This window comes from Desmodus rotundus, chromosome 3, assembly GCF_022682495.2.
Source record: "Desmodus rotundus isolate HL8 chromosome 3, HLdesRot8A.1, whole genome shotgun sequence".
Taxonomy (NCBI): domain Eukaryota; kingdom Metazoa; phylum Chordata; class Mammalia; order Chiroptera; family Phyllostomidae; genus Desmodus; species Desmodus rotundus.
This window is the reverse complement of record NC_071389.1, coordinates 167,643,673-167,787,851: the sequence shown is the minus strand read 5'-3', so window position 1 is coordinate 167,787,851 and position 144,179 is coordinate 167,643,673. Positions and strand designations below refer to the sequence as shown.

At 40.4% G+C, this 144,179-nt stretch overlaps 1 protein-coding gene across 3 annotated transcripts; it reads left to right on the top strand.

The window, feature by feature from the left end:
* Nucleotides 1-32,516: 32,516 nt before the first annotated feature.
* RASSF8 (Ras association domain family member 8) lies at nt 32,517-129,713 on the top strand. 3 transcript variants are annotated; one of them, XM_053921710.2, is made up of 7 exons: nt 32,517-32,632; nt 59,649-59,729; nt 73,523-73,756; nt 112,372-112,580; nt 121,975-122,864; nt 124,932-125,076; nt 125,691-129,713. In XM_053921710.2, exons 4-7 carry the CDS (start codon nt 112,478-112,480, stop codon nt 125,810-125,812), a joined length of 1,260 nt encoding a protein of 419 aa, XP_053777685.1. In that variant the 5' UTR covers nt 32,517-32,632; nt 59,649-59,729; nt 73,523-73,756; nt 112,372-112,477; the 3' UTR covers nt 125,813-129,713. The 3 variants fall into 3 exon arrangements, with proteins under 3 accessions (XP_053777685.1, XP_024431383.2, XP_053777686.1); XM_024575615.4 differs by lacking the exon at nt 73,523-73,756; XM_053921711.2 differs by lacking the exons at nt 59,649-59,729; nt 73,523-73,756.
* The last annotated feature ends 14,466 nt before the right edge of the window (nt 129,714-144,179 follow it).

Sequence of the window (144,179 nt, the reverse complement as noted above, 5' to 3'; positions counted from 1 at the left end):
TTACATACATCGTGAAATGATTACCATAATAGGTTTAGTTAACATCTATCATCTCATATAGAAACAACAAAAAGAAAAATAATTTTTGCCTTGTGATGAAAACTGTTAAGGTCTACTCTCTTAACAACTTTCCTATATATCATAGAGCAGTGTTAACTATAGTCATCATATGTACAATTACTAATACTTATTTATGTTATAACTGAAAATGTACTCCTTTTGACCACCTTCCTCCAATTCCTCCTCCTATAACCTGACCTCTGGTAATACACCTCTGATCTCTCATGCACTGTTGGTGGAAATACAGTTTGGTGCAGCCACTGTGGAAAGCACTATGCAGTTGCCTCAAAAAAATTAAAAATTTTACTGCCTTATGACTCAGTGATTCCACTTCTGGGATTATATCCGAAGAAACCAAAACATTAATTTGAAAGAATATATGCACCCCTATGTTCATTGCAGTGTTATTTACAATAGCCAAGGTTTGAAAGCAACCCAAGTGTCCATCAGTAGATGGTGTACAAAAAACCTGAGGTATATTTACACAATGGAATACTACATGGCCATAAAAAAGAAGGAAATCTTACCCTTTGCCAAAGCATGGATGGACCTGGAGAAGACTATGCTAAGTGAAGTAAGCTAGTCAGAGGAAGGTAAGTACCATATGATTTCATTCCTATGAGAAATCTAATGACCAAACAAACAAACAAAATAGAAACAGACTCATAGAGACAGAGAACAGACTGACAGCTGTCAAAGAGGAGGGTGGTTGGGGTGGGTGCAAAAGGTGAAAGAATCAAGAAAAAAAAAAACATCTCATAGACACAGACAACAGAATGATGATTATCAGAGGGAAAGCGGGGTAGGGGAGGTAAAAGAGGGTACAGAGGGAATAAATGGTAGTAAAAGTAGACTTGATTTGGAGGTGGTGTACACACTATACAATATACAGATGATGTACTGTAGAAATGTATACCTGAAAACTGTATAATTTTATTAGCCAATGTCACCCTACTACATTCAATAAAAAATAAAATAAAATCAGCAAACTTGTAACATTGCTGATATTGACCAATCAATTTTGTTGTAGTTCAAAGTTATTTATCATTTTGGGAAACAAAAAATAATTTTCGTGTTATTAAGGCACATAATTTGCTTTTATGGATTAATGCTGTGACCCTTTCTAGCATCACTAATTGATAGAGGGTTGATTGCATTATGTTAAAAGTCTTTGGATATTGGATTTTAAAATGTTTTATTTTCACAAAATGTATTCTAGAGATAAAGACCAGATTTGATTTTATAATCAAAATGACTTAGGAAACTTGGGTGAACCAGAAAAAAAGGAAAAAGCAAAACAGAAAGGGGAAACAGATAGGAGGCTAGAGGCTGAGGTTTTAACTCTTAGGAAGGATAAAAACCAACCTTATAATCAGAACTTGTAATTATTTATTATCATGGTAGAGAGATGGAAGTTGTTAAATCGCGCTTTCCCGACCATCTGCCCACATTGTGTGTGCTGCCTCTGCGGCTGGTGCTGCTCTGCGGAGAACGAAGACATCCTGGGCTCACACTGGGTTTCCTACCAGCAATGTTCTCACTGCCGAGCCTCAGTCAACCCTACGAAGTCTAGAAGAGTGTGATCAATAAAAGTCAGATGACGGCATGTGCGTTGATGAGGAACTTCGATGTCATGTTTAGCATTTGGGGGGTTGGGTTTGGTTTGGTTTGGTTTTGGTCCCATTCTACAACTCCGAACAGCTAACATTCCATTTCAATCTCAACAGGAACTAAAGAATACTGAACACTATACTGTCTCAGCTTTGGAAAGCCTGAAATATCACAACGAACAATGGCTATGGAAGAAAAACAACAATAAAGTTTGTTTTGTTTGACAGCAACTGACAATGATGTTATTGTCCACACATGTCTGTGTATAAATACTGTTATACATCTTGCAGCTCTTTCCCCCCCAGTGTAATCCAGGCATGGAAGTAGTTGATCAACCCATCACCATGGATTCTGAAAAGTCTGCCCAAGGGACCTCAGATATAGATCAGGGGTAAAACTGTATTGTATCTGTTACTGTGACTGATACCAGTTCTCTGTCCTACTCATTAGGAAGAACAGCCCCAGGGAACAGGCCACTGTTCTCAGAGACCCCCATCCCCATGGGTCCCGCTCTCACCCTTTACCTGCTGTAGCTCCCCAGTCTCTCCTGGTCCTGGCCCCATAGGTTCCACTGTGTGTATGCACACAGGAATCCAATGATACCACCTCTGGCCCCACTAATTTCCTCTGGGATACCCACAACTAACCTTTAGGGATTTATCAGTTTCTCTATCTAAACCAAGTATGAAAAATCTGTTACTTTTGTTTTAGTTTAAATAGAATGCTTAACCCAGAAAACTAAGAGGAAAGCAATGAATTTCAAAACAAAACAATTCAAATTCTTTTTCTTCAACTCACTATAGACCTTGAGTAAATTACCTCACTTTTATTATTCATTCAACCAAGATTTCCTGAGGGACTACTATGCCAAGCATGCTTAGGTAATAGGTATGCGAAGAGAACTGAGAAACAGTTCTTGTTCTCAAGGAGCTTACGAGGGAAAACAGAAGGTGGACAGGCACAGTGATGTTTATGTGCTGGGTGGCACAGATCACGAGAGGAGGAAATGAGGGAGCTCTTACAGAATCACCTCACCCAGACTGGGAAGGTCAGGGTGGGCTTCTAGGAGGCAGAGAGTCTGAGGCGAGGCCTGAAGGATAAGTAAGGAGACAGTCAGTGCAAGTGAGGAGGTGGGCATAGGAGGGGGTGCAAAAGGACAAAAGAGTAAATGATAAAAGACTTCAAAAGTAGAAAATGTTATCCTGGCATGCTACCTGACCTAGCATAAAAAATTGCCATAAATATATAAATACCACTAATTTGTTTTTTATTTTTATTTTTAATTATACTTTATTGATTATGCTATTACAGTTGTCCCAAATTTTTCCTCTTCCCCCCCCTCTATCCAGCACCTCCTACTCCCTCAGGCAATCCCCACACCATTATTCATGTCCATGGGTCATGCATATAGGTTCTTTGGCTACTCCATTTCCTATACTGTGCTTTATCTCCCCATGGCTTGAATGCCTTTAATTAGTTTTTAAAGCTGAACTATAGACAAAAATATCGTCAATGGTTTCAGCATATAACATTAAATATTAACATTAATTAACCATACAAAAGAAAATTATTACATCTACCCTCTGATGTAGTAATTCCACTCCTAGGTATTTCACCAAGACAAATGAAAACATGTCCACACAGAAACTAGAATAAAGATATTCTTAGCAGCTTTATATATATTAATCCAAACTGGAAACAACTCAAATGTCTTTTAACAGTGAAATGGATAGACAAATTGTATTTACACAATGCAATACTCTGCAGGGGTAGGAAGGAATAAACTATTGATACATGCAACAACACGGATGAATCTCCCAGATATTATACTGAGAGAAAGAAGCCAGACACACACAAAACAGAAAATACTACGCTCCCATTGATGCAAAGGTCTAGAAGAGGAAAGTCTACTCCACAACGGGAAAAGTCAGATGAGTGTTTTCCTCTGGAAGGTGCAGGGGACTGACTCTGAAGAAGCACAAAGGGAAATTTCTGGGGTGATACAAATGAGAGAGATGTGGGTTGCACAGGTATATGCACTGATTAAAACTCATTAGATTTCTCCTAATGTTTGTGGCTTTCACTCTGTATTCTTGATCTAAACAAAAACAGTCATTACACTTTCATGAGTAGGTTTGCTTTTTCCCAATGTTATTAGGCATTCTGAGGCTACCTCCTGTGTATTCTAGGCTTGAGCAAAATTCTAGGCTTTTGAAAATAATGGGATCCAGGTTTCTCACTGTTGAGGAATGGGGTAACAAATACAGAAAAGAAGACAAAAACTGCTGTCCAATATGGTAACTATTAGCCACATGTGGCTTTTGAACCCTTGAAATGAGGCTAGCCCAAAATGAGGATATGATGTAAGCATCAAATACGCACTACTTTAGAAAAATTTGGTACAAAATTTTTTTTTTAAATCTTAATATTTTTTATATATATTGATTATAGTTTGAAAAGATTTTTGATCTATTAGGTTAACTATTAAAATCAATTTCCTTTCTATTTTTTAAAACATTGCAACTAGAAAGTTAATAGTTACATATGTGGCTCATATATGGACACTGCTGGACTATAATGTAGTTTGTGGTGTTGGACTGGAATCAGAGCTATCATATTCCAGTCTGTCTGTCTCTGTAATCTATCTATCTATCTATCTATCTATCTATCTATCTATCTATCTATCTATCTATCATCATCTATCTACTTATCCATCTATTTCTTTTCCTCTCCAAAAGGGTCTGGAAACAATGACATGCAAGTGACAATGAGTACACTTAGCACCAGAATCTTGGTACCATTCTCTATTAAAAGTTAATATAGCTGCTTGGAGAAATGCCTGGTTTCAGAGCTGGAGCAGAGAAAAGGACAAAATGAGCCTGGAACATCCTACTTCACAAACAAAATAAAGGACTGCTAAAAAAAATGATAGGGTATATCAAAAATACATAAAAGAACCACTGGGATTCCTACTCACTAACTCTAGGATAATATCAGCATAAAATAAATGGCGATAGTAATGGATTATTGAATAATATAAGATTCCATGAATCTATAGGAAGGAAGGAAGGAAGGAAGGAAGGAAGGTTGGTCTTCTTTATAGCAGAAAACCAACTAATAAATATGGAAAAGTGATAGAGGTAGAAAATTATCAATGAATACTAAAACCAGTAGGTAAAAGTTTGGTGAAAACTCGGCAGCATTATTTACTTAAAGTATCTCCCAATATATTAACTACAAAGAGAATTTTTTTTTTAGTTTAGAAGAGTGAGTTATAGATATTATGACAGAAAAAAATCATCAAAATAAATCCAAGATCAATTATGCAGTCTTGTTGCCTTTGTGTTTTTAAATATCACTGAGAGAAATCAAATTCTTTCTCCCAAATTTGATGAAGGGAAATTAACTTCATCTAATTCTGGTGTATGAATCATCATTAGAATTATCTGAATTCCTTTTAAGAAATTTGTATAAGACATAATAGGTCGTCTGGCTTTTGTGGCTCAGTGGATGAGTGCCAGCCTGTAAACCAAAGGGTCACTGGTTCAATTCCCAGTCAGGGCACATGCTTGGGTTAAGGGCCTGGTCTCTGTTTGGAGGCTTGTGAGAGGCAACCATATATTGATGTTTCTCTCCCTCTCTTTCTCCCTTTCTTCCCCTTTCTCTATAAATACATACATACATACATAAATACAAAGAGGCAGAAAGCCTACATATCTCAAGGAACATGACAGTAGTAGGTGCAATTACAAATATTATTTACAAAGCTAAATAACAAATGTGATCACAAAGCAAAGAAGAAAAAAGAATATAGGAAGCTACTTACACTGTCATTTTTATTTATTTTTATTTTTTTTCTGACTCTCTTTGTCTTTATTTCTTTTTTTCCTCCCTACACTGTCATTTAATTGTTACACTTGTTTTTGTACATTAAAATGATACAATTTTAAGTAGTGTCAAAAATCACCGTAAACCTTGCACTGACATTTCTTAAAATACTTCATGTAAACTTTAAAACCATAATATATCATAAAGGTAAAAAAATTTATGGGGATAGGACAAAAATAAAAAATCACCTATAAAATTAGACATTCTATTTTTAAATACACTTAACAGAAAAATCGAGTTTATTGACCAGCTAAATAACATCCATATTTTTTAAAAAATAGTAACACCATTGCTTGCACACACATCAAAGTCAAAACAATTTAAATCAAATAACAAGCAGTCAGTAAATGCATATCTATCCCCCAAATTTAAAATTTAGTCATATGCCAAAAACTGCACAATTGAACACGGAGGATTGGGTGGATTTATTTATTAACTTGTCTGTTGGTGTTAAGATAACCTCTTTTCAAAAGATTTGAGTTTCTTACCACAGAGGGCATACAGAGTATGTTATTCAAAAGCACAAAAGTGTTCCCTGTTAGATCTGTGGCAGGTTTGCCTGCTTTCCAGAGTTTTCTGAAAAAGCATGCGAATGTTCATGGAATCAAAAGCCAAACACCTAGCAGCTGACTCCAAGGGAGCTTAAAAAGACAAAAGAAAGCTTTTTTCATGAACGGGTTAAGTGCTATCATGAGGAATGCAGGTAAGAATGCAGGGAGAAAATTTGAATAAATAAAATGGCAAGAAAAACTGGCAGAGACTATGAATCTTTGACCTTCAAATTAACAATTGTCACCCGCATCAAGAACATATCCAAATCCTTCACTGTCCAAAACCTCCTGGCCTTCACTGAAACACTTGGGGATGACTGCAAAGTAATACATTTCACTTTAGCAGTAAATAACCCTTAGAAAACCAAGAAACAAGAGATCATCCTGATTTTTTGGTAAACATGACACCATCTACAACAAGAACATAATCATAGGTTTATCTGATTATCAAAACCTTCCAAGCTGTCAATAATTTACTGCGTTCTTTAAATTTTATTTTCTGCATATATTGAAAAGAAGAAAACACTATACTTTGTGAGTGTGTATGTGTAAAGTAGCAAGGTTGGCTAAAGAAAGAACAGCATGAAAGTCTTTTTAGGAAAATCAACCAAGGGTATCTACAGTGACCATTTTTTAAATATGATTTTTAAAAATCTCAACAGTTTAAGACATTATAAAAGAAAAAGAAAATTCAGAACAAAGGAAAAGAAAATAATGTAAACATGGCAACCCTGAGACCATCAGAGTTGCCATGAGTTTTTCAATTCTGTGTGGAGCTTCCTGGCAACCAAAACAATGGGCACACAAAATTCTAATGCTTTGCTGTTGGAATAAGGAAATATGCTAGTTCTTCGAAAAGGAAAAGCTTTCCTTGACTTTAAATCCGAAAAATGTTCTCATGTGGAGAAAGGAAGAACATATGATGTATGTAGTACAGACTATCTTTGGTTGGATTTTCATTGCCAATATCATATGACTGTCTATGACCAAGAACAGGACACTAGTGAACTATTCAGTGAAGGCAGTCCCAGGAGGGTTAAGGAATGCCTGCTAAGCATGCAGCCCTCCCGTGCTCTAGAAATACCACTGTTCTCCGGAGAACACATTGTGCTGTTCAAGGTAGATTGAAATGAAGGTATTTTTCCACTCGATTATATCATGTCATATAAACATAGTCCATGAAATCAGTTGCCATAAAATTCACTGATTGGTTTGTCAGATGAACATAGAAACAAAGGCTCTGATGTTGGAAAGGATTTTAGAGTGCTTCTGGTCCAATAATAAATTAGAACAGCTAATGTCATAAAAGGCACCTCTACTAATCAGTATCAGAACTGATACTTGCACACCGTGACGGATGAGTGGATCACTCTCTAACAAGGGTACCTGCTCTACTGTGTGAGATGCCTCTTTTTCACGGTTGGAGATAGTTCTGGACTATAGTTTCCACCAGCTTTCAAAGTCTGTCTTCCAGATCAACTGAGCGCCTCTTTAAATATCAGAAGACACTTGTGATTTACCATTTCTGCCCTCCCTTCCCTAAGCCAAACATCTTCAGCTTATACTATTCATCCATGTAAAATGATAATATTACTTCAAGTTCATGTAACACTTTAATCTTTGTTTTCAGTGCTTTGTATATATGATCTCATTTTACCTTTATATCTCTGAACGCTATACAATAGGTATTTTACACACGAGTAAACTAGCTTGCCTAAGATCATACCACTGGTTATTAGCAGAATGTAGACTAGAAGCTTGATCTCTTCTTTTTCTTCCTATCTCCGTGTTTACATGAGCATTTGTAAACTGGACTGAACACTCGCTAACCTTAATGAATATTTAGGAGAAGAAAATTTCGAAGGCATTTTACTAATATTAAGAAATAATCAAGAAGACACATCTATGGTAATGAATACTCAAATTTACACATTTTTCAAAGTGCTAAGAAATTTGTATAGGCATTTGAAACTTCTACAAAGTATATTAAAAGACTTTCTCTTCTGTTTTCATCTAAAAGTTTGGACCAATTGTAGGTTTCAGTCCAGGTGTAAGCTTTCTGACCACCCCAGCTGTAAGATAATGTACTAATATAAGCACTCTGGTCTGCCAAATAAATCTAGAATTCCTAGAGTAATTTTTAAAATGTGTGAGGATTGTAGGGCTTTTGTACTTCCGGCAGTTCAGACAGTTTTCTTGCTATTTTTCCTATATTCATCTTCACCCACTCATATTTATTGAATTCCTGGGCATTTTCTGGTTCTTCTGTGTTCTCAGCAAAGAGTCTCAGAATTCAAACATTTTTTCTTTAAACAGCAACAACAAAAATTCACTGCATACATAAAACTTCACCTGTTGTGATAAAATCATTAAGACCTTAGGACAAAATATAAGGCACTCAATTTAAATTCATAGAAGCAGTAGTAGTTAATGGTATGTAATCAAAATATCAGCTTCCAAATGCGCCTCCAAGGCATTTCAACAGAGTCCAATTTAAAGAACTTTCACTGTGCCAAGGAGGTGTTCTCCTGAGCCTATGTCCACTGAGAAATCAAGCAGCGAGAGACCTCCATGAGACACTCTGCCCTTCATCTTTTGCACGCAGCAGTGTGAACCACCAATGACACTCTCATTGGAGGGCAATGTGACACTGTTGTGACAGGGCAGAGGGAGAAATGAAGAGCCTTTTGACCTGTGTGGGAAATGGAAGGAACACCTTTGATGATGGGACGGATGAGTTGGGACTCACTCGTAGCAGGTTGGACTACTGGAAGTATTAGCCTGACCACGCATTCTGTTTGAGTAGAATATTCTTTCTCTTTAGTTTCTCTTTTCCTTTCTGAATGTATCCAAATGCCAATTTGAGTCATCTTCCTAAAGAACCTACTAATGGACATTGGTATATAGAAAATGAAAACTAGCCATTATGCCCTCTGGCTACAAAATGGCCACAATCAGAGAGGAGCAGACGGGGAAGCCATGTGTGATATTTAGATCAACCAACCTCTTTTTGGGATGCTGACACAACCATCAGCCAGGCCCCATTCCCACAGTGAATCACCGAGTCTTGCAGGCAATGAACAGTTGCTGAGCACCAGTCACTCAAGTTACTGTGCTACCAAAATACGGTACGAAGTTCCTTCATCTTTCATCTCCCTAGGATTCTCTAGTAAGAACCCTACCTTTAAAAAATAATTTAAAAAACTTTCTCAATTACAGTTTACATTCAATATTTATATATATATATATTTTTAATTGATTATGCTATTACAGTTGTCCCATTTCCTCCCCTTCACTCCACTCCATCCTGCCCAACCCCTCCCTCCCACATTCCCCCCCCCTATAGTTCATGTCCATGGGTCATACCTATAAGTTCTTTGGCTTCTACATTTCCTATACTATTCTTACCCTCCCCCTGTCTATTTTCCATCTACCACTTATGCTACTTATTCTCTGTACTTTTCCCCCCTCTCTCCCCCTCCCACCCCCCTGTTAATAACCCTCCATGTGATCTCCATTTCTGTGATTCTGTTCCTGTTCTAGTTGTTTGCTTAGTTTGCTTTTGTTTTTGTTTTAGGTGTGGTTATTAATAACTGTGAGTTTGCTGTCATTTTTACTGTTCATATTCTTTATCTTCTTTTTCTTAGATAAATCCCTTTAACATTTCATATAATAAGGGCTTGGTGATGATGAACTCCTTTAACTTGACCTTATCTGAGAAGCACTTCATCTGCCCTTCCATTCTAAATGATAGCTTTGCTGGATTGAGTAATCTTGGATGTAGGTCCTTGCCTTTAATGACTTGGAATACTTCTTTCCAGCTCCTTCTTGCCTGTAAGGCCTCTTTTGAGAAATCAGCTGACAGTCTTATGGAAACTCCTTTGTAGGTAACTGTGTGCTTTTCTCTTGCTGCTTCTAAGACTCTCTCCTTCTGTTTAATCTTAGGTAATGTAATTATGATGTGCCTTGGTTTGTTCCTCCTTGGGTCCAGCTTCTTTGGGACTCTCTGAGCTTCCTGGACTTCCTGGAAGTCTATTTCCTTTGCCAGATTAGGGAAGTTCTCCTTCATTATTTGTTCAAATAAGTTTTCAATTTGTTGCTCTTCCTCTTCTCCTTCTGGTACCCCTATGATTAGGATGTTGGAACGTTTCAAGATGTCCTGGAGGTTCCTAAGCCTCTCCTCATTTTTTTGAATTCTTGTTTCTTCATTCTTTTCTGGTTGGATGTTTCTTTCTTCCTTCTGGTCCACAGCATTGATCTGAGTTCTGGTTTCCTTCCCATCACTGTTGGTTCCCTGTACATTTCCTTTTGTTTCTCTTAGCATAGCCTTCATTTTTTCATCTAATTTGCGACCAAATTCAACCAGTTCTGTGAGCATCCTGATTACCAGTGTTTTGAACTGTGAATCTGATAGGTTCGCTATCTCTTCATTGCTAAGTTGTATTTTTTCTGGAGCTTTGATCTGTTCTTTCATTTGGGACATTTTTTTTTTTTTTGCCTCGGCGTGCCTGTTACATAAAGGGGTGGAGCCTTAGGTGTTCCCGGTGCGGAGTAAAGCTGGTTGCTGCACTGGGACGCTGTATGTGGGGGAGGGGCCAAGAGGGAGCAATGGCACTTGCTGCACTCTCTGCTGGATTTCAGTCACTCCCTCCGCCACCCACAATCAAATTGGGCCTCTCTGGTGCTGATTCCCGCCTGGGTGGATTTGTGTATGTTCTAGGCCCCTGTGGGTCTCTCCAGCAAACTCTCCTGTGAGGCTGGGAGTGTCTCCTGCTGCCACCTCAACCCCCACAGGTGTTTTCAATCAGAGGTTTCAGGCTTTATTTCCCCATGCTGGAGCCCTGGGGTTGTGCCAGCTGCAGCCTTGCCCACCCCACTCCACAATCTGCCACCTCGCTGGGTCCTCCAGCCGTTGCCTTGCTGCGAGTCCTCTCTGCCTGGCTGCCTGTCTCTGCCCCTCCTAGTGGTCTGGATGAATGTTTCTCCTTTATCTCCTTGGTTGTCGGACTTCCATATAGTTCGATTTTCTGTCATTTCTGGTTGTTTTTTGTTTTTAAATTGTTGTTGTCCTTCTTTTGGTTGTGCAAGGAGGCACAGTATGTCTACCTACGCCTCCATCTTGGCCGGAAGTCCTTACATTCAATATTATGTTGTATTAGGTTCAGATGTAGAACATAGTGATTACACGATCCTATACTTTGCAAAGCGGTCCTCTCCTCGATATTTCAAGTACCCACCCGGTACCATACATAGTCATTACAATCATATTGATTATATTTTCTATGCTGTACTCTACAGCATAGTAGATGTACTCTACATCCCTGTGACTACTTTGTAACTACTAATCTGTACTTCTTAATCCCTTCACCTTTTTTGCCCAACCCCCCAACCCTTCTCCCCTTGGGCAACCATCAGTCCGTTCTCTGTATCTGAGTCTGTTTGTTTGTTTATGTTGCTTTTTAGATTCCACATATAAGTCAAGTCATATGGTATTTGTCTTTCTCTGACTTATTTCGCTTAGCAAAATGGTGAAATTTCAAAGATTCCTAGCTTTTAAATTACCATTCCCTTTTCCCCAATCTTTGGTGTGTTTTCTTTCAAGCAGCAACAGAATCACGTCAGGCTTTACAGTGAAATAGTTTGCTTCTAATCTAGGTCCTAGGTGAAGAGGGGTTATTTATTCTTGGCTCCTGGTGTTTTCTTGAATCTGGAGAGACCTCAGCCAGTGTATTCCTTGCTTCTTCACTCTTTTATCACTCTGCCTCAGGGAATGAGGAACAACTTATTTGACTGGTAAATTTAAAAGAGTCAGCAGGGCTTCCAGACCTGACCTTTGTGATGCTTTCCTTCCTTGAGGATGGCTGTAGTAATGCAAACACTTGTGCCTTCTCTTCCACGCGTTTCATAAGGGGGAGCCCCACAGGAGGACCTGTGTCCATCTGGCCTACTTCTGAGCTGCAGTGTTAGGAAACCCACAGTTGCTGCACTTCTAAGCCACATTATCCCTCCCAGCCTTAATCAGTAGGAAGTATGGTATTCTGATCTCCATCTGTCCTATTCCTTGTTTATCTCTTAATGGCTTAGAACTCAGGCCCACCTTTTAACTGCCTTGTCCTTGGAAAGTTATTTTAGTATAGTCATCATTATCCATTGTCAAGTTTTTGAACAACTGGCTCTCTCCTGGCTTCTCTTCTGGCTCCTCTTCTGGATGTTACCACTTTATCAACCTGGCAGGACTGTGAATGCAAGGTGCCTAGTTCAGGCAGGGCTTTGCTTTCAATTAAAGCTTAACTTCCCTTGCTATTATTTTGATTTTAATTTAATCCGCACCTGACTGCTTTAATTCCTTCTTCCATTTAACTTCCTCTAATAAATTATCTTCTATCTCTCCTGTCTTCAACAGTTTCTTTTAAAAATTTATTTATTTATTCATTTATTTTCAGAGAGAGAGGAAGGGAAGGAGAAAAAGAGGGAGAGAAACATCAATATGTGAGAGAAATATTAATTGGTTGCCTCTCGCTCACCCCCTACTGGAGACCTGGCCCACAACCCAGGCATGTGCCCCAACCTGGAATCGAACCCACAATCTTTTGCTTTGCGGGATGATGTGCAATCCACTCATGCTGGTCAGAGAAACACTTTCTTATTAAGACACCTGTCTGTCTCTATAGACACTGCCCTAAATTAACCTAAATTTGGTTCTTCATGTGTGGTGCAGGGACCAGCAGCATCAGCATCTTCTGGGAATTTGTTGGAAATGGAAACTCTCAGCACCCCCTCCACCTCCTAGATATACAGCATCAGAAACTCTGGGGTGGAGTCCAGCAATTTGTGTTTTAACAAGTCATCCAGGTGATTCTGGGGGCACTGTCAAGTTCAAGAACCAGAAGCCTAAACCATTGTGTTTCTGTTCAGTTCCATGGCTTGTCTGTGCCCAAATACTTCTCTTTTTGTGCTTTAGTCTCTTTTATGTTACCATTTTTTTAGTATCATTATCAGCTGTTTCATATATGAAAGCCCCCATCTCCATCCAAAAAGGGAAACAAGGGTAACTATATTACCCTTAAGTAATTTAACATTAGATTCTACAAGTCTTTCCCATACAGATTTTTTGTCCACTTCTAATTATTATATCTGATTCATTGAAAATCCAGGCAACTTAGTTTGTTTTAATGTAGTTTACCAGGTGGTTCATTTTCACAGTCATTGTATAACAAACCCACTCACAAACCTGCGTCTTGGCTCTGTGTTTTGTTTTTAATGGGTAAACAGAAGATCTCCTATCACAGGAAACAATAGGTAGCACTGAAAAAAAATTGGTTTTCACAGCTCTGGTTTCCCAACAACTTGAAAAGCATCGAGCAATTCAATTACCCTAAAACTGTCATCCAATTTGTTTCTCTGTGGGAGAGCTAGTATTCTTATGTCATGAAGACCAGGAAATTACCTGCTTTCTGAAATATGTGGATCTCTTCCTTCCTATTTTTGCTGAGTCTCTGAAGGAATATTTAGGGGCAGGAGGAATGGGGGTAGGGGTGGGGCTGGGGGCAAGGGGAGAAGAGGTAAAATGGGAGCTGAAAAAAGATGTTTTTCATCTCAAATGACCCCAAAATATCACTATTTAATTTGTTAAGCATACTTTGAAATTATCCTTTAGTAAATTTCATCTCAGGCCTAGGTACTTCAAATAATTGAATGGTTTAGGTATTTACTAATTTCCATCCCACCATTCCTCAAATGTGTATGCAAATTAATTTTCAATAAAAAAAACTGGTAGACATTCATGATTTTACAACAAACTACTATTACTGTGTAACATTTTGGAAAAATGTCAGTTTTATGCCATTCATTATGAGGCATTTGGGTGGGGTGGGAAGCAAGTCATTCACTTAAATTGTAATGAAAGCATTTTGTATTTATTAGTGTATAGGAGTCTTGTTCTCAAGGGAGTATTTCACAGCTATTATGCATTCAATCTTTTCCCCTGGAAGGGAAAAAAGGGGAGCCCAGTGAGTGAAAGTCAATGAGTTGAGTCATTGTTCAGCTCCATTCCAAAGGACTACTCAGTCTCAACCTTAGGTTGAAGATTCTTTGTGATCTAGTCCCATTAGCAAGAGCTCAGACATCACTTGTCTGGTCTCTGATCACCTTCCACTTACAGGACCCTGGGAGGCATCCATGGAACAAAAACCCTCCCTGAGGAAAGAGGGCCTTCCAGGGTAAAGCATATATTCCTGGAGTTTCATTTTCAGATCTCTTCTGAGGCCCCCACAGTATTTGCAATGACCAGGCATTGTACCTGATTTTCAGTGCTCCGAGATCTTACATTTGGTGGTGGTGATGATAAGGGTCCTTTTAAATTTTATCTTCATTGATTTCTCTCTTTTGTCCTCCCTTCATCGGAGAGGAACAACATTTTGGTCTCATTTGTCTCAGTCTTTTCTTCTATTCCTAGCTGATCAAGTTTCTTCTGGTGTCTCTTGGTCTACCAACCAGTTTTGACTGCAGGAGAAGTTATTTAAACAGTCTTTCTGAACACTCATTCCACCCCTTAACTTTTCTTGAGTATTCCACAGAAACCTCAGTCCCTGATCATCTCAACTTTTTCCATCTCCACATCTAAGCTACCAAAACTTTTGGGAAAGATAGTAAAACCATATAAAATACTTTTTTCCAACATTTCTTTCAGGCCCATCTGCAGAATGCACAGCTTCATGCAGGACAGTTTTTTGCTTAGCTTCCTGGAATGCCCCATCACAACCCCAGCTCCCTTATTCCCTTCTGGCCTTTTCCCTTGCTGTCAATACACCCTTTTCTGCCTCCCCCTTCAAACTTCCTCTATGCTTCCACTTTTTCCTTTCTCCCTTATTCCTTCAAAGGGAGCTTTGCCCGTTCCATATTCAACATAGTCATTCTTTCAACCTCCTCTATTCCTTTTCCTGGCGTTTGCTCAATTTTATCTCTGTCTCCTCTTCTCATCTCTTATTCTTTTGTTAGGCCTACAAACACTCTCAGTATTTGCTTAAAAAAAAAGCAAAACAAACAAACAAAAAAACAATTGAGCAAACAAAAGTCAACTTCCCTTGATTTTGTAACCTCTTCAGCTTATTACCTTGGTACAGATTACTTCCTTCCAGTGTATGTCTGTTTGCTACTGGACCTCTTGAAAACTGGCTAATGCCACATTGCCTCATAGAAATGGTTTCCTCAGAGGCCATCAATAACCTCTAATCACCAAATCCAGTGAACTGTTTTATTACTCAACCTACCTGACCTCTCCAACATGTCTGCTCTTACCAGCTCATCTTGAACTCACTCCTTGCTTGGCTTTGGGGAAACACACCACATCCTAACTGTGCCTTCTCTGCTTCCTTCAGGAATTCCTTCCTCTCCCAAGTGACCTTCCACTAGGTGCTTTCTCCTACCCCTTTACTCTAGTCATGTTTCCTGACTTTGTCAACTCACGCCTTATAAAACTGTTGCTTCTTGTGGATCATTCCACAATCTAACTGCCCACTGCCATGGGACATTTCTACCCTGGGTATTCTAGAGAAACGGCTGTAAACCTATTTCTGTAAAGGACAGGCTAAGTATTTTGGGCCTTGCAGACCACATGGTCTCTGTTATGACTCCTGAACTCTGCTGTTGTAGTGTGAAAGCAGCTACAACGCGTAAGTGAATGAGCATGGCTATATTTCAATAAAATTGTATTTATGGGCATTGGTATTTGAAGTTCAAAAACTACAAAATATTAATTACAAAGCATTATTCTTCTCTGGACTGAAAAAACATAAAAATTATAAAGTCATTCTTAGCTCCTAAAAACACAAACTGGCAGAAGGCTGGATTTGGCCGTCTGAGCACAGTCTGCTGACCGCTGTTCCCAGGTCCTCAGCCACTTACTCCTCCTTCCCCTCTTTAAGACTGTCTTTATTCTTATTTTAAAATAAGGAGTTGTGTGCTGTGTCATTTCCTGAAGGTACAGACTTCCTCTAGAGCAGGCTTGGGGAAAATGTATCGATACTGTATTCCCATTTTCAGAGAGGGAAGTTGAGGCCCCGCTTGGATTTGTCAGTTAACTAGTGCTAAAGCAGCATTGGAACTCGGTTTTCTGGATTGTTTGGACCCAGACTGTCGATGAATTCTCACATAGCAGTTAACTGCCAATACATGTGGTTTATATCTTTCAACACAGAAAAGCTATATTGTTTCTCGGCCTTTTGGCTAAGATCACATGCAGAAAACTTACCAAGCTTTTTTTCAGATCTACAATCCATGTTACATTGCAGCCCCTCCCCCTGCCCTCCCCCTGTTATAATGCTTCTGCTTGGCTTTATAACCGGGGGAGCTGGAAACTGGTGAAAAAGGGGAAACAACGTTACTAAGGTAAAGTTTTACATATGTCATTTTAAGGTTGAAGTAGAAGTCTCCATATGCATAATGAAGATCTAGATAACAGCATCATAATTTTGGTACTGGCAGAGTTAATGCCCCATACTACATTAAAAAAGAAAAGTGAGCTACATTTGCTATTAGTTCAAATATGTCAAGAGAGAATAGATTATTTTCCTGTAGCTCATGCCTATTTTATCCTCTTAAATTGTATTTTCTCAGAACTCACACAGAGTTCTAAGAAAACTGTAGTATTCACTTAGCTTTTATGAGGCTATGCAGGTCATAGATTCTTTTTTTTTATTGCATTTTTTCCATTACCATTGGTCAGAGATTCTTTTATAACTTCTTTTCCTACCTCTTCAATTTTAGAATTGTGAGAAATGAATTCATCCTTATAGGTTGTGAGCCTTTATGTTTGATTCTTTGCTATAAGCCAATTTGGCACTATTTACTTTAACTTTCATATTTTAATATCTATTCTGATGAAAAACTTTACAAAAAAACCTAAATTGTAAGTGTTATTTTGCTTTGTGAGGAAAACAAAGCAAACCCACAAACACAAAACCATACAGCAAAGAAGTACCATTAGGTATGAACCCAGCTGTGGGTATAAAAACAAGCCATGACCAGGTGTGTGTGTGACTCTACCCTCAATTCAATTCATACTAATTTTTTTGAAATTCAATGATGTTAACTTTGCTTAAGCTTATATTTCTTTATCGTATTATAAAAAGAGTGACCCTTGAAGAAGTTTGTTTCTTGAGAGTGCATTTGATCATCAGCAGAATTTGTCCTTAATTAAGATGGGATTATCACAGGATACTATATCAAAAAAAAATGTGCTTCTGAGGTGGGTATTCTTTTACTTACTTTCCTTTAATATATGTAATGAAGGCAAAAACATACTACTCTTTTCAAATAATAACTCTTTGGTAAACAGATTTTCATGTTTGAATGGAAGATTAAATTAGCCTTATCAATTTCTTAATATACAGAGAAAATCACTATCAGAATCAAAGGAAAACAGTTTGAAGAGTCTGGAGTTTTGTTTTCTGGAGAAAAACTACTTTTTGCTTATATAGTTTCATTATTCAGTATATTGAGGAAAAACACTTCACAATAGAAAACCTCATAAAATAATTTTTGTAGGAGTGTTATTGTATAGGCTAAGCTGCGGCAAGAAAGAAAGACTCAAAATCCAGTGGCGTGAAGAACAAAGAGTTTGTCTCCCAGGTAACAGTCCGAGATAAGCTTTTCAGCTCGGTGGGCAGCTCTGCCCCAGCCAGTCATCAGAAACCCAGGCTGGGAGCCCTCTGCACCAACAGCTGGCTGGCAGGACTGGTCTGGGCGTCGGCACCCCAGCTGGCTAAGTGGGGGAAAGACAGAGAGTCTAGGACTAGAGATAAGCAGACAAGGCACAGGTTCCTCAAATCACTTGGACTCATATTCCACTGGCAAGTATGCGGTCACACAGCCACACCTAAGCTACGGGGAGGGGCGGGGTGCTGGAAAATGGTCTCTGCCTGTGCCAGGGAGAGAGGGAAAGCAGCAACTGTAGTCTCCTTATACTGATTGTGGGAAATCATACATGAGCAACAATATGCATTGCAAGGTCTCGAGAATGTCATACAAACACAATAAAATATAAGAAATAAACAGGTTAATTTTTTTCTATTATGAAAATATTCAACGAGGTAAAAACTGAGGAAGGTTTCTGATTTTAGGTCACCACGTCCAAAAGATTTTTGTTACCAAACACACAGGGGAAATATCTAACTTAAAATAAATCATGTTCTAAAAGCTGGGAATTCATTTTATCATAGAAACAACGTTCTAAAAATGGCCAGGTTCCAAAATTATTTCAAAAGGGCTCATTTACCTCCTGTGGTACATCTGCAATGAAAAATAGTGGAAGACAATACTGTACTGTAGCATTCAAAATGGAACCATTGGGTAGAAATAATTTTTTAAAATATTTTTAATAAGGAAATTAAGTTTAATTACAGAAGGATATGGTGGGGAGTAGGAAATGAATACTTCAATGTAAAGTCACAGTGAACTTCCCCAAGTATTCCGGCAGCAGTTCGTTACCTTGAATACACACCAAAATGTGCGCACTTCGCTTTTCCCTCCGTCGAGGTTGATCACAAGCAAAATGAAAATGCTTATCAGCCATGCATTACCTGCAGATTTGGGGGAACAAAACAGGAGGGAGAACATAATGAACAGAGGTGTAGGAGCAGAGGAGTCTACATATTAATCGAGGTAAGAGTTGGGAGTGTCAATGTAAGAATGTCCAAACCTGTAGAGAATTTTTATAAAAATTTATTGGAGCCAAACAGAGGATATACCTGGAAGTAGGATCTCAACAGCCTGAGATAAATGCTTTTGCGAATAAGTTTGCAGTTTCTTTTGTGTATTTGAGATGTAGGAGGGAATGTGGAAAAGGTTACGCAAAGGTAGGAGAAAGCAAGATACAATCGGATTGCGGGGTAGTTAAGATTATGTGCGCTCTTGCTACTTTAGAAGGAGGGGTCTAACGGGTGGTCTGGTATTACAAAGAGGGGTATGAAAGGGGGCAATTCAAAGGTGTGTTTACCTAGATGCACAGAAGCAATGAAGAGCACTTGCTTAAAGCAAAGATAATCCTTTTAGTAAAGAAGTTATATGCCTGGGGTGTTACTACCCACCAAGATCTGCCCAGTTTGGAATTTATGATTGGATTACTCTGTGGCCTTACTTTCCATAGAACCCGCCACTCCCCACTTTTTTCTTTTTTTAATCCACAGGAGACAGAAGGGGAGGGAGTAGAAGTCCCTTGCCTACAAGTCTGTATAAAGAGATAAGCAGAGGGGAAGAAAGCAAGACTGACATATGCATGATCTCTTCTGGGAAAGGATGGGAACAGTTTGGGCTGAGTTTTCCCTGGTCCCACTTCCAGGAATTTGGTTACTGCCTGCAATGAGGGTCTCAGATTAATAGAGGCAGCGAGTGACCATGTGGAGAGAAAGAATGCTCATGAGCTGAGAGGAATTTCGGGAGTGACTCACTTCTATTTTTTTTTAATTGGCACAAGGAAAAGTTCAAGGGTTAAAATTAAGAAAAGGTGCCCCGGCTGGGTTGCTCCGTTGGTTAGAGGGTTTTCCCGACACGTCAAGGTTGTGGGTTCCATCCCCAGTCAGGGCACAAACAAGAATCAACCAATGAATATATAAATAAGTACAAAAACAAATCGATGTTTCTCTCTCTCTCTCTCTCTAAAAACCAATTAAAAATAAAATAAAAACTAAAATTAAGAAAAATAAACCAAAACAGAAATTAGAAGAATCTTCATGCCAGAAAAGACACATCTGAACAGGGGCCCTATGAATATACTCAGTACAAGCCTCCTTGTATCTTTTAAGTACACGTTTGTCTTCTTCTTTCTAGCTGTTCTATTTCAGTAACTTAATAGTCCCCCTACTGCTTACAGCATGACTTCCGAAGGTGCTTGATCTTGAGTAAAAAGGCAATTCTGAGCAGCTTGATCTGGGGGGTGAGTCCTGTGTCTTGAATGCAGGGGAGGGCTGTTCTCTGTGAGCCTGACTGACTGCTCGCAGCTCACTGACTGTGGAAGGCACCAAGGAGTGCTGGTCTTTCTCACTTGACAACTGCACGTACTATAATCACGGAGACATGATACTGAGCTCCTCTAAATCGCCTTGAATGGCTTTCGAAGTAGTACTTGGTCTAACGGTGACACTGGCAACAATAGACCATCACCATGGGTTTCGACAGCCCAGCCTTTAAAGCCCGAACCCAGAACAAAGACTGCTTTAACTTCTGAAAATGAAAGTATCCTTTAAATTCTCAAATTGGCTGCAAGCTATTCAATAAATGCCTTTTGTAGTGTCAGAGAATATTAATACAATCACCAATATGCCAGCACAATTTCGCTCATGAATTTCCTTATTCCATCTAATTGCTGTGTTAACTATTTTGCAGGGATCAAAGTTGATGAGACAAGGGATAGAAATGATATAAAGTTTATTTTTTTATTTTATTTTTTTTTTTGCTATTCTGTCTTGAATCTTAAGTCTGAGTCTAATTAGTTGCGTTCTCTTGAGCAGGTCCCTAGATTCTCTGGATTTGATTCCTCAATAGGAAATTGAAGGGATTGGATAAGATAAGCCCCACCAGTTCGGGAGGCTGTAATTCAGATTTTTTTCAGCTTCACTTGTACTGTGACAGGAAACTTTATTGGAAGCCTTGGATTTGCAATACTGCCCCTGCCAGCTGTCTGGTTCCTTTTACTAGAGGCCACTTGGATGGGGTTGAGGCCAGTGAAATTCTCCGTGCAGATCCAAGCTGCCAAGTGACTGTTAAAAAGGTTTTCCTATGCAACCTGACTATGCTAAGTCGATTTTACAAAGTGACAAACAGGCATTCAAAGTCAACACCAAGAAGCCCTTCAATACTATTCCCTTGCTCAGCCTCTGCCCTGCCACACAGAATTCTAATTCAGAAAAATAATGCCAAGCCTGGGGTCATATTTTAAATAAAACACTGATTTTTTTTTAACTTGCTGATATTTCAGAGGCCTGGTTTACCAGTACTTCCTTTTGCAGTAATAAACTCTGAATGAGGTTATTTATCAGCAGAATGGACCAAAAACAAAAACAACTTGCACATGGAGAAACTTGTCTAATATTCACCCACCTGGGAGCTAAGATCAGCAGCTGATACTGGTACTGGTACTGATACTGATACCTGAATCATCACCACAGCATCCCTTCCCTCTTTTCCTGCTACTAACTGACAGGCAGGGATTTCTGGTCTCACTCCTTACTCCTTTTTTTAGGATTTTATTTATTTATTTTTAGAGAGAGGGGAGGGGAGGGAGAAAGAGAGGGAAAGAAACATCAATGTGTGTTGCATCTCACACACCCCCAATGGGGGACCTTGCCTGCAACCCAGGCATGCGCCCTGATTGGGAACCGAACTGGCGACCCTTTGGTTTGCAGGCCGACACTCAATCCACTGAGCCATATCCTTGTTTCCAGTGCTTGAAGCCTTTCAAACCTCTTTCACATCCACGTTACCTCCCAGTGCACCTTCTCTTCTGCCTATATTACTGTCTGCCTACATTAAGAGTTTAGGAAATCATCTGTAGCCTATTTTCTCCCTATTTTAGAAATTTGAATAGTTCATGTGAATTCTGCACTCCCCATTCCTTATCCCACCATATGACACAATATAACGGAAAGCATCTCACTAAAAGGTCAGGCCTCCATCCTGAATTTATAATTTCAGTAGAAAGATCAAGGGTAATAGCTAATTTGAATTGAGACCTACTCTAGGTCAGACACAGTTAATCTCTCAACCACTGTGTTTGGTAAATAAGTACTCACTGAAATCATCCCTTTTTACACATGCAGAAGTTGAGTCCCAAACAGACTAAATAAATTGCCTGGAAACCTGCACCACCATCCCTCTTCTAGACGCTAATCCACACACTTCACAGTTTGCCTGGAGCCATTTACAGTGCTCTGTTCTCTTGCCATCAAGGGTGGGGGTAGAGCAGCCAGGAGAAGGAAGGGTTAAAAACTGACAGAGCATTAAAAGGCTTCAATATGTTTCATTTGCAAATATTCTATCATTTTTATAATTGTCTTTACTCAGGCTCAGGTCTCTGAAGAGAGCTCTGGAAAGTGTATTAATATGCTTTTCATTTATGTAACAAAAAGACTCACTCAAGCACCTCTTACATGCATTGTAACTACTGAACTGGCTACTGAAGAGTCTGTCCGCAAAAACAGAAAGGAACTCCAAGATCCTGTCCTTGTCCTACGAAGATTAAAATCCAGTGCTTGAAGCCTTTCAGACCTCTTGCACATCCATGCTACCTCCCAGTGCACCTTCTCTTCTGCCTGTAGTACTGTCTGCCTACATTAAGAGTTTAGGAAATCACCTATTTTCTCTCTATTTCAGAAATTTTAATCATTCATGTGAATTCTGCACTCTCTCGAAAATATGTCCTAAGGATGTCCTTGAGTTCTCACAGTAAAATATTTATGTACAAAGTACTTGCTCATCCAAATCACTACTCCTTCCCTTTTCCATCTCCAGCCTACTGGAAAGACAGTAATTAAAGTCACCTGCCTTGGCTGGCACTACCCGGGGATCACCATTGGCTTCCTTTGTCTGCACAGCACCGAGGCTGGGGTGTGGATTGCCAAGGTCTAGAATTTTAGGCTCCCATACTTCATTTTGTCTCACTGGTTTAGCTTTTATTTAACTTAAATTTTTTCCTTATAGCCCCCTTCTGCCCCTTTATTTGCCCCTGCATAAAATGGTCAGACAGAACTGGAGTCCTTACCTGCAAGGACCCCCACGGCACAGTCGTGATTACTTATTTATTACAAGAGAAGGGAGTCTGACTTGATACTGCATCTTTGATTACTTTCTAACACTAATAAAGTGTTTTTGTTTTAACCAACACTTCCCTAGGGAACATCGGGTGCTAAAATTAAAACACAAAAACAAAAACGTCAGTGCCCTGAGGAGAAGAAAAAGATGTCCTTTTCTTGGCTTACCCTCTGAAACGATCCAGGGCTGAATTGATTATCTACTTCCGTCTGGAATCACTGCAGTGTTGTGCAGTTTTTCTGCAGTTTGACATGCTGTCACGACCCCTGTTAGTACATGGACTTCCAGGGTTTGAGGGCAACCAGGAACATGAGGCTGTTTCTTCTTAGGGTAGCCACTCTGTGTTCATGTATTTGCTTTAAAGCTCCAGTGGCTCATCGAGCTCACAGGATAATGATTTTTTTGGAAACCAATGCTCAGAAATTGATACATAAAATGAACACTAGGAGTGAAGTCACAATATACAGTAAAAAAAAACCATAATAGAATTATATTCTCTGATTATTATGCTCCTAGTGCAAAACTATCTTGAAGCCTCACCCACATTTTCTTTTTCTGGAATTCTTAGTTGGTTTCTGAATTGCGTTTGGTCATTATTAGAAGCTGGAGCAAGCCTATTCTGCCATGTCTCTTCTCTTGCTACGGCACCAATTATTTAAACTTACGATTCATATGTTCAGAATGTGAGAGCTACATGTGACATTTGAGGTGATTTTATAAGCCTTTGCCACAAGAGCAATGCAGTCCCTCCTGGAAATGTGGCCCTCTTGAAAGAAGCACACTGGGGGGTACACAGGCAACAGTAGAAGGAGAAGGGGGACTCCCATTATTAGACAGCCAGACTCGCCAGTCAATGCCGGGGTTCAAAGGACCACTGTCAGATCATGCTTCCTTCTTAGAGAGGTCAAGGAGGGCAAAGGGACTTGCCCAGGGCCACAAAGTTCATTTAAGCAGGAGAACTGGCACTCCCTGGCTCACTTCTTAGGATGGTCCCTTACCTGGTAAAAGACAGAAGAGCAGGAGTTCCTTAAAATGCACACAGATAGTTATCTTAGTCAGGGGCATCTGTGGGTCATGGACAACAGTGTGGTGATTGTAGGGGGAGGGGGTGCAAGGGGACTAAATGGTAATGGAAAAAATACAATAAAAAATTTAAAATAAGTAAAATACACATAGTTATCTTAGTCACAGGCAGTTGTGGGATTCTTTCCCAAGTTGATTATAAATTAACTTGGAAACCTGTCGATTGTCCTGAAATAGGAGGCTAACTTATCTTGCTAGGTGTGCAGCCCATAATGAGGGGCACTGATGCTGCTGGGCCTGCCCCATCCTCACTCCCCGCCCCATACCCTCCGCACTCTCTGGGCGCCAGGTGCAAGGAACCTGTCGAACCCAGGTCACTACTTTTGACTTTATTCTAATCTTTTCACCTTGAACCTGTGCCAATTCTATGCTTCATTCTCTCAGCTAGTCTTGATTTTTGACTTTCTTTTTAAGTACACATTGCAGTGGTAAAGAATGCAGACTTTAAAGTTAGACTTCCTGGGTTTGAATCTCTACTCTACTACTATCTAATGATGGAATCTTGAATAAATTACTTAATATCTCTGTGCTGTGGCTCCCTGATCTATAAAATGTGTAAATAATAGTATCTACCTGACACTATATTTAAAAGCTAATATATAAGAAGCATTTAGAACAGTGCCTGCCATAGAGAATAGTAAAACAGAAAATTATAATTATTGGCTTTGCAAAAGTATCTTCTTACATAACAGCCTGAAGATAATGACAACAACACGTATGTCTCAGGCACTGTACTGAATGCTTCATACCCATTATGCCAGGTAATCACGATAATTCTTTATGTGCTAATAGTATCCTCTCTTCTCCTGCCCTTATTTTAAAAGCACAGATACCCTAGAAAGTCTCTATAAAAGCCACATCTTAAAAAAGAAGAAACAAAATTAAAGTCAGAGAACTTGAACAACAGGCCATGGTCTTTCAGGTAATAAGAAGCAGGGTCAGGACTTGAACCAAGATCGGCTTTGGTGTCTTTTCAATCTCTCTGAGAAAAGAACCTTAGGGTTCTTTTAAAGTTCTTTTATTTAAATGAGTTGCCTTTACCTCTCATACAGGTTGGGGAAACTGGGATCTCCACAGAGGCTGAAGGGCAGTGGCAGGAAGGGAATGGTCTCTCCTGGAAGGGGTCAGGCAGGGGATGACAACTCTATCGATGTCTCAGCCCATCCACCCCTGCCTTCCACTGTGCCACATTGTGAGGTACTGAGGGAGGCCACCCCCAACCCCTTGCTTGTTTTATTAAAGTATCAGGAAACATTGTTCTGATTCTGGCCAAAGTGGTAGTATAATTTCAATACCAATAGTTCCTGCAATTATTTATTTCTACCCCAGCCTTACAGTAAAGGGATTACTGTTTCCCAGATTGGAAAACAAAGTACCATTTTTCTCCCTCCCTTCAAAGCCTGTAGTAGCCAGGACCTTGTCACTCTTGCCCCACATGTGTTCCCAGTTGTCAACTTTTCTTCCATTTGTCTAAAATGATGTCTTCAGTGGAAGGTCGGGATGAAGGGCCGGGGAGGAAGAGAAGCAGAGTCACCCATTTTGCTGGAGGAACAGCATGCACCACCTTGTCCCTGCTCCTGTACCTCTTTCCCGTTCCTGTGTCTCTTCTGGAGCTCCCTCTCTGCCCCCTTCACTCCCACCTTGCACCCAAGAACCTTCACCCCAAAACTTCCAGGACAGCCTTATGGTGCTCCCCTGAAATTCATGTAAATCAATTATATAGCCTCTGTTTTTCCCAAACACCCACCAGTAGCACCCATGCTGGGCTTGGCTCATTGGGCTAAATTGGGGAAGGAGAATAGCATGGACGGGTTTTTCCTTTATTCTCTCTCCACACACTTGCCATCATATTTAGCTGTTGAACTACTAGAACATGTTGGAGAAGCTGAAGATGAATGTTTGTCATATGAAGAATAGTAGAAAAGCTGTTTGGAGACAGACTCTGAGTACATCTCCAGAGGCGGCCAGGGAAGAGAGAAGTCCTGGTGGGCAACAAAGAGACCAGCAGAGTAAAGATAAGTAGGTAAATACATTTTTACGATCAGTGGAAGAATAAAAAATGGGAGACTGGCAAGTGGGCCTCAGACATAAGCCTTACCCAAGGGTCCCTTGTTCCATCCCAGCCTCTCTGAATCTATCCTAAACTTTCCTAACATTCTTAGTTCATCTCCTGCTGGGCACTGTGCTTCAGTCCCCGAAACCACCACCAACTGCCACTCCTTGGCACAAAGGGTGGGTGAGAGAAGAGGGAGCTCCCAAGCTTATGCTAGGAGAGGTGATGTCTTCCTTGCATCTTGTACTCTGAAAATATTTTCCTTTCTAAACAAGGTCATATGTATTGTTTGGCCTCTACAGTACTTTTAGTAGCATGTTTCAGTTGTTACAGGATCATCAAAGGTTGGTCTGCAGTTCTAACCCACATATGATGTGTAGTGGATACTGGAGCCCAGCCCAGATCCCCCTCAAGGGCTGGTACATGCGTCCCTAGCTGCTGTGAGTATTCGTTGCCAACCTTAGAAGCTGCCTCACTCTCAGAGAATTACCTTTGCCTTTGGGGGAACAGAGGTACGTTGGCATAGGGGGTTACTACCAACCCAAAGAAGTGAGTGACTGACAATGGAGGTGCAGAAGGCCAGGCTCCTTGCCCCAGGGGACCAACTCCGTGGTGATTCCTGCTCTTGACTTAGCAGAGGATCAGTCTGAAGCTGGTCTCCAGCGGAGACCACATCCTTACCTAGCTTTATCCATCCTGCTCTATGCAGCCTCTCACACTCCCCTTCACCTGAAGCACGCCCTCAGTAAGTCACTTGCACAAGAATCCCTGTCTCAGGTTCCACTTCCAGGTAACCCAACCGAAGACTCATGCTTATGCCATTAGAGGGCTTTTACTGTCACCAGAGCAAATATGTCTCTAGGGAAACCAAAGGTGAGGTAAAGAGCAGCTTAACAGGATCCCAAACCAAATTTGAACATATAACCCAAGTCAGTTTATAATATTCCTGAGCCTCAGCCTAATATTTGCTCTCCTGATGAAACTACTAGACCTTTTCTATCAAATCCAAAATGAAGACTTATTTATTCATACTCTGAGGTAGTTCTCCTCTTAACTACGAATATGAATTATTATACTTACTGAATTAGATACATAACATTTGTTATTAATCAATACATTTGCTATAATTCCTAAAAACGTGGCTGAGTGATTCTAAATTATTTTGTGATAATTATTCTTATTATGATCATATAAATCTCACACTTTTAATCAGTTGCATTTTTACCCCGTGAACTGTAAAATCTGCTATTGTGATTGGCTGGGTCCCTGTTAAGGAGGTTCTGGTTAGTCTAGCAGCGTTATTATTAAACAGACCTGATTTCCAGTTTGCAATTAATAAAAATGTAATTAAATACATGAAGGCAAAGCAGAAGATAATTTAATCTTTCTGCTGTGACTCAGAGGTCATACCAGGGCCATCGTTATAAGCCTCAGTTACAGTATTGCAGAAGTGTAGGGACACTGGTGAGTGGTATTCAGGCTGAAAGAATGCCAGGTAGACCAGATTTTGACTCCATGTACTTACAACATCAGCTACCACATTCACTGATTTCCCCAACACACTGATCTTGGAGAGTAAGCTCGTGTAGAATCCCCTACAGTTAATTCCAGCTGACTAAATCCATTCTTCTAAGCCTACAATTAAAAAACCAAGACTGTTTCATTTTCATTGGGTTATCCTCTCAAAAAACATCTACCTAAATAAAGACAAAATCACTTTTTAAATTCTATTTCTGAATACATTTGGTTGTATCCCTTCTGGCAGAATGTGTTGTGGTTTCCATTTATTTTCTTTCCATATTATACTTCATTGTTTAGCAAATATACTGATCATCCCCCTCCTGCCCAATCGGATTATTAGAGGGTCTCTTGATGATTTGGTAACTAAATATTTTTTTAAGAAGAAACTATCATTAAATTTAAAATTTCTACATATCTGAGTACTGTTGGTTGTTTCGAGAAAGCCCATTTATGTTGGTCAAATAAATCACAATATCTACAGATCTTTGCAGTGTTTCAGTATGTATATAAGATTTTCCTTAGGAACGGGAAAGAATACCATATTTTCTTGCTTTTTACACACACATATACCAAAGGGGAGAGATAACCTTTTTCTTTTCCTTCCAAACGTATCACTAATAGTGACTAAATAAAGGCTTGAAAGATAGGCTGAATAACTCTAAACGACCCCATTGGTACACATTCTAGCATATGACTAGGCTTCAATATAGTCTTGATGTCAAGACTATACCAGTACCCCACCATCAGACACACAAATAAGGAGTTTTCCTGGAAGCCCTACACAACACCCTCCATACACATACCATTGGCCTATACTTAGTAACGCTTATCTGAGAGGAAGGTTGTGAAACAAAATTTTTCACTGGGCACAAAGTCAGGGTTTTGTTACTAAGAAAGAAGGGAGAAAGGCAGCTAGCATTATCTGTCTCATTTTCTTTTGTAGGGTATGTTTCCTAAAATGAACTGTGAGCTCATAGAAGGCTGAAATTATATCAAATTGATTTTTGTAATCCTGGACCTAGCACAATACCATAGCTTATTATGTTTCCTTTTATGTTTATTAATTAAAGAAAAAAAGGAATCTTAGCTAGTTATAGTTTAGAATGAAGAAGATCAAAGAAAATTACAACACATGAGCAGGTGGCGGTAATTTATTCCATTTATATTGTCATTCATTTGTTTAATTGTTATTTCATTTAATAACTGAGTTCCCAGTCTGAGCCAGGCCCTCTGGCAGGCTTGGGGATTACGGTGATAAGAACAACAGTCCCTGGTTTCAAGAAGTGGGTAGGGGTGAGCTTGGAGAGGAGAGTGACGGCTCCACAAGCCAAGGAGCAAGTTCAGGGTAATGTCAGAGGAGGGTTGAGAAGCCGTCCTGAACCACTGTTTGAGAGGTCACAGAGCTCCAAGTAGTCTGGGTGAAACAGAGAGTGGAGAAAGAAGTAGGGAAAAAGAAAGAGGGGTGGGGCTACATAAAAAAGAAACTGATATTATATGCACAAATCCCTAATTTATTCCTCCCAGCACACACACCTATTTGCTGTGACAAAAATGTTTGTCTCTCCCTTGGACATCCTCATGAAAGGATTTCCCGACACTTTGCCCCATGTGGATCTGACCCACTGACGAGCTTCTAGGCTGGCCTAAACTGCAGTCGCAACTTTGTTCCATGGACCGTGTGTAAGCATGGAGCACCTGTCTTCTCAGCAAGCCATCTGACAGGGTGATGTCCGTGGTGGACCAGTTTGGGAAATGCTGGGCCAGACATGTATTTCTCAAACTTGGCAATATGACTTGCCAGGGAGGGATTCCCAGAGAAAGGGATTTATACCCAGGAACTGCAGATGTGAACCTGGTTTTCTTAGTGTTAATACCCTGGATTTCAGTTTCATAAGTAACCAGATGGACCCATGATTTGGTTGAACTAAGGGATGACCATTTCGGCAAATCCCTTTGATGATTTGACTAGTAATAGGGACACTGCCATCTCTTCCTGCAAATAATTCAATTCAGTTCATAGCATATAGGACTAGAAACATATCTATACCAATTCCTATTATCTTCGTCTACCTAGATTAAGACATGGTCCCTTAACCATGAAGCAGAAGTCATAAAGAGAGAGAGAGATCTGAAGATGCTATTCCATTGGCCTTGAAGATAGGGGAAGAAGCCACAAGCCAAGAAGTGCAGATGGCAGCTAGATGCTGGGAAAGGCAAGGAAATGGATTTTCCCTTAGACCCTCCAGGTAGAACATAGCCCACACCTTGATTTTAGGATTTCTGACCTCCAGAACTGTAAGATAACACATTCTTGTTGTTTTTAGCCACTAATTAATAGTAACTTGTTTATAGTTAGCAACAGAAAATTAATTATACATAATTATATATCTCTAGGTGCTACCCCTCCAGCCCCCCACCCCCACCCCATTCATTCCCACTGCTTTCCACATAAGTCTCTCTCCCTTGGTATTCTCCTCTTTTCTGTATCTATCCTTTCAGATTCTTTTCTTGGAATTCAAATCTGATTATGTTGAAGGGCTTGAAGTGCATGAACACTCACTGATTTCTAGTTAGGTTACTTTTGGGGAATATAATTAGAAACCAGAAATAGTTGTTTACAGCTCCTGTCAAGGACACTTGGTGTGATCTGAGGGAGGCTTAATAGGGATGTGATTACAGCTAAGAAAGCTTAAAACAAATTGCACTACACACTGAAGAAAGAATGCGTCAACCACATGGGACTGAGGTAGGGAACAGATTTATCTGGATTTATCCAGGATTGGACAGGGGCAAATTGACTGACTTCAACAGCCATCAGTAAGGCACATTCCAGTTTATAGGTGGGGCTACGTCAACACTAGTGAGTGCTTCTTCAGTGACCATGGTTATCCAATCGTAGTACATTGCATCCTGACTTACATGCTAGTCTCATGAACGCTGGATGTCATGAGTCAGGCAACTTGTTCATCCCTGGTTGCACGATAAAGTCGATGTCAGGTCCCTACTGGTGACCAACAGAAATTGTACTAAGGCTCTTCTACTTGGTATGATCCAGAATCCTGGTTTAACAATAGCCATACTCCTGCCCACTATCACAGACCACCACAAAAGAGGGATGACTATAACAACAACAAAAACGGAGGAAAGTTGGACGAAGGAAGGAGAGGTCAACATTTGCAAATGACACGAAGATGGAGATTAAAATTTTCCATGAGACTTGGCAATTTAGGTGGTGACTGAATGTTCATTCGAGTGAAAGGTTGACGAGGGAATGAGAGCTTAGGAAATTGTTGCGTTAAGGTTGGAAAACTCTGAGAAAAGGATCCTTGCCCTACAGAATCATCTTTAAACGATTAAGTTCCCTTGGTTTTCACATTGGAATCAAAGAGAACTCGTCTTCTCCCCCAATCCTCCAAATGTTGCTTGGCCAAATCTGAGTCTTACCATTACCATTTCTCTCTCCTCAGTTAACCTCTGAGATAGACGAACTAAAGAGCTGTTCAGTAACTAAAGGTCGAAAAACAAAACCAAAGGCCTACAAACCCAAACTCAAGACAAACAAAATACATCAGGCCCTGGGTAAGATGAGCTGTAACAAGTTGTGCTTCAAATTTAATATCCTTGTTTTGATGATTAAAAAAAAAGTATCTGGAGAATTAAAAGGGGCATTTTTATCATTGGAATGCTTTCTTGCATCTCATGCATTATTTTCACCCCCCACTTCCGTGCAAATTAATAGCTGTTGCAGTTACGGGCATGTGTGAGCACAAGCTGGACCAAAGTCTGAATTTAGTCCAGTGGCTGGAGTAATTGCATACCAAAAAAAAAAAAAAAAAAAAAAAAAAAAAAAAAAAGTAGAATAGTGGAAACAATACACATATCTGCATTTCTAGACGAAAGCACTGTTTCTTTCCTTCCTTAACTATCTGATACATTTAAAGGGAGGTAAGAGGAGGGAGGGTCCAGCATCTGAGCCCAGATCTTTCTAAACTTGGTTACTCATGTCTGATTCATTCCCTGTTTTTTGTGATTTCTGTCTCTGTCATTGCCTGCTGCTGAGGAGGGGGTTCGCTGAATCACTGCCACTCCAGACCAAAGCAATTCAAACCGGGTCCTGGAGGTTGGCAGGGCTTTTTTTTGCCTTGTTTTGTCTGCGGGGAAAGCCGCCTACTTTCCGGGGTGACCGTAGAGGGCAGTTTTACGAGAGTCACCCCGGGCTATGGAAGATTTTGCTCTCGTGAGAGTCCGGGAGGCACTGGTCATTCTCACCATTTTGGCTCTCCGGCCCACAGGCCCCCGTGGCCTGGGAGTGGGTTCCGGGCGGAGAGGCAGCGGGGGCCGGAGCGAGCGCGGCCCCGTGGGCCCGAGCGGCCCTACCGTGCTCCCCGCCGTTTTAAAAGCTCCCACAATGCAGCGCTGGCGTCCCAGTTCCGTTACAAGGTCTCAGCCCGCGCCGGCGAACCGGCGAGGCGCGGGTGGGGGGGACGGGGAGCCGCGGCTGTAACCCGAGCGCCCGGCCGAGGGGGGCGCCCCGCACCGCTCCTCGCGCGCGCTCAGACCGCGGCACGGCGAGGGGCGGAGCCGCCGGCCGCCCGGCCCGGCCCCCGGCCCGGCCCCCAGCCCAGAGACGCCGGCCGCCGGAGCGAGCCGGCCGCCAACTCCGCTGCCCGCGCTCGCTGGGGCCCCGCACCGCGCCCGCCGCCCGGCTCTCTGCCCTACCACGCCCGCCCTCCCGCAGAAGCGGCGGCGGGGCCGGGGGCGGCTCCCGCCCGCTGCGGCGCCGCCGCTGCCCGCGCCCGCACACTCCGGCAGCCCCGCCGGGGCGTCCCCACTCACCTAGCGCCGGCCGGGGAGGTGCGCGGAGGGACGCGCCCGGGCCTCCCTCCCGTGCGGAGCGCGGTCCGCGGGGCGCCGCAGGCGGAGGCGCGCGGAGCTGCGTGGCCGGGGACGCGTGGCCGGGGACGGCGCTGGGCGGCTGCGGGGCTGCGGGCGCCGCCGCGTCCCCAGCGCCCGGGCCAGTGCTGCCTGGCGGCCTGCGGGGGCGGCGCAGTTGCGAAACTGAGTGAGTATTAACTTTACTCTGCGGCCGCGATTTCTGGCCAGCGTCTGGGATCCTTCATTCCTCCTCCCTATACCCGCGAGTCCCTGATCCCCTCTCTGCACCTGGGGCTTCTTCGCCCGTTCTGCCCCCAGCTCACTTCCTCCCGTTCACCTTTCCCCTGCTGCATTCTCTTTTGCGTGTTCTCCCCGCCGCACACGCGCGCCTGCCTGAAAAGTACGAGCTCGTTCCTCGCTTCTCCGTTTCCTCCCAGTGTCCTTGGCAAGGGAGTTTAGAGGCCACTTTTGTTGGGAAGGGAAATGTATGTCTGGTTTCTCTAATGTTTTTTCCTCCAAATGGAAATCGGATGTTCGCTTGCTGGGTGGCGGGTTAGTGAAACGCTTATTTTCTCCTCTGAAACGGTGATTGGTTTATAGGTTTTTAAATTTTGTCTTCACGATGAAGCCTCCACCGTCCCTATTCCCCTTGGCTGCCAACCCGTATAGGGAGGGGAGTCCAGAAGAGGGGACTTTCGAAGTAATTCCTTTTTTTGCACGCTAGAAACTTTGAGAGGGTAAATCGTAGGAAACTTAAGATTTCGCTTGAAAGGGCGTGAACTTTGAATGTGGATCCTTGTGCGGCACTGAGTCTTACGAGCCGAGTACCTGGTTTATCATCGAGCGTTGCGTTGTTATTTTAGCATCATAGAGCCGCCTGGTGTTGCTAAATCACTACTTTCTCAGCATCAAATGGCATCTTGAGCAGTGCAGGCATGGGATATAATTGCGGGTCAGTATTGACCCTGATGTTTTAGGGATTTAGAAGGGAAAAGATATGCAGGGCACGATTCATAGCTGATTGAAACCCGTCAGGTTAGCCTTGTCAATACAACAAAGCATTGCATTTTTAAAAATTACTCCAGCCTGGTGATGGCGAGGACCAACATTTATGGATTTTCCAGTATAACGTGGCTCAGCAGTTCTTCGTTAGATCTGTTGTGTCCCCAGGAAGCGCCTTTTAATATGTATAGAGCTCTGCTTTTCTGTCAGTTGGATTAAGTACTCATTTTGGTAGGAGACCTCAGATAGGTTTTTTTTTTCTCTTTTTCTTTTGTAAAGTCTTTCATCTTTCGGTTGCCAGGAGTTAGCAATCATGTTATAAAGGAACAGAACATGGGAAGCTTTCTTAATGGATTTTCAGCCTCCTGTCCTTTGCGTGGTTGAGGCAGTAGTGAATGCCAGCTAGCCCCCTGCAGGAAGAGGTGGACACAAAAATCAGGACACAGGACACAGCGTTATCATTTTGGAGGGTGGTTTGTGAGTATTTACCTTTTAGCAGGCACATTAATGGCACTTTTAATTTTATTTATCTCTGTGGAGAACTCTCTGCAAGCCATAAAAATTACATGTGACCATACCCTCCATTAAGAAGACTCAACATAATTTGATGATTATTCTATTGAAGTATCAGACCCAACAAAATGTAATTTGTAATGTAGATGACAAAACCTTTCAAAATCCCCCCCTTCCTCATTTTCTCTTTTTTGTAAGAGTCTCAAGCTGGTACTTTCAGTAATAGACACAATTGGCAGTAATGCATTTAGTTCTTTCCTTCCAGGCTCATTAATCAAGCCCAATTTCTGGGTTTCAATAACTGAGGCGGACATCGGAGAGCTGAGAGAGAGGAAAAGGGAGGGGCAGATGGAGAGCAAACCATGGGACTGTGCAGATAGAAAAGGTATTTCAGTTTGCCCAAGTGTCAGCATGCTTCAGGGAAAAGCAATTGAAAAGGAGAGAATGTTTAAGTGTTTTTAGGGTGCATGTTTACTGAATTTGACATTTGGTTGAGGTATCTGGGAATTGCAGATTTTAAATTCTTTGTGGTTGTGGTGTCATTTCTGTTGCTTAATATTTTTTTAAGTTTTTGCTTTTTTTATATAAATCACAGTCCTTGGCTTTTTTAGCCTTCTGCCCTGGGTGGCTTGCATTTTTGATGTGAATGCCTTGTTCATTTTGAGAAATGATTCGTTTTTCAGAATTCTTGCTCATTAATTGATCTACCTTATGTTGATGTATGTAATGACTCAACAGTAAAAATATTGTTTGCTGCTGGTTATTGTTGCTCTTTTCATTATGGTTGATTCCTGGCACAATGGCTTTGATATTTATGGTAAAACATTAAGGTTCTAGATATCTTGCTATATTCAAAAGATTGCAGAGTTCTTTGCAGGTATAGATGGGAGTGGGAAAGGAAAACATTATGCATTAAATCTGAGGACTTGGATTTAAGAAATAACGTATCACCTGGTTTACTCTCCTTGGGTGCTAGCTTGCTCCAACCATCAACAGTCTTCAAAATTCAGAGTGTAGAGATAGTTTCCAAGAACTTTGTATAGTGGAAAGAATGCTTACCCCACAGCCAGCCAGCCAGCCAGACTTGAGTGGCAGGTGTGATTTTGTTACTCCAAGCTGAATGAGTATGGCCATGCTACGTTAGCCTCTGTGATCTACAGATTGCTTTCTGTGAAATGGGGATACTCAGAGGGGAGCTGGGATAAGTAGGAGACCTAATGTAGTTCCTGGCACATCTTAGCCAGTGAATGGCAGCATCTCAGACTTCTCCAGAACTGAGCTCTTGATTATGGAGCCTTTCAAATTGTTTCTGCTGGTTTTTTTTTTTTTTATCTCATCCATCCAGAGTGGCTCAAGCCAGAAGGCTCCAGTCAGTTATCCTTTACTCTCTTTTTTGTTCTGTCACCCCCTACCCAACCAGTTTGTCACAAATTCCTACCCACTTTTCTGGCGAAATCTCTCTTGAACCTGTCTGATTTTTCCGTCTCCATCATGCTACCATTCTAGGTCAAGCCACCATCATCTTTCCCAACTGCACACACTCTGCATCCATTCTGATCTCTTTTCCCATGCATCCTGAAAAAGAAAGAGACGTCACTTAGCTGTTTAAAGCTCTTAGGAAACACATTTATACTTGAGATAAATACAGAATCTTCCGCAGGCCCACAAGGTCCCGTGCGGTTTGGCCCATGCATGCCATCTTCATCTCTTGTCAGCACTTTGCAGTTGCCCAGCGGACCCCCGAGGGCTGGTGCTCAGGCTGCTGGTCTCTCTTATTTTATGACCATCTCCTTGAGTAAGTTCCTGGCCTGGATGCTGGTTCAAATATCCCTTTATAAAGTCTTCTCTGAGAAGGCCATCCTTAGCATCATGTAATTAGAACCTCTTTGTTTTCTCCCTAACGGCACGATCATCTTTTCCCTTAGTATTTTTCACAATTTATAATTATATTATTTAATTGTTTAATGTTTCTCTCTTGCCTTGAGAGCAGGAAAAATGCCTGGTTTACTCGCCAGTCTATACCCACAGCCTGGGGAGGGGGCGTGTTGCATGTGTATGTAGTGGGTGCTCAATAGTTACTGTTATAATGAATAAGATAGTACTACCAGTTTATATTTTGTTTTGATTGCCTTCTTATCACTGTTAAATCTGCTTTTCATAACAGAAAAGCCAGACCAGTAGTCTCCTGTGTTCCTTTTTTGCTGATTTCATGTATAACATGAAACAACCTTTGCAGATGTAAGGTGAAATTAATGCATTTGGGCTCTGTGGAAAAATTTGTAGTCATAAATTGAGACACCTTTTAATTAGCGTTACCCTTGTGATTTTTCTGTTGTAGATAATCCTTTTTTCTAGGTACATCATTAAAATAATTATGCTTTTTTCATCAGCACAGGATTGCTGAAAGAAAAAAAAAATCTTACCCTATCACTGTTTTACACACGTCATGTGATAACACGTTAGTCAGCAGCTATGGATTGCTCAGTGCTCGATTTGAAAAGAAGGCAGGGAAAACTGTGGTAGAAAAATGAGTTACAGCCCTGAGGGTTTTAGCACTGTCCCGCTGTTGGTTTGACTGGTATAAGTAGCTAGATTTCATGCAACCATTTGTTAAGGTAGAAGAGACCTGTAGTTGGTTAAAAATGGGAGCCACCTAGACGTCTGGAAGTTTTTTCCCCTGTCTCACTAAAGCATTTCTTGTCTTAGCCAAAAAAAGTCTCATGACTTTTGAAGGCCAAGGAAGGTTTAAAGCTTTGAGTATTTTTTGTCATGTGGTTGCTCTTTACACAATGTTAGTTTGATGAACTTACAACTCTGAAATACTTAAGTCTTCATTATGAGTGTTTCTAGTCTCTGTTTCTTACATAATCACTAACACTTTCTTTTTGACTTGTCTTTAGGACTGTAGTTTCCTTTTAGAATTTTTCCTTACACCCTTAGAGCATAATTCCAATTCTTTTCTAGTTTTGTATCTTGTAGGCCACTAAGTATACAGGGAACTTGGCAGCTGATTCTAGCTCTTTCAGGATTTATTTCTTCATACTCAACCCCTGGATTTCCCCCAAAATTTATACCTCTGAGTGGTCTGGACCCTAAGTCTTTGCTGCCAGAAGCTGGGTGCCCTTGGGTTGGGAGAATAGGGAGAATTAAAGTAGCATTTTTAAACTCTATTCTTTGCCCCGTGTTCTCACAAAAGAGGAGTGAATAATTTACCTGCTCAAAATCATAAGAAGGAACCTGAAGATTTTCATAAATTCACTTCACTCAAGGAAATGGTTCCTGTTACACCCTCGTTTTCCCAGCCTTTATTTTCTAGACAGGAAGGCATGACAAGATTGAGATCTCCTCCCCAGCCGGACCCTTTACCATGCCTTGCTGCTTATCTAGATCTGATTTCACTTGTATAAAAACATTGGGGGTGGGGCTGGAGAGGGGCACACCATCTGATCTGTCCCTGTGGTCGGCCTCTGTGCCCCCAGGACATTTGCATCGTGAGTAGCCACCACTGTGGAGGAGGAGAAAGTTATGGTTGGAGCCCTTGTTATTTTTTCCTTCATGTATATATGCTTAGTGGTTACTTTACGTGACCTTGAGCAAGTTTCCTGGAGCTTTTTAGTACCAATAATATTTATTACCTATTTATTTCACAGCCTTGCTTTAGGATTTAGAAAACTTATTTTGGGCTTTCTTTTCTTTTTTTGGTCATATTCAGGTATTTCAGAAAGCTTATTACAATGAACTCTAGTGCTGTCCAAGTATTTCGCATTTAGAAAAATGTTTTGTGAGAGAAAGTTGACCTTCAGCTGCACCCAAAATCAACGTCTTGCCCCCCAACCCCAACACACAGAACCAAAGGACCAGGCCAAGACCAGAACTTGAACATCGGAACCCTTTGAGAAGCCAGGAGTCCGTTGTCTGGGAAGATCTGAGGCTGCCGACACCCTTTATCATAAGTGCCAAGTTCCAAGGTCCTCCAGTTAAAACGTGCCCCACCAGCACTCCCGCATCCCTGTTCCCCGTCCCCTAAAGACCATTAGCCTGGTCCAGCAAGATGGATTTGAGGCACCATTAGGTCTTCCATCCTCGTGGTTGGCTCCTTCTCAATTAATAAGCCTTTTCTCACTCCAAGGAAGGAAAGAAGGATTTTGTTATTCAGTGGCATATGTTTTACTCTTTGTTTTCATAAGAAGTCAGATATATAGACTAGAACAAGAGAAGAGCTATGATAGTTTCCACCACGTTTAATTCATGGGAGTGATGTACCTTGTCACTCTTATTAACTCTCATTGGCTTCTGAGAGCTAAGTCATGTTCTTTTTTCATTCTAGAAATGTATTGGGAAATCACTTAAAATTAAACTATTCTTCCAGATATAAGTATATACATTGAAAAAAAATTGTGTTCCCTTAATGGGTAGATATTGGACAGAAAAGTAAGATCTTACTCTTATTTTTGCTTAAAATTTTTGAATACATTTATAATTTGTAAAACCCCACTCTAGAAATACTATTTCAAGATAGGTTGAGAATGTTTTGCAATGTTTAAGGTAAAACTTGGCCATTTCTAAAGCAAGTTCAATACCCCATGCCACTAGATGTCAGGAAATCGAACCTGCAACCCTTCCGGTCTACGGACAATGCTCCAGCCAAGTAGGTACACTGGCCAGGGTGCTCAAGTCTCCCTTGGTATTGCTGCTCCTTCTAGCTGTCTCCTTTATCAGCCATCTCCTTACTAGAGTTATCTGTGTGTAATGCGTCTACTACTTTACCTGCCAGCTCACTCCCCAGCCAGGTACCATTTCTTAGACACGTTTCTTGCCACAGATGCCAATATCTTAATTGCCAAAATCAATGGAAACTTTTTACCCCTAATATAACCAAAGCCTTTTGTAGCATTTTACACTGTTGGGCTAGTTCCCTCTGTCTTGAAACTTCTTCTTGACTTCCTGCCACCATTCTTTTCTTGTTCTTTCATTCATTCAAAAATGAACTACATGCCTTTCCATTTATGGGGCTATAGCAGAGAACAAAACACACAGAATTCCTGCTCTCATGGAAAGTGTCCTCTCCTCAGGGGAGTTAGATCACAAATGAATGAGTGATTTTATATTTTTTTAATACGATAAATGCTTTGGAGAAAAAAAAATGAAGCATGGTGAAAGAATCGAAAATGCTGGCAGTGGGAGTGCAGGTGTTACTTGGTATTGGATGAGCAGGAAGACCTCCCTCATGAGAGCACATTTGGGTAGAAACCGTAAGGAAGCAAAGGAGCTACCTCTGTAACTGGAGGAAGTGCGCTCCACATGGAGGTAGAGGGGCTGGGAGTGCAGAGGCCTTGGAGCGGGTGCACACCGGTGTGCCCACATCACAGCAGTCAGGGCGGTGAGGTTGGGGTTGAGGAGGGGCAGTAGCAGGAGATGAGGCAGAAGAGATAGCGGCGGCCCCTGTTCTAGGGCCTAGCTGTGACAAGGATCTTGATTTTTACTCTTGAGTGAGAAGACAGTTGTGGGTCTTAAAGGAATGGATGGATTGGCGGGTAGCATGGAGTATTAGGGAAGAATGTGAACTCTGGAGCTGGCTGCCTGGGTTAAAATCCCAGCCCTGAACTCACCGGCTCTCTGACCATAGAGTAGTAGTGTAACTGCCCTCTGTCTGCCCCATCGGTAACATGGGGATAGAAGTGATACCTATCTCATAGTGTTGTGAGGATCACATGAGTTAATTTTTGTAAAGAATGGCAGGTAGAAAGTGTTAAAAAAGTATAGTGCTTGTTAAATAAAATTAGTAAGATTGAAAAGCCTCACTTTGCTGCCCTGTGGAAAGGGCTTGTCCAGGGGAATTAAGAATAGAATTAGGAAGCCAAGACATGGAAACAACCTAAGAATCCATCAGTGGATGAGTGGATAAAGAAAATGTGGTTTACATACACAACTGCATACTCAGCCAGAAAAAAAGAAGGAAATCCTGCCATTTGCAACAACACGGATGGACCTCGAGGGCATTATACTACGTGCAATAAGTCAGAGAAAGACGAATACCGCGTAATCTCACTTACATGTGCAACAGTGAAAAAACAAACAAAAACCACTGAGCTCGCAGACACAGAGCACAAACTGGTGGTTGCGAGAGGCCAGGGGGTGGGGAGGGAAGGGTATGGGCAAAAAGATACAGACTTCCAGTTTTAAGATAAGTAAGTCCTGGGATACAATGTACACCATGGTGACTTAAAAAAGATGATAACTAGAAGCAGGAAGACCAGTTAGGTGATTGCAGCGATTCACACAGGGGAGGGCTGAGATGCCCTGTTAGTGGTGGAGGTGGGGATGACCTGTCGACTAAAGGATTAGATCTGCTTCGCCTCCCATCTCTGACCTTCCTAAGACTTCTTTGATGGCTCCTTCTCTGCTGTTTGACCAGGGGTTCTCAAACACAGTGCTACTATTTGGAACTATGCGGGGGTATTTTTTGGTTGGCGCAGAGACTAGGTTGTGGATATTTCCTGTGTTTAGTGGGCAGGGGCTGGGCCAAGGTCCTGTGTGGTGAAGACTTGCCCCTTGCAATTCGCTAATAGCATTCCGGTTGAGAAATGTTTCTTTAGACCTTCTCACCATGTCTCCTCACCACTCGCAAGCCCAGGATTTCCTAACCCCCAGTCCTGTGTGGGCAGCAGGTATCCTGTAAGCTGCCTGTTATTTTCCCCCAACATGTTCTTTGTTAATGTGCATTCTAGGCTGGGGGGTGAGCATTTTCATCAAGTTCCTAGAAGTGTCCATAACCTGAGAATGTACAAATTCCTGTTATGAGTGGTCTCACCCACTTTCGTGGTTTTTGCTCCAGCCTGTGTGGTGGCGGACTTCCATATTTGTCCCGGCAGAGCTCTGTCCTCTGACTGCTGGACCCCTCTCTGCTCAACCATGCAGTGGTTCCTCTTCACGTCTCCTAACGTCTTCCTTTATTTCCTGCCTGGGTTTGTAGCCCCATCATCCACCTTACTCCTGATCTTGCCCTTCTCGTGCCACCTCACCTTGATTAATTCATCTGTCCCTACTGATTTCACCTCCTGGACAGCTGAGGAACTCTTTCCTGTCTCCCCAAAGTTTGCTACTCTAATTTAGCACCTCATTTAGATTGTTGCCACTTCACTGGCCTCCCCACCAGAGAGCCATCTTCCACATGTAGCCAGATGAGCTCTTGGATACACAAATCTCACTGTGTCACTGACTTGCTAAAAGTGCAATGCTGACACAGAAACCTCTGAAAACTGGCACCGGTCCCTGCGCTGGGCTGGCTAGGTGGCCGTCCCGCCTCCCTGCTTGGTTGCCCTCCAGCTCTCTTCCCTTACTCATCCTCCTGTGCCAGGCTCTAGCAAGACTAAATAAGCTATTTCATGGGTCGATGCTGAAACATCTAAACATGCTGTTGGTCACACGAAAAAGATGTTTTAGCCTCTCCCTTACCTACCGAAATACTTTATATTCTAAAACCCAGCCTGGCTCTCCCCTCTTCCTGCAGGAGGAGCACACTCCCTTAGGCGTCCATTTGCCTTCTTCTATACCATGTACAGGCGTTTTTCCCTTCTCCCTCTGCATTTTAATTTCCAAAGCTCTCTGCTCCATACAGTGAGCTTCTGAGAGGCTCTTCTTAACCTCATATGTGCACAAGATCAAAGTGACTAAGAGGACTTTAAGCTTGTAGTCCCCCAATGCAGTTCAAGGAGTGGGAGTTGGTTCTTTGAAGCTTTATGACTAGTTATGCCCTTGCTGCTGGATGTTCTGTAGGGCATCTTTTTTCTGAAGTGGAGCAGCTCTGTCTACGTTAAAAATCTCTTGAGGCAGGTGGCTTCTCCATGGTCTCTTTGGAGCCCTGGGGAGCCCCTTAGTATCCCTGGGTGTCCAAGTTCACTCCTCACCACTTGAATTGCAAGAGTGGGCTCAGCCCTGGCTCTGCGCAGCCTATCTGTTCTAGAACAATTTCCTGGCCTTCTTAACTAACACCAGGCCAAGTTTCCACCTTTGGCCCTGATCATCCTGTTGTATATTCAAAGTGGAAAAACTTAGGAAGATCTCTCTTCTCTGTTCTGGCTGATTATTACTCCTAGGTTATGATCAGTTTAGTTAAGTCTTTTTCACCCTCAGCCTCATTCGTCTTTTGCCCTTCAAGGTTCTTCCCAATCTTCATATTCAAAAGGAAAAAAGAGAAAAAAATATTTGTCACCACTCTCAACTATTTGCATAAGCTCTCCTTTTGTTTCTGTCATAATTGTGTGTCTCTTTTTTATTAGCACTTTAAACATGTACCATACTTTTGCATTAGCAGATGCGGTGTGGTTAATAAATGTTTGTAAAAATATTTTAAAACATTTTGAATACAGCAAGCACATTCAGCCACAGACTAAGGAACATGACGGCACCCACCAGGCCGAGTTTTCGGAGTTTGGCTCTTGGACAGGTATTTGTTCCCTGTCTGTACACTTGTGATTTGGAAGCTCGGGAGTGGGGGAGTCAGGGTTTGTTACATAGCGCCTTTCCTGCTAGACTGGAAAGTACGGCTCGTATTTCATTGTCCAGCAGCTTTTAGCTCTTTGATGGCAGGGATTTATCTGATTTTCACTGGATCCTTGGGGTGTGGCACTGTTAGTTAGTTGTAGTATAAATTCACTGTGCTGGCTAGTATTTATATCCTCAAGGGGAACCATGCTAACCCACTCCAAACATTTAGCTGTGCAGACTAAACAAAGAGATTGGAATATAGCTGACTGAAACATGTTGTGTGGACGACGGAGGTGATACTGAAATCTAGACTGTTAGGAACAGAGGTTTTACTTGGCTTCTGAAAACACTTCAGCAAACAGTAAGTGCCTACCGTGTTCAGGAGTAGGTTCTGTGGGGGATACCAGGAGGGGTGATGTGGTCTGTGGTTTTGGAAGGCTTATAATTGAGCAATGAGGATGCAGTAAATATATAAATAATTACATATAGAAGAATATGCTGTAGTATGTAATTATATTATAAATATATAAAACAGTTTGAAGAGAGAGTGGCTAAGTGACTTAAAGGGTAAAAGTATTTACTACAGCAGTACTTATAATAAACATTGGAGGCATCGAAACGGTTGATAGTGGTTAAGTAAATTATGGTATAGGCACCAGATGGACTGTTATACAGCCATTAAAAATATTCATGAAGAATTTACAGGAATTGGGGTAAATGCATATGTTTTTATGTTAGGTGAAGTATCAGAATATAAACTTAAATATACAGCATGATCACAATTTTTTTTAAAAAAACGAGCATAGCAAGAGGGAAAAAAAAGCACCAGGAAGAAAACACACCAAAATATAAACACTGCATCCGACTTCAAGTATATAATATTACATATGTTTGTGTCTAATGTATATCTATGTGTATATGCACGTAGGGTGGGACAAAAGTAGATTTATAGTTGTTCCTATGGAAAAATAATACAATAAGTGGTAAGTAATAATATAAGAATAAACTCTGTTTTGCATACTCACAACTGTAAACCTACTTTTCCCCACCACGTATGTACATATATGTGTGTACATATCATAATTATACACTTCACTGAATTCTCACACGCTGAACATACTCGCGCGACAAGTGCCTAGGTTAAGAACTGAAACACTACCCGCATTCCCACAGGCCCCTCATGCCCCTAACTCTGATGGCATTCCGTAGTTTGGCATCGTGTAAATGGAGTCACACCGCATACACTCTTTTTTGTCTGATTTTTCACACTCCACCTTGTCTGATTCATCCATACTGTTTATAGTGGTAGATTGTTCCTTCTTTTCATTATGAATGACTTAATCTTATGCTTTCATCTTTGTAATGTTTTCAGGATTTTGTATAATAAGCATGTATTTTGTGACCAGAAAAAATTCTTTTAAGCGGCAATGGCCAGTTTACTTGTAAAGTGCTTGAGTAGGTTCGGGTGGCCACTCCGGCTAGACCCGGGGCGTGTGTGGGGGAGTACGTTGGGACTGTGCTGAAACAGATGCACGTCGGTGCAGTGTGCGCTCAGAGCTCAGCGTCAGGACAGCAAGATTCTATCTGTATTACCATTTAGTTGTCATGGGACTGTGGGAACATGCTTCTTAATCCCTTTGATCTTCAGTTTGCTCATCCATTGGTCAGCTCGGTGTGATGGTATCATCCTTAGATGATACTGGTCATGAGGATTAACTTGAGATAATGAGTCTGGGAGAAGGTCTTCCATATGGTGAGATCCTTTATTTAAAAATCAGAGTTAGAGAGGGTGGATGATCAGGGAGGGAAGTTAATATCCAGTGGCCATCCGTTTTCTCTGTGAAGTGAGGGGTCATAGTTATTTGTAAATGAAAGCACATAGTTTTGAGGTGGGGGTTTGAGCAAAGCAGAGAAGCTTTGGGGCAGGCAGCCCCTCAGAGCTCAGTGGGAAAGGGCCAGGGGAGGTTGGGAGGAGAGCTCAGCAGTGTTAAGGGCCCATCTGCGATTGGAGCATAAACGTCAGGGTAGTATGTTGGTTTTCCCACCAGAATATTTGTTTATTATGTTTTATTTGGACAAATATTAACCTGATTTTTTCCCCGATCATACCAATGGAATGGAAGAGGCAGACACAGAAAGAAAAGGAGGAAAGCCCAAGTGACGCATGAGAATTGCCAAGGCTGGTCTGCAAAGACAACACTGTTTAAAGGAAGCCTCTGACTCAAACTGAGGATGGGAGTGTTGCAGGAGCCCTGGTGATCTGGACCTTAGGTCTTTTTCCAAGGACGTTTACAGTAAACGGGAGTGCTGAGATTGTAGGCTAGACCACAAAAGCCTACAAAACATGCAGGGAACTTTTACTAATAGTTTTTAGCTCTGAGAGTCCTAAAATCACTAGCAGTTTTAACTATTTTAGATCCTTTAAATAGTGTAGGGCTTGGTGGGCCAGCCTGTAACCCCATTCATGGCTGGTATTGTTTCTATGGGGAAATTACTCAGGTGCAATGAAAGCTGCTGGGGGTGCACCCCAGGCTTGTCTGCCTCTTCCAAATACAATGATGGGTAAGCACCCCCTCCTGAACCCAGTGTGGAGAGGCCAGCTATTTGTGGATAAATGATGTCAGGAGATTGGGCCATGCCTTTTCTCATCATTGATCCATTCAGACAGTATCTGTTGAGGGCCTGGGGGCTGATATGAAAACAAAAATATTTTTACGTTTTATCTCGCCCCGGCCAGGTGGTACAGTTGGTTGGAGTGTCGTCCTGTACACCAAAAGTTTGCGGGTTCGGTCCTGTTGGGGCACATACAGGAGGCAACCAGTCGATGTTTCTCTCTCAAATTGATGTTTCTCTCTTTCTGTCTCAGCATATCCTCTGATGAGGATTTTTTTTTTAAAAAGTCTTATCTCCCAGATACTTTTTATCTGGGCCAGGTATTTAAAGAAATCATTTTTGGAATGTGGTAATGGGTTGATGTGGGTTCCTGGGATGAGGTTGGAAGTGAGTGCTTCTGGAAAGATGTTCCTAAGTCTGCTGGAGGAAATTGGGGAAGGTGTAAGAGGGAAATTTCACTCTTGAGCTAAGACTTGAGAATGAAAAGGCATGCTCCACAACGACAGAACAGTAGGCTCAAAGCCTGAGTATCTAAGGGAGAACACGGTCTGTTGCAGATCTACAGATAGGCTTGAGATCCCTGAAGTTAGAGATCACTGAAGTTAGCAGTGGGGTGGGGAAGTGGCAGGAGCCAAGGTGTGGAATAATTCCTCCCTCTTCCCCCGCCTGGGAAAGGATGTCACACTGTCCTAAAGTTTGTTTAGCTTTTCACTGATTGATTATGAGAAACACAGTTTTTCTGTCTCTGTCCTGCATCAGGACTTCTGCTTCTTCAGACTTTACATTAGGAAATGTTGAGACTGCTTTGTAATTAGGCGGAGCTTGGAGCACTGCTCAGTGTCTTCCAGTTCAGTGTATTGAGATCCCCTTGTTTATATTCAGGCCACAAACATTTATGAAGCACATGTTATATCAGAGGAATTACACTTGCTGTGGACAGTATTACAAAGATAGGAATTGGCCCCTGTCTTTCACGAAGCTTGTAATCTAGCTAGCAAAGCAAAACTTGAACTTTCAGAAGCCCTATTATGGAAAGAAAAATAATGGCTAATGGAAACAGGATGGGCTTGTCACTTACAAGTGTGGGAAGTAGAGAAGTCTGTGTAGAAGAGAGGGCACTCTCATCAAGGGCCAGAGAACCAAAAACACTAGGCTTGGTGGACAGTCGTGTAAAGGCAGGGCAAGCTGAGTGCGGAACTGGAGAGAAGCCACTACAGCGGGAGGGGCATGGCTAGCCCAGGAGCAAGGGCGTGCAGAGAACCATTGGAGGGAGCATGGTGTCTAAAGTCACTCAATGTGGGGTGCACACATTGCTGGGGGTAGAGAGAAATGGGGCCGAAAATGTGGCTGTGGCCAGGTGGCAAGGGTCTTAAATGCTGCGATGAGGAATTTGGACTTTATTCCAAGATATTAAGCTTTTCTGAACAAGTGTTCTACTTGTCTTCCTCTCCAGCCCAGGCCCCTGCTGTCTTTGGTCTCCCAACTGCTGTGCTCAGAACAGCCTTGGTGGAATGTACCTTATCCTGACATTGTGTCTCAGGGACTCTCCTGGTTTAGCACAGATGACCAAGAAAGTTGTGATTTTGGTCTAGACTCTTTGGATGATTCCTTAGTCAACAGCTTAATCCTTAACTGTTGGTTCTCCTTGCCTTACATTTTTGCAGCCCACTATTCAGTTTTTCAACCACTTTTGTGTCATTATATAATTTGATTCTTAACAGTTATCGGGAATGATCAGATCAGTGGGAGTTCACCTAGTGGTAGGATGTGGGACTAGTACTGTGACACCCCTTGGTTTAAAATCCTCAGTGGCTCCCTGTGGACCGTAGATCAGGCCTACAGTCCTCTGGCCTTCCTGTCTCTGAGTGAGTGTGGAGTCCGAGGCATTTCCCAAGTCTGATAAACAAAGACACAGAGGAGAACATAGAGAATTGAAGTACTTGTTTATTGGCACTGCGGGAATGCAGTTTGACGGCATTGTATTGATGACAGTAAATCTCAAGTCTGTTGTGGAAATGAAGATGGAACTCTTCTAAAATTCTACTTTTAAATATATATATAATAGACTTGAGTTGAATATGCTGAGGCATCTGATAGAGAGAGCCGATCTGGAAAACTTTGTTCAATTCTAAGGTCAAATCAGGTTATTTTTAAGCTCCTATGTGACTGGGAGTAGGCCTCAATAAAACACCCTTATATATCTGAAGTCAGACTGGCCAGCCTCACCTGTCTAATGAGGGTACCTGCAGTGGGGTTGCCGTTCGTTTGGGCTAGGTGGGGCACTGTGCTGTAATACTGACAATGTAGTTAAACGCAGCATTCCAGTTAGAGAAAGGAAACCAAAGACTTCCCTCACCTGTTCTATTTTAAGAAGAGGCACACACATATGTACAACAAAATAGGCAGTAATTTGGGCTTTAAAAAAAGTAATTTAAATAAATGCAGTAATTTGTGGATGAAAAATGGTGCTGTAATAAACCATAAATTCCTAACTGGGCAGGTCATGGTGGGTAGTCACAGCGCAGGCCTATAACTTCTTTAGTGAAAGGTTTGTAAGCCAGCCCTGTCCATTGTTCTTGAGTATCTAAGTTAACACACCTTTGAAATGCCGGAAGTAATACCCCTTGAAGGCATAACCAGCCTCTGCAGAGAGCACTTAATCTTAACTATCCTGTAACCAAACTCCGTCCTTGCTTTCTCCCACTACACGTAATCTTCTTTAAATTCCCTTCTTAATTCCAACTGTGTAAAAGAATCTGCAAACTGCCTTCTGCAGAGCATTTGAGAGCTTGCTTTCCTTCATTGTCTTTTTGGCTCAGATAAACTCACAAAAATTCTCCACAGGTTTCGGACACCATTATGCTTCCTGTATAGGGTGGGGAAGACCCTTCCTCCCTAATCATTTCTGTGCCTTCATTAAAAGCACTTTACAAGAAATGAAATTGTTGTCCTGGCTGGTGTGGCTTAGTGGATTGAGTGCTGACCTGCAAACTGAAAGGTCACCAGTTCGATTCCCAGTCAGGGCCCGTGCCTGGGTTGTGGGCAGGGTCCCCAGTTGGGGGTGAGCAAGAGGCATCTGATCCATGTATCTCTCCCACATTGATGTTTCTCTCCCTCTCGTTCTCCCTCCCTTCTCTTTAAAAATAAATAAATAAAATCTAAGGAAGAGAAATGAAATTGTTGCCTAAATGAGAACCCAGGAAATCAGCAAGGGAGCCCTGGAAGTGTTGCGTGCCCCTTCTCAGTGACTCTGCCTACTGCCGCAGACACCTCCGCTATTCCGTGCTCGTGTGATGGAGCTGAATTTATTTCTTATGTATGTAATACTTGCGTTACTTACTCTTTAAAAGCAAGAAAATTACAACTTTTTTAAACTCGAAATAAATTCCATAAAGTTTTTTTGTTTGTTTTCTTTTCCCCTCTGGCTCACTATTGGTTTTATTTTATTTGGGGTTTGTTGATGTAAATAATTAGTGGATATCGTGTGCAGGGCTATGCTAGGTCCTTTACCCACGTTTTCATTTAATCTTTACAACTCTGCCAGGTGAATTTACTCATTTTATGAATGAGAAAATAGGTTTGGAGAGATTTTTTTTGAACTAAGAAAGTTAACTAAGGACCCAGTGGGAAAAGCTGGTCTCAGAGTAAGAGGACACCACAGGGAGAAAAAGCAGAGATGAGGGAGAGCAGTCAGTGCAAGTGAGGGGAAGAATGAGACATCCTACCAGTCAATCAGCCGCCAGCCCCGAGGCTCTGGGTGTACAATGCCCTTGTCAGGGATCTGTTTGGCCTTCCGTCTGTATGCGGTGCGCGTGTTTATTTACAAGTGCTTTATGACAGTGTGTACAAACTCATTAAAACAGTAAGGCAGATGGCAGTAAGGGGTGAAGTGGGTTGGGTGTAAAGGATGAGTGGTTAGGACTACGGCGAATTAGAGAGTACTCGAATTACCTAAAGGGGGCGGTCCCCACTCAGCTCCCGCAGATAACTGCCCTCAGCAAGTGTGGGTGGACCAGCTTTTGGCAAATCTTCAGTTTCTGTGTGTGTGTGTTCAGAGAAGCATATATCTGAATTTTGGGGGTGATTTCCGTCCTTTTAAAAACATCAAAAATACCATGTTGGCTAACGAAACAATAGTAGGTGGATTGGTTTAGTTAGTAGGCGGGGTGGTATTAAGTTCTTAAGCTTGTGAGAGAGGATTTCTTGGTAACCTAGTAGCCTCCCTCAGCCAGCTACTTCTAAACAGGCAAGGGTGGTAGTTATAAATGCCCTAATTTTAATTTTTTCATAAGAGGAGATGTAGATGTCAGATAGATACTCTCACTGCAAGAAAAATTTAAATTCAAGCTAATTTAAAAACTATGAAATGAGATATTTCAATTTGGTGAGTTTTTATATAATTTAAAATCTGTTAAAACTATCATTTTAAGAATGAAGGATATCAAACTACCTGCTTTAAGTAACTATATTAAACATAATATTTTGAGTGGTGGTATTGAAGCGCATGATAAAGCATATTATCCTATAAATTTAGATTTCATCCAGTGGAGAATAGGCAGTGGATAGGTACTTTTTATGGGCAGTAAGGAGATAGGGCAATCGCTTTATTAAAAGAAAATAGAGGTGTACTGTTAGAGTGACATATGCCCTGGGAACCAGATCAGTCCTAGTTCACGCCTACTGCTCTGGTGTAATAATAGGACCTTTCCTTCCAGATAATAAGGTATATGGTCACCCTACAGGACGTTAACATTTTTTAGTTGCTGGCCCCTTTCGCATGGAGGTGGAGTGAGGCAGGCATGCTGCACGACCTTGCTGCTGCTGGCAAGGTTAATCACTGAAGCAAAGACTGAACCAGTGTTCACCTTCGAGTGACTCTCAGCTTTTTCTAAAGGATCTTTGCTGTTGCTATCAGGCTTTTACTTGTCAGCACCATATAAAGCATGATGGATTATTTCTGTTTCATATTTTCAAAGCCATCCTTGTTATTCACTTTAACCTACTCTTATGGCTGTATCAAATTTAATTTATGGTATGTAAGGGAGACATAGCAATACCATCTTCTAGGATCTGTGGGTAAATACCAAGGAGCACAATTGCTGGACCCTATGAAAAGAGTGCATTTAGTTTTGTAAGAAAGTGGCCAACTGTCTTTTATTTTGCATTCCCACCAGCGGTCAATGAGATTTCCTGATGTTCCGCAGTCTTACCAGCATTTGGTGGTTGTCAGTGTTTTGGATTTTGGCCATTCTAATATGTGTGTTAGTATCTGCATGTTTTAATTTGGATTTCCCTGCTGATATATGACATAAAGCATCTTTTCATATATTTGTTAGGCATTTTCACATAAAAATACTCTTTTCATTGGGAAAGAAGTGGTCTTATCCCCACCTTACAGATGTGGGATTTAGGGAGGGGTGGCTGAAAATTGTATTTCAGGGGGAGAAGACCTTCCTGCCCAGAGGGCAGCTCTGAGTCCTGGCCAGCGGCAATGTGGTGGCTGGTTAGGAGCACAGACTGCAGTAGACAGGGCTGGGCTCCTGTGCAGACTTTGCCATTTACTAGCTGGGTGACCCGGTCACAGGTTCTTTAATTGCCCGGTGCCTTCTGCCTCATCAGAAAATGAGGAATGAATTAGTATGCATACAATACATAGAACAGTGGCTTGGCACATAGAAAGTGCTATTTAATGAACTGTTTAGGCAAATTCTTTTTCCTAACTCTGGCTTGTAGCATGTGATTCTCTTGGTCTCTGTGACCCTGTAGCAGAGCCTCTTCTCAGTCTTAAAGGGTGAAGTAGTTCTATCCAGTCTGGTTTCCCCAGCATCCCAAGGTAAGAGTGGCCTTGATGATCTTTGTTTTTCAAGTCATCCTCCTCCAAGATCCTGCATCTCCCAGGGCCATAGGGGTGTTGCCACTATCAGTTACTGAAGAGACACACCAGACGCACTTACTCCCAAGCACTCTGCAGATGCGGCTCTAGGAGGTCATGACTGTCCCAAATCCACTTCCCAGCATAGCTGTGATGGCGTGTTTTTTGTTGTCTGTGCTACCTTCAGAACACGTAAAGGAAAAGGCCAGTTTGCTTTTTGGAGACTTGATTGCGTACAGTGAGAATGAACTCACATTTCTTGTGTCAATGGATGGTTGCTGGCACCAATTCAACACTAACAGGAATCCCCACCTTGGGGCGCAGTGAAGAAGGAGACTTTATTCAGTGCAAACAGCTCGGTTGTGATATAGCACGGCAGTGGAACAGCACAGCTCTGAGGTGGCCCTGCTCTGTCCATCTACTCTTCTATACGCCGCTCTGCGTTGCTCTGCACCACACCTGTCTGCTTCACTCTGCCTGCTCTGCTTCAGTGAGACTTTGTTAGTATTTCAGTTCCAGCCAAGGAAATGCAGTCTTGTGTCTTCAGTGGAAAGGGAAAGTGTGCTCCCTGAGCCAGAGGGGAGTTGTGTTATAGAGAGAGAAGTCCTACTTCTGATTCATGATTGATCTATCCTCATGCAAATGAGGACTCCAAATCCTCACAGTTTGATTGGTCCTCACTGTCCTCATTGGTCATAATGGAGCTGCTCTGGTTGGTCAGTGAAGATGCTGATGGGGCTATATCTGTGCAGCTCTGATTGGACAGGGAATGCCTTATTTCTGTTGGTTGAAATACAATTTCTGGATCTCCTTTGTTGGCTTAGATGGCAGGACCACATTGTAGGTAAGCAGTTCAATGCAGGAGGCAGGTAGTTCAGTGCAGGCTCCTCCCTAAAGTGTGGCTTGCATGAGATGCCCCTATTTAGAAATGGCTGCTAGCCCTGGCTGGGTGGCTTAGTTGGTCAGAGCATGGTCCCCATACGTCAAGGTTGCAGGTTCAGTCCCCTTCAGGGCACATTACAAAAATTAACCAATGAATGCATAAATTAACAAATCAATGTTTCTCTCTCTCTCTTCCCCCTCCCTACTCTCTCCCTCCTTTCCTGTCTCTAAAAATTATTTTTTTTTAATTTTAAAAAAGAAATGGCTGCTAGACTTTGTTTTACTGTTGTTGCTTGTTTGGTTTTAATTTGAGTGCAATTAGCCAGCAGGATCCCTTAGCAGGTATCTTCTTTCTCAGTGTCCACACTGGTGTAGGCCGGGCCATGGAGGCTCATGGTTCCATGTGCGCTTTGGAGCCTGTGGTGTGCAGGCTGCTGTCAGTTTCCACATCATGCCAGCGCAGCCTGCCTCTTCTGCGAGCACGTCTGCTGGTCACTGCTCCTATCCCAGTTTCTGTCGAAACTGTGCAGGGATTAGACATCCATTGGCCTCTTTCTTCCATGTGTTTCCCACACTTTTGACTTATTTCCCTTCTGGTTGCTTGAATCACTTTACTTCTTTATCTCAACCCCCTTATTTATTCTCACACACTGGCCCTTATGTGTTTACGCCATGTTTCCTGTCCCGGGGGTCAGGAGTGGACTCTTGACTTCTAGAGCCATTGGTAGGCAGTAGACTGGTATGAACTACGACATGGTATGAACTGACCGAAATCCGTGATACACCATGTGAACTATTCAGTCTTGCCTCTTAGCTTTCTTTTGCTTAACCAAATTGAACATTATTAACACAGCATTACAGTCAATATCATATGATGTCAGCAAGGGGAAAGAGTACGCCAAAGTAAACCGAAAACTGTGGGAGACTACCTACAATTCCAGAAACAACCCAAGGGCTTCCCTTGCTTAAGGCACTAGGACAGTAAATGATAAGGTTTCAGAAATATGTACAGTGTGATCTGCACAAGCGCTTGGCTTAGTGTTTAAATATAAAGATACTCTTCTTCAGCTTAAGATAGCTTTGTTGCTTATGCTTTTGTTTGAACTGAAATGAGGACATTTATTCAAGATTAACATACATTGTGAAACACCTCAATTTAGAAAATTAGATAATTGTTTAAAGTATACTTGAATTTGCCAACATACTGTAGTAATTTTCAACTTCAGTGATAGCATATTCTTTGCTCTCTTTTTTTTTTTTGCCTTTTTAAATGTATGCTAAAATTTTTCTAGCAACCCATACTTTAAATGGAGAATGAAAATCATTGTCAATTGAAATTAATTAGGATTATTTAAAAACTGAATCTCTTCCTCACATTTGAACTTACTCTTGTTTATGGTAGAGTCTTTTTAAATTTAGTTCTCTGAGACCATTAGAAAAAAAACGGGGGAAATTTTAGAGCATCTATGCAGACGACCTTGGGGTTTTTCGGTCTTCTGGCCATACTGAGCAGATGGTTAATGGACAGCCGTAAAGCAGGATAATCAAATCTGATAAGCTAAGAAGAAGTTAACTAGAGCACCTTTTAGTATTTGGAAAAATTTCCAGGGTGAGTGGCAGCCAAAATCAATATTTAGGATTTCATTTCTGTTACTACAAAAATACAACTTAAAACCACAAGTTTATTTTTTTAATTAAACTTTTTTTTTTATTTAAAAAATTGTCCTGTGTCTCAATGAATCTTTTCTTATATGTAGAGAGGGGAAAGAGAAATTTGCATCAGCTAACTGCCTGCATTGCCACCTGGGAAAATAGCATGTTGAATTTATCTAGACCCTCCTCCTGACCTTCCCGGCACGCTCGTTTACTGAGTGTGCCAGATCGGGCGCTAGGCGCTGGGCCTGTAGAGAAGAAGTGAGACAGGATTGATTGCTACAGTATGGGAACGGATCTAACATATAACACAAAACAGTGGGTACCTCCAAAGAATCCTCTTAATATGTTTAAAGAAACTGTCCGTTGAAGGACTGTTTACCATTTCATCGGTTTTATTACCTTTGTAGTTTACTTCCTTTAAATTAAAAACCAGTTAATTTTTTTAATGTTTCCTGGTCTCAGAAGGCAGCTCTTTCAGGGGTGTGCCTAGCCCACCTCATTTCTTCTGCAAATGCACAGAGCCTGGACTTCGTGAGTGACAGTAAAGACAGCTATACAGTGTCTCCTCCGCAGAAGGAACCTACTTCCTTTCCTAGTCTTCAGGCCTTTTTCCTTCCCGTTACCATAGATTCGATGTTTTCTCTTAAAACAGTGGCTCAGCTGCGTGTTCTCCCTTAATCACTGGACCACACCAGGGATCACACTGTGCCTTTCCCAGCGCTTACTTGATGTCCCAATGCCGCATTTGTCTGCCGTGTGTTCTGTAGGGAAATGCAGCTTCTATTAATACGCTTATGTTTGTTTCTTAATCTATCCGCACAGAACAGTGTTGTGTGGGGTTTTTTTGTTTTTGAGGTGACTCAAATTGGAGTAATAGATCTTCAATAAAGACACCTAGATACTTTGATGAATATTTATCACAACTCTGAAAACAGCTCTCTGGTATATGGGATATTAAAGTGTTAGCCAGGGGGAGGAGACCTTATCCAAGTAATCAACGGATAGTCTAATAAAGTTTATGATTGCTTGACTATTTAAAAATAATGATTATATCATTTGCTTGACTTACCCTTCTCCTGTGCTCTTCTGACTTCCTGTATGACATTTAATTACAAATCATAAGGCTAACAGTGTATTTCAATTCCTATGGTTTATTTTCTAATTTTTTTTATTGGTTTGAGAGAGAGAGACATTCATTTGCTGTTCCACTGATTTATGCATTCATTGGTTGATTCTCGTATGTGCTGTGACCGGTGATCAAACTTGCAACCTTGGCATATCAGGACGATGCTCTAACCAACTGAGCCACCCACCCAGGACTCAATTCATATGGTTTATGGATCAGTTTATTACCCAAATGTGCAAGGTGCAGGAGAGTATGAAAACTTATTAGAAGCAGTGTGACTTATGTGAACCAATCTGGGATGGGAGTCTGGTGGGAAAAAAGCAAACACCTGAGTTCAAGTCAGGGCTCCCCCCTGATTTCACTAGCCATGTGAACCTAGAAAGGTACCAGGTCTTTCGGAAACGTTAGTTTCCTCATCTGCAAAATGTGTACTGTAGGAGTTACCCTCACAGGGTGGTGAATGGTGTCTGAGTTGTGTGGAGTGTGTTGCCTGGCACTTACTTACTGAGTGCCTACTAATTGCTAAAGGCACTGGGTTCGGATCAAGTCATCTAATCTTTCTGAACTTCAGTTTTGTCATCTGTGTATTGGGACTTTTAACATGAATATGAACAAGCTCAGAATGTACAGCCAATAGCAAATGTAATGAGTTGTTTCACGAAGGCTCCCGTCAGGATATATGCACTCTACTGCAGTGTTTTCCCCCGAGTCTCTTTCGTGCTTCCAAACATGTATCTGGTGTCCTTATTGCCAGATATTAGTTGTGTCTCAAAATACTGCATAGTTAGTGGCAAGAAACCCATATCTTCTTACCCACCTTTATAAACCCCACTATATTTTTATAGTAAGGGCTTGTTCAATGTTTATTATATGAATAATTATTTTTTTATTACCCTTGCCCTCTTCTTTGTGAACTACTGTGGCTGATAACATGATAATGGATTTATTTCCACAGAAATCTTATTGTTTTACCATTTCATGTGGAATAGGTAAAGCCTAGGATACCTTTCTTACTAACATTGCAAATTGCTCTTAGCAGATCTAAATTATACTCAGAGATGTGGGATGTCTGTGAGTTTGGGTATTGAAGAAGAAAAAGACCCTTGAATGTTCCTACACTTTATTAGAAAAACCAAAAATTTAGCAGAATTTTAAATTTGTATAATATTCATGATTTTAATTTATGTTAATGGATACAAACAGCACTTATGAAAATGTACTGTAACATTTTGTTTACAGTTGAATATTTATTTATAGTTGAATATTTGTACAAAATTTTCTCTTTTCAATAAAAACATGATTTTTAACTTTTGAACATCTCGGGGTAACAGTGGAGAGTAGCTGGCTTCCTTCAAGCCCTTTGGACTTTTTCTTACATGACCTACAAGACAAACCTCCAGCACAGTAAGCTCTTTCCTGCTTTCTGCAGTGACGAAAATGCCCCTGTTGCCCACTGACAATGTCCCACTGTTAATGTCCATCCTGGTGGGCCTGGTTTGGAGGAAGGGAGTGTACCGAATCAGCAGTTACTAAGAGACAGCCACAAGCAAGTGAAAGTCCTGCTCCCTTTACTTGATTTGTGGGAAAAGGGGGGAAAATGGCAACGCCTCTTAGAAACTGGAATTTATTTTGCTCTCGAGTTCCTAATCATTCCATTTTGCTAGAGTTCAGTGTATAGAAACTGCAATAACCTGTTATTATGTTCGTTTACATCAATAACTTCTATTTGCACTTTTAGACTAGTTTAAATAAAGGCTGTGTAGATAATGGATGCATTAGTTATCTACTGCTGCATAACAAGTCGCCTCAAACCTGGGGAGTTAAAACAGCAAACACTTTTTAATCTCATCTAGTTTCTTTGGATCAGAAATCCAGGAATGTCCTAGGTGGGTGGCTGTGGCTTGGGGTCTTTCATAAGCTTGCAGTCCAGATGTCATTCCAAGTCGTGAGTAGTCTGTGTGAAGACTTGACTGGGGCTGGAAGATCTGTTTCCAAGGTGTTTTGCTCTCATGCCTGGCAGGTTTGAACTGGTTATTGGCAGGAGGCCTCAGTTCCTTACCACATGGACCTCTTCGTGGGGCTTCTTGAGCATTTGTATAACAGGAGCAAGTGATCAAAAAAGAGCAAGATGGAAGCTGCATCGTTTTCTTATGACCTAGCCTGGACGTCACACACCATTTCCATGATATCCTGCTGGCCCTGCAAGTTACCTCTGCTCATTGTGATAGGAGAATACACAATGGTGTGAAGACCAGGAGGCAAGGATGTGGGGAAACTATCTTGGAGGCTGTCTATCAATATAGGAGAATGCCTTTAGCACAAATTTTGAAGTGTCCTGTGAATAACCTTTTAATTTTATCAAAAATAATATAATTATTGGAATATAGAGATTTCTCATTTTTATTCCTCCTTTTTACCCTAAATTGCACATGTTGGTAACATGTAGATTATCGGTCCATTTCAGTTACTTCTGTAATAGATATCTCTTTCAGACATGTGTTCATAGGAGAATTGTATCTAGATGGAAGGAATCATTTAGTTAGACAGGGTTTTCACTGATGGTGAGGTTAGCATCACTGAACAACCCTCTGCCATTCTGTAAAGCCCTCCGAATTCATCAAGCCTCAGTGGACATTTATTGAACATCTCTCACGTTCTGGGCCATGTGAATGCAGATATCAGTGCAAAATGTCTCTGCCCTCAAGCAAAGACAAACATGGCAATAGGGGTACATATTGGAGTGGCGAGGTCAGTTATGTAAGATCGTGGGCTCTGCAGTCCATTTGCCTGAGTTCAATTCCTGGTTTCCTATTTAATAGCTATATGACCTTGGACCATTATTTAACCTAATTTTTAGTTTTCTTTTCTGATTATTCTTTTGTTACAGCTTAGCTACCTCATAGGGGTGTGAGGATTTAGAAAACAGTGCCAGTGAGTACAGTTAGCCAGCCACTTGAGACTATCTGGAATAATCACTCTGGCTGAGGGAAGGTTCGCAGGAGATGTGAGACATTTGAGTTGTCTCTTGGAGGGTGAGTTGGAGTTTGGCCAATATAAAAAGTTGGTGAGGCCAGGGAGACAACTCAGCCTCGCAGGGACTAGAGAGGTGAGGACCGTGCACAAGAGCCTGAGTCCCTTACTTCCTGTCAGGTTTGGCATTTTCCAGAGGCATCCCAAGCACATTTCCAGGACACCAGCAGGACTGGGACACTTCCCATCCCATCCCAAAACACCTTGACTTACCCAGAATTTTATAATTATAAAAATCTATAAAGGAGAGGTTTTAATGCCCACATATATGTAAGTTAGTATGACTTTCAATTACATACGAGGGAATAAGCATCATAATCTCCTGGGCCTTTTAAGTGTCTGACTCTGGTAGCAGTAACTTTATTTTATGGACAAAAGATAATGATTGTGTCAGTTCTAGTAACTCCTCAACTGCCCACTTTTCACTTCCAAAAGATTTTCTTGAAAACAAAACTAAAAAGTGATGAGGTTTTAAAGAAGAACAGATGGGTAGGAAAAGAGATTTTGATTTAAATAAGTAAGAATCACTTGGCCAACTAGGCTGGATTCCAGATATCTTGTAGGCCTAAGGGTGGGAATTAGGGTGGCTAGTCTCGTTAGCCTCTTCTCACAGGGTTCTGGACTGGTCCCCAGCTCTCTTTTCCAGCAGGGTTGCCCCTTCATTGCTTTTTCAATGAAATCATGCTCCATGGACATCAGCCTCAAATGCATGTCTTTCCTCCAGCTTCTTTAGGAGATAAGTAGGTCTCTTGAAGCCAGAAAGCTCTAACCCATCTTGTGGAAGAGATGAAACGAATTCTGTGATATCTAGTTGGCTCAAAGCCTATTCATTTTCATAAGGAAAAAAAGTTAATGTAACTGCTAGTCTCTTTTTCTTGTAAAACTTGGAAGCATGCACTAATGCACCTTTGCACTGCAGCTATAACACTATGTAAAAATAATCTGGAAATGAATGGTGTTTTTATAAAAACTATTAAGTTATATGAAGTGTTAGTCCAGTAACCAGACTTGGAGACAATGTCGCCATTCAGGATTATAGTAGCTGAGCAAGGAGAGCACAGGGATGGAAGGGGCCACTTTGAACTACTCACTTCCTCCGTCGTGTTTGAAATTTATATATTTTCTGATAGCTTGTATCAGATTTGGGGTCCTCCAGCTCTTTACACTATTTCTAATTTGATGTTTCATATTATTTTATCACTAATAATTTGTAACTTTTTTGGTAACATTTTCTCTTCCATAATAAAAGTTCACTTTCCTAGTATATTAAAAAAATGGTTGACAGAAGATGGTCTTGTCACTAAAGCAAATCTTTCTATAAATAAATGCAAAAACATCTATTAAGGGTATAGTCTGATGTAGCAGACATAAGAATTGCGTCAATTCTCGCATTTTAGCCAAGATTTCTTTCTTAAGCTTTCTTTGTAACTAATGTCATGGCAGGGGTTCACATTCTCACAGCATTAGGCGATAGAATGGTCAAAGAACTGGAGCCAAGTGACTCTCTTAGCCAGCAGTTGTGATTTTTACTCACCAATGAAAAGTGCGGCGTGCTTTTGTTTTTATTTTTTGGTGCTGAAAGCCTGAGCTCTCTCCTCCAGCTCTCCTCCAGCTTCATTTTTAGGCCCTGACCTTAGGCAGTTTTCCAAATGCCTAACTGTTAAACTGCTCTCAAGAAATTATTAGGGGGGGTGGGGGGCAGGGAGCTTTGGTCAGGAGGAAGAGAAGGCCGAAGTCTCTGTAGAACACCATGGCCCATCAAATGACCTTTTTAAGAAACAACTGAAATTCCTTTTTTCAAAGGCACAGAAATACTAGCTGAAACCAAACCAAACAAACTACCCCATAAGTACTGCTATTCAAGGATCAGAAAGGGAAGGAGCAATTTTTCTTGGGAGAACTATTTGAAGCTGAAAGCTTGTGTTTTTTTGCTCTTTAATGATTATAAGTTAAAATGGGGTGACTTAGCATTTTTAAGATAAAAACGAGCCAGACCTGTGAGAACCCTGTGTACGTTTTTAGGTGCCTGTGCCTGGTGCCCTGCCCTTCCTGCGGTCCAGACCACCTCCCACTCTCCTGGCCCGAGGGCTCCGGCGAGGTAAGGTGAGTCCACACATTTGCACTCCTTACGTACCTCCTAGCAGAGTATCACTTACGGTGACTTACATACATTTTTTTCAAAGTTTGGGAGACTTTTAGAGATTGTGCTCACTGGTGAACTCTTAAGAAGCGGGGGATATAGATAATTATAAATGTGGTTAACGGTGGTATCTTTTGCCACTGTAGTGGAAATCCTAGATTCAAATTTGGGCTGATGCTGCTAGAATCGTGAAACATGCTTGGGGTTCCAAATTTGAAGTCTGAAGCAAAACATTACAGATTGTATTGCTACTCTTGGGCTTCCGTGAACACTGTTAGACTAACGCTTTACGTGGACAGTCTCTCTCAGAGCAGAGACCTAGGTATGTCTAACAGAAGGGCTGGAAGGTTTGGGTAAGTGTGAGATACATCCTGTAGTCTGAGCTTTCATCTCTTTCGTAGTGTGTCAGTAATTGGCTCCATCAAGTAAAGAGGGGCACAGAGTCCCTTGAGGTGAGGAAGTACAACCAAATTATCTTGCACTTGCTTTTTGTGAGTTCGATGTGTGTCGTCCCTTATCTCTTGAACCTCGGAGTCACTTACTGGTCCCAGGAGGGAAAATAACTTGACCTTGTTTGTAGTAAGTGACTTACTTAGAATAAACTGTCCACATTTTACAGGTGAATAAAATGTGTAAGGGCATCAACCAGTGTGCCATTTTGTCAAGTTCTTAATCCCTCATTTGTAAAAGTTTTGTGCTTGATTTTCTCCTAGATGATGGCATTTTGAAGGTCTCACATACATTAATTTCCCCCTGAAATAAAAAAGTATAACCTTAGGGCCTCTAGTAGTTACTAGATTATGTAGAAGGAATGGGGTCCTAAAAGCACAAGCCTATACTCTCACAGGCTCGGTGTTCCGTGGACTGTACTACATTGCTTGTGGATTAGGAAAAGTAATTACTACAAGGCCACAAGTGTTCAGCGTAGAAGATGGTCTGATTGTAATAAGGCAGTTTTGTTATGTGTGAGACCTGAAAATTGTCCTAGTTGAGCCCTGCTCTTTGTAATTTTTTGTGTTACAGCCTAAAGAAGAAAAGCATAAGAAAAAAACATGTATTATGTAGCTCAGCTGAGTAAAAGCTCTCTCCATGATTGGACAGGCACTTAAATTTTAGTTTTAGCTTCCGTTACTGATAAAGCTGTTCATAAATCTTTCTTTTATACGTGAATTGTTTCTGTTTAGGGGGATTTATATATTAAGTTATACCAAGAAGGAACTGTGGTTCAACTTTAATGTTGAGGGATTGTGTACATTTGAGCTTGAACAATTTAATTGTTTGGTTCCTGTTGGAAAACTAGTCGTTACCCACTAGTACAGGTAGGAGATGCATGAGTTGCTTGAGTTTGCTGAAGAGTTTTCATTTTTTGCTGTTTCTGCTCAAATGCTAAAAAATAAATGACCGATTTTTGACTTCAAGTGCGAAGAGGCTCCTTTAGCATACTGCCTTGTTTTCCTTTTTAAATTAAGTTTTGTTTGTTTTACATGAATGAAGGGCTCCTGGGCTAGGGCACAGTGAGCTGCACAGGAAACTTAAAACCCTTTTTTGCCTCTGCTGGTACTGAAGTAACCCAGCTTACTCATAGAAGGGAGGGTATATGAATTCCCCAAGTCTTTCTGAATGAGGCATCTAATTTTAGTCATGTTAACTTGGATGAGCAACAAAGCCAGCTTTTAATTCTCAGTATTGCTACACTGTAAAAGACCTGAAGCTTTTTTTTATAGAGCTACTTTAAATTTTTAATGTCTTACAATCAGATTATCTCTACTGAATCACATTTCCTCCATACTGATGCAATTTTTCCCAAGCCATTATTCTTTTAAAGCATGATGATGGAGAATAATTCACAGTTTATCACAAGGCATCTTTGTTAGGTTTATAAATCTGAAACTGTGAGAGCAAACTATAAAGCCCATATTTTCTGTGGGCTTTAAAAAAAAAAAGATTGGGTAAAACAAAATAACATTTTACAGATTAGTTATTTGCTGCTCTCTTTGAAATAGGACTTCCCCCACGCTCCCTTTTCTGGTACCTTCCTGTAAAACCATTAGTGAGGGGGAAATAATGATAAACAGGATTTAGCTCTATATTCTTCTTTCATAACGGCCATGCAAGTAATTTCCTATGGTTTCTGTGATGAAGTACTTGGTGGTAGCACACTGTGCCTCTGGTAACAAGGAGTGCTTTCAGAATACTGTCAACATTTTATGTTTTAAACTGTGTGTGTATTTTCAAGTTAGGTTTTCTGTCCCATGTAGACTTAATGGAATTTAGTTTTTATATGCTTATACTTGGTTTTCAGGGGTCAGATTGGGGTATTTCTGAATAAAACGGGTAAAGAGATATTTATTGCTGTTACAGGTAATTCATGCACACACATTTTAGGAGGTTTGAAATGATCCTGTGGAGAAAACAACTTGGTAGAAGGGGGGATATTTTCTGTAATTTCAGTTGTCATAGTAACCTGCATCAAGAGGCATGTACTTGGAATCTAGGCCTGAAGAATTTTAGTGACAATAAACATTCCGGGTGCATTCATCATCATCATCATTTTTTTTGCCTCCCAGAAAGGAGCCATCTATTGTGACTTTATTATTTCATTTCTGTTTTTAGAACATAGGTGGCAGTTTGCATTTTTTAGCATTTTGAAACTTCCCTGGTAAGAGTAAAAAAAGCAAAGTTTAGCTGTTTATATTTGAAGTTGACATGTTTTGATAATGTACCTCAAACTCATTTTGGATGGCAAAATAGGGATAATATAATGATTACTTAATGAAGAAAGAAACAGATTTGGAAGAAATTGCCGTATTTGTTAAATGCCAGTCTTAATATTAAGAGGATTGGAATCTGGTTTTCATTGAACTCTGGTCGGGGAATGTTTTGACTTTCCTAATATCAAATTGTTAACATTTTTACTTTATGGCATCTTGTACAAGTATATTTTAATGAAAAAGATGGGATATCATTTTTATTAATGGAATAAGTTAATTTGAGATATTTGTCTCTAGACATTACTTTTAGATATACTATCTTTCACAAGGACAATACGTATTTTTTAAGGGTTTTATTTATTCATTTTTAGAGAGAGGAGAAGGGAGGGTGAGGGAGAGGGAGAGAAACATCAAAGTGTGGTTGCCCCTCACGGGCTTCCTCCTGGGGGCCTAGCTCGCAACCCAGGTATGTGCCCTAAGAATCAAGCAGGCGACCCTTTGGTTTGCAGGCCGTTGCTCAATCCACTGAGCCACACCAGCCAGGGCAGAATGTGTTTTCTTAAGAAAAAGGTTTTTAATGTTTGCTTCTCTCCTGCTGTTCACTAATCAAGATGATTTGCAATTAAATGTTCTGTGTAAGTAAGGAAGGTTAAAAGAAATAGGAGGTAAGGGGGTATGTGCCCATTCATTCTAGGAAACTTGGAAAATAAATTGGAAGAGTTTGTGGTTAGTCTAATAAAAAATATACAGAATTAGAAGTTACAGGACGTAACTAATTATCTGTAGTTAAAAAGTGATAATACTTTTGTAGGTACATTTCCACATATATATGAGAATCTCAATCAAGTGGACGATTCTTTTAAAAACATAAATCAACAAAATTTAAATTTTGAAAAGTACAAAGGTAGATTTAGAAAACCTAAATATTTACTGGCAAAATGTGAAGAAAAATAAAATCACCCATTATCTCACTGTTTAGAGTATACTACAGTGAATATTTTGAAAAGTATTTTTTAAACAAAATCATAATCAAGCTGGCAAGAGCCAAAATACTAACAATGGTGAAACAATAAACTTTATATCCTGTTTGAATTACCAGCATAACCAGCAATCGTCACTACTATCTGAAATAGCTCTGAAATCTGCAGCTAATATAATAAAGAAAAGAAAAAGGACCAAAAAAACTGTTGAAAAGGATAAAATTATTTATAGATAATAAAAACATTCCCAAGATGATCAACTGAAACTAATAGAGTGCTGTAAATTTCCATTATAAATAATTTAATATGACCTATATAGTAGTAATAACCAATTCAGAAATATGAGAAAAAAGGAGCCCATTCATAGTAGCAACAGAAAGTATGCTGAGGATTAAACTTTGTACGAAATGTGAATGGCATGTAGGAAGGAAACTATTAAACTTCAGCGCAAGGATGTGGGCACTCAGTGCTTCTAGATACGAAGACAATTCATTAATTATTTTATTCTCTTTATGTTTACTTGTAAGTTTAATATAATTTTAATCAAAATCTCAACAGTAATGATTTTGCAGATTAGTGATTCTGAAATTTCATTTTTATACAAAGTAAGAGCCATAAAATGTTTATATAAAGAGGAATTATGAAGGAGAACTTGTAATGCTAGATATAATTAAATAGTATGATGTTCATAAAATAGACAAATATTTGGAAGAGAATAGAAAGCTCAGAGGAATGTTATATTGATAAAATGCCATTACAAATAATGAATGTAGCCTTGGGTGGTGTGGCTCAGTGGATTGAGTGCTGGCCTGTGAACCGAAGGGTCGCCGGTTCCATTCCTAGTCTAACCCTACCACATGCTTGGGTTGCAGGCCAGGTCCACAGTAGAGGATGTATGAGAGGCAACCACACATTGATATTTCCCTCCCTCTCTTACTCTCTTCCCCTCTCTCTAAAAATAAATTTTAAAAAAAGATAAATAATGAATATAAAAGTACAGTAATAAAGAGACCAGAAGAGAATGTCCATGAATATCTGATGGATTTGGGAAAGGAAAAATTAAAATAGCAACGGTTAAAAAGGAGTGATTCATATATAATTACATTAAAGATAAAAGAATTAAATTTATCATACGTCATATCACAAAAACTATTCTTGAGATTTCCAGTCAAGATGGCGCCATAGGTAAACACAGCTTGCCTCCTTGAACAACCACATCAATATTACAACTAAACTATAGAACAACTATCATTCAGAACTGTTAGAAATTGAGCTGAATGGAAGTCCTACACTGCAGAATGAAAGAAGAAACCACATAGAGACTGATAGGAGGTGCGGAGGTGCAGAACAGGTTGGTTCCACACCCATGTGGCCAGATAAAAATTGAGAGGGATATCTCAGGGTCTCGGGGCCCCAGACCCATGCCAGGAAGATAAGTCTCCATAATTTCTGCCTCTAAAAACAAGTGGGGATTGAGACTGTGGAAGGCAGAAACTTCTGGAGTCCCAGGCACTTCCTCTTAAAGGGCCCATGCACACACTAACTTAGACTCACTCCCTCTGAGCTCCAGCATGAGGGCAGCAGATTGAAAGTCATCAGAGACATACTGGGAGGAACTGAATTGTCTGGCATCAGGATGAGCAGTGGGGGACAGCTTTCTCCAACAGAAGTACTGGCAGTGGCCATTGGTTTTTTTCTGAGCCCTTCTTCCCACAGAGTCACAGAGTCAGCAGGCAGGTACCATTCTTGAGACTCTGTCAACCTGGCTCATACCGTTTGCCCCACCCTGATGATTCCCTGGGCCCTGCCCCATCCATCTTTTGGGCCCACCCAAGCTGTTTCCAGTGACTTTTCCCTTTGGTTTCCCTTCTGGCACCCCCATGATGTGAATGTTGGTGTGCTTGAAGTTGTTCCAGAGGCTCCTTACACTATCCTCATATCCTCATTTTTTAAATTCTTTTTGCTTCTTGCTGTTCTGATTGTTTTTTGTTTTTGTTTTTTGGCTTCCATATATTCCAAATTACTGATTCGATTCTCATCTTCATCCACTCTACTGTTGATTCCCTATAAATTGTTCTTTATTTCAATTAGTGTACCTTTCGTTTCTGACTGGATCTTTTTTATGCTGTGTAGGTTCTAAGTTCATTGAACATCCTTATAAACAATGTTTGAACTCTGCATCTAGTAGATTACTTATCTCCATTTTGTTTAGTTCTTTTCCTATAGTTTTGTTCTGTTCTTCCATTTGGGCCATGTTTCTTTGTCTCTCATTTTGGAAGCCTCCCTCTGTTTGTTTCTATTAAATAGAGGTGCTGTATCTCCCAGGCTTGGTATAGTGGCCTAATGTAGTAGGTGTCCTGTACATTTCAGTGGAACAGCCTTCCCTATTGCCCAAGCTGGGCACTCGAGGTACACCTGCCATGTGGGCTGTATACATCCTACTGCTGTAGTTGAGTCTTGATTGTTGTTGGCACACATGAGGTCAGCCACTGCCTGTGTTCTGTCTGGGGTGACACAGCATAAGCTACAAAGCGATCTGCACGTGGCTGCTATTTGTGCTGGGCTTGGATGTGCCCAGGAGATGCCACTGTGTGACCAAGGCTGGCTGCTGTAGTGCTCGGCCTGGGGCGACTTAGTGAGAGATATGGGGCTTGCCGAAGCCAGATGCTGCTTGTTTGAGAGAACTTAGGAAAATCTGAAGCAGGGGCCAAGACAAGTCATTACTATGGAAAAGCCACTGGAAGCCCTGGCTGGTGTAGCTCAGTGGATTGACCATGGGCTGCGAATGTGAATGTTGGTGTGCCAACACCAACAGTGGATTGAGTGCCAACCTGTGAACCAAAGGGTCACCAATTCGATTCCCAGTTTAGAGCACATGCCTGGGTTGCAGGCCAGGTCCCCAGCAGGAGGGCATTCAAGAGACAACCACACAATGATGTTTCTCCCCCCCTGTTTCTCCTTCCCTTTCCCTCTCTAAAAATAAATAAATAAAATCTTAAAAAAAAATGACAGAAAACTTCCCTATCTTGGTGAAGTAAATAGACATACAAGTCCAGGAAGCACAGAGAATCCCAAAAAAGATGAACCCAAAGAGGCCCATACTAAGACACATCATAATTAAAATGCCAAAGGTTAAAAAGATAGAGAATCTTAAAAGCAGCAGGAAAAAAACCCCACAAAGGAGCTCATATAAGACTGTTAGCTGCTTTCTAAAAAGAAACTTTGTGGGCTAGAAAGGATTGCCAAGAAGTACTCAAAGTAATGATAAGCAAGGACCTGCAACCCTGATTACTCTACCCAGCAAAGCTATTATTTGGAGTTGAAGGGCAGATAAAGAGCTTCTCAGACAAGAAAGAACTAAAGGAATTCATTACCTCCAAACCAGTATTGTATGACATGTTAAAGGGTCTTCTTTAAGAAGATCAAAACTATGAACAATAAAATGGCAATAAATACATAACTATCAACAATTGAATCTAGAAGACAAAATAAACAAGCAGAACAGAAACAGAATCAGATACAAAGAATGTTTTGATGGTTGCCAGATGGGATCGGGTAGGGGAAATGGATGAGAAGATGAGAGGATTAAGAAGTATAAATTGGTAGTTACAGAATGAATAGTCTTGGGGATATAAAGTACAGCATAGGGAATAGAGTAGCCCAAGAACACATATGGATGGCCCGTGGACACGGACAGTGGCATGGGGAGAGCCTGAGGGAATGGGCGGGGCTGGGTGGGGAGGGCGTCAAAGGGGGAAAAATTGGGACAACTGTGATAACATAAGCAATACAATATAATTTAAAAATATTCTCTTTATATATAGTCGTATGTAAAAATAGAGTTAATACCCATATATAAGGAATTATTTCAAGTCAGTAAGAAAATACTCAATGCCCAGTTAAAAATTAGTTTGTAGTACTTAGTTTTACAAAGAATATAAGCAGATGTAGATCTAAAGATTTGTTCAATCTTAATACTTAACAAAGAAATAATCCATCTGGTATATTATATTGTTAAAGATTCAGAAGCATATACATAACACACATATGTGACCTACACATAAAATACAATATAAGCAGACCTTTGTAATTCCTAACACTGGCGGTGGGAGAAGAATGCTCATGACATGCAACCAGAAGGTAAACCGCTCCGCAGCCAGTGACAGCATCTGCCTACCTGCCTGCTTACCCACCCACTCATCTAGTTTGTTTACTGAAATGGAAAAATGATAGTAACCCAGAAAGTGAGAATATACGGACATAATACAAATTGTAATGTCCTTATATTGTCATGTATTTTTTGAAGTATATTTACATAGAAAATAATTGAGAAGGCAGTACACAAGTGCTGATGGTGATTATCTCCAAGAACTACAGGGGAATAATATTTTTGTTAACTTTAAATTGTTGTTATAGATTTTCTTAAAGAAACATTTATATTCAGAAAGTTGAAAATGGATTGTGTTTTTGAAAACCAAGTATCTAAGATTTCATTATATGCCTTCATGAAAAAGTGTACTTATTGTAGAGATATATGTATGGAGATGGACTGTGCACAGCCATGAATAACAAGGGGATCATCAAAGTCACTGGGCAGGACTGGACACTCCGCATTCCCGGCTGCCATTCACATTAGACTGTGGTGTGTACTTGTGCATCTGGTATCGTGCTTCCTGGAAGTGTGGGGCCCAGCATCCCTGGGAATGGTAAAGAACGATGTGTCCCTATTTTTAATATATCTTGAAATTGGACACCTGCTTTCCTGTGCCTGTCTCTTTAAATTACCCCATGCTATTGGGTAAGTTTTATGGATAAGTGTTTCTGCTGTGTTACATACATACTTCTCACACTTCTCTGATGTATTCTTTATGGTCCACTGGACTAGACATTGTAGGTGGTAGTCATAACTAATTTCACATGTGGTTCCTCAGTTTACATGGAGGGCTGATCTCTGTTGATGGCATTAAGCACTTTTTGGACATTGAGAGGCATGAATTCTGCTGCTGCACCACACTCGCTTTTCTCTGTATACTGTCCTGTGGGATGCTTTTTTTCTCTTGTGCTTTCCTGTGTTTGGGATGAATCATAGTCTAAATAGGAGAAAAAAATTTTGTAAATGTTTCAAGTATGAATTTTTATATGCATTTAATAGACTGTGTGTGAATCAAGGGCATTTGTTTTGGATACCAGCTGCAGAGCTGTTTTACTTCCTTAGGAAGAAAATCTAGCTGAACCTTGAAACTTAATAGAATAGTTGGTAATATACATGCCAAATATATTTTTCTTATAATTTAAAAATAACTGCTAAAACTACAAAAACTGGAGGAGGTAATAGACCTCAAGGTTTGAATCATTTGCAGAAGGATCAAAGCTTTTTCACCATCACTTTCCATAGTACTCTTCATTAGCAAATGTGTATTCAGACCTGGTACTGCCCAGAGGGTCTACTGGGAGTTAGCAGGTAGTACTGTATTTTGCCATGTATAATGTGCACTTTTTTGCCCAGATTTTTGAGGGAAAATAAGGATGTGCATCATACATGGGTAGTACTAATTCGATATCTATATAAATGTTTTAAATTATTTTATTTACACTTACGCATTAGAAGTATATAACTCTAGAAAGCAAAAATGATAACCGTATGCAAAATGTTACCCTGGAATACAATAATCAGTTTTGTTTCTAAGAATAAATAAGTAAATTAATTAATTAATTTAAAAAACACCCCAATGTTCATAGCAGAATTATTTACAATAGCCAAGTGCCGGAAACAGCCTAAGTGCCCATCAGTAAATGAGTGGATCAAAAACTTTGGTACCTTTACACAATGGAATACTAGGCACCAGAAAGAAAGAAGGAGCTTCTGCCCTTTGGACAGCATGGGTGGATCTGGAGAGCATTATGCTGAGTGAAATAAGCCGGGCAGTAAAAGACAAATACTGTATGACTTATAATTGGAATCTAATCAACAAAACAAAAGAGCAAAATAGAACCAGAGACATGGAATAAAGAACAAACTGACAGTGACCAGAGGGGAGGGGGGTAGAGGGATAATGGGGAAAAGAGGCGAAGGGTCAAGTCAAGGAACAGTATAAAGGACCCATGGACAAGGACTGGGTGGGGGAGGATTGAATGTGGGAGAGGGTGGTGGGCAGGGCACGGGAGAGTAATGGGGGGAAAATGAGGACAACTGTAATTGAACCATAAAAATTTTTTTTTTAATTTAAATGGGAGATTTTTTTCCTGAAAGTTTAGGCCAAAAACATGGGTGCGCATTATACACAGAAGCACATTACCCATGGCAAAATATGGTAAATTAATATAGTCATGACGTAAATTATGCAATAGTGGAATGAAGAGGATGCTAGGGAGCACATGGGCAAGTACTTTTTAACTGTGCAGAGAGGTTAAGGAAAGCTGCTTATGGGTATCACTTGAGCCGAGTATTTAAAGACGAGTGGGTTTTCAGGAAGTGGAGAGAGGTCTTCTAGAACAGCCTGGCAAACAGTATGTGCAAAGCCTAGAAAGGCACATAGGAGCATGTTTGGGGATGAACAAGTACAGCTGGGTGTGAATATGAGTGTGGATGGGACGATGACTAAATTAAAGACAAGATTCTTATTCTGGTGTGATAGAAACAACCTGTTCTTTTAGGGGCTCTGGGATTTATGGTAATTAATTGAAAGGATCAAAGTGATTTAGAAGTAGACAAAGTTGTAGTTGGAAGGTGAGTCAAAGTATTAATGATTTGGAGTAACCTAAATTTCAGGTAACTCTGTTAGGAGGTGATCACTTATTTTGTTAGTCCTAAGGATTGAGTTTCTTGTTCTGTTCAGTGCAGATTTGAGAAAGGTCTGCTGAGGTCATCAGAGGAATTAGCCCTCATTGTACCTCAGAAACCAAAAGACTACAGAACATCCACAGAACCCAGAGAATTCTCAGGGCTCTGTGTCCAGGATAATATTGTCACAGGGTCTTACGATTGTCCCCTCAGAGGGAGCTGTAGTACTAGTAGTAAAAATATAACAGAGAATCATGGACCGTCTTTTTTTTTTTTTTTTTTTTTTTTTTTTTTTTTTTTTAGAGACTTTATTTATATTTAGAGAGAGGGGAAGGGAGGAGAAAGAGAGAGAGAGAAACATCGATTGCAACCCAGGCACGTGAACTGACTGGGAATCGAACTGGTGACCTTTTGATTTGCAGGACAACGTCCAAGCAACTGAGCACACCAGTCAGGGCAGAATCATGGACAGTCTTGCTCATAATATTTGAGTTGACATATTCACACATGAAGAGCCTTTAGGACCAAATGTGTGGAGAGGATACACATGTGAATGTGTACAAGATGAGTGGTCATCTGAAGGAATCATGGGGGGAGATGTACAAAGACGGTTCTGAAGAACTTCCATCAAGTGGAAGTGGTCAGGGGGCAGGCAGCAGACACACTTAGGATGGCGGTGGTTAGAGATATGGTCAGTGATCCTCTTGTAGTGAGGAAGTTGATAATTATGAGACTAAGAAAGAGCCTATTGAATTTAGAAGTGGGGGAGGGTTTTTTGTTGTTTTTTTTTTTAAAGTGGCTCACAGTGAAAATTGGAATGGCAAGAATTCCATGCCTAATTATGGATGAAATAATCTCCTAGTTTTGAGACCTCGTTATTTCCCTCAAAAGTTATGTCTTTATATATTCCAGCCACGTATGAATGACTCTGGTGGCAGTATGACAGTTTTTATTGCAGTTTCTTTGGGATGAGGCCTGGTGAGGTTTGGTTTATGTCAGCTCCATTTCTAATTGCTGATTCTGCGATGTGTCCATGGAAAGACGTCCCCATTGAAAATGGTAGACTTTTTTTTTTTTTTTTACTTTAGTTAGTGTTACATAATCAAGAGGCCCCTTGAGAATTTCCTTAGAACCTGTTTTCCAAAAAGATTAGGCAAATGTTTCCCAGAAGAGCTTTCCTCTTTCTGATGACCAGTATAATTTTTGATGTTCTAGTTACTCTTCCAGGCCCTTGCTTCCTCTCATTTTCAACCCCACAACTACCTGAGTCAAGTAAATGTGATGACATGATTAATTACTAAGTGGATACTGACCCATGACCTTCAGTGATAAGCTAGTGTCTTTGAAGCTTTTGAAATAGTTAAGTATAATGTATATCCTGCTTAATTATTCATTTTATTAGCTGGCAGAGTGTATTAGTTCAAGGTTTGAGCTCTACTTGGAGACTGCTTTGATTCATTTCTAGGCTTTTCCCTAATGAGGTGTGTGATCATGGGCATGTTTTGGAACTTCCTTTCACCGTGTTTGTTTGGTTTTTTCCTAAGAGTAGGGATAATAATTGTACCTACGTCTTCAGATTATTATGACAATTAAATAAAATGAGACATTCAAAGCACCTAAAACAATTCCTGGCATATGGTGCTTAGTAAGTATTACAAATGACTTTTTAAAAAGCTGTCAAGCATTTAATATTTTAAAAGTGAGAAAAGCAAATCTCATCTCCTTACCCAAATATCTCTATAACTGGCAAGGAGTATTTGAATGTTGATTGTGCTAATTGTACTTATTTAGTCTTTTTTCAGTGGTTGTAAATGGCTTCATATATTTCTAAAGATAAAAGAGTAGAAGTAATCTTCCCATCTGGCCTCATACCAGTATATCACTGTTGTTGTTGTTTTTTTTAAGATTTTATTTATTTTTTAGACAGAGGGGAAGGGAGGGAAAAAGAGAGGGAGAGAAAAAAATCAATGTGTGGTTGCCTCTCCCATGCCCCCTACTGGGGGACCTGGCCCACAACCCAGGCATGTACCTTGACTGGGAATTGAACCAGCAATCCTTTAACTTTCAGGCCCGCACTCAAATCCACTGAGCCACACCGGCCAGGACACTATATCATTCTCGACACCTAAACGTTAACTGTGCTCACATATTATTTATGTTATTACTAATTATGTAAGGAGATTGAATTCTTAAAAATTTGTGGGGGCTGTGGTTAGTATCCACATTTGTTTGTTCTTGGGCGTTCTGCATCCATTATGTTTTCTTCCATAGGAGCTTTGAGAGCTGCGGAGTGTCATCTTTGTGCTCTGTCCCTCCACCCAAGTCTACAGGATCAAAATAAAGGAAAATGTGTCTGCTAGAGTTAAAATTAAATAAGTAAAGGCGATTTCCCTGTAGTCAGCAGCATGTTATCCACACAGTTCTTAGTTGGCACGGGCTCGTCCTCAGGGAGCTCAGCAGTGTTTTACCCAGTAAAAAGGGCAGAGGTCTCCTGTGCGCTGTGCCCACAGGACTTCCCTCCCAGCTTCTCTCTTGTTGCCAGTAATTCAAGAGTTATTTTATAAACGCATGGCAAAATGTGGTTCTCTGGTGTGACAGTGCTATATTGCTTATAAAACTCTTTTAAATAGGTGAGTCTAGGTGGATACTCACAAGCCAACTAATGAGAAAAATATTCTTATGAATATTCTACAGATGAAGAAACGACCCTGGATGAGTTTAAGGGAGTTCAGGGACACACAGTTAAAATTAGCAGTGAACCCGTGTCTGCTGACTCTTAAAACCCTGTGTCCTTCCCCTGTTACTGCTTTCCAGGCAGAGAGATCACTTAGCTCATTAAAATCATGTAATAGGACCGGGACAGGTAGCCAGGCCTGCTCACATTAGAAAGGATAATCACAGAGTTAGAACTTCAAATAGAATCATAAGATTTGACACTGTTTTTAAGTGTTGAAAGCTTTACTTTTTATAATAAAAGGAATTAGTTTCCTTTTAGCTATATTGTTTATTCTTCTTGGTTATACGAGGTCTGTCTGTAAAAAGTCCAACCATTGTTAATATAATACGAATGGTTTGCACAACATCAAGGTAACCTGGGAGCCAAGGAGAGTGGGCTGGCATGTGCATGTGTGAACAGTGATGACTTCACTGTACTAGTCAGTGGGTGTGGTAGGCACTGTTGAGTGAGCATGTGTACTGTGTGGCCGTCATATTCAAAAAGACTGAGCGAATAGAGTGACAAGTATATGTCAGATTTTGTGTTAAGCTTGAACATTCCTCCACAGAAATAATTCAGATCATTCAGAAGGCCGCAGTTATGGACAGCTGATGGTTGGCAGCTTCATCACAACAATGTGCCCGCTCATGCATCACATCTCATGCAGAGGTTTTTGGCCAAACATCAAATCACTCAAGTGACTCAGCCCCCTACAGCCCAGATTTGGTGCCCTGGGACTTCTGGCTTTTCCCAAAAATCACCTTTGAAAGGGAAGAGATTTCAGACCATGGATGAGATTCAGGTAAACACGATGGGGTGGCTGATGGCAATTGAGAGAACTGTGTGAGGTCCCAAGGTGCCTAGTTTGAAGGGAACTGAGGTGTCATTGTCCTGTGTATAATATGTCTTGTATCTTGTATCTCCTTCAATAAATGTCTCTATTTTTCATAGTACATGGCTAGATACTTTCTGCACAGACTTCGTATATAAGCATTTTCTAACTAACTTTAAATTTTTAAAGGTTTTTTCCCCCTTATATGCATACTTTGTGATTAAAGTAGATTTCATGTCAATAGAAGTCTTTTTTCTTTCAGTATGGCTAATATTGAGTAGGCCTAGATTAAGACCATTTCTGAAATTTCTTGAGGATTGTAATCACCAGTTTTTATCCTATACTTGCTAGGTAGGTGAGTGGTCCCAGGAAGAATAAAATGGTCCTATATTTGAAACCAGTATTTTTCTAGACCTCATTCTAAGCAAATGACACATTATTGCACGCACAAACCTCAGGCCTGTAGCACTGGTTTGAGGAATACGAGAGGGTGGATTTTTGTTGCTTCATGGATCATGTTGGTGCGCCCTGCCTGGGTGGCCCGTACCTCTGCCCTGCAGATGCAGCCACAGCTGGCTGGTGCCATTCATCCAGTGACTTGCTGAGTGAGAGTCATTCGCGACAGCAGCAAACGCTGACAGGGACCTGCCTGTCTGAAGGTCGTATTCAGTGATCAGTCACAAAGGAGTCCTGAAAGACTCAAACTCCTGTGGTAATACTAGTAATAGCTATGTTTTATTAAGTAAGAAATGCACGTCATGTTGTATTTAAGTCTTCATGTCTGTTGTTATTTAGCTCTGACAAATTTAAGGATTGTTATTTCCATTTTAGAGCCAAGGAAACTGGTAATTTATCTCAAGCCATACAGCCAGGATTTGAATCCAGGGCTGCCTACCAAAGAACTTCCATATTAGGGATGGTAAAATGTATCAGTGAGTGGCACTTGTGCCTATGGCAGACATGATTAATTGGTCATGGTATTTGTTCATGCTGATAATAGTGATTATCCTTTTCAACATTGCATTCTTTGCATCTGTGGTCAATCACGTAGTAGGCAAGATAAAACATATGCACTGAACTTGACTTTAAATGTGCCTGTAGTAACTTTCTCCTAAATTCCAGTTTGCCTGTTTGCTTTTGGGAAATAATAAATAAGGTAAATAATTGCATGTTCTGTAGCAAGAATAAGCATGCAGTATTTTTCTATAGAAGTTTTGGTTGGTTTGGACATTTGAGTTTAATAGAGGTTAAATTCCATTTATTTAAAATTTATGTGCTACTTAAGCACATAAAAGTCATCTTCATGTCAATAAAATTAAGGCAAGTTGAATACTGATTTATAATATTTGAAAATTTTCTCAAATGGATATTTGAAATAAAAAATTTTGACAGTGCTCATAGAGTTTGTTATAATGAATTAGGTTATTTTGTACAGAGAGCAGAAACTGGCTTTGAAGTCTTCATTAAATTTTTATCATACATCAAAATACTAATCCTTTAAAAATTAAATTTAAATCTCTGAGTTATGGCTGTCATTGTAGAAATAAAAACATGGAAGGATTAGATTGATTGGTTGGTTGATTTCAAGTTGTTTTCCTTTCAGACCTTTCTGCTACTTCAACTGAAAATAGCATGTGTTTTTTTTTTAATCCTCACTCAAGGACATGCTGCTTATTGATTTTTTTTTTTTAGAGAGAGGGGAAGGAAGGGGGAGAGAGGGAGAGGAACATCGATGTGAGAGAGAAACATCAGCTGGTTGCCTCTTGTACATACCCTGGCCAAGACCAAACCCACATCCTAGGCATGTGGGCTGACTGAAAATTGAACCCACTCCCTGAGCCATGCCAGCCAGGGCTGAAGATAGTGTTTTATAAAAATTTCACCTATGGTCAGATAGATGTTCCAGTGTTCTGTTGACCCCTTGATTTAAAGGGCTCTACCCAGTGCAGGATTACTGAAGAACATCTCGGCACAGGATTCAGAGTTGAGTGTTTGAGCCAAAGAGCAGTAATATCCACAACAATAAATTGTCATGACTGCCTGTTGCTTTGTGTTGAAATTTCTAAAAACTACACTCTTGCTTTTTTTCCTCTGAAATATGAGACACAAAACTGAGAAATAGAAAAATAATTTCTATCAAAACATGTTTCCATAGATTGGTCACCAGCCAGCAAAGAGTTTGAGGTGAGAATTAATCCAAAATAACATGCAAAGCCATGGAAAAGTACTTATGTTTTGTGTGTATCTTTGAAGTTAAGTAAAATTATACTTTAAGTTACTTATCTGGGTTTGAAAATAAATGAAAATTTTCCTTACTTTTTTTTGTACTGATGTAGTTAGGGGAAATTATATAATACCTAAGTTAGATGACCTACCTATTATGTTGAAAGAAATGCTGATTCGAATGTGCTTTTTTTGAAAAATAAATGAAATTAAGAGAAATAACTCGGTAGTGGTGTTTCTACAGTCACTCTGCTTGTTCTCAGTAATGTTTCTGTTTTTTCTGTATCTATAAGGTCCTAGCCATTTATACTTTGAAAGTAGGAGACAATACTTCTCTATAACACTTTGACCACAGACCCCACTAACTCTAACTAATGATTACTTTGAAGTGCTGGTGGCCAGTTGGGGTTTATAATTTGTTACCAAATTACTATCATCTTTTTTTTCATCCTGTATTTTGCCTGTCAAGCAGTCATAGTCTCCAAAATTGGAGCATCAGAACCTTCAACTAAAGAGTTTAACTGAAGTCGGGAAGGTCCTATTTTCCCTTGAAACACATGGGAAATTTATTCATTTTCATTTGTTTTAAAACTTTTAAAAGCCTGGAAGTGATTAGGACTGTTTGGGGGTTGATTTACTGATTGGTATTTTTGTTTTGTTTTATTTTTGGATTGTCTAATGAATCTCTGTGGCTCTAAAGTCTAACTGGTGCTTTTCTTTGCTTCATGTATAGTGGTCCTTTAGATTCAGAATTAGCTTCTCCCTGCCCTCGATTTTAAAGATCTCCCTATAATCTTGGACTGTAGTCCACAGGTCCAGGATTTGTCTTGTACTGTTACCTTAATTAATCGCATTTGATATCCATGCTGTCTGTCTGCTCCAGAAGTCACAATCTGGGACATGAGGGATTGGCACGCGTTGGGCGGGGGAGAAGGAGGGTTTGTCTTACATATTAAGGTTTTATTAAAGTACAGTTGCCATATAACATTATATTAGTTTCAGGTGTACAACATAATGATTCTATATTAGTTTTTATTGAGAAACAATCACCACAATTAAGTCCAGTTAACACCTGCCCCTTACATAGTTACAAAAAAAGTTTTTCTTCCTACTTTCAAATATGCAATACAGTATTATTTAATGTCACCATGTTGTATATTATATCCCTATGACTTAACTATTTTATAATTGGAAGTTTGTACCTTTTGACCCCCTTAATTCATTTGGCCCACCCCCTACCTCTGGCCACCACATTTTCTTCATTTATACATCCATGAATGGACACTCATGTTGTTTCCATGTCTTGGCTATTGTAAATAATGAAGCAATGAACGTGGGGGTGTATATATCTTTTTGAATTGCTATTTCCACTTTTTTTGGATAAATGGAATAGCTGGATCATACAATATTTAATATTTGGGGGGAACCTCCAACCTGTTTTCCATAGTGGCTGTACCAACTTACATTCCTGTCCACAGTGCACAAGGGTTCCCTTTTCTCCATATTCTCACCAACGCTTGTGGAGGGTTTTGTTTGTTTTTTGCCTTCTGATAATAGCCATTCCAACGGGTGTTACCTTGCTGTGATTTTGATTTACATTTCCCTGATGATTAGTGATGTCAAGCATCTTTAAAGGTACCTCTGGGCCTCTGTACGTCCTCTTTGGGAAAATGTCTATTCAGATTCTCTGCCCATTTTTTAATTGGATTGTTTGTTTTTTTGCTATGGAGTTGTATGAGTATTTGGATATTAACCCCTTATCAGATATATGATTCTCAAATACTCTCTCCCATTCAGTAGGTTGCCTTTTTGTTGTTGTTGATGGTTTCATTTGCTGTGAAGAAGCTTTTTATCATGTAGTCCCAATTGTTTACTTTTGCTTTTGTTATATTTACATTTGGAGCCAGTTCCAAAAAATCATCACTGTGTCTGATGCCAAAGAGCTTATCGCCTGTGTTTTCTTCTAGTTTTATGGTTTCAGGTCTTACATTCAAGTCTTTAATCCATTTCAAGTTAATTTTTGTATATGATATAGTCTAGGTCCATTCTTCTGCATGTGGCTATCCAATTTTCCCAGCACCATTTGTTGAGCAGACTGTCCTCTCCCCATTGTATATTTTGCACTCCTGTATCTTAATTAATTGACTGTATATGCATGGCCTTACTTGTGGGCTCTCTGTTCTGTTTCAATGGTCTGCCTGTTTTTATTGATTACTATAGCTTTGTAATATAGTTTGAAATCAGGAATTGTGATGCCTCTAGCCTTGTTCTTTCTTGATATTGCTTTGGCTGCTTAGGGCCTTTGTGGTTCCATACAAATTTGGGGATTATTTGTTCTATTTTTGTGAAAATTGTCAGTAGGTTTTCCATAGGGAATCTGCAGATAGAGGTAATATGAACATTTTAACAATATTAATATTTTAACTTATGACCACAATATCTTTTAATTTATTACTGCCTTCCTCAATTTTTCTTAGTGTCTTATTGTCTTATCGTTTTCAATGTATAGGTCTTTCAGCTCTGGCTAAATTTATTCCTAGGTATATAATTCTTTTTGATACAGTCATAAATGGGGGTTACTTAATTTATCTTTCTGATAGTTTATTTTAGGAGGAACTTTTTATTGATATTATCTACATAAAATGATCTAAGAGAAAGAGCTTTATAAATAGCAAAGTTCTGTGCAGGTTTTATATTGAATGAGAGCATTGTTTTAGGTAATTAAAAAGATAATATATAACGTCAACACCTTCTTTAGAGTTTTAGTTGCTTATAAAGTTATTTGCAGGCAGCTGTTCATGTCAGCCTATAAACTAGGTATGAAAATATTCTCTTCCCCTTGTCCTTGCTTAATGCTGTTTGATTAGTATTTTCCTGTTATATAGATGTTCATTTATATTTTTTACTCACACTAACAAGACAGGATAGATAATGAAAATATTATCTGAAGCTCATTTGTTAGTTGAGATCTTTCCTTTTACTTTTCTAGTGGTTTGTAAAATTTACTTGATTTTTTTTTAAATTTCTCTGCTATGCACAAAGTAGAAAAGTATGTTTTCATGAAAGTACTGGCTTCACAGTTTTAGTATTTCAACTGGATTTTTTTTCCTATAGGTGAATTAGTAACTGAGAAAACATTCTTACTTATTTTTCTTTGGTTCATATAGGAGCTAAAATCCATATGTGATTAGGCAAATAAAATATTTTTAACAAAAAAGCTTTTTTCTGATTGCTTTTGTCTCTTTAATACATCAGTGTTATTAATTGTTAATAGAGATATTTATCCTAAGGTACATGAAGAACAATTGGAAAATAATGCTTTCTGTTGCTAGACAAATTGAGGTCCTGTCAGGAGAGAGGAACTTGCATGGGCATTTGAACAGGGAAAGTTTATAGAAAGGACTGTCAATCAGGGGATTGTAAGAGATTGGTACGAATTAAGAGAATTCTCTAGGATACACAAATAGCAGAGATAATATTATCTGCATAGCTCTACCCTAACTAAGGCTGAGAGAGAATACTCAAAGAAAAGGCCTCTTGGAACTGAGATTCAGACCTTGTTGCCGAGAACCTGGCTGTGGTTCGTTGGGCTGCAGAGAAGTCACTGTGGTTCCTCCTTGCTGGAACTTGTCAGAAACCCACCCCCTGGAACTTGCTGAGGAGGTACCTCACCAGACGCACTGTACTATAAAACCACCCAAAGCTGGTGCAGGGGAAGCCGCCAGCCTTTGCACTTGCAGGAGCGAGGCCCTGGCGAGGCTGCATTTGCTGCTGGACCTGCAGGCTGGGGAAGCCACCCGCGCCCTGCCCGGGAGCTGCTGCTGAGGAGGCACACTGGGGAGCAAACCCTTTCTCCCGGCCCTCTCCACTGTGTCACTCCAGTGCTCTCTTGACATGGTGCAGTTGTCAAAGAAAAAATATTTAAGGACCCAGATCCATTTTCTTAGAGAAGGCCAAAAGGATTAATTTGGAGCTGAGAAGCAATAATAACCAACAGAACCTGTGAGATCATTTATGATAAAAAAACATTTTTCCTTTTCCATGTACTGTGATAGTCCGTGAGATAGCTTGATTTCATTTCTACTAAAATGTCTGTAAGAGGCCTGTGAATTGTTAGGCATAATTGGCTTATTTAACTTGCAGTGTAATGTTAGAGCATATCTACAGAGCATATCTACACCCTTGAGAATACTTAAGAATGTGTCACTATAGAAGCTAATTTTTGTTGGTTATTTTTAAAGCAGTGTTTTATTGCATCACTGCTTCTTACCTGTATCCATTGGAATATAAACATCTACATAAATGTTTCACAGGCAATTGGCCTGTTACACCTGTGAAGACTTCATTCTTGCTTAAAGTATTTTTGAAAATGGCTCTAAAAACTTGTTTCTAAATTCTTGACATTATTTAACTAGACTGAAATTTTACAGCATTTTGCTTTGATATGTCTTATTGACAAACAAAATTCATGCGCTACAAAAACTAAACTAAAAACAAAAACTTTATAAAACCAAGAATGTATCTCATCAGTAGTAGCCAACCAGAAAACCCAATTTTAATTTCTTAGAGCACAGGTGGCAAACACAAGGCCCTGGGGCGGAATCCGGCCCTCCACCTGGTTTATCTGGCCCGGCACCTTGTTTCTACCCAGCGGCAGCGCCAAGAACTCACTCAACTGTTAAGGAGTAGTTGCATTTATACAGTCCTAAAATTACATTCCGTCCGTCGAAGTTAACTGTGAGGCTGATGTGGCCCCCGGTGAAAATGAGTTTGACACCCCTGTCTCCCTTGTCTTAGAGAATCATAGAGATGTATGGAAACTGAACACTTAAAATTACTCAGATTTGAAATCACTGAGCAGAAATTACAGAGGTGGGGGCGAACCAGCAGAGAGTATCTGTAGGTGGACCAGCGTTGCTCCAGTTCTACCCACTCCCGAGGAGAGTGGGCACCGAATGGACTCTGGGCCAAACCAAGGATATTGGTCTACCTACTGGAAGAGCCTTTGACTGCATTTGGCAAATTAGATCTGGTCCCAGACCTGATGTCTGATATTGGCCCCTTTGTAGTCAGTTAAGTTATTTAGAATAACTGTCTCATGAATGGATTAAGTAAATATATCCAAAATTGCTCGATAAGGCTTCTTTTCTCTCAAGAACTGGACTAAATTCTAGTGAATCTGAGCTTCTCTTGCATCATGGCAGAGTGAGGCTGTTGTCTGCTAGCTGGTTTGGCTTGGCAGTAGTGGTGACAAGGTGTGCTCGAATCACGGGGACGGGCTGCACAAAGGTGACTGGAGAGCTGGTCGGCCCAGCTGTTCTGTGTGGCCGTCGCTGTGCCTCCGAGAGCATCTCCAGGGTGAGCCACAGACGTGCTTGACCAAATTGGCTACAGTTCACGGTGCAGCAGCGTCGGCACTAGCCTTTTTACTCGACATGAGCAGCGTATGTTCTTTAAAAATAATCTTAGTAATAACAAAAATGTGTCGCATGAGGTAAGTTTGCTTTTTAAAGATAAGGAAATATCTCAAGTTCAGTGAATAATATTATGAGTGAGTTTAGGAATGCTAAACTCATACTTTTTAAAGAAAGCATGACCATTAAAAGTAAGATACTTTGGTGTATAATAAATTGATACAGAAGAGATTTCTAAAAGAATTCCAAATATAGTTTGAGAAGTGAAAAAATATGAATAATTATATATTTCTTCTCCAGTTGCCTACACTAATGGGTACAGCACCCACCTACATGTGAAGTGTGAAATTATATATTAAAGAAAAATGTAGTCTCATTACCTTATGCTCTTAACTCTCAGGAATGGCTTTGGTACAGCCAAATCCAAACATTTGCCTCCCAGAGCAGACTAAATAATATAAGTGTTTTTCATGCACAGGCTTATGTAGAAGAGTGTGTGTGTGTGTGTGTGTGTGTGTGTGTGTTACTGAATTAGTGTAAAACATGTCTTGAATTTAAAAGTTTCCTGATTGTAGAAAAAGATTTATAATCTTTCAGAAGGGCACTGAGTTATTGTTCTTTTAAAGGAATGTTTGGACTAAGTAAACATGTACTACTTAGATTAAAATACTACATTTTTAACTGATTTTTTAAAATAATTCTCTTATGAAAGGTAATTTAATTTTCTGGATATCCAGTTTGATAATGATTTTTAAATTGTGTCTCTGGAGGTACCTCAGGGCTGTAGTTTAATATTTGCAGATTTGTGTCATTTGTCTAAGATGTAACAGGAAAAAAATGAACATAAGGATCTCATTTGGTGTATATCACAAGTATATTCATGTCATTTATATGGCAAAAGAGTAAATATTACCTTATATGGCAAAAGAAGTAAGGATCTTAAATTATTTTCCTGGATTATCTGGATGGCCCTTAATGCACTCATATCTATCCCTACAAGAGGGAGACAGAGGGAGTTTTTGAGACAGAAGAGGATGAGGTCATGGAACTAGTGAGGCAGACGTTGGAATGATGTGGTCACAAGCCAGGGGATTCCTGGAGCTACCAGAAGCTTGAAGAGGCAAGGAGCGAATTCTCCCCCAGAACCTTTGCAAGGAGCAATGCCCTGATGATGCTTTGGCTTTGGCCTCCCATATCAACAGAATTTGAGAGAGAACAGATTCATGTTGCAAGTAACCCTAAAGGAAGTTCTTTAAAAAATAAAATTTAAATTAACGAGATCTACACGAACAAACTTCCACGTGCACATTACAGTATTGTTAACTGTAAGCATGATGCTATGCGACAGATCTCTAAGACTCTTTTATCTTGTATGACTGAAATTTTATACCTGTTGGATGGCAACTTCCCGATTCCCTGAGGGAATCACTTTTACTTTCTGCTTCCAGGAGTTACTGTTACGCAAGCCTCACATGAATGTAATCAGGGAGTAGTTGTCCTCCTGTGACTAGCTTTTTTCATCCTTGTTGTAACATACAACAGGACTTCTTTCTTTTCTATGGCAGAATAATTTTTGATTGCAAGTGTATGTTACATTTGCTTTATTTATTTATGGCATTTAGGTTATTTTCAACTCTTGGTTATATTGCTTCAATGGACATAGGAGGACAAATATCTCTGAGACTCTGATTTCAATATTTTGGATAAATACTAGCAGTGGGGTTGCCGAATCACACAGTAGTTTTTAATTTTCAAAGGGACCTCCACTGTTTTTCTCAGCGACTGCACCGTTTTGCGGCAGTGCGCCCACCATCAGTGCACAAGGGTTTTAATGTCTCTTAAGTCCTCACCAGCCCTATATTTTTGGTGTGTGGGGGGTTTTTTTTGGTTGGTTGGTGGTTTTGGGTTTTTTTGTTTCTTTATTTGTTTTTAATAATGACCATTCTGACAGGTATTAGGTGATACTGAATTGTGGTTTTGTATTTCCCTGGTGATCAGTGATGTTGAGTTTCTTGTCATTTTGCTTATTTGAATATCATCTTTGAAAAAATATCTATTCGAGCCCCTTGCCCACTTTTGTTTTTGTTTATTTGCTGAGTCGTAAGAATTCCTTATATGCTTTGGATATTAAACCTTTATCAAACCTACGGTTTGCAAACTTCTCCCATTTTGTAGGTTGCCTTTTCACTCCGCTGAACTGTCCCTGCACCGTGCAGAAGCTTCGTACTTCGCTGCACTTCAGCTCCTCTGTCTTTCGCTTTTGTGGCCTGTGCTTCTAATGCCATATCCGAGAAACCATTGCCAAGAGTACTGTCATGAACCATTTTCCCCATGTTATTTTCTAGGAGTTTTTACAGTTTCAGGCCTTACATTTAAGTTTTCAATCCATTTTGAGTTGATTTTTGTGTATGGTATGAAATAAGGGTCCAGTTTTACTTGTAATATGAAGTATGATGTCTTCAGCTTTGTCTTTTCTCAAGATTTTTGTCTGTTCATGGCTATTTGTGGTTCTGTATGAATTCTAGGATTATCTGTCTCTTGAGATTTTGATAGGGATTACATTGAATCTGTAGATCACTTGGGATAGTTTGGACTTTTTAGCAGTACTGAACCTGCCCGAACACGAGCATGGATGTCTTTCCATCATTGTGTGTATTTTTTAATTTCTTTCATCAGCACTTTGCTGTTTCCAGTGTACAGGTCTTTCATCTCTTTGGTTAAGTTTATTCCTAAGAATTTTATTCTTTTTGATGCTATTGTAAATTGGATTGTTTTCTTACTTTTTTTCAAATAGTTTGTTGTTAATATATAGACACACAACTGATTTTTGTATGTTGGTTTTGTATCTTACAACTTTACTGAATTTATTCATTAGTTCTAACTGTGGGCGTGTGTAGATTCTTTAGGGTTTTTGTACATATTATATGACATGTACAGGTCATATCATCTGCACACAGACAATTTTACTTCTTTCCTTCTATTAAAAAAAAAAAAAGGCCTTTTTTTCTTGCCTAATTGCTTTAGCTAGGATTCCCAGTACCATGTTGAATAGAAGTGACAAGAATAAGAATTCTTACCTTGTTTCTGATCTGAGGAGAAAAGCTTTCAACTTTTCACTATTGAGCCTGCTGCTAGATGTGGCTTTTCATATGCACTCTTCATAAGTAAGTTGAGTGGTTTTCTTTTGGTCCTAGTTTGTCGAGAGTTTGTTTGTTTATCATAAAAGAGTATTGAATTTTGTCAAATGCTTTTTTACATCTACTCCATCATGTGATTTTTATCCTTTGTTCTGTTATGTAAGATTTCATGTTTCTTGGGGTTTTGTGTTATGAAACCATCCTTGCATCCCAGGAATAAATCCCACCTGGTCATGGCGCATGATCTTTTTAACATGATTTTGAATTTGGTTTGCCGGTATGATGTTAAGGATTTTTGTATCTGTGTTCATCTGTGACATTGGCCTATAATTTTCTTCTCGTGCACTATTTTTGTCTGGCTTTGGTATCAGGGTAATTCTGGCCTTGTAAAATGAACTTGGATGTGTTCCCTCCTCTTTAGTTTTTTTGGAAGAGTTTGAGAAGGATTGGCGTTAATTCTTTAAATGTTTGGAAGAATTCACCATTGAAACCATCTAATTCTTAGGTTTTCTTCGTTGGGAGATTTTTGATTACTGATTCAATTTCCTTACTCATTATTGGTCTGTTTGGATTTTCTGTTTCTTCGTGATTCAGTTTTGGTAGGTTGTACATTTCTAGAAATTTATTTATTTCTTCTGAGTTTTCCAGTTTGTTGACATGTAATTGTTTATAGTAGTTTTTGATCCTTTGTATATTGTTGGTATCAGTTGTTATATCTCCTCTTTAATTTCTAATTTTATTTTAGTCTTCTCTCTTTTTTGCTTAGTCTGGCTGAAGTCTTGTTAATGTTGTTAATTTTTTTAAAAAAAACTTGTGTTTTTCCTATTGTTTTTCTGTTCTCTATTTTATTTCTGGTCTAATGTTTATTAGTTCCTTTCTTCTGCTAACTTTGCACCTAGTTTATTCTTTTTCTAGTTCCTCAAGGCATAAAAGTTAGGTTGTTTATTTGAAATCTTTTTTTAATGTACACGTTTATCATTATAAACACTCCTCTTAATACTTACTACTTTTGTTGCATCAATAAACTTTGATATATTTTGTTTTCATTTGTCTCAAGATAATTCTCTAATTTCTTTTTGCTTTTTTACCCATTGATTGTTAAGTTCTATTTAATTTCCACATATTTATGGATTTTCCAGTTTTTCTTCTGCTGTCAATCTCTATAGTTTCATTCCATTATGGTTAGAAAAGATACTTGTTATAATTTCAATCTTAAATTTAAGACTTTTTGTGATTTAGCATGTGGCATATCCTAGAGAATGTTTCCTGTGCATTGAGAAAAAAAATATAGTCTACTCTTGTTGAGTGGATTGTTCTCTGTATGTCTTTTAGGTCCATTTGATCTATAATGTTCAAATTCCCCCTTTCCCTGCTTACCTGCTCTGGGTGATCTGTGGTTGGACATGGGATATTGAAGTCCCCTACTATTATGGTATTGTTATCTGTTTCTCCCTACAGTTCTGTCAACGTTTGCTTCATATATGTGCACTTAAAATCAATGTGATTTTGAGTGCATGTATAAGCGCTATGTCTTCCTGGTAAATTGACCCGTTACATTGTATAATGTCCTTGACTTTAAACATATTGACAAATGATTGGGCATTTAATTTAATTAAAACTAAATGCCAATGATAATACCACCCTTAACTGCAGTGGATAATAGGCTTCTGCTTTGTGGTTCTGGTCTCAGAGCTAAGAAGTTCCGCGAGATTAAATTTGAATGTCATTAAGTCATTAATAAAATTACACATTTATTAAGCATTTACTGTGTGTTAAGCCAATCAACATGTACCTAGAAGTTGAGGCTGTGAGAATTGCTGTGGTCACTCAAGGAGAGGGTGTAGCTCCGTGGCATGAAAGAGCCAGAAATGCAGTAGTTAGTGTTAACCTGGGCCAGAACAGCCCACGTGGACGATTCCTGGAGAAGGACCCGATGGGTGGCAGAGGTGTGGAAACGGGCAGGAGACACCAGGACAGCAGCGTGTGTGTGCAAAGGCACACTCAGCAGCAGCGCTGGTGCTGTAGAACAGCAAAGAAGGGAAAGGTGAGAGTGAACTGAGTGTGGAAATGCAGCCCACCAAGCATGGGATTCTTGGTGAACTTCTTGAAAGTATTTCATTGGTAAAGGAAGGATGGATTATAACGGATGTTGTGAGCTGAATGGGTGCAAATTATAATTTTTTCAATTTGAAGCCATAGATGACTTTAATTGTTGCATATTTAAAAATGTTTTATTCAGAATTTCATTTTCTTTCCCCATATTCTGTGGGATTATAGGTAATTTTATTTTCTTGTAGCCTTTCTCCATTTTCTGAATATTCTGTAAAGAACATGTTTTGCATTTGTACTTGGGAAAGAAAGTTATTTGGTATCCAAACAAAATAATGATGCTCAGTAGCCTTACTTGCCAATATGTTGGAATACAAAACAACATTTTCTAAACAAGTATTTCACAAACTGCTACTGACTTCTGCTGGTCTGCTTAAAGATCCAATTCTTTGGGATTTCCTTTGTGCTGCATGAAATAAAGATGGTGTTTTTGGAAGGTTCTAACCCCTGGCTAATTGTAAAGGCTCTGTGCTACAGGGTCTCTTGGCTACTGTAATCCACATACGTGAAGTTATAAATACCAACTCTAACCCTTAATTTTACTTCTGTCTGTGGCTACAGTAGAGTGACAGTAAGTGGAGGAAATTGGGCTGTCCCTTACCTAATAGAATTGAAACAAATGAGATGGAAACTTTTGCTTGTCAGCCCCTTACTGTATTATATGTGAGCTGGGGTGAGTGAGGAAGAGCATTTTTACTAACCAAATATTTTGTTCAAGATACTAGGATGAATAAGGGTCTCCTTTCCAATTTAATTGCAGATATATGTGTTTCCCTGAAGGAGCTCTGGTCACTTTGCCTTTTCCTTAAAGCAGCCAGATTTGGACACAGAACTTAAGTGCAAAGCTAATGTAAAAAGCAGTATAAAGCTTTGCTACAGGCTTCAGCTGAATATTGTCCAGGAATGGTTATATTTGTAATACACAGTACAAATTCCTGAATCCTCTTTCGTCCAGTTCCCTTTATTACCTCTCAGGAGCATGGTAGCTATTCCACAAACCTCTCTTCTCCCAGGGAACTGCATTCCTTCCTCCCATCCCTCACTGCTGGACTCAACTGTTCTATACATAATTTTAGCCTTTCAGGCTGTTCTCAGTGCTGTTCTCCATTACCCGAATGTCTGCATTAGGGGGGAAAGTGGAGGTGGGCATTCTTAGATATGGTTTGGGCGGAGAGAGGAGAATATTGTAAACACATGGGTTTTTCTTGTTTTATCCTTATAACAAGTACACAAGTACACGCTGACCGGGGCTTCACAAACCCTGTTTTTCATCTCTCTGGGGAAAGGGTGACCTCTGGTGGCTAAAGTGATAAGCCCCAAATTTGAGAAAGAGCTTTAATTATCTCCTCTGCTCAAATCGTGTACATATGTTCATGTTTTGTCATTTTTTATAGTGTCCCTTATACACTCATTCCAAGTAAATCAGTGTACTTTTCCACCATGTTTAAATGTTGCATCTTTTGTTACTCATCAGCTTTGCCTGTATTTATGATCGACCTTAATTCAGGATACAAATACTTTCTTAACAGTATGAAATTCTTAACGTGACTGTTTGCTTGGGTACTCTTTTATATTATTAAAACTTAAGACTTTTCTATTAGTTTAAATAATTGTTATTATTAGTGATCATTCTAATTAGAAAAAGTTTAATGTACGTGTTAAAGAAACTGTCAGCCCTGGCTGGTGTGGCTCAGTGAATTGAGTGCAGCCTGTGAACCAAAGGGTTGCTGATTCAATTCCCAGTCAGGGCTCATGCCTGGGTTGTGGATCAGGTCCCTAGTGGAGGGTGCACGAGAGGCAACCACACATTGATGTTTCTCACTCTCTCTATCTCCCTCCCTTCCCCTCGCTCTAAAAATAAATAAATAAAATCTAAAAAAGAATCCAGGTTGATCCATTTTTTAAAAAACTCAGTCTCAAACTATGCTGTGTGATACATAGTCTTGGCTAATATTTACCTTTGAATCAACCCTCTAATCAATATTGAGTGGTTGCTTCCTCAGAAATATTTACCCTTAACGTCTTCAGTTCGTCAGCAAATGGCAGTGAAATTATTAGTATTGTTTTCAGGTTGATCTGCACTGGTTTTTTATTTGTGCCTCACTTTGCTTGCAAAGGATTTGGGGAAACTGAAAAAAAGGTATACTATTAAAAAGGTAAAAATAAGTTTTAAAATAAAAATGAGGCAAAAGGGATATCCTTTCTCTTGGGGTATAGATTATCCTATGTGTCTAAATTTTCCTAAAATTGATTGTAATGCATTTGTTTTCTGATACGTAATTGACAAGCATGACAGTGATTAATGGAGTTACACTTAAAGATAAAATCACTGAAAGTGGTGTTTCCCTGTGGTCAAAACAATGCTCTATTCAGGAGAAAAAAAAAACTGTCACAAATTTTTCTGTGACAGTTTAAATCTCCATTGTTTCTCATGCTTCATAATCTCGAGGTGAGAGATTGTAAGAAACCAATTAATTCCTTCTGCATAATTGCATTGGTCTTCAAAGAACGTTCTGTGAGGTTTCGTAGGATGGCTTTTTTAAACTACCTGTCTAGATAAGATGGATCCTGTGCTTTCATAACCTAGCACCGAGTTTCTGTCTGTCATACAAAGAATTGGTTTTATAGCCTGTGATGCTCTTCAGAGTTATCACTGGTACCATAGGCATTTCTGCTGAGCTGTTTGGTATGAAACAAAAATTCCCATTACTCTCAATGTAGTAGAAAAGTGTATTTTTCTAATGAATAGTATTTCACTTATTTTGTAAACCAAATACGTATCTTGAATTCCTATTTTTCCCAAAATTAGATTTTAATATATGAGCAGCCTCAGATTAATGTCTAGAATAAAGTTAGGGCTCAAAAAGTATTTCCTCACACATACTATACAGACAAGTGGTTAGTTTTTAAGGTTAATTGTGTGTCAGAAAACATATCCAAACTATGAACGGCACAAAGGAAGCAATACACTCGAAGGCCAGACTATGCTTAATTATTACATATCTTGGACCATTTACCACTATTCTATTGATAATCTAAGGCATGTTATTTTCAAAAATAGATACGAATGCACTGGCATATTATTTCCATAGAATCATAGTTTTCATTGTCCCCTAGTAAAAATAGAGATATTTAATAGTTCGTGATGGAAAGAATGTACTGATTACTCAGTGCTCACAAGTGCGTTTTTACAAAGCATCAGTGCCATGGAGATGATCTGTAAATACAAATATTCTCTCTACTGTTAATACTGTGGAGCATGCAGGAGGCATGCATCCGAGTACTGTGTGTACAGAATTTAAAAAATAAAAAGTAATTGTATTTTAGTGACTTGCATCCCATTCTTACCAAAAATACTCACTATTGAAGCATACTGGTAGAAAATTCTTTATGCTCCTTGATGTAAAGAGAAAAAATGGCTTATTTGCTACCTCTTAGTCTGCACTTCTGGTCTCAAGTGCACAGCCAGGGCATCCTCAGGGTTCTCCTCTTCCGTGTTACCATCCTGTTGGGTCTACACACTGTTCTATAGAGGGTCAGGTGATAAGTAGTTCAGGCTTTGCAGGCCAGATTGTCTCTGTTGTAACGACTTGACTCTTCCTCTGTAGCACATGGCAGCCATAGAGAGCAGGTAAATGAATGAGCATGACTGTGCTCCCATAACACTTTACAAACAGGCAGCAGGCCACAGCCTGTGACCCCTGCGGCACTACGGTCAGAGAGGTAGTAAATTGGAGCAGTAGGAGATGCAAGGGACCCTCTCACATACCTCAATTCTGACCACCTTGACTGCTGCTGCTTTCAGAGTGAATGGAGATTCTTTACCTGAGAAAACAGTGCAATAAGCTTTCTTTCACTACCAGTCTCCAGGTGCCCAGTTAGTTTACTTGCAATTTATTTGACAATCCTAGGCTGCTTTCCATATTATTTTGATTTTGCCCACATTACAATTTCTATACCTCAGATGTAAATTTGGGGGAGTTGCATTGTGCTAGATTTCTGGGTTACTTTGATTTTGCTTAACTGCCAAACATTTAAAATGTCAGCCCTCCAACATGCTAGATTTAGTTGTTTTTGTGGGTTTTTTTAACTGTATCACTTACTCGAATCATCAATGTATATTTTGGCTGTGTTACACTTGAGACCCATCCTTTCTCATCATGGTGGTATGAAGACAATATAGAGTTCTTGGGCTGGATTAACCACCTTCTGGTAAACTTCTGTCATGTGCGTAATAGAAGTGCAGACTGGATTTGAGCCAGGCTGAGGGACAGGTAGGATCTTGGTGGCAGTGTGCCAGGTGGATTGCGGAGAGGCACAGCATTTGTAAAATGACGAATGCCTGAGATAATAAAGGGTTTGAACTATTGGCAGTGAAAATGGCCAACAGCTGCCTGAGAGATTTTAAAATAAAGGACTGGAAAAGGAGGATCTCTTCCAAAGGAGCTTGTGAAGTGGGGTCCAAGTATCCAGAGCGGGAGAGCCTCAGAGAAGGGCGTTCGGTGGGGATTTCAACATCAGCTATACCCATCCAACTAGAGCAGCTCTTACCATTATTGAGAATGTTTCTTATGTAGAGAAATTCAAGAAATCTGAAAGGACTCTGACGTGTATGTTTTACATGTGTTCCAGATAAATTTACCAGCATATCTCTTTTCTCACTGTCACATGCTACCTTAATGAAATACATATTTCCATGTGTATAGTTCTCGTTTATGTGTGTGATAGCAGCAGCCTATAGCACATGAAGGAAGCCTCCCAAATCCCAGGAGACCTAGTGACTCACATGTGGTCTTAGAAAGTTTGGAAATTTTATGTCTGGAAAACTTCGGGATTAGGAAGTTTTCCATTGAGCTTGCTTCACTGAAAAGATCCTTCCTCTAAGGTAGTTTTCAGTGCTTTGCCAGTCCAGTTCATCCATTTTTGTAATGATTTACTCATTTGTTTTCACATGTAAAACTTTTAAAAAGTCTTTTGGAAAAACTGTGGAAATAGTATTTGTATTATTGTTTCGTTTTTTTCTGAGAGGAAGGGGGAGAAATTCGAGTCATTAATACAAAACAGTTCTCCAGTGTCCGTATGCTTGTAGATTCACAGCAGGTGGTTCAGAATCATCTAGGTGAGGAACTTCGGAATGTCCACTCCAAACAAACTTCTAGCGCTGTTTGTGTAGGGAAGTATATTTCAAAGTCAAGTTCTAAGACTCACGGGAAATTTTCATGGCTGAGTCAAAGGTTCCCTTGGGACAGATGAATTTTTAGAAAGGAGAATAATAACTTGAAAAAAAAAGGACATAGAAATTACTACATTGGTGTTCAGCAAAGAATTTTAAAGAAAATATTTCCTGGCAGTTTCTATTTACCTGCAGTGTAGAGTGTAAGAGAATTTTGATCCATAAAACCTCCAAATCTGTTAAAAGTAGAAAGAACTAGATAGATTTCATTGGCGTGTACAATGCCCCATTTCTTTACCCCTCTATACTTATTTAAAACAGAATTCGTAATGGGAGTATCAGCCGAGAAATTCTGTTGATGTTTGAAATGCCTGGGGCGCCAGCGTAATTAAACAGCATGTGCGCAACGCTGGCCTCGGTCCAAACCCAGTTATTGTGCATATGACATTAATCCCGTGTGTCTACAAAAGCCGTAGAGTCAACATCTGGAATCTTTTACTACCAAAACTAAAACATTACGTAATCAGTTAACAGAGCTTCTTGCCCGCAGATGTACTACAGAGGGCAGTCTCTGTGTGTGATCTTATTTTAAAGCGGACATGTATTAAGAACTAAATATATCAGATACTTCAGCCACACTTGAAATTTGACTTTCCTTTAAGGTAAAAATTAAGGATAATGTAAATGTTGCTAAAGAATTCAGTCAAACCCCAAATAGTCTGTAATAGTTGGTGCTCAAATTCTTAGCAGCGCTGTGTGGCTCAGGTCTCAGGCCGTTACAGAACCTGTTGGACCTCCTTTCATCGAAAGACTTGGGTTTAGTCATGTAAACGTTGAAGCGCTGAGTCAAACTTGAGATCTTCCAAATTGCAACAGAAAAACCACAAGTTGTTCATAGCATTTTTGGTTTTTACAATATAAATGACAAGAATGGTAAGCTTTTCCATATTATTTTATATTTTTCTACTCTGTTCTTTTCTTCATGCTTAGTAAGGTATTATGTCACGCTTTCATCCTAAGGCACATTAAAGTTTTCCAGAATATAGTTTCTTTAGAAAAATGGCATGAATATAATTATCCCAATTTTTATTTTAGAGGGAAAACTAATACTATGAAAGGGCTGTTGTTTTTTTATGATAGAGATAAGATGAAAGTGAATATTATCCATCTTTGTAAAAAGAAATAAACCTAAAGGGCCATGTGTTTTCTTTAAGCATATTTCTTTGAGGAGGTGGAGACTTCGCTTTGCATTTAATACACAAACCTACCGGGTGCCTGTGGGGTTTGTCATCCTGGGTCAATATTAAGAGCAAGGACAGCAGTCAGACTCAGTTCAAATCCCAGCTCCATCCTGTACTGGCTGTATCAAGTTAATTATCCTTTCGAATCCTCTGCATTCTCGTTTGTAAAATGAGCGTGATAATAATAACATATGTGCCTGGCAGAGGACTCCTTTGGCATCTGCGGTGCCTCCTCCCCCTCATCACCACCTCATCAGGCAGAGGCCAGCAGGGTGCCAGGGGGTAAGCCTGGTGAAGTGGGCATGAAGGAGGAAGATGCTCTAAACAAAGAAAACAGTACACAGAGGGGCGAGGAGATAGGGCCACCTCACCACAGGGAAGTGCGGTTCTGGCAGGGGCTGCAGTGAGGTGGGCAGTGATAGGAACGTGGACTTTATCTTAAAGTCAGTGAGGAACATTCATGGATTAAGCAAGAGAGGCACAGATACCGGGTTGGGCAAAACGTCTGTTACCATTGATTCAAAACAGTTTTGTTAGATTGTAGTGTAATAGCTGTCATATCCGTGTGCATTTAAAAAACAACTTATCAAAATTGATTAATTTTTGTGCAGCCATTTTAATATTGAAGATGGAAGAAAATACACAGATGTACTACAGAGGTTTCAATATATTATGCTTTATTATTTCAAGAGAGGTAAAAATGCAACTGAAACACAGAAAAAAAATTTGTGCAGTGTATGGAGAAGGTGCCGTGACTGATTGAACATGTTAAAAGTGGCTTGCAAAGTTTCTTGGTACTATTGACATTTTGGCCAAATAATTCTTTGCTGTGAGGCTGTCTTATGCATTGGAAGGTGTTTAGCAGCACCCCTGGCCTCTACCCACTAGAAGCCAATGTGGGAGATAGCCAACATACTCGGAATATCCAAATCAATAAAGTTATTGGTGAAAATTAAAAATGTATCTTGTATTTTATGGAAAAAAATACTGGACATTTTGGCCAAGCCAGTATATTAAGAGTGAGTGAGTGAGTGGATGAATGAGGAAATGAACTAGGTTGCTTTCGGATGGGTTTAGGCTGAGGGAAGAAGCTAAAATGAAGGATGAGGTTTTCGATAGCTTTATGTTTTTATCTTTTCAAACTTTGCTGGTGTTTCTCTCTCATATAGTAACTCTTTATTTTTTCTAAAATGTTTAGTGTATAAGTTTGTAATTTTTTACTAACAAGATTCCATTTTATTCTATCTTTTGCCAAATCTTCATCCCATTTTCAAAGATTTTGTTACCAAGTTGTATTTCATTAATAATTTTCTTGCTTTTGTATTAGTGTTTATAACAAGCAATCAAATTGACATAGCAATAACAAGCTTAGCACTGTAAATTTGGGTAATTGTTTTCAAAAGCTAATAGATCTCGTAGCGCGGACAGCCCTTGTTTGGTTGGTGGACCTCCATGACTCCTTCGGTGGCCCCTGTACGTGCTGTGGGACCGGAGGGTGTGTCCTGTGCATGCGTGCACACACGCACACACGCACGCATACACATGCTGAAGAGATGCAGTGGGATGAGCTCTAGAGGAGCTGCTGTGTCCTGACACTAGGAGCTGCCCCTAAAGGTCGCCACAGTGTGCTTCGTCTCCCAAGAACCAGAGACTGAAGGAAAAACAGTGCTGCAACCAGACTGAGTGGGAAACAACTTAAAAATTTACAAAAAAAAAAAAAAATTAAAGAAAGAGCAATTATGTGTTAAGCCAAGCCCAGCTCAATTCTTGGACTGAGCTTTGAAGGCCTGTGACACGCAATGCCCTTAGGATCTCACCTCCCCCGGGCGTATTGTCTTTCTGCCCTGTTACGTGCCTTCACTTCCAGTTATCGTGCAGAGCTGTGATTCTCTCTAAACAGGGTGTGCATGGCACCTGTGCTTAGGATGTACTCATGTCGCTGTGATAAAATAGTTGGCTTTTGGAATAATGTTTCCATGTTTTATACCTTTATTCTTAGAGCTTTGTTTCAAGAGCAAAGTCTCAAAGGAGAACATCCTCAGTTTCTTTGGAAACAGAACTGACTAGAAGTTTAAAAAATTCAATGGAGACCACAAAGATAAATAACTAAAATATGTGATATTGACAGTTTCCTGAAAGCACTTTCCATTGCCAACTGTGAGCACCCAGATGCTGCAGACTTGCATATGTGCTTTTGTACTTTTTGTTAAGAACTCCAGCTTCTGAGGCATGTTGGAAAGCCCACAACTACAGAACTAGGTATTTGGCTTTTAAATGTATCTTCAACCTATACCTTCATCATTGTTACCCAGGACATATTAGGGGAAAAATTACTTGCATAACCTTCTTTAATTCCCAATATTAATTTGGGAAAATAATTCAAAATGCTTTGTTCTTTAAAACATTCTTGTTTAAAAAGAAAAAAAAAACATTTAAAATGGGACATATCGCTTCCTTTCCAACCAGATATAATTAGTGCTCAGTAAAGCATCATCTCCCAGTCCACAGAATTAGTACATTGCTTTGTCTCTTGTTGGTTTTATTTAATTTGACTTTAGTGTCTTTACAATGAGTGTATTGGCCTGATAAATTACTTCTTTGTTTTCTAAGACGGTTCCTTCCTATCATTCACTTCGAGATCTGCAGAACATTCACAGATGTTTATTCTTCCTACATAATAAATAACAGGACTTTCCGCCCTTATTTTCCTAAAAAAAAAAAAAAAAAGTGTTTACATTCTGAAATTTCGACTTTGAATTGCCTTTAAAAAAACTTTTAATGGCATTAGAATCATAGAACTGGAAGGGATGTTATGGGTGCTCCTCGTGCTGGTCAGAGACACGGTCAAGGGCCTGTGGTTCTGTGAGGCTTCTCCTCTCGTGAAATGTAGCATACTGCTCAGTGGCGGGTGCAAACGGTGAATTCTTAAGGTGACTTTCATAGGATCCCCAGAAGAATTAGCTTTGCTAAATAGGACAGTCTCCATTCCTTGATTTTGCTTAGGTAGTTGTAAAGTGGCCTCTTTATTTTTCTGCTGCTAATAGTTTCCCTGTGAAAACTTTGGGGGAGTGTGGAAATAACAAGGGCCCGAGTGGGTCCAGTCCTGGGGAGACTGCAGGTGAGGCCAGGTGTTAGAGAACCGAAGATTAGAGACCTGAGTGCTTTACCTTGTTTTATCACTTAGCTCCTGAACAGATCAGTTAACCTCAGCTGTTCGTTTTGTTTTCTTTTCTTTTATAGTGGTGGTGAGAGGGAATTGTTGTAAATAATAGTGATACCTGCTTTGGCTGATTTTATAAGTTGTCTAATACTGGTTAGCACTATTTGAACCTTTTTAGGGTGAAGACTGGAAAGTGCTATTTCAGAGTTGTAATGCTTCTCATACTAAACCATTGCCCACTATGTAAAACTTCATGGTGTGTGAACAGTACTAGTAATTGATGATTTTTCACGTCAGTGTTCTTTCCCTGTCACTTTTGAAGGAATCACTCTATGACCTAGGAGTTGATATGATGACTTTTGCTTTTACTTGTTATTTAGTTCTTGAGTGATGTATTTAAAGAAAAGGTAGAACTAATGGCTTGATGTAGAGAAATTGATTGATTTGCCTAGATTTAATAAATAACTATAGAAAGAAAACAATATTTGTTATGTGAGGGGTTATTTTTCTATTTAATTACGTGTTTTGCTGAATGTCTGACCCTGGTGGTACGATGATTAACAAAGAACATGTGAATTACATAGTGTTTTAATTACATAGTATTTAAAATTAAGTCATATATTTTATTTTCTTGACTTTGATCATTCTCTCTGCAAATTTGAGTATTGGATTTATTTAAAAAATGGGTTTTTTGTTTTGTTTTTGGTAATATTTTCATTGTTTTTCTTTTTTAGCTGTTGTTGAGTCATAGTTTTAAATATGTTAATATTCTTGATATTTAAAAAGGAAATTAGGACATTGTTTATCTCCTTCGTAAGATTTTTGGTTCAGTAGATACAAATAGTGCAATAATTGGTTGCTTGGATTTGAATTTAAAAAATTAGCAACTTAATTTTCTTAGTTTTTCTGCCAGTACTGGGTAAATTTTAAACAGTAAAGAAACTTCCTGAAAAAGCCCTAGTTTATGCTCCTACTAATGCGTCAGGTGACTGTTTGTAGGTAGATGGCCTCTCCTCCACTACCGTAAGTGTCCCCACCCCACACCCAGCACCTCTTCAGCAGGACATTCCTTCAGCCTTGAACTTTGATTCCCATTTTATGAGTAAGGTAAGGGCTGCCCATTGGTTTCTGGCTTTTTATTATTTCCTGAGCACTAAGTATATTAACACAGAGCTAGCATGATTGTTTTATTTCAGTTTGTTAGACCGTGATTTTCATTGTTTTATTCTGTGTGATTTTTATAGTCTAAAATTTAATAATTCATTTAATCTACCTTTTCCCCTGAATGTGTTGTTACCCATCACACTGAAACACAAACCATGGGATTTGAGGATTTCTTATATTAATTTTCATGTGTACAGTTTTTAGAGTATTTCCCTGTCAAATGTGTTCCCGAGGGGTCTGTACTATTTTGCTTCTTTGATAAGTTAGATGGATGCATATTATTGTGTATTTGTGGAAACTTAGGCAGTCAGAAGTGCATAGATCTCCTGGCTTTGATACTGGATCATTGTGCAACTTGACCAGTTAGCTACTGGTTAATTCATTAATTTAATGACCATGGACTGTGTTCACAAGAGCAGCAATTAGGAAGAAAGGAGGGAACTGTGACTTCTAACTTAAACTATAGCTAAGGAAGCAGAGTGTGTGCGTGTGTGTATATACACACACATACACATTCATTAAAACACTAAGTTGCAAGTCTAGATCAGTCTTAAAAAAGAAGCACAGGACACCCTGGTGATAAATGTGTACAATAATGCTAAAGAGTGTAATTAGAGTCCAAGTGAGTGAGTTACATAGCTTTATGTCACTTCTCTGGTTTTTTAATGTGTTGGATCTGTCTTCTCAGTTCCCAATGCAAATTTCTAATGTTACTGGATAGCTCTACAAAATATTGCTCTTACAAATTCAGAATATGCTAAACTTGAGTTTTTATTTATGGCTGAATCATCCTAACAAAATGAATCACTAGTTATTGTAAATGGTTTGGAACTTCTAGAGTCTGGTTTTAAAAAATGAAATGAGATATGTTTTTTTAAACTTAATTCTTTTCTGAAATAATACAGTTACAAATTTAAAAGTTTAGTACCTTCTCCCCACCTAAAGGAACTAAACATAGTAATTTAAGGACTTGTTGCCTGAGAAAACAACATACTGGAGGGAACAGCTGAGGGAAAAGTATATGTTGTATTTACACCATGTATTCCCAAGCTGTGAAATGGGAGAGAATATTAACCACCGGGGTGTGTGTGTGTGTGTGTGTGTGTGTGTGTGTGTGTGTCCTCATGATCTTGGACAAGTTATTTAGGTAGGTAATTTATAAGCCAGAACTGAAGATAGCTTGAGAAGTCTGTGCTGTTTACTTTATCAATTCCTTTGTTTTGATTTCATTAGATTCCTTACATTCTTTTTACTAAAGTCTCTGAGTGTGTAGGGTGGAGCATGTCTTCCTTCTTGACTGGTGACATGTAGCCTATTTTGATTAATTTGTTTTTAGGGAGGTAAAAGCTTTGCTTAAGTGATAAAGTGTTGAAAAAGAGCTGTGTCAGGAGAATTTTATACTCTCCTGAATTTTTCCAATTCATGAACATTAGACATTATTTTTTGCAGTAATTTTCCTATTGACTTTTTCTTTTTTAAAATTTTTAAAAAATATTTTATTGCTTATGCTATTACAGTTGTCCCAATTTTTCCTCCTTTGCCCCCCTCTACCCAGTACCCCCTATTCCTTCCAACAGTCCCCCCTTTTAGTTCACGTCCATGGGTCTTGCATATAACTTTTTTGGCTTCTGCATTGCCTATACTCTTCTTAACGTCCCCGTCTATTTGCACTACCCATTTGTACTTCTTAATCCCTGTATCTTTCCTCCCAGTCTCCCTCTCACCACCACCCCCAACTGATAACCCTCCCAAATGATCTCTGTAGCTATGATTCTGTTTCTGTTTTGCTTATTTGCTTAGTATGTTTTTTAGATTCAATTGTTGATAGTTGTAACTTTATTGCCATTTTAATGTTCATAGTTTTTGATCTTTTTCTTTCTTAAATAAGTCCCTTTAACATTTCATTTAATAATGGTTTGGTAATGATGAACTCCTTTAGCTTTACCTTGTCTGGGAAACACTTTATCTGCCCTTCCATTCTAAATGATAGTTTCGCTGGATAGAGTCATCTTGGTTGTAGGTCCTTGCTTTTCATCGCTTTGAATACTTCTTGCCAGTTCCTTCTTGCCTGCAGTTTCTTTTGAGAAGTCAGCCGACAGCCTTATGGGAACTCCTTTGTAGGTAACTATCTGCTTTTCTCTTGCTGCTTTTATGATTTTCCCTTTATCATTAGCCTTTGGCATTTTAATTATGATGTGTCTTGGAGTGTGCTTCTTTGCATCCATCTTGTTTGGGACTCTGTGCTTCCTGGACTTGCATGTCTATTTCCTTCACCAAATTAGGGAAGTTTTCTTTCACTGTTTTTTCAAATAGATTTCCAATTTCTTGCTCTCTTCTCCTTCCAGCACCTCTATGATTCGAATGGTGGTATGTTTGAAGTTGTCCCAGAGGCTCCTTAACCTGTTTTCTTTTTTTTTTTTAGTTCTTTGTTCTTGCTGCTGTTCTGACTGAATTTTTGTTCCCTATGTTCCAAATCATTCATTTGATTCTTGGCAGCATCCATTCCATTGCTGATTGCCTGTGAATTTTTCTTTACTTCTCTTAGTGTAACCTTCATTTCTGACGAGGTATTCTTATGCTGTTGAAGTACCCAATGAGTTCCTTGAGAATCCTAATAACCAGTGTTTTAAACTTTGCATCTGATAGATTGCTTATCTCCATTTTGTTTACTTCTTTTCCTGGAGTTTTGTTCTGTTCTTTTATTTGGTCCTTATTTCTTTGTCTCCTCAATTTGGCAGCCTCCCTGTGTTTGTTTCTGTGTGTTAGGTAGAGCTGCTTTGACTCCCTGTCTCAGTAGCATGGCCTATTGTGGAAAAGCACACCCATAAGTTGGATGGACTCGAGCCTTTGGTAATCACCAGGGTGGGGCAACCTGTGTAAATGAGGTTAATGGAGTCTCAGATATGCTGTCACCACTCTGTGGCTCTATGTGAGGGACAGCTCAGAAAAGGGACAATGGCTGCTACCTGGCCTCTGGTGTTGTTTTATCCATGAGAAAGCTGTCCCCCAGCATTCGCCCTGATGCCAGACACTTCAGTTTCTCCCCATATGCCACTGGTGCCCTTCCAGCTGCTGTCCTGGTGCTGGAACCCAGAGGGAGTGAATTTGTATAAGTCCTAAGTCTTTTTTGGGTCGTTTAAGAGGAGACGCCTAAGATTCCTGCACTTTCTTCTGCTGCCCCAACACCGCCTGAATTTTACACGCAGAAGCTATAGGGACTTATCTTCCTGGCACTGGAACCCTGGGCTGGGGGGTCTGAGTGGGGCTGAGATCCCTTGCTCCTGAAATATCCCTCCCGATTTTTATCCACCACACATGGGTGTGGGACTGCCTGTTCCTTCTCTCTGTGTCTCCACCCCTCCTACCCATCTGGATGAATGTGACTTCCTTAATTCCTTGGTTGTCGGACTTCCTTATAGCTCAGTTTTCTGACAGTTCTGGGTGACAGTTGTTTTGTAGTTTAGTTGTCATTTTTGCTGTGTTTGTGCAAGGAGACAAGCCATGTTTACCTGTGCCTCCATCTTGACCAGAAGTCCTATTGACTTTTTCATAAGTATAATATACTTGCACATTTTCTTTCACTATTTAATAACTAATATCCATAAAAAATATTTCAATTAAACATTTTACTTACAATCACATGGAAATCACAAATTGTAGATTAGAACAATAGTATTCCTTCTCTAGGCATAGTATTCCTTACTGAGGCATTGCCTTGGGATATATTGAAGAATTTTACGATGTGGTATATTATTTATAGTAGCATCTCTAATAGTGAAATTAACTCTTATTCCAGGAATTTAAATCAATACTGCAGGGCTTTACTGGACTTAAAATACTCTGATGCCAATTTTGTCACCTCTGGGTTCACACTGACACTTCTGCATTAGTTCTATGTTTTTCCCCCAGTTAAATGTAACTGTCCATTTCTGTCCTGTGCAGTTAGCACCTGTGTTATTCAGCAGACATATACAGTGTGACATGTGTCAGCCACTGTGCTGAAGGAGGGGTTCAAGTAGTAGTATGGGAGTCAGAGGGGTTAGGCTGACAAGCACATTGAGGGCTGCCACGCTAAGACAGAAGCACAGTGGTTTGGAAGCACAGGGAGGGGGCCACCTCCAGATCAAAGAGGGGCGGAGAGATTGGGGAAAGAGGCCTGGAGGGAGTCTGAAGTGAGTTTAAAGGATGTGCAAGATCAGGAGCATTTTCCCAGGAGGGAGAGCAGAGATGCTAGAGAGAATGATACATTCAAAGGCCTGAAATGCCCTGGCATAGGGGCAGCTGGGAGAGTTGCAAGGTGATCAAGAGGTCATACACACTTCAGTGGCCTGTGAGGAGTTGGATTTTATCCTGGAAGCAGAGGAGAACCATTCGAGGATTCTGAGCAGGAGTGTAGAGTCAAATTTGTATTTAAGAAAGACTTTTCTCTAGCAGTAACAGATAAAATGGATACGCAAGCGGAGAGATAGGATAGCAAAGCAGGGGAATGGATCGGTTAGCAGGCAGATGCAGAATGCAGCAGCCACACTCTTAACTACAAGTGTTCAGAGCAGGATTATTTGTAATACCCCCTAAACGAGAACAGCCCAAATGCCCATGAGCCGTAGGCAGATGAGTAAATTGCGGTACACTGGTACAGTGGAGAGCTCTGCTGCGGAGAGAAAGGAGGAAGTGCTGCTGTGCACAGCAGCGGCAGCGAAGCTCAGCAGACATACTGTCGCCCCAAAGAAGCCGGACACCACTTCGTATGCTGCCGTCCATTTATACAAAACTCAGAAACAGGCACAACTGGTCTGTGGTGATAGAGGTCAGAATGAAGGTTGCCTTTCAAGGAAAGGATTGGGACTAGGATAGGGATTCTTCTTAATCTTGGATGATTAGACGGGTGTGTTTGCTTTGTAAAAATTCATCATACTTAAAATTTCTGAGTTTTTTTGTAATATGTTTCAATGAAAACATTTCTTTAAAAATCCAGTTTTCTTATACCCTAGACATGTACACTATTCCAGTATCATCCCCAGCTCCCTTTTATCTAAATAGTGACTTATTACCTGGCTGTTGTCTTCCTTCTCGCTGAGGCAGGGAGCAGGAGGCAGGTTTTAGTGACCTCTGGAGTAATTCGTGGCCATGTTTTTTGACTCACTCCGTTCCACGGGTTGATATTCTGCAAGTGACCTTTGCCAGGATTACCATGGGATTATCAGTGTTTGAGCTTTGCTCTCTACTCTGAAAATGTAGGACTTGGTGAAAATATAAACATGTGGTGGAAATCAGATATACTAATGAAATGCAAATAAGTTTATTTAAACATAAAAATAGGGTCCCCACCCCATTAAGCAAGCAGTTTGATTTGGAAAGCGTATTGGGATTTTTGAACAGTTGATTGCTTCAGTAGCTGCACCTACAGTTGAGCCTTTTATGTTTATTCATGTGCCCTAGGTTAGATGTGTAGCTTTCCTCCTTCAGTCTGACTGCTGATGGATAAGCGTAGCCGTCTTCACCTGGCACTGTAGTTTCTGTGAAGGACAGGGACTAGGCCTAAGTCCAATTCTATAAATAGGATATTGCCAAGTAGAGTATCACTTTAGTCAGCATCACTGATGACAGTTAGAGTAAATATCAGGTCTTTTACCCTGAAATTGTACAGCGCTCATCTCAAACTTAGCATCTGTCTCCTTCAGCATTACTGGATGCGCACTAAACAGTGCGACACTTCCTGAGGTATTTGAAGCCCACAAAGTCCCCAACTAAATGTAGAGTGTGCACAGTATCTAAAGAGAGCGGCCGCTAAGGATAGTGTAGGGAATAAAGTGTGACAATTTGGAACAATAGCATTATTTGTTTTATTACACTAAATAATTAACCTATTAAAATTTTATTACATGGAAAATACCGATTACTTTAAAATATCACCAAAAGATGCACCAATTTTTGTCTCTCACCTGGGGATTTAATTACTTAATTAGATTTTCTTCAGGAAATAAGTAGAATAAGAAGTTATTCTTGCATCCTAAAGATTAAGGGGAAACTACCTTTCACTTTTTTTGAGTGGACACTTTTTAAATTGTCTATGAATTGAAATGGTTGCAGTTTAACAAAGACTCCTAGGGATTATGCATCTTTACTGTGTTATATATATAACACAGTTAACTTTTCATCTGTCACAGAGTAAGAGTTCCTAAGTGTTCACTATTTACTATTCTTATTGGCTACATTCAGTAAAAAACAAGGACATGTTTTCTTTTGAAGTGTTGGTTTACAATGAAGGTATCGAAGTATATCTACTTAAGGAGAAATACCGCAAATCTTTTTGTACCTAAACCTGTCTTTAAATATCAGCAAGTTTTCAGTGATTTTCTTTCAGTAGAAGTACATTATAACGTCATTTGCTCACTGCAAATGGTTGTGAGAAAGAGCATGAAGTAGCGCATGTATTAGAAAGCACGGTTAACTGAGACCACAGCTCAGGGTTTTTCATGTGGAGACTGCGAGAGTGTGGTCTTCTATCCCGGCGCTGGGAGCTTTACCAGGAGGTGGTCAGCCAGCACAGAGCTCGGCGCTGCACACGTGCTTCTAACTGTTTCTGAAGGGCCAAAATGTAGGCTGGGACCCCAACAGAAGATGTGATTGCAAAGCAGAGGGCTTTTTATAGTACGATAGCAAGGAAATTTCGTAAGAGATTTTTGTGCCAGTAAAATTAAGTTGCAAAGTTCCACTTAATTTTTCTGTTCCACCTATCATAAACATTTGAGAAAATTAGCAAGGTTTTTCTTGCTACTGTTCTTTTATCAGTGGTAACATCCACTTTATGGTCTGTTTTAACTAAATTCTTTATAGGAACAACTTCCTCAGTAACTTCTATACTAGGCACTTAATTTGTTTAATCATATGTAACACGTAGTCATTTAATTTGAGATTTCAGAATAATTTAAATTAATAATGAAGTATTCCAAAGATTGGCTCTGCTAGTGTCTATCCCTGTGACCTTGATCCGGTGGTATAATCTGGCCAGGCCTCAGCCTTCTGTGTTCAGTGAAATCCTTGCACTAGTGGGTGGCCAGTAGGTGACTGGCTCTGCCGGGCAAAATGTCTTACCCATTCTGTTTCAGTAAACTCTTTGAAGTGAGTGGCCTTTACCCGCCTGGAGAGTGTACCATCCGTGCTCATCGTCCCTCGCTGACGTCTGAGGTGTGAGCAATCTGCAGCTTCCATAGAACCAAGGAGAACGAAATGTACCTTCGGTGTAATTGGTAGGCTTGTGTCTTGGGAAGAAGACTATGGCAAGGCCGGAATGGCAGAAAGGAAGGAAAAAAGCAGATGCGTGTGCCAAGATTAGTGGCGTTGTGTGGAGGAATGCTGGCATTGCAGTTCAAGCTGACCCAGGGCTGCCGCCACTAGAGAGATGGCAGCCGTCAGGAATTGCCTTTGGCTTATATGGGGGCACGAGGGCCATTGGAGGCCTTGACCTAGACTGAATCGTGTGTTTCTGTGTATTGGTCTCAATTCCTTCCCATCATTGTTGTGACGCTCCTGCATACCCACTGCCCGTGGCGCTCTGACCTCTCCGGGCCGCCTTCTCCAGCCACGCTTTCTGGGCTGTGATGTTGCAGCTTTAAATTCGGAAGCAGGCCGCTTGCTTCAGTGTTCTAGCGGCTGCACATCACAGAAGTCAATCCAATAAGCATTTCCTTGTTACTATGAGGTATTAGAATGACTTTACAAATGGTAGCCGTGAGGGGGGTACAGATTAGGGGAGAAATGGCTTTCTGTGGTGTCCGTGTATTGGACTGGTAAACGGAATTATTTTCAAGCCGAGCTTACTTTTCAGACTAGCCTTGGTTATTGGAAGCGCATCTCTTTTCTAAAACAGGCAATTTTAAACATCTTGCTTTTTTAAAAAATTAATAATTATTACATATTCTGTAATTTTGCTCAGAGCTATTACTGACAAGTCAAAATTTATCCAAATTGTTAGCTTAGAAATAAACACCGTCCTGGCAAAGTACTGTATTTGCAAAAGGTTTTGGTACTGTTTCATGACCCATTTAACCCCTCTTCATTTCAAAGTCTAGATATGAGTTTAACATAATACACAAAACCAAGGGGGAAGGTGGAAGCAGGGGAGGGAGGTGGGTTTGGCTGGGGTGGAGTAGAGAGGTGCGGAGAAAATGCAGACAACTGTAACTGAACAACAATGAAATAAACTCAACAGAAGGTAATGGCCTTTGTAGCACTAAATTTGATGCTAAATAAAAACCTTTTTTATTTAGTAACAGTTAAAGTTACTAGTTAAACTCACTTTAAAGGTAATTCTTAATAGAAGGATATGTATTTTAATACCAGTAACTTTAACCATGATTATATTAGATGCACTGGAAATTTTTTTAATATGGATGCTATTCCCAATTACCATTTCTAATCCATTTAGAAAGTGAGAGTGCTGGCTGTTCTTAGGTACATGGCACAATAAAACGTCTTTATTTTCAGATGTTCTTATTAAAATAATAATAGCATTTCTAAAATTTTTCTTTTCCTTAGATTTTTTCAATAAAAGAAGTTTATAATTTTTATAAGTTAGAATTTTCAGTTTCATACACAGAACTTTGGTTGAATTCATACTTTTTGCCAAGCCCTGTCTGTACTAGGTATATTTTTTTTTTAAAAAACATTCCATTTCTCACAAATTCCACTTGAAAAGCTATGCATCTTAAATTAAGTCACAGAAAGTAGTAGACTTGGGATTTGAACCTCGGCCCTTGCTGTTCCTGCTAATCAATGTTCCCTTGCAAAAGGAGCTTATTTTAGTGGTGTGCTCTTAAAGAAAATGGCCAAGGTCTCTAAGAAGCTTTGCTTTGTATTTAAGGCAACAATTCAAAATTATCACAGATATGTAAATCTTTCTCTATAAAAATAAATATGGATGTAATTTTCCAAAACTAGAAAAATAACGTGTTGGTGCTGGAAAATGAACCTGGCCGTGAGATACCTACCATTTTGCTGGCACGTGCCCTTGTTCAGCATAGGTTCTCTGAACTAAAACTGCAGTTTCGTCCCGTGATTTAGTTGGGTTCCGTCTTTCGTTCCCCTGGAATGGCAAGTTTGTGCATGCTGCCTGGTCATTGTTTGTTGACAGAAATAAATTTTCAGCAGGTGATAAATGAGATGTTGTAGTATAACTTAGGGCCCTTTAAACCACTGATCTGAGCACAGCCCTTTTGGAGAAGCCTGCCTTACTTGTTCTCTACTTTCTTTATTCATCCCAATTTTGAATATGTGTCCCTAAATTACTAGGTTTGTGACCTTGGAAGAGTTGTTTCAGCTCTCTGAGAGCCACTTTTCTCAACTTTAAAAAGAGGCTAAGGACCTAACTTGCTTGTGTATTGTGTCTCATTTACTGTGTTGTGGGGAGTAAATGAGAAAATGAGGCAAACACACTGTGCTTATTTAGCATGTAGTCAGCATGCAGGCCATCCCTCGCCATAATTGCGGAATGGTCCCCTGAGTGTGTGATGTGTGGGAAAGGTTAAATCATTGCGTGTGTTTGAATGCTGTGACATGGGGGTGATGGAGCGTAGAGGGAAAGGCATGGGTTTATTGGGTTTAATAATTAATATGCAGAGATTGCTTAGCATTGACCTGTTAAAAACTACTGTCAAAGAGATAATCCTATGGGTTACATGAGACTCTAGAAAGAAAAGTGTAAAATCCATCTTTAAAAGACGTGGCTCAATCATGGCAATAAAAACTTCATTTAAGAGAAAGAGAAAAGTTTGGGTTCTATTAAATTTTCTTATTTGTTGTATATTGTTCCTACTTACATTTTAAACAGTGTATCTATCACCACTTCTAGATGCCTCAAAATATACTAAAGAGCTGGCAGAAATCTCATTCTATATGCAGTCGTACCTCAGAACTCGTCGGCTTCAGAACTCGTCAAACCCTGTACTCGTCTCATTTTGACAAGAAAAAGGTTTCCGCACTCTGCTTGCTAGGGACTAGCCACGCGCTGGAACCCCTGTGAGTCACAACACCCCCCGCAGGAGAAGCAGCTTCGTCGTTTGGCCCTTGCAGGTCTCGGCACTTGTCATGAGTTCAGGAACGAATGAAGGATGAGTACTGAGGTACCACTGTGTAGGCATATTTCCCAAAAGTTGGTCATTTGTGTCCTGTAGTTCAGCGGGATGTGTCACAGGCATTGTGTCCCCTTTTCACACCCCACCTCCTTGCTAATCACTGTAAGTTCAACCAAGCTCAGCCAGTTTCTCCACTGCAGGTATCAGAACCTTGACCTTGCTATGCACCATCTCCCAGAGACGATGTCATGAAACATTCCCCAAATCGCTGGGCTTAGAGCCTTATTTCCCCATGTCACATCTCATAGGACTTCTGTTGTCAGACATTTATTTGGGGAGGCACTTATTCGTATCACTAGGACCATCTTCCTTAGCACCCACTTTTAACATTGTGTACCTGTTTATAACAACTTGCTTTCTGTGACACCATTTGCAGAACTGCATTATAGCAAAATAATGAGTTTGCTAAAAGCAACTCATGTTTAACTGTTGCCAAAATTCAGACCCAGAATGTTCAGGGGCAGGTAACCTGTAACTGGATTCTGGGGCAGTTTCCCAGAGAACTGTGCTCTTCCCCATCCCTCCCTGCCTGATGTGTTTCCACTCACTCACTCTCTTCGCCTCCCACACTGGGCTTCATCCTACCATGTCCTCCGGGTGCTTCTTTCATCTGCAGTCCTTTCCCATCTCCCCAGGCAACAGGTGCCCACAGGTGTTTTTTCCTTACCTCAGTAATCATTTGAGTGTTAAAAAGTCAGTATTTTTTAGTTGGGAACAATTGTTCAACACTATTTAATTTGCACATCAGACTAGTTTCAGGATGAGGTAACCTAAACTCCCTTTTAGTTTGGGTTTTTTTTTTTTTCCAGTTTTCTATATAAAGGAGAATTTTGGTGTCTGATTATTAATAGTTCTAATGATTACTATTCAGAATATACCATGTTCATCATGCTGAATCTCTCTATTATGCCAAAACAACCCCCAAAAATAGTGGTTAGCATCAGTATTTGATTTAATTAAAGTATTGTAGATAACGCTAATTGTGAAGATTTTATAATAACCCAGTTTATCTGTATACTGGTTTTGCAGTAGCCTTAGATCTTGAGCAAAACTAGCAATGAAGGGATCCTGGCTGGATAGCTCAGTTGGTTAGAGCATTGACTGGATATGCCAAGATCGCGGGTTCGGTCTCCTGTTAGGGCACATACAAGAAGCAACCAGTGAATGTACAAATAAGGGGAACAACACATCGATGTTTCCCTCGTCTCTCTCTCTCAAAATCAACTAAACAAAAAACTAGCAGTGAAGGAAATGTTAAAGTTGGCAGTGAGCTTCCTATATACTTGTGTCTAGTGTCCATGGAGTAAGGGAACTTAGTAGCTTGATGCTTGCCATCAAAGGAAGTTACAGTATGTAAAAATATGCAGTCATGTTATTCATGAAGCCTTTGGTCACAACAGTTTTGTCAACTAATTAATAAGTCACCTTGTTTTATATGTTTTTCTGTTTAAAGATACCTTATTTAATATATACTATTGATTCATTAATCTTGAACTCACAGCCAACAGCACTGTAACTCGTGCCTGAACAAAACTTAAGTAACACACGTATTTTCTCCACAAGGCATATCACAGCTTTCTTGCACTTAGGAACACTGCACAGCACTTCAGCCATATGCTTGGGAGCCATTTCAACCGGTGAAATAACCAACAAAAGCCGTAAAAATGCCAAAACAAAGCAGTAAATAGACAGGCAGGGACTCTTGTTGACAGTATGAAAGCAGAATCAAGAAGGCAGAGCTCCGACTTTGTCCAGCCGCAGCTGGGAAGGACGTAAGGGTCAGGCAACTCAAATTTTTCACTGCTGTGAACTATATCTACATGTCTGTGAGTGACAACGAATGTGCCACAAGTGTTGGTTCGGGGTTACAAATAAATCTTAGTGGATGAGTGAATGCACAAATAAGGAACCCCGGATAAAGAAAATGACCATAATTGCTTTATGAAAGCACTGGTCTTAGCGGAATGTTCCCACAAATGCAGATACTTAATTCCAACAGGCCTTTAAGATAATAAATGGTTCTTAGCTAAGGAACACTTGCTCACCAGTAGCATGTTACTTAATAAGCCTAGTTCTTCATTGTCAAAATTATTAAAATAATAGTGGTTTGAAATATAGGAACCTCAAAATGAAAACACTGACTCACCTATATTTATACCTTTTCAGTGGAACCTTTCTTTTTTACCTGCATTCCTGTTTCCATGGAAAGAATTATTCCAAATGCCAGTGACATTCCAAAGCCTTTTTGATTCCTGAGCCTGGTTCTGATGATGACCAGTCCTTCGCACACACCTACAGTGTGGGGCTTTCGTTTTTCCCTCTAGTCTAGTCCCGGGGCTGGGAGGAGAACTTTGGGGCTTGGATTCTGGAGGGTATGAAGGAAGGGTGGCAGCTCCTAGAAGGGAGTGCTAGGGGCCTCTGCTGGGAAGGGAGTTCCCAGACTTTTCCAGTGACTGTCCTGAATAACACCCAGATGTTCAGGGGAGCTGGTGATGACTGTCAGCAGAGCCCAGGCTTGACAGAAGCCATGTACTGGAAACAGTGGCCCTCCTAGAAATAACATTTTGGACCATGAGGTTCATCGATCTGATCCATTAAGGCATTTCCTGCCCTCCTTAAAGATTCAGGTTTGAAAGAGATCAGAGATGTTAAAAATGTGGACGCTGGTTTTCTCTGCCATGATGTGTGGTAGGAATTCTCTGAGCAAGTGGTCCAATGCCCTCCACGTTTGTGTTAACTAAGCAGCATTGTTTATGCCAGTGTTTTACCACATTACTATTTAACAGATGTACCCCGCTTTATGTTCATTTGTACTCACTTGATTAAAAACTCAGGGTGAAACTGATCACTTAGGTAGGAAAATAGGTGGTGGTGTACTAACACCTTTCTAGAAATTAAAAATAAGCCTCATAAGGTTCTTTGAAATGACAGGCTTCTTTGGGGGGAGCAGGGCTTTTAATGAGATCTGCTGTCTTGTCAGGTTTCCCAAGTTTAAGTTTTGTTAATAACAAATAAGGGACTAGGTATTAAATAAATTTTAATGCAGCAGAGTTTTTAAAAATTTAGCTATTTTATTTTAATTAATTTAATTTTAATATATTAATTTAATACAGTACATGTTTGGCCATTTTTTAATCTTAATTTTATTCCAAAAAGACTAACACATATCCTAATTTTAACAGAGTGCCTAGCAGAGAAGGAAACAAGTTTTAAGTCATAACTCCTGTTCCCTTTCCTTAAAGATTCTCTACATGGATTGGGGAAGGTAGCATATAAACCTCTTATTTGAGTGTAGAGTGCATGCCAGCCTATTTAAAGAAAGAGAAAGGCTCGGGGAAATCTGCATGTTAAGGAGCTTGTTTAACTTTGTTTACTGGGTTTCTTGTCACCCTTTGGTTTTGGAACCCTTTTTCCCCAGAAAAATTAACATCTCACAGGACTTCAGCTGAGGAACACAGTTCAGGAATCAGCTTGTCAGGCACAGGGCGCTTTGTCTTTTGGCACTGCCGAGAGAGCCAAAGCAGCGTGCTGGGGAATCAACATCCAGTCGGTCCTTCCCCTTGTTTTCAGGATGACGAAAACTATTTTTGTATCTCCTCTGGAGGAAGGAGGAGCATTATTGGGTTTATTCTCCTTCGGTTCACGTGTATCCGTCTCATCTTCCCAGATGACCAGGTGGCCTAGAATTGTCTTAGGTCCTTTAAGAGAATGTACAAGGACTAAGTTACTGTTTGTAGTAAATGCTACTTTACAAGAAAAATTTTTAGTGTTTTTTAAAGAAACTTTTTAATAAGTCTTTAATCTCAAAACACCAGTTCTGTTGTAAACCTACAGATTCCTGTTCTCTCTAATTAAATCAGTGTTATTATATTTAAAAGAAACAACAAAGAAATAGGACAATCATAGGACAATGGACAAAACTCATAGTTGATTAAAGATTTAATACAGGAAGAGTTGAGATATTCAAAACTCCCAGGAAAAAGAATTGTGTGTAATTGGTTTTTAGAAGGCTAATAATAACATTCTACTTAAGAGGAGAAATCAAGACATTTGGTTTGACTATAGGAGAATGTAAAAATTTCTGCTTGCCATATAATACAGCTAAACAAAAAAATCAAATACTGGGGAAACAGCAAGTATAACAAAAGGTTAAGTTTTATATTATTAGAATAACTTATAATTTAAGGAAGTTATCAAATCCCAATGAAATAAATGAGAAGGGACATACAGGAGGAAGCTGTCAGCCATCAAAGGAATTCATTTCCTTCAGCTAACAATCTCTTCTATAGACCTGAGCCGCCTTCGGCCCTCGGAGCTGGAGTTTTGGTCGTGAGGACACACTCAGCGCCACTTGGGGAGGAGGCGCGAGGCACACGGAACAGAGGCAGGCAGTGGAGTCAGGCGATGCTTCCACAAACGCTGCTGCGGCTGCAGGAACTGATTCAGTTACTTACAATTCCTAAAATGACAGAAACTCTTTATTTCTCTTTAACCTCAGAAATTATTCTAATGAAATAATTTCTTAAAAAGGAAACAGCTTATATATTGAGCAGTAGGGCTTCATCGAGTACATACGATCTATTTATTTACCCAATGATTAAAATTGACTGTACGATTAAAATTATAATGAAAATCATAGTGATATGAAACAGTGTCATGGTAGGCAGCTGTGGTTGCCTGCATGCTGCTGAATTCAGTGCTGTGGAATAAGTGAGCACGTGGTCATTAACGGTAGTAGGATTATCACATTAAAATTTGTTTTGTGTGATATTTACTTACTAGAAGAAGTACTAAGATTCACTCTATTAAAAATGTCTTTTCCTCTTTTTAGCTGACTGCACAGACTGCCTTCTCCATGTTCCCATAGCCAGAGACATGACCTGACACCTCTGATGACCAGTCTCAGGGCCCTTGGGTGACTGACTGGCTGGTGCACCATGGAACTTAAAGTATGGGTGGATGGAGTTCAGAGGATTGTTTGCGGGGTCACCGAAGTCACAACTTGCCAGGAGGTTGTAATAGCCTTAGCCCAAGCGATAGGTAAGTGAATTCCTCGGGTGTCTGAGAGAAAGTGATTTGGGGGTCCTGTTTGTTTGTTTGTAGCTCTCTAGTGGCTTTGTTCACTTGGTTCCGTGATACAGCTCACAAGCACACTTCTACTTACTCCCGTTCCCTGCACTGAGGCGAGTCCGTGGAGACCCTTGTTCTCTGGTTCCCTGCAGGTTTACTAACCTTGAGTCCAGAGTCTGCACTGCCTTCTCCTCTGCTGTTTATCCTAAACAGTGGTTTCCGGAACTAAAGATGTCGAAACCTAGAGTCCTAGTTCCCAGACCCCCTATTAGGAAAAATCCTAATTTCTGTTTATTCTGTATACTTTTAGAAAATAAAATACAGCAAGTTAAATGGCATCATTCTTCAGCAGAAAGATAAGGCGTACTTTGCAGTTACTATGGAGGGAAGATGAAGGTGTCACGTCTGTGCTTACTGGCTCCATCTTACTCAATTACCCTGTTGCAGCTTTTCTAATTTACCCCCAGTTTACCTGTATCACATTTTATGCGTGTTCTGTAGTTGCCTTAAATCCTCTGGAACATGATTAACATCATAAACACCTGCATCAGTTACCGCAGTGATGTGGGTTAAAGTTTATGTTTGCATCTCAAATCCATTATTTTAGCCAGCATGTGGTAAGAGGAAGCCGTGTGTTCGGCACCATGCTACATGCCTGGTGCCTCTCTGTCTTTGAGCTTCTTATCAAGAGTTTATTTTGTGTCATGCTCGTTTATGTTGGAAGCGTGTCAGATTAGCTCAGAACTGGAACAAGTCACCTTGGCATTTTGGAGAGGCAGTTGTGCCACCCGCAGTGGCAGATGCACTGTTGGAGGGCAGCAGTGCCCTGTACACAGGTAGAGGCTTTCTTTTGGTTTCGCCTTAAGTGCTGTATTGCACGCTCACATATCAAGTGGTGCTGAGACTCCTGGCTTTCACATCCAGCAAAGTGTTCTTGCCATTGGGACTAATACTATGTTATGGACTTAAGTTTAGTTATTAAAGAGGGAAGAATTGAGTCATTTAATTTTATTTAATATCATTTGCACAGTTTACTTTAGTAATTGTCTCTTTTAAAAGTTTCACAAAACTTATTTGAATTAAACATTCAGCTGTGTGTGTGTGTGTGTTTCCCCCTGCTTAGTGAAAACTAGGATTAGCAAGTGTCAAACCTAACTGTCATATTTGAGAATCAAGCCACAGGCAGAAGTAAAAACAAACCAACAAAAACACAAAAGGCAAGGTAATGGAGGAAGCTCGCCAGCTGCATCTGTGTGTGTGGCGACCGCGTGTTCTGCACAGAACTGTGAAGGGAAAGTGCCCAGACGAACCACGTGTGTGTTTCTCCACTTGGACTAAAGGGTATACTTGTTTGGGAACAAGCTAAAAAGAACTTTTTACTAAGTCTACACCCCATTTTTGCTTCCTCAGTAACTCAGTTCAGACCTGTTTTGAAAAGTTGACAACTTAAATATGGATGTTTTATGATACTTCCCCACACTCTTTGTCTGTATCATAAATACTTCATTGAATTCAGAATTCATCAAAGAGATGACTCAACGGGCAGCCAGCCAAGGGCTGCTTTCCTTGCGTCTGTTGTGCTGTGAGATTTGAGATTTTCTCAGCATCAACTTCAGTGTGCTTCTGATACGTGCCTAAATCTTTATCTGTCTTGTAACGAGGTTTACTGGTGTTTAGCCTAAACACTAAACAAATTTTATAGTATTTGACCTAGTTTCTACTGTAAGAAATACTAGAGGGTGTGTTAATTAGGGGAGCTCGGGCCAGTAAAGGTTTAGGTGCACTGTCAGCAGAGTGTGGACTGACGCAGGTTTCCATTCCGGATTCGGGATTATTGATTATGCAGTTTTTCTGGAAGACTAAAATTACTTTAGGAAACCATCAAGACATAAAAATACGTACACAAGTTGGCAATCTGCAGATACGACTGCTAACGTTTTCTAACTCAGTGCTGCTAAGCAATCCAATCAAATTAGAGCTAACGTAATTTGATAAACGATGTTGGATGTCTCGTAGTGTGGAAAGAACACTGTCTCCCCTGATCTCTGACGACCTTGACAGGTCATATTTAGGTGGTAGAAACAGGACACATTCTGAAATTGTAGGAGACAATTACTAAAAGTGCTATCATGATTAAAACACTTAATTGGCTCAAACTGGTTAAACTGCCCAGCAACAGTGTACTGTGTGTGTTTGGTCCGTCTCTACCTTAGGCTTTCTGAAACATTCCCAGTATCAAAGACTTCGTTTCTTCCATCAACTGTCCAAGAAATGCCCTAATTTCAGAATTCAGACTGCTTCTCAAATTTGTATATGAAACAGAAAGCCTTTGGCCGACCATCTGTCCCACGTTAAAGTCGAGAAAATGCATTTGCTTTTATAGTAGGCCAAACCGAAAGTAGGAAAAGAGTATATTTCTGCCCTCAAGTCGCATAGAACTTAAAGCACAGCGAACAAAAGGTGAGAGAGCGAAAAAGGAGGAGGAGGAAATCAAGGAGACTGAGGGAAAGGTTTTCTGCCTCACACTACTTTGGTGCCTACTGTCATTTAAAGTACTGTCGAGTCAGAATTTTTCTCTGTTCTTACTGCTTGCGATCTTGTTCCCCTATCTCCCTCAACGGAGGCCAGACCTCATATTTTAACAGAAACAAATTGACTGAGGTGAGGGCCCAGGGTGGTGTGGACTCTTCTTCCAAAGAAACCATGTTGCATACAGTTGGCCCAACAAAGTCAGCTTCCAAACACATTTTACACAGAACTCTAGTGTCGGTATTTAATACTTCTTTCTGTTTTGTGGAAGTCCCTCTGAAGTAAGGGGTCCTGCTTGTTTACCTTGCTCACACTCTTGCTTTTCCTAAAATACGTGCTCCGTAAAACAGTCTCCAGGACAGTGCTGTCCAGGAGGACTTCCTGCAAGGATAGAAATGTTCACCATGCCAACGTGGCAGCCACTGGCCACATGCAGCCACTGAGTGCCTGAAGTTAGCTAGTGTAACCGAGGAAATAAATTTTTAATTAAAGTGAAATGTGATTAATGTCTATTTTAGTAAATGGCACAGTCCTAGAACTGGTACCTCAGGCTTAAAATGTCAAAATTCAAGCTCTGTGTCCCAATCACTGCCCACCCTCAAAATTTCTTCCTCCTCATCTCAGCAAATGAGAGGTCTTTTCTTCTGATTGATTAGATCAAAAACCTTTGTATGATCTTTGAGTTTTTTTCTTACTCTAGTACTTTCCAGCCAATCAATCAACAAATCCTACCTGTACGACCTTCAGTACATATCAAGAACCTGTTCTTTTTGTCCACAGTCACTGTTACCACCTTGGTGCGAGCTGCCATCATTTCTCACTTAGATTTTTGCAGTTACCACTCCCAATTCATCTCCCTGCATCCTGGTCCCCTCCAGGACATTCTCAACAGGTTTAAAGTAATTGTTTTTAAAATAGTTGCATCATATCACTTCTCTCCCCAAAACCCCTCAGGATCCCTGACACTCAGCAAATTCCAAAGTCCATACAGTGGTCCCCGGGGCCCCAGGTGAGTCCCCACTTTGCCTCTCCATCATCCTGACCTCATTTCCTAGCGGTCACTTTTGTCACCCTTCTTAAACATACCGAATGCATTATCACCTCAGTCTTTGCATCTGCTCTTCTCCCTGCTGAGAACACTCTCCGCACCCAGCTATGTGCAAACTTCACTCCCTTGGATCTCTGCCTAAATATCACAGAGGCCCCCCAACCACGTGTCCACATACATACCCACACACGCCCTGTCTGCCATACTCTCATTTTTCTCTATACCACTATCCACCGGACATACTGCATATCAGCCATGATCCATTGTCTGCATTTGAAATCTGAAAATTTCTGAAAGCCTAAAGTTTATCATACTTCATTTATTAGCCATACTTCTCATGGCTGGAACTCATTTGGGGGTAAAAACTGATCCGATTTGATGTGAGGCTGTTTTTCATCTATATTTATTCCATTTGGTATGAACTTTGATACATTTTACATTAGAAATTTTAATGTTTGATTATAGAACTGCAGGAGAGCCTGAATAAACCCAAAAAGTTCTGAGTTTTCAGCCTATCTGGCCTGGAAGCCGTTGGGTCATGGACAGTAGACCTCCCTTCAGCTGCGTGTGTGTTCTCAGTTGCCTCTCGCTGTTTTGTTATTGTTTATTCTCACAGCCTAAAACCATGTCTAACCTGTGGTAGTCACTGTACATATTTGTGAATAAATCAATGAATTTTTTCCTATAGGCTACAGGCTGATCTAGGTGGCTACCTAATGTCTCATCCATCTCTAAAATTATGTAATCCTTTAACAGGGGTTGTCAAACTCATTTTCGCCAGGGGCTACATCAGCCTCGTGGTTGCCTTCAAAGGGCTGAATGTAATTTTAGGACTGTATAAATGTAACTACTCTTTAACAGTTAAGCGAGAGCTTGGCGCTGCTGCCGGGTAGAGAAAAGGTGCTAGGCCGGGTAAAACAAGGTGGAGGGCCGGATTCAGCCCACGGGCCTTGTGTTTGCCACCTGTGCTTTAGAAGAAAAGGAAAAGAATATATTTTAAAGATTTTATTTATTTATTTTAGAGAGAGGGGAAAGGAGGAAGAAAGGGAGAGAAACATCGATGTACAAGAGATACAACAATCTCTTGATTACAAGTAATCATTCCTAGTTTTAATGAATGTGAACACGTAATTCCTAGTCTGTGTTGTTCATGATTAGATTAGGCTGCATTAACAATCCCCCAAATCTTAGGGGTTTATAGTGTTAGCTATTATTTTGGTTAATGTTATTTATAAAAAGTAACCAACATAATGCATCAAATAGTAAGCATAGTAGTTGTTAACACTATGAAATCAATCAATATTTTCATTAATTTTAATAGTAATAAGCATATCATATAATCCTAAGTGTGTCCTAAATTAATATGCAGTAATTCTGTGATTCCATGGAACGCTCACCAACACACTGGGAAAATACACAGTGAATAATTTAACTTCGGGTTCCCGGCACAGTTGACTGACAGGTTTTAGTCGGAGAGATTTTATCTCACTGTCGGCATAAGATAAATAATCTATGGTGAGAGTTATCTTAATAGCGACACTCAGGATTTATGGAAGATTCATTGATGAGTTTGCAGAAGAGCAGTATATCATCCGGAAATGACTTGTAGTTTTTTAAGTTTTTATTTCATCACTGGTAAGTTGAGGATCATAATACCTATAGTGCTTAACTCACAGAACCAATTAAGATTGCATATGTTCTGTATAAAAAAGCACCAGAGGCATTTAACAGACTATGAAATAATGCCGTGCAGGCTCTGTTGCACATATCAATGCTCATTGTAAGAATTCTAAGTGATTATGGCAAAGATTAGTCATGTTCACTAGAGTGTGCATAAGAATCAAAATTTTTATAGCTCAGCAAAGCATCTATTATCGGAAAATTCAGTGGCGTAGGATAAAGAATAAGGTGTTACTGGCATTACTTCCAATATATCCAGAAACAAGAAGATACGTTAGCATTAAATTCATGAGAGACTCATGCCAGCTCTCTGTCATGTACTTTTGAATAATGTTCAGTTTCATCTTTGGGGGAAGGATGATTTGATGCTGAAGAAAAATATTGGACGTCAAAACTAAAACTTACGGAGAGGGTTGATGACGAGGGGATTTAATAGAATGTATGTCTTCAGGGTCTGACACTGTTTTAGACAAGTATTTGTTGTTTGATATATATTTTTTGAAAAATTAACAAGATGTGACTTTTAAATTATGATTTTGGTTTTTTGGTTTTAAGCAGAGATTTCCAAAAACTGTTTTGGAAAAATGGTTGTGGTAAAAAAAAAAAAATTGTTGAAATAAGGGTATAATATGTCTGGAGGACCCATATTTGAGTTTTCATATATGTTTTCAAATATATACATATTACTTATTAGTGATACATTCTGCTTTAAGTTGGGTTAACATAATCTGTTATCTTACTTCCTTTTAAGTTATGTCAGTCATCCAGTGAGATTCCACCAATGCAAAATCTCTCTTTATGTGTGATTTTCCTCATTATGTGAAGTTAATGATTCTTGGATTATACTCAGTTGCTTCAACTATTCAAAAGTATAGTCAGTATTTTATTTACCATTACTTAATGTGGCACATGGTCCAGGTACCAAAATGGCTTAAACTACAAATGTCACAGATGGATAGGTAGTCCTTCTTATTAGTGTTAAGTCTATATCAAGGTAGTATGCAAGGTAGAACTAAATGTATCCATTTAATAAAATGCACTAAAAGGAGTTTTGCAAGAGAAATTTGAATCTATCTAAATTAACTAGGATCCGTAGATCCTGGCCAAGTATAGGTATTAAAAACAATGATTATGGGCCCTGACTGGTGTTGCTCAGTGGGTTGGGCATCGTCCCGCAAACCTCAATAGCTCCAGTTCATTTCCAGGTCAAGGCACATGCCTGGGTTGTGGGCAAGGTCCCCCATTGGGGGCATGAAAGAGGCAACCAATCAATGTTTATCTCCTCCTCTTTCTTCCTCCCCCTCGCTCCAAAAATAAAATCTTTTAAAAAAGTGATTATGGGATTTAATTTTTGCATAAACTACCTAAAAGCCAATTTCTATAACAAAAATCAAAGCTGTTAATTCATTTACCTTTTTTTTAAAAAAAATCTTTTTATATTGCTGGATGGATTTTTTCTTTCTTTTTGCCTAATTGCACTAAATGTGCATTATTTAACAAAAAGGGGAAACTGGCAGTAAAAGCAATTCTAAAAAATCTTCTACCAAGACATTCTTAGAGGGCAGCATACCACTAAGCACTGGAAAAACCAGCTTGATGTTTAATTATGACTGAATTAAAGTCTTTAAATAATTTAGCCTGTATAATACAATGACTGAGTTTTCTTTTTAAGGATACTTTATCGCCCTGATAGAATCAGAGGGGCCTCTATTGATCTAGTCTAACCCCTCATATTAGCGATGAGGACACAGGGGTCCAATGGCAGGAGAGAGAACCTAAAAGTAGTTAAAAAGCAGTGGAGCCGAGAACACAGAGCGCTGGGATCTGCGAAGCAGTGTGTACCTTGCAGATTTGTCATACGGCTTTTCTTGGGGTGATGATTCCAATAATTTTTAACCTGAAAATCATTAGAAACCCATTAGATTTCAGGAAGCCAATCCAATATGCTAAGGCTTTCTTTTTCTTTCCCTTTGTTTGCCCAGGCATTTTTGATATTAATAACAAATAATACTTGTGTAGTGCTTTTCAATTTTACAAAACATTTTTATATTTTTTTAAAATTTTTATTGTTATTCAATTACAGTTGTATGCCTTTTCTCCCCATCCCTCCACCCCACATTTTTATATTCTACATCTCACTTGACTCTCACAACATCATCAGGTAAGATAATATTCTCACCCTATTGATGAGGAAACCGAAGCTAAAGGAAATGCAATAATTTGTGCAAATCATGTAAATAGATGGCAGAGGCAGATCTGAACTCCAGAGCTTTTGTTCTTTCTACTCTGCCCAGCTTTACGTGGTTGGGTGTTGCTGAAAGTTGCTTAAGGATTGTTTTTAAGTCAGAATGTCATGTCACATCGCTATTTAGAGGAGGTCTCTGGTCAGCCCTTTTGCTATGTGAATAACACTGTCTTTAATACTTACTGGCTACTGTGTACTGAATACCAGCCATAGGCCAGGTATTGTGTAGGTGCTTATTACATTGACTCTGACTCTTATAGCCTGTAAGGTACTGCTACTATCCCGAAATAGAAGTAAAATTATGCTACTTCCAGTAAGTAATTTGCCTGCAGTAAAGACTCCAGTCTGTTTGCCTGCAAAGCTCCAACTTTTCAGCTACGCCTACAATTCAGGTTTCCTTAAAGGACAACACTGCATATGCTTAAAGCAGTATCATTTTTCATGTGCTGCTTCTGAATTGCAGACATGGGTGTTCGAATTTACATATCCAGATTTCCATTTAATGAGACAGTAATTGAGAAAATACTACTTACTGTTGGTTCAGAAGCTAATGAAATTGAAAAAGAAGGCAGGGAAGCCCTGGCCATGTGGCTCAGTTAGTTGGAGCGCCATCCTGTACACCAAAAAGGTTGTGGGTTCGTCCCTGGTTGGGTACATATGGGAGGCCACCAATTGATGTTTCTCTCTCATATCGATGTGTGTGTGTGTGTGTGTGTCCCTCTCCCCCTCCCCTCCCGCTCCCTCCTTCCCTCCCTCCTTTGCCCTTTCTCTAAAATCAGTAAACATATCCTCCTCAGTAAGGATTAAAAAACAAAAACCTACAATTGCTAGATGGCAGGGGCAGTGTTTTTCTTTGCAATACTATTAACTACTAATGGATACTTCTTGTTGTTGAGATATAATTAACATATAACATTATATTAGTTACAGGTGTCTAATGGACACTTCTAACAAAATTAATATAATCCATCCTAACCACTCACCTTAAGTGGAAATATTGAGGAAGTATGTCCAAACTAATGGCATTGTATTGTCTTCTGAAGCTTTATCTTCCATAATTTCTAATTAGGTTCAGTATATTTTTTTATTAAAATGTGATTTTATCCTGTTTTTATTTTTAATACTATTTTTGCCTTTTAAATTTTCCAGAAGAATCTTTGAAGCTATTACTACTAAACTGAACAAGACTTCAGGCCCCACTTTTTATATGAAATTACTTTGAAGCGTTATTTTTAGTGAGGCGATTTTTTTTTCTTATTTGACACAGGCGTGCAGGAAGATACCAGCCGTGTGAACTGTGAGTTTGCCAAGCTCTCGTGGGCAAACAGAGGAAAGACCTGTCCGGCTGCCTAGCAGCTGAGTAGCAGGTTCCCCGCTGGCTTCATGTCTCCTTTCAGGTGGAAAAATGGGCCTCCAACCTCCCCGAGTCCTGATGTGCAGAGAAAGCAGAGGACTTACAAAATGGAAGTTTATTTAGGTTTTGAAACTCTACCTAGTTCCTGGGACCAGGCCTTCCCACTGACGTGGAACATTCTAGCGTCCTCCGTTGTTTTAGCTGGAGGTCTTGCCCCAAGCAAGAAGATCTAGGCAGGCGGGTGTTTGACAGAAGTGTAAGATTCTCACTGAGGTTTAAAGTATAAAGTTGAATCTCTAAGCAAGTCTGAAGAGTATATGCAGTTCGCACCCTAGAAGTTTATGCTGTTAAATATCTTCAGGAGTTCACCCTTCAGGTGAAAGTTTCACAGGCAGCATGGGCTGGACCTTGATGCTAAACAAGAAGGCGCACTTCTCAAACGGCACCCTCTGTTTCATTATTTTAGCATGTGCCATCTTGACAGTTTATTCTTATCTTCTTTATCTAGGTCGAACTGGAAGGTACACGCTAATAGAAAAATGGAGAGATACCGAAAGACATTTGGCACCTCACGAAAACCCTATCATATCCTTAAACAAATGGGGGCAGTACGCTAGTGACGTACAGCTTATTTTACGTCGGACGGGGCCGTCTCTCAGTGAGCGGCCCACTTCAGACAGTGTGGCTCGAATTCCTGAAAGAACTTTGTACAGGCAGAGTTTGCCCCCCTTAGCTAAACTGAGGCCTCAGATTGACAAATCAATCAAACGGAGAGAACCTAAAAGGAAGTCGTTAACATTTACAGGAGGTGCCAAAGGATTAATGGAAATTTTTGGAAAGGGTAAAGAAACTGAATTTAAGCAAAAGGTGCTGAATAACTGCAAAACAACGGCAGATGAGCTGAAGAAGCTGATCCATTTGCAGACAGAGAAGCTTCAATCCATTGAGAAAGAGCTAAAATCAAATGAAATAGAAATAAGATTTTGGGAGCAAAAATATAATTCTAACCTTGAAGAGGAAATTGTTCGCCTGGAGCAAAAGATCAAAAGAAATGATGTAGAAATTGAAGAGGAAGAATTTTGGGAAAATGAATTACAGATTGAACAGGAAAATGAAAAACAGCTGAAGGATCAACTTCAAGAAATAAGACAGAAAATAACAGAATGTGAGAGCAAATTAAAGGACTATTTGGCTCAGATCCAGACTATGGAAAGCGGTCTTGAGGCAGAAAAATTGCAACGGGAAGTCCAGGAGGCACAAGTCAATGAAGAAGAGGTTAAAGGAAAAATCGGTAAGGTCAGAGGGGAAATTGACATTCAAGGCCAGCAGAGTCTGAGGCTGGAAAATGGCATTAAAGCTGTGGAAAGGTCTCTTGGACAAGCCACCAAACGATTACAGGTAAGAACACTTTTATAAAGAGAATGTTTCATTTATATTTAAGAGAATTAATATGTTTTTGACATCTCTAGTGACTGTCCATTTTCTCTTACATTTAAAGTTAGACACCCTCCTTAGTGTATAATTTTTTTTTAGCATTCTTGTGGCTTACCATAAAGCTTAGATGTGAGACCAAAACAAAGATGAGGGCCAAAGGCACAGTGATCCTTGCTCCTTGGGAGAAGCGCTCTTACCCTGGCAGCTGTAGCTTTAGATAATTGGACGTAGGAGGCTCGAATCTCAGCTGGAACGGACACTAATGACGAGATAGAGGATCTGACCTCCTCCTTTTAGAGACAGAGAAACCCAACGCCTAAAGCGATTACCAAGGATCGGTTTACCGAGGATCGTGTGGCTAGTCGGCTGCCTGTCTGTGCACTACTCCATTGTCTCTGAGCCCGTCTTCTTCCCCTTCCCTTCTCCCCTGTCCACGGTCCCCTCCTTTGCTTTCCTGAGCAGAGGGCACAAAGGCTCCTCTCCGGTGTTTTCCCTCTCTGAAGTCTGAGTGTAAGACATTTGTATTTCATCACATATGCCCCGATCGCTCAGCTTTCATTTCTTGGATTCCCATTCTTGAAAACATGGTGATGTTACAGGAGTTGCAAAGAGGTATCAGGCTTTAAGAGTGGACATGAGGAAGACACAGAGTTGATTGTGACATGGCTACTTAAATTTAAATCAGTTAAGATTAAATGATATTCAGTAAAGCAGCTTACAAATACTAAATAAATGTAAAGTTGCTTTTCCTCTCTGTTGGCCACTTTCAAGCGCCCCGCAGCACGCCCCCGGTGCCTGCTGTACTGGACAGTGCTGGTTCAGAAGCTTGCTGCTCAAAGGCACGCGGCTTCGGGGCACACTTGTTAGGAACGCACGGTCTACGTTATAACCAGATCTCCAAATAGTACCTGTGCCCACCAAAATTTGAACAGAGCTGCTTTAGAATGTGAACCGTTCAAAAAGCAGAGAAACCTAAGGTTTCAGGAAGAGCTGATGTTATTTCTCTGTCATATATATAGTGAGAGAGAAACTACCCTCCCCTCCAATTTTGAAAATCAGGAATTTCTCACTCAGCAGAAGGTTAACCTCCGATTTGTCAGTATTTTACTCTTTGGATTCATTTTGACACTTAAGGGTACCATGGAACTTGTGTTGCCTTTGAGATTATTGATAGGAAAACTAATTTATCACAATCATTGCTAGTAAATCCCACTGCCTAGTGAAAGATACCTAATCAAACTAGTAACATATCTCCACGTACTCCCTACCCTCATAGTAAACAACCCCTCTTTCCTCAGTGCCTCCCTGCCCCTACCCTGTCCTCAGACACACAGCCTAGGTGGGGCCTTGGCACTTTTTCTTACAGTGTAGGAAAAGAGAGAAGAAGAAAAATCCATTTAAATCATAGAATGAATGCCTGTCCTTGCTTTTAGACCTTTGCAGCTGTCCAAACTTGATCTTTCTTCAGGGCTCCGCAGTTCTCAAAACTGCCTTCTTCAAAGACTTAAAACCCCATAGTGGGACTCCTGTGGGAATCCTGCTGTCTTCATGCTGGGCTATAAATCTCCGTCACGAATCTCATGAGAACTTAAACAGTTTACAAAACACAAGAACTCTGAATCTCATGGACCAAATGCCTATTCATTTTGCCGCCAGTTACGAAGTGGGTAATAGGGAAATGTAATTGATAACAGCTTTGCAAGATTGCTGTGAAACACTGGAACGGCTGGACACCAGTATTTTATTGACGTGTCATATTCATCTCAGCGGGTGCATAGCGTATCCCTAACTGAAGAAAGCATCACATTTAAGAGGCCAGACTGCCCTCTATTTGCTCACTTTCTGGCCCATGCCGCACGAGAGTGACCTCTTTAGCCCACGGTATTGCTGCTATAAGCCAGATTTGTTAAGCGCGTCCCTGTGAAAGCGAGTACCCCACATTTAACCCCCAGAGCAGATGGACTGTCACCAGGATGCCTTTTAGCTGGCCAATACTGAATCCTCAAATTAAAAAAAAAAAATTCTATCTAGGACAAAGAACAAGAACTGGAGCAGTTGACTAAAGAGCTGCGGCAGGTCAACCTCCAGCAATTCATCCAGCAGACAGGGACAAAAGTGACCGTTCTGCCAGCGGAGCCCATCGAAGTAGAGGCCTCGCATGCAGACATAGAAAGGGGTAAGATGTTGAGAAATTCGCTTCCCCCTCCGCCCCCACTTCTCACCAGTTAACTTTGCATAAATTTCTTGCATTCTAAAAGTGCCAGCCTAACCATTCAAAGCTAATTCTTGGGGCATTTTAAAACATTGTTTGATGAATTTTATCTGGGGGAAATCAATATTTAAGTTATTTATTTACTTAAATGAGCATGATATCCCCAAATCTTATATTATTTTCCTGAAGTGTGTGTGAATCCTAGTTTTTTTGAGTTTTAGTTTCTCTCTGTTGAGAATGCCCCTCCTTCCTCTCCTAAAACTAATAAGTTTGAGCTGACATTTAAAAGACACTTCTAAATCGGTGCACTTATATGGCCTGCACAGCCAAGAAAGAGAAGAAAATGGCTCGCTTGCTTTAAAAGATCATGAAGTGTTCAAACCACCGAAATCTTGGTTTGTCAGCTGAGAGGGCCAAGCAGAGTCGGCCTTCTTCTGTCACCCCAGGACCCACAGGGGCATGCGCTTGGCATGACACGTTCTTTGATTTTTTAGGGCAAGAAAAATTCTCGTTTTTCATATTGCTCAGCTCTCCGCGTTGGTGAGTCCCTCAAACGACTCTCTTTGTTTCCTCTCTAGAGGCACCATTCCAGTCAGGGTCCCTGAAGCGGCCCGGCTCATCTCGGCAGCTCCCCAGTAATCTTCGTATTCTGCAGAACCCCATCTCATCCGGCTTTAACCCTGAAGGCATATATGTATAACATTATCTGTCTTTCAGGAAGGGACCCAATAAAGGTACCAGGGACAGTAAAAATTCTTTCTTTGATTTGTGCCAATGATGAACAGAGGACCTGCTTCACAAGCCACCGTATCTTTCCTTTGTCCTAACTTGCAAACCACTTGGAGCCATACCCTGTGCACTGATGCTAAAGAACAAAGAAACTGTGTTTTCACACATCAACAGTGTTGACATTTTTATCCAGCAGCTGTACTACAAAGCCTTCATTTTTATTGGTAGCATTCTGAGAGCATTAGGAAAGTATTATACTGTGTATATACATAAAAAACACCGTGACTTAAAAGAGCGAAGAGAAATATGCGACTGGCTTAGTTTAATTTATTCCATGTAATCAATTAATGTGTGAATGTTGATGTTGTAACATTTCTTATTAATACTTATCTCGTGACGGAATTACATTACGTGCTGTGTGATTCTGACCCTGTGCGCGCGGCCGGACTCCCACCGTGCGCTGCTGGTGTACAGGTGCCATGGGGTGCTCCTCCTTCGAAACCAGCTCCTGCAGGACCCACTCGCATTTGTCTGGTGAACTCGTCCTAGCCATTGTTTGATTGGGTGAAACGATTCAGGTTTTCTTTTTAACCTGAAGTTTAATCTTTTCTTTACAGTATTTTCATATGAATGGCCACATACCAGAACAGGAATACTTTCATGAGATAACTTGTATATGTTTAAAAGGTTTGCAGTGCTTCCAACACTGTTGAACAGAGGTGTGAGTGTGGAGTATCCAGGCAGGCCAGGCGGTTCCTAATGCGCCGTTGCGTTGTGTTTCTGCCCTGCCTTATCCTGTCTCCCTCGTGGACCCTCAGAGTCGCCATAGTGCACGAATTAGAGACGTCTGAGGACCAGGTCAGTCTACTTCAGGAAGGCCGCTTTCAGTGGTGTGTTCTGGAGAGAACCCACTTCGTTTGCGTGACCTTTTGTGTGAGGCACCCCTGGGTTTACTCTGTAAATTATGGACTATGGCGATTTCTCCGGTCACTTAGAGAGAGAGTGGGTTGGGGTTAGGTACTTTTTGCCAAGGAAATAAAGTTAAAATCAGTGTTTGTTTTCATTTCTGAGCTTGACTTTTATAGGACATTAATCTCCATTTGTATATTTCTTTTCTTACTTATAAAACAAAAAAGTCAGCTCCCCTCCCATGAGTAGTGATTTAACTAAAATTCACAAGAAATATGTAAATGGATGTGGTCAAATACCTCTTAGCCATTTTTACGTTCCCTCTGATCAAAATTTGGTACAATATAATGAAGACCTTTTTCTGAAATTTATAGTTTTTAATTTAATGAGGAAAGTCCATTCTCTGTATCACTTACATGCAATGAAGTAGCAGTGGATTAGTCTATTAATGTCATGGTGACAATAAAAAGATGTAAGTTGTAGCTTGTGCATGAGGGCAGCTTTGGATGTTTTAACACATTTGACTTATTTTTGATTTAATGAATGCTGAGAATGCTGCTATATTTAGGTTTCCAATGGAAAATTATAAGAATGGCTATGAAAATATATAGAAGCTTGTAGAGAATTGAAAGTAATAATGCAGAGTTGCCTTTTCTAGCCCAGCTAAATGGCAGACCTCAACTAAAGACATTATTTTCTTTTGGGTTCTTGGAGTTACTGAGTTGACCTTGCCATTATACTACTTTGCAAATAACTTGAGAAATAAATGATTCTTACCTAAATAACCACAACCTATACACATTTCCTCTCAATTTATAGTAGTTATTTCATATATACATATGATAAAAATTATGAGAATTTAAAAAATCAAAATGATTTGTAGATTTTGTGACAATAATGATTTATGTATGCCTGATATATGCCTTATTTTTAAAGGGTACCATCCTATACCAAGAGTCATTTTGTTATTGTTATTCAGAGAAGTTGTGATCTTATTCACAAAGAAAAATATTTTTATAAATTGATGACATTCTATATAAATCAAAAAGTTAAACTGAAGATATATTGCACTTTGCAATTGTAAACTGAAAAGACGCCTCGGCGTGCCATGAGAAACACAAAGTCGATATCCAGATTAATTGCTGTAAGTTGTTACCAGCATCCATCTCCTAACTGTAAAGAGAGAGACCGGCAGCGTCCTTCCGCCTTGCAGGAGTCTTGGGCTCCCCGGCCTAGGATCACAGTACCTCTCTGACAGCTCCACCCGAATTTCCAGGCTGCCAAATAGTCTTTATGGATGTAATTACAGGTGAAAATACTATTTCCTAGATGAGACAAGTGTGTACACATGAGTTTGATGAATACATTGAGCAGCTGTGCTTTTTAATCAGTTATATTCCTTCTGAAAGCACACCTCTAAGAAGTATTTTCTAAGTCTTCTTTTTTTAAATAACTCAAAGAAAATTCATTTCCTTGGAACATCTTAAAAATATTTTAGTTGTTCCTAATCGTTTTTATCCATTGTGAATACAGATGAGTTCGACTAAGTGCCACATCTTTGGATGCACTGCGGTGAGGGGGGTGCAGTGGTATACAAAAATGCCAAATAATCAAATTTTGCATCTGGGGGATATTCAGGTTCTAAATACTAAATGAGGTGACAAGTTTTTTGTTATTATACTACACGTTCTTTTATTGTGATTTTTCTACAAGTATTAAATACCTTAGAAGATAATTTCTTTTTACCAAGGAATAATTTGAAATAGCATTAGTATATATGACCCTTTGAGTATCTGTCATCCCCATAGAATGATCTGTAGTGGGTTCCCACAGCCCTTTTTTTGTTCTTATGAGATACTTTGGTTTATTAGCATTTGTTATCTTGATGTACAGGGAATTTATATGTGAGGCTTTGGTTGGCATTAATAGGAGTTACCCATTTAATTCCCCCAGTCATCTCTAAACCAATCATCAATTCCCATAGTTCAAATTCGTCATTGTCATAAACTAGAGCTCAGACAAGACTGAAAGAGTAAAAATTCAGGATTTGTGGTGTGACATGTGAATTTTAACAGTGTTCAAGAAGAGCAAATGAGCATTTGTGTCCTGACCATAAGTACAATTTTTTTACCTGCATTAAAAGAAAATTTTCTTTGTGAATAAGAGCAAAATAAGAAACTTTATTAAAATCTTTCCTGTGAACATCTTTCCAAATTGGAACTATAATAATGGATTGAGGAAATAATGTGGAAAAAGCAAACACTCTTGATTTCAGTGTGCAGAGGGGTAGGCAAGTGGGCAGTTCCCTGTGTGTATTGCCTTTGAAAAATTGGGCCTTAATTTATATGTAAATAACAGTGCTGTGTTCACATCCCTCTTCTACCTGCTAAGTTGTCTTTATTAATCTATATTGTATAAAATTTTGCTCATAAGTGTTACTTTTATATTATGTCCATTTTTTAATTGCATGTTTATACTATTTGCTACAGTATTTTTATGTTTTGGGTAAAGGCCATCAGCTGTATGGAGAAGACAAAACAATCACTATTTATTCAGTATTGCTGCTTTACATTTCCAGAATAAGCTTTCGATGCCAGGACAGGGACTGCTTGAAAGCTGCAGGAGCTCTATTCCAATGCATTTTATATATTTTTAGAAACCAAATAAATGCAGATTACTATTTAGTATACTAATTATATTAAACCAGCAGAAATATAAAGGCAATAAAGTATATACATATATATATGGGGGGAAGGGAAAGATTAAAAAATAGGTTTACAGCCAGACATGGGGGTAACCCTTAATGTATTTCTCAGTCTGTCTTTCCTTACTGACCCAAGGAGGATTTGAGTTGCTGCAGCTTTAAACATAAAATTGCCACGTTCACGCACTGTGGACACATAAATGTGCTTTTAGTACTGCTTTGCTTATGTACAAATAAAGTATCCGTAGTCTGTATTATATGTAATTATTCTTTTGACTGTCATTTTAAAATGTATATTTTCTGATTATTATCATGATCTGTAAAACAAAAGATCAGTATCTGATATTCTCCCAAATAATAAATTTTCAGGATTCATTGGGGCATTACATTGCTGGCTTGTTTCTTATATGTTTAATGTTTCAAAATATAATTTTACTACCTTTAAAAGATGCCAAAGAGAATACATCTACATATCAGTAACACCAGATTACTTTTTTCCAAAAGTAATGTTAATGTAACTAAGACTCATTGCTGAAAAGGTAGCAGCTTCATCCAAGTGAAACTGAATTAAGAAACTAAACGCCTCCCTTTCATTTTAAAAGTAAAAGAAAACATTGTTTTTACGGAGCTCTGTATTCTCAGATCTCCAAAACCGTGAGAGGAAGAGAACACTTAAGTACTTACTGCGTGCTTCCCAGAAGAGTCTCAGGAGATAAGCAGGGACTGACCAGCAGGGAAGGGTGAGGGAGAAAGAAGGACTTCCCCTGCGGAAAGAACTGAGGAGGTATGGTGAACACGAGTGGGGTAGGGGCAGGGAGCAGAGACCAGAGAGCTGAGGTCGGTCGGCAGGGGCAGCTCCTGCCAGGCTCTGAGTGTATATTTGGGCCAGAACATGCAGTCTTTCCTGTCCCCGGCCCTTACCACTTTCTCCCTGGCATGCAGTCGGTTTTGCCCTTGCCCCTGCTAACAGCCTCTCTTCTCCTGTCCCTGTAGGCCCAAATGCCCACACTGGTTGCCATCCCCACTTACATGAGGCTATGCACTGCCCACCAGTTGAGGGGTCCCTGGCACCTCCTGCATACTGCACGGAGGAGGACCTGACATGCAGTGCTTCCCAGGCTGCCCTGCTTGGGAGCCAGCCCACCTTGCCTCTGCCCAGCTGTAAGAGCGCCATCCTTGCTGCTGAGGCCATCCCTGGAAAGACAGTACCTGCCACTGCCTGGCCGGTTCAGACCGCCGTTAGGAGGAAGTTAAAGGTCCCCACCAGGCTCTGAATCCAGAGACAAATCCTGAGCTGCTTCTAGTGTCTAACACAGTGTCAAGTTCACAGCAGGCACTCAACAGATGTTTGTTTCTCACTTCTGTTTTACTTACCTATTGCTATGTAACAAATGGCTCAAAATAAGTCCATTCTATTATCTCTCCCAACTCTGGGTCCCCAGGGGCCCAGCTGAGCCAGAACATTCAGGATGGTGCACTCATGTGCCTGGCAGTTAGAGCTGGCTGTCAGCTGAGAGGTTTTATTGTGCGGATGAGAACACTGGGGCCCTGAGGCAGAGCAAGAACTGGCCAAGGTCACACACTGAGTTTACAACCAGAAGGATGTTCACTCTGCATTCAGACCGCCTGTGCCTGGTTTCTACCACGTGCCAGCTGAGTGACCTGAGATGAGTGATTTTACTTCTTTCTGCCTCTGTTTCCTCATCTGCAAAATGGGAATTGGGAGTCACAGTGGCACCCGCTCCTACCTCAGAGAGCTGAGCTGTGAGGATGAAATGAGATGATAGCTGACATTGTAAGCTCACATCGACTGTGCAGGCTCAGCGCTAATGCATCAAATAATAAATGCAGATTTCTCAGCCCAGTGGCAGGTGTCTATTAGGTATGCGGTGATTGTCAGAGTTTGTTAGCAGAGGTAACAAGTGCAAATTCACCAAGTGCAAATTCAGCTTCTGTTCTTGTGACAGGGAGCTGGCTCCCTCTCCTTACTTTCCAGATATGGCAGAAATGTCTGCTTTCTGTCCAACTACATTCTGCATCCGTACATCTCTACACCACCCCACTCACAGATGCGAAAACCAGCTCTCAGAGGTTAAGTAACCTTTCCAGGGTCACACCAAAAGCAGGGGTTTAAAGTCCTGGGGCTCATCAGCTGGATAAGGGTGGCATTCCTTAAGGGCCTACCGTATGCTGGGCCAGGCCCACGCCATGGTTTTACATCCTCAGGCCTGCTCTGTGACAGGTGGTGTTCCCATTTAACAGGCTTGGGAACTTAGCCACAGGGAGGTAAAATAACAAAGAATAAAGGCAGAGCCAGTATTTTCATTCAGGCCGGGCTGGGATCCCCCCACTCAGGTCTGGACCCTCTCAGGAGCTGCCCATCCAGTGTCCCTGCTCCTGCCAGTGTTCCCCGCAGACTCTTCTCAGCTAGGAATGGCCTGATCAAACCCAGGGAGGTGATGTCCCTCCTGGGCTCAGAACCCTGAGTGGCTCCCAGCTCAGTCTGAATAATGAAATCTTTTACAGTGGGATGAGTGAGGGCCAGGGCATCAGCTCCCCCCGCTGCCCCCCACTGCATGAGTCCCAGTGTGGGCCTTCGCACTTTCCCTCCCACCTCCCCAGGGCTCACTCCTCACCTCCCCACACCTTTGTCCCTCCTCATGCCACTGGCCTTGACCACTCTGTTTAAAACTGGGCCCCACCTAGCCCCCTGCACTCCCAGCTTCCTTCCTTCCCTGTTTGTAACCCCCGTTTATAATGCATTTAACATTTTACCCTTTTTAAAATTTGATTTTTATAGTATGTTTCTCCCCATCAGAATGCAAATTTTCTGAGAGCAGGAATTGTATTTTCTTTCCTTTATGTTTGAACCCCTAAAGCACAGAGGGCAAACACAAGGCCGGCAGGCTGAATCCGTCCCTCCACCTTGTTTTATCTGGCCCGGCACCTTGTTTCTACCCGGCGGCAGCACCGAGCTCTTGCTTAACTGTTACGGAGTAGTTACATTTATACAGTCCTAAAATTACATTCGGCCCTTTGAAGGCAACCGCGAGGCTGATGTGGTCCCTCCTGAAAATGAATGTGACACTCCTGCCCTGAAGCGTCGAAATGGTGCCTGGCATAAAGAGGATGCTCAGTGGATATTTGTCAACTGAACGAATGCAGCCATGCATGTCGGTTACTGTTATTGGGCCCTCTCTCAGGAGTCCCCCTTCCCCATCATCGAATCCTGGGTCCCATCCAAGCCCCCTTCCCTTCCTCTCCTTCTCTCCTCTCTGTCTCCTGTCTTCAGAATGCGACCTTATCTGGAGATAGAGCCTTTATAGCGGTGATACGTTAACAAGAGATCATCAGGGAGGGACTACTAACCCCATATGAATGGTGTTCTTGTAAACCTGAGCAATCTGGACAGAGATTCGCGCAGAGGGAAGGAGATGCGAAGAGACACAGGGAGACGACGGCCAGGAGAGGGGCCTGGAGCAGGTCCCCTTCACCGCTGTAGACAGAACCAGCCCTGGCAGTTCCTTGATCTTGGACGTCCGGCCTCCAGAACTGGGAGAAGGTCAGTTTCTGTTGTTTAAGCCACCTGTGTATCGTCCAGTGCTACAGAAGCTTTAGCAGACTAATACAGCAGTTCAATAAAACCAGTGTATTTCCCTGAGTCTCACTCAGTTGTCATGTTCAAGGGCACGATCTAGGAAACACTAGAGCCAGAGTTATCAAAACCTGGCTCTAGTCCACCCTGAACTGTGGCCAGTAGGATCCACCATGACCTCAGGCCAGTGAAGCGGCTCCTTTCAGGCAATGACGACAGTAGAGTGAGTGCAGCTCACTGGTCCTGGTGATTAGAAATAAGCAAGGGCTTTAACGTACTTTTGTTGTGAAACCCACAGTGTACAGTGCCTCACTCTTAAATGAACTTCCTGTTTAAGAATCACGATGCGGCATGGAGAAGTGTGCACCCTGCTGGGTTTGGCTTCACTGGCGGAACCAGGTGGCTGGCCATCCTCTCATCCCCTTCGGAGTTCTAATTCTTTCCCCTGCACTTCTTGGTACAACAGCTAAAAATTTTAAACATCTCCAGTGCCTTCCCTCAGTGGAAGGAAGAGACAAACCGTCACTTAAAGATTCCAGCCTTGCTGAAGTGCCATTTGTCCTTACCCAGTGTGCTGAGGAGTTGCCCTAAATCCAGAACCTCTACACTGTTCAGACGTGGCACCTACCAGAGAATCAGCTCCCCATCAGGAATGAACTGAAAGGGGTTGTTTCCATGATTATTTGCGTTTGCTTCCTTTGGCTGAAGGCACTCACATCCCGCCTTGGGGTTTATTTCTTTGAATATTTCTCGGCTGCGATCAGCTTGATTTCTGACACATGGGCAGCCGCAGTTCAAGAGACCAATGCAGCTAATTTGGTAGATAGAATTCTAATCTTTCCTTTCTTGATTGTCAGTTTTTGAAAGGCAATCAAAGATGTCTTTCTCCCATAATTTATCTTGACTAGATTTGCCTGCCACCAATTGAACCATTAGTTACATCCTCTCGTCTTGTCAGCTGGAGGCTAAGACCAATGGCTCAGATCTGGTTGCAGAAACAGAACACATTTCTGAAATCTTTTGTGACAAAGCATCAGCTGTAGATATGCAGTTAAACCACGTGTTTATGAAGCTGATCATCAGTGAACTTGGACTGCTTTCTTGAGGTCTGCCTTGCTCTGATCTCTTCGGCCCAGCAGAGACTCTATTGGCATATTTATGAAGACCTGGACTGGGTTCTCTTTCAGAGAGAATTCCTTCAGCTCCAAAGAAAACTCCATTCTGCAAAGTAAACTTGATGTAGGCTAAGCAGGTGCCAGCCAGTGGCATTGGCACTAAAGATGCACTTATTAAACTATATTTTGCTCCAGACTCCATTGAAAGTTGTTTATACAATTTTAAGTCCTCTAAATCACTCATATGTCTTTTTAAAAGATTTATATATATAAAATACACAGATAGTCCTGGCTGGTGTGGCTCAGTGGATTGAGTGCCAGCCTGTGAACCAAAGGGTCATGGGTTCAATTCCCAGTCAGGACACATGCCTGGGTTGTAGGCCAGGTCCCTTGTAGGGGCCACACGAGAAGCAAGCACACATTGATGTTTCTCTCCTTCTCTTTCTCCTTCCCCTTCCCTCTTTCTAAGAATAAATAGATAAAACCTTTTTAAAAAAATACACAGATAAAACATACATGCACAGACATGTACACACAAATACACTTTGAGCTCACTGACCCTTACATTTTTAATCTCTTTATCTTGGAAGACTCTGTTTACAAAAATGAGTTTAAATATTTTCACTTTAAGCCCATAAGGAGCTCACTGGTTCCTGTGCATCGCTGAGTGGAGAAGCACCCATCTCTGGGACACCCCCACGGGGACCAGAGGAGTTCCTCCTGCACTCTGTCACTGTAACCTCCACTGTGGTGCAGGTGTCCTGAGCCCTGCGTGCATGATGAGTGAAATCTCCAGCCCATCTGAGCACTCGTTGCCACCAGCAGGAAGGTTTATTAGAACCTGTGCATGCCCAGGATAAAACACTGTCTGGGTTTGTGGGAGCAATTCGTTCAAAAGAGTAATTTTTAGAAATTCTGGCAGTGGCCTTAGAGGGGCTGAATTCATAGCGGTTTTATTGCAAATACCCAGTCTTCCTGAACAGGCATAAATCAAGGCCACGGTCTTGGGGATCCGCGGATGTAGGGACATAGCTAACTTTTGTCCTGTGTGTGGCTTCTCTGCACAGATGGTGCATGAGCCGCATGTCTGTTAAAAATGTTTGCAAACTCTAGGTCTTGCATTTTCCAGCTACAGTCCTGATTATGATGTGAATGCTGAGTCATGGTGATGTTATGGGGGAGACCCCAGTTAAGTTCTTGCCTTGCTCACAAGAGAAGAATTCAGGGGAGAGGCAATATGTATGATGTCTGTCTGGGAAAAGTCCAGCCATTGTTAATATAATGAGAATGGTTTGCACAACCTCAGTGTAACCTAGCAGACAAGAAGAGTGGATTGGAATGTCCATGTGTGAACAATGATGGCTTCACTCTACTAGTCAGTGGGGGCAGTAGGTTCCATTGAATGAGCATGTGTACTGTGTGGTCATCACATTCCAAAAGACTGTACAAGTAGAGGAATTAATGTACATCAAATTTTGCATTAAGCTTGAACATTCCTTTGCAGAATTTATTGGGATGATTCACAAGTCTGCAGCTATGGGCAACTGGTGATTGGCAGCTTTATCACAACAAGGCACCCTCTCATGCATCACGTCTCATGCAGAGTTTTTTGGTAAAACATCAAATCACCCAGGTGACTCAGCCCCACTACAGCCCAGATTTGGCTACCTGGGACTTCTGGCTTTTCCCAAAAATAAAATCACTTTTGAAAGGGACAAGATTTTAGATCTTCAGTGAGACTTAGGGAAATACAAGGCAGCTGATGGTGCCTGGGAGAACTGTGTGAGGTCCCAAGGTGCCTACTTTGAAGGGGACTGAGGTGTCATTGTCCAGTGTTTCTTGTATCTTCAATAAATGTCTCTGTTTTTCATATTACATGGCTGGATACCTTCTGGACGGACCTCATATAGTAGAAATGAGATAGATAGTAAGTTTGTTGAACATGAAGCTGCAAGCAGACACCCAGCTAGTCTGAGTGCCCTACGTATAGTGTATATAAGGTAGTAAGTTTGTTCTATATACTTGAGCACAAAGCCGCAGGCGAGTACCCAGCTAGTGTAAGTGCACTGACTATTGGGGTTTGGGAGTCTTTATGCTTGTAGCCAACTTCTAGGTTCCCCCTCTACCTCCCTTTCCAAGACCTTGGGATTAATACACAGAGTTAAGGCTTTCTTTCCCAGCTAGTGGAAACAATAGATGAAGAATTTCAAAGGCTCCCCTCCTCCTGCACTATCATGGTTTTTTCTTGTGATTTTTGGAACCCCTGGCAATTTTATCAGACCAGGCTGAGGACCGCTGAGTTAATTGGTGAGACATGTCTCCCTCCTCTTCCATGTCTTGGTTTACTATCTGTCCTACCTAACAGTGATGGGAAATGCCAAGTCATAGTGTCAAGAATGGTGAGTCATGGTGATACGAAATGCTAGGTCATGGGTACATGAATGCTGAATTATGGCTACATAAAACACAGAGTCATGACTTCATGAAATGCTGACTCATGGCATTGAGAATGCTCAGTCACAGTGCAATGAATGCTGAGTCGTGGTAACAAGAATGCTGAGTCATGGTGATGTGAACTAAGGAACCACTGATACATGAAATTCTGTCATGTGTAGGTGAAATGCTGAGTCATTGTGTCAATATGGCTGCCATGGTGTCAAGAATGCTGAGTCATGAGTACCTGAATGCTGTGTCCTAGGTACTTAAAATGCTGTGTCATTCTGTGGCAAGATGCCAAGTCATGGTGTCATGAAATGTTGAGTCATGTAGATATGAATGCTGAGTCATAGTAACATGAACTGGCAAGTCATGGTGATGTGAATGTGGAATCATGGTGGTGTGAATGCTGAGTCATAGTGACATGAATGCTGAGTTAGGGAGGCTACTCTTCAAAGATGACATTGGATTGAAGACCCACAGGACGTCCCTGCATGCCTGCAGAGATGAAAAGGAGCTATCTGGACACATTAGGCTTCGGCAAGAAAGGTTTGGAAGGCCTGGCAGGCCTGTGGGGTCCAGCTTTCTGTTTCTAAGCAACTGACTCAGAATATATAGGCCTTTCCCTGGCTACAAGCCAGTAACCTCTTCTCTCAATTACTCACTCAACCCATCAATCTTCTTAAATCAAATAACATGAAGGGAGAAGACATTTTAAATATATTAAATTTTTTGTCTGAATTGAATTACCCTTAATCCTTTCCAAATTAAAATTAAATTCATAGGTAAAATATTCTTCTCTGAACATACCCAAACTTGATCTGTATCTTCCAAAATCATGGTTAAAGGAGTATTTTTCAGATCTAAAGATGCTTTCCTTTGCTAGACATCCCCTCCAAATTTAATGCAGCTTTATAACCTAAAGATGACTGTTTTTTCAATTTAAGATCGTAAATAAAACAAACCATTGTCAGGTACTCTTCCATATAGTGATCAATGCTAGTCTGTAGAAGGGCTCTGTAACTTGAGGTCCATGGGCTCCTAGAAAAGTTTTCAGAGGCTGCTTGCATAGAGATTGCCACTATGGACATTTGGGAGGCCACAGCAAAGCAGAGAGTGCACTGAGTAGGGATAAGATGAGGAGGGAGGGACTGGAGGTGGGGCCGTGCTGTAAAGACCTTTGCATTTCATCTGGTAGGTGCTGGAGAGCCGAACAAGGTCAACGGACCCTTAAGATCAGATTTGCTTTTTAGAAAGTTTACTGCGGTGATGTTGCAGTGACCGGGCTGCAGTGAGAGGAGATTGCTGTTAGGGAGACCCCCAGGGAGGCAGTTGCAATAGACCTGCTTAATTGTTTTATCTCCTGTGAAAACTGTCCTCATCTTCCATCCCTTCCAAACTATCCTCCAAGGAATACCATTGACAGCTCTTCATGTTGTGTCACTGTTTTGCCCTGAACACGTGTCTAACACAGCCCATGAGAAAACACCAGGTGGGGCTACATGGAGAGTTCCTAGATGGCCATGCAAGGACAGGCAGAGATTGCTCTACTGGTGACACAACAAAAATTTCAAAGCCGACGTCTGACTCAACAAGGCCCAGTCAAGCTGACACATGTAATTAACTATTGCAGGACCTATATACCTATATGTAAGTGTGTGTGTGTGTGTGTGTGTATACCTATATATGCATTGTGTTATATACATATTATTTAAATTATGATGCATACAATAACAGGCAAATAAAGACCTTTCTTCGTATTAAATACCACTCTGTACAGAATTTAGTATGCTCAAGGTAACCACTGGAATTGCTATATTGTTATTGCTAGTTGACCAAAACACTCTGCCAAGAGCTTCAACACCAAATAAACTTAAAGATTTAAGAAAACATGGTGGACCAAGAGTTGACAGGGTCCTCTCTTCACAGACATCTGTGCAGGGGCTTCCCTGTGCAGCGTGGCAAACGGAACTTCAAATGGAGTCACTGAGCGGAAGTCTGGGCACATCCTTGAAAATCTGTTCTGTGCGAACCAGTTCACATCTACTGGTTTAATATGCCATTAGTGGCCTGTTGTCTTGACAGTTTCTTCATTTATGACACAAGCAAATGAGAGAGAATGCTTCCAAACAGATTTTCACTTTTTTTTTTCACTTGCAGTTGCCTCAAGATTATATCCCTGATTCTTCTAAATAGACAAACATTTGGTATTTGGGGGGAGGGACGACTGTTTAGGGCACCAGGATGCTGGTGGACATTGCTGTGAAATTCTGCCACTTTGTGATATCTTTAATGGAAGTGGGACCCACTGGGAAGGTTAGAGGATGGTGAGTCAATTTTGTGCTTGTCCTGCTGCGATGGTGGTAGGGTTGCATTGTAATGTCCAGAAGGCATTTGAACATGCAGATTTGAAGCTTGCGGAGGACACAAAGCTGAAAAAGGACATGTAGAAACTATATGCACCAAGGAGGCACTTAAAAATTCAGAAGAAACACCCCCCAATACATACAAATATATTTGAAAATAAAGAAGAGGTAAACTTTCTCAGGGAAAAGTGTAAACACTTGTTAGCCAGTATAGTCAGAGGACTAGCCACCTTCATGCCACCTAGGGATTGCTCAGAAATGTTTCAGGTGCCACTCTGGACTTAAGGAGTTATCACTTGTATATTAGCAATGTGCTCACATTATTCATATGCACGTTCAAGTTGGAGAAGTGCTGGGGGACACCAAGAAGAGGGCCAACGACAGGAACCAGAGAGACATCTGCATTTATAAGGCTGACAGAAGACAGCAAAGAGGGAGACCATGAGGAATCAGAAGACAAAACCTAGGGTTAAGGCCTGTCAGTGAAAAGCAGGTGGATAGAACACTAAACAGAATCGTATCTAGCTTGCAGGGTGATATGAGAACACATTTAACCAATGTCTTTTCATTTTTAATCTCTTTGTTTTTGTTTTCAGCAGCTCCAGGTTTTCTAGAGAATGCTGACAGTATCGCCTTTCCCTGCTCCTCCGGCCTCCAGGCCCAGAAAGGAGAAAAGATCATTATGTATCTGGACTCTTCCTACCTCTTAGGGTGACAAATTGCTGTTTGTAGGTGGGTGACTTAGGATGAGTGAAGAGAATTTGGAGACAGGAGTACACTGCTCTGCACACAGTCTTTATGGTTTAAAAGTAACTGGCCAGCACAAGGAATGGACTGGATTGGGCTGGAGGAGCATAGGTTGAACAGGAGAGAAACCGAGGATCTGAAGACGGGATCAGCCAACACTGGGGGCGAGGATGGAGCTGTGGGCTGCAGACCCATCTGCACAGGCTCCTGAGGGACCAGGGCTGCCATGCTGGGTGTGCATGGGTGCGTGTGGTGGGGGCAAGACGAGAGCCCCGGCCCAGCACAGCTCCCTCAACAGGGCCTCTCCCCGAGCAAGGGGCCCCTCTTCCTGTTCCCTGGATTATTTAGGTCCAGGCGTTTTGTGCTACCCAAAGGCAGGGAAAGTACCAAAAACTGAATGATGTTATGTGTAATTATGCAAAAGAACAGTGTGATATTTATTTAATTTTTAATGTGGAGAAGTTTATGCCTGCTTTATTTCATTTACCCTCTCCCGACAGGCACTTCATTCTGACAGGTCTTACTGGAAATGGTCTCAACAGATTAACTTTGTTTGAACTCCCCATTTCCTGACACTGTCGGATACTTGAAAAGAAATGGTAGCCTAGGAAGTACAAAGGAGTCTGGAGACTCAAGTTCTAACCTCATCTCTGTTTCCTCATAGACATACGACATTTGGCAAGGCATCGACTGTCTCGGGCCTCAGTTTCTACTTTTGTAAAAATAAAGATCTAAGATGATCTTTATTGTATGATGACGCTCTAGCACCCCACTATTCTATGATGTGTAACGAAGACAATAAATGTAGAAAGGTCTGAAAAACACGAAGGTTAAGAACATAAATCATAAATATGGCAGCACCTAAATTTCTCACCCAATTCAATCTCCTTAAAGTTCTTCGCTGTTCACTGTCCACAGCAGGGACAGCCAGGCAAGACAGAAAACTAAGAGCCAATCAGATGGAAGAAAGGGCAGTAACTCCTAACACCTGTGCCTAGGGTGGGGCTCCAGTCTCCCCACTCAGTGTGGCCAGACAGACTCTCTCCTGGGGAGAACTTTCCTGCCCCCACACTGCAGGTGTCTGTTTGTCAGGCTGCCTACAGCTCTCAAAGACTGGTCCTGCATGGAGAAGCGCCCGTGTCTCCAATCTTCACACCTAGTTTATTAGCTAAAAATTTTACTTGATATCCTCTGCTCCTTTCCTCCTCATTAGGTTCACCTATTATATGCTAATGGCATCCTTTACTTCCTGTCACAGCAGTTATCATAATTAGACTGTGATTCATCTGATTACTTAATATCTGTCGTCGCTATACTGTAAACACCATAAGGGCAGGGACGTGTCTGTCCTGTTACCTGTCCATTCCCAGCACCTACCAAAGGCCCTGGCATGTGATATGCATTAAATAAATTGTAACTGAAGGAAAAGATGAATGAATGAATTCCATCTCACCTATAAAACGAAGGCTCATTAATCAAGTCAAGTCACTAACGAGTGACATAACAAAAACATGGATTTGTTCTCCCTGGCTCCCCAGCCTACCCATTCTCCACTGCAGGCGGCTTCTTCTTCTCTCTCCTGGACTCAGTCTCCTGGCAGTGACGCTGGTGCTGAGGAGGCAGTGAGGGAGAAGCAGGCAGAGTGATGACAGTGTGTTGCAGTGGGCCTCGGCCCTTCTCACTTGACCTTCCTCTTCTTGGCCAGCAATGCTCAGGATGTACTTTATGAATATGCACTCGGCGTCTACTTAGAAGAAGGGCCAATGGCCTTATTCTCATGTGGAGGACCATACCGAAGTATTGAAAACCATGACCTCTCACCTCTCATCTGCCTCCATCTATATTATGAACACTCAGGTTGGAAATATATGGTATTTGCATTTCTCCAATGGACTCGATTCAGGATCGTCTCTCATTCCTAATGCAGCAATTCCGTCTCTGCCCCAGATTCTTGGGTTATATAACCAGAGGTCAGCCCTTGATCTGCCCATGCCAGGCTGTAGGTCCATTTCCAGAGCTAGGTGTCCTTTGCCTCGATTTCCTTTCTCTTGCCCAGAGCTATATTCCTTAACAAGTCCACTGCATCTGCTACTTCTGCTTATATCACTCGCTTCCGTGCCCACAGCTCCCTCTTACTGAATTATGTCTTCAAAAATTCCATGAAGCTTACTTAACATCTCTAACTTAAGGCAAGCAGAGTAGACACCTTTGCCCAAATGGAAATTAGTTTAACTACCTTTCTTCGCTTTATAACATCATCAAAGCAAATTCTCCAAGTTTGAATGGTTCAAAGTACTTTTTAATGATTCTTACTTACATGTCCTAGTTATCACAACTCAGAGAAAATGATTTCTGAGTGGACTTTTCACAACCTCTGTGGGCCGTTTATTTGATTTAGAGAAGGCCCGCCCTTCTCCATGCCCGCCTGCACACAGAGAGCGTGCAAAGCGACAGTCAGGGTGTTTGCCTGCATGGAGCCCTCAGTTAAAGCCTGAGGGTGCATCTTCCTCTCTTCTCCAACTGCGGCTGCCATTGTCCCGTTCTCAGTCAGAGTGTGATGAAAAACGGTCCCTCCTTCCAGGTGACACACTGTACCACCGCTGCGTGTGCTTCCCTGCCTGGTCATCTGATGCCCTCTGCAGGAGGACTCTATTTTGGCTCTGTTGTGTCCAGGGCTCCCTGGAGTTACTCTTCAGTCTTTATAAAACCTGAGCTTGATCTGTGGACACTGTGAATGTTACCTGTAATTAACCCACAAATTATCATCTGTTTTAAAGTTGAGGACTTGTTTTCATATTACTAATTTTACTATAAAATTTCTACCTACACTGAGAAATTCTGGTGATTGAAAGACTCTCACATTTGGTGGTGGGGGGGTGGGGAATCTGATGTGGATATTAATATTCTGATTTTTAATTTACCTAAAAAACCCTGACATATAAAGTTAATCACCTTCTTGGTTTCCCTTTGTTCTGGGTCTTTACTCCAAGTCTGTATTTGTATTTGATTCTCAGCATGGGAGAGAAAACTTCAGGAACAGGCTGATTCAAAGAGTAAAAGGATTGTTGTGAGAAATAAGCTAGCTTAGAAGTTAATTTTCTGTGATTTTTACTGAAATGGCCTTGAAATGCTATTTCACTCTTCTGGGCTTTAGTGTTATCTTCTGTAAAATCAGAGGGCTGGCCAGGATGGTTCCTAAGATTTCTTTTTAGCTCTAAAAATTACCTTATGCTTACTCCTGAGTCTCCCTTCTCTATTAACATGTATTACTTCTACAAAGTCATAGAGATTAGTTTTATTTCCTAACTTGTCTTTTTTTTCCTTTTTATGGCTCTGTTGTATTTGCTATATTCTCTTGATCAGAAATCAATAATTTTATGTATAGATCTTTCAAGAAAAACAATAAAACAGTCATTGTAGCCGTGTTTTTTAATTTTTTAAAAAAATGTTTCTTTCACTGTCCCCTTTCCAGATTATTTGTAATTTAGATGTTTCTTCACTCTGTGGCATTTTTACTATCTTACATCAATCTCTTAACCAGGGATGATTAATCTTTAGCACTCCACAATAAAAACCTACTTTGTGTCAGGCATTCTGCTGGTGGTACAAATACAAAGACAGACAAACCCTGGACTTTGTAAACAAACGAAGGCTAAGAGAAAATGTTCCTGTATGTTTAGAAGTTAATGTGCTTCTACCTACTCATTATTCCTGCTCTATCTTAAAACTGACTTCAAGGTCATCATACTGAATCCACACTCCTTGATGTGAGCAAATAATCTAAGGCAGAGGGACATGATTTTGGTACATAAAACATGGCCTCTGTTGTATATATGAAGAAAATAAACTTAATTGTTACGTGATTGCTCCATCTTCTTATTTGTAAAATATAAATATTTGATGTGTGGACTTGGGACAGGGATTAGATGATATGATTCCTTTTTTTTGTTTTGTTTTCTTTTTTAATTTAACCTATATTGTATTTTTTCATGACCATTTAGTCCCCTTATACCCCCATTCCCCAAGTCACCACACTGTTGTCCATGGCCATGAGGACTATATGATTCTAAGATTCATTCTAACTCTTCTAGTTCTGTTGTTTGGACTTATAGTTCAATTGTATAATGCTTTTCATAATTAAGAGGCAGAACTTTGCTTCATAAAATCTAGTAGAAATTAAGCAAGATCTACCAAATCTTCCATTGTAGGAAAACCAAATACAAGTCTAGCCATGTCTGTTTTGGAGCTATGGTGGTGGACTCTTTGGTCAAAGCCAGAAGATCAGTGGAAAAACAATTAAAACAGGAGCAAAAGAATTCAAAAATAACAAAGCTGAAAGAAGTCATCACCAGAAGACCTGCACTGCAAGATACAAAAGAAGTCCTTTGGAAAGAAATAAAATGATACCAGCTGGAAATTTGGATCTACACAAAGGAATAAATAGTTCTGCGTGGATACAAATTTCA

Coding starts and splice junctions, on each gene's coding strand:
- RASSF8 (XM_053921711.2), top strand. CDS start 112,478: ATGGAACTTAAAGTATGGGTGGATGGAGTTCAGAGGATTGTTTGCGGG. Junction 112,581..121,974: donor AGCCTTAGCCCAAGCGATAG/GTAAGTGAATTC, acceptor TTCTTTATCTAG/GTCGAACTGGAAGGTACACG. Junction 122,865..124,931: donor AAGCCACCAAACGATTACAG/GTAAGAACACTT, acceptor AATTCTATCTAG/GACAAAGAACAAGAACTGGA.